This window comes from Phocoena sinus, chromosome 1 (genome assembly GCF_008692025.1).
Source record: "Phocoena sinus isolate mPhoSin1 chromosome 1, mPhoSin1.pri, whole genome shotgun sequence".
Classification (NCBI taxonomy): domain Eukaryota; kingdom Metazoa; phylum Chordata; class Mammalia; order Artiodactyla; family Phocoenidae; genus Phocoena; species Phocoena sinus.
Genome location: NC_045763.1, coordinates 131,691,581 through 131,835,759, shown reverse-complemented (window position 1 = coordinate 131,835,759; position 144,179 = coordinate 131,691,581). Strand labels below are relative to the sequence as shown.

The window sequence follows — 144,179 nt, the reverse complement described above, 5'->3', positions numbered from 1 at the left end:
GTTCAAGGCTTTCTATCAAGTGTTGGGGAGAAGAGATTTGTGGCTTAGTTCTTGTGACGGAAGTGATTAGTCACGTGAATATCAAGGGACCAATTATTCAGAATGAACAAGCCTATGCGGTAGCTACACATCCTTTTTGACAGCACACCTGTGCTTCAGATTCAAGAATCCTGAGGCAGGTCAGACCAGAGAAGAAGGGAATGTCATTCCTCAGCAGCCCTCTGCTTTATACACTCCCGATTATGTTACCAACTCCACTGGGAAGCATACACTCTGTGGGTATCTACCCAACGGCCTTCTCTCTTTTCCTCTTTGTAGCATAATCCCAATTTGGTTCAAGTGTCTAATGGCAATCAGTTTAGGATGGTTCTTTCTCTAGACCCTGACAGGAGTAGAGATGAGTGGGTCTTGATCAGTCTAAACCAATGATGGTAACTCTATTCTTCCTTGCAAGGAATTGTCATGGAAATGGGCACATACAGAATTCTGGCCAATGAGCTGTGAGGCAGTTTTAGGGGATGTTCTCAATTTTAAAAAGAGATAGAAGAATGGGAATGTCCCTCTTACCCCACTTCCAAACTTTGGACATTGCTGGGTAAGGATGTGATAACTGGAGCTGAGGCAACTATTTTGGGATCAAGAGGAGTCTAGCCTGAGAACAAAAGCCAACATAATGAGAACATCAGTGCAAGAAAACAGAAATAACCTAATTCCTTGATGATACATTGAGCTAAGTAAGCTGCTTTTGTCCATGCTTTGGCTTTGGACAGTGTATACATTGAAAGGATGGTAAAAGAGGAAAGACTGAGGGTGCTGGCAACAGCCTACATAATTCTGAAATAAAACGAGGAAAGGGCTGAAATCTTTGGAAAACATAGAGGAATTGGAAGCTCCTGTTGAAACCTTCAAGCAGGTGGTATGTGTGAATCTACCTAAGGTCATCTGCTCCCTCTAGCACTCTTGCTTTGGACTCTAGGCTCTTTAAAGATGAAAATAGATATAGAATCTTTTAAGGCAGAGCTTCTCCAATGTGATTCAGAGAAAAACTGCCCTTCTGCTCTAGGCCCTGACTTCTAGAAAGTTACTGTTGGCCTGTTTCCTCCTCTAATAAAGGTACAATAACACAATTCTACATTTTACAGAAACAGCTTCTAAAATGGTCTATCACTATGTCAAAAGAATTAAAACTATCTTACTGGCAAAGCTGATTATTCACACACCCAGAAAAAAACCCTACCCCTCCAGGGTGCAAATTTTTGCCCCTGTCCTACAGCCCTTTCAACCATTGTGCACTTTCTTTGACCAGCTGTCCTTGTCTTGCTGGCTGTTGTTATTTTTTGAGGTGGTGGTCGTGTGCTGTTATTGTTGGTAGGGGCGGTGCTATTTACACAAATCATCAAGCTCACCCTGTCTGTGTGAGTTAACTAAGTTTCAAGGCAACAGGACGTTCCCCCGCTTAATCATCATTACAATTCCAGAACCCATTCCCAGTGAACCCAAATATTGAGACTGCTTGTTTTACCGCAGGATCAAAATGATCAAGATCAGCTCTTGGAATGTCGGCCACGGCCACACAAGAACTCGGAAGAATGTCTGTGTATATTGTTAAATTACGCATAATGGTGGTGTGTGTCTGGAAACTGACTTCACTAGACGCGTACATCTTTATCTTACGAGCCATGACAGCTTGTTTGAACCAAGGAGCACAATTTGATTTTTCTTCTCTCCCATTTATCAAAATGTTTTCAGTACACACACAGTGCGACGGGACTGAACCTTCAACACACTTCAGCCTCACCATTTCCTTCATTGTTTAATTTGCTTCTGCATTTTCATTTGCATTGGCATCAAATCAAGCCTGTCTTATTTGGGATCTTCTTTGGTCCTTCACCATGTTAAGGACATTTCTACCTTTATGGGGCCAGTTAACCCACGCAACTTAATCCAGGTAAGTTAAAGAATCAAACAGGACTGGAAGAGGACACATTTTATGGTTAAAAGCGAAAGCACAGAGGGCAGATGGATATTGTAGAGATACATTACGTGTCAGGTCTTGGGAGAGGTGCTTCCCTTAAGATCTCACTTAATTCTCAAAACAACTCTGCGTTATAGATGTTAATACCGTACATTTCAAATATAGAAACAAAGGCTCTGAGAACAGTGAAATTGGCTGACCAAGGTCATGCTGCTATTCAAGTGGTAGAGTCTGGAGTCAAACTTAGGCCCATCCCAATCCCAAAGCCTCACTCTGCTTAGAACACCTCCCTGCAAAGATGGAGGAGCAAATGTAAGGCAAAGACGAAGACAAGACCCAGGGCACAAGGAAAGGAAAAGCGAATAAACTGCAGAAATAAGGGACCATCTGAAGGAAACCATTAAGAATTCATGGGAGTGGAAGGAAACGGTCTCATTGAGGAAAAAAAACCCTAAAAATTGACATAAAAAAAAAGTATGAGCAGAAGCAGTAAACGCTTGAAGTAAGATTTCCCAAGAGATGTTGCAGAAAGAAATCAAAGTAAAAGATGAGAAGAAAGAAGGGGTATGGGGAGAAAAATATTAGATGTAGAGAATTTGTTTTCTGTTATTTCATGGAAAGTTCCTTGTAGGTTATTTGAGTGGAGAATCAAGAAAAAAACCTTTGAGGAAAAACACGAGTCAGCTCTGACATTAATGTTGCCTAATCTTTGGGGAAGGGAATCCAATATTAAAGATTTTAGGTACTTCTCACCTCTCAGAGCAATTTCTTAAATCTAAAGGTGAGCCAGGGGAGGGAAAACATTTTCTTGGGAGCAAAAGTTGTCCCTTTTGGGAGGTAAATTACATCTTCTTGAACACCGAGCATTATAAATCTTACTCCCAGCAAATTGCAGCCACCAACGTCTCCGAACCCCAACCGGAGGTCAGTCACTAAAAGAGGACGTGGATGATGATTCTCCAGAATCGCAGACCCCTGCAGGGTGGAAATTATTTCCTGGGGTTCTCAGGTTGCTCCACCCAACCATCTGGGGCCAGAAAGAGTGATTCTTGAGGTTTTGAGTGATTTCTCACTGAAGGGAAGGGAAATAAACTGGATAGCAGAAACCCTCCCCTACTGGGAACGCTCCTGCGGCTTCAGCTGTGCAAGCATGTGTGCACGTGTGCGTGCACGTGCACCCCTGTGTGCACACATGTGGGTCCATGAGCGAGTGTGCATCTGTGTCCTGTGCACGTGTGTACAGTGCATGTGTGCGTGCACCTGAGCGTGTGTGGACGTGTGCATGTACGTGCCCACATGCCTGCCCGTCCCCGACACACACATACAAAGCACAATGAAGTCTCTGCAGAAATGTCTCTAGAGAGGAAACCTTGAGTAGTAAAAGCACTGAGCTTAGAGCCAGAAAACCTAACTTGGAGCATATTTTGAGTAAATTCTTCCTCTTACCTGTTTTGCCACCATGGACAAGTTCTCAAACCTTTCCTAGCCTGTTTCCTCATCATAAACTGGGGGTAACAATTCTTGCCCCGTTGTTGTGAGGACCAAATGAGATAAGATATGTGAGGATATTTTGCAAGGCAAAACACATAGTAAAAGTACTCTTTTAGGGGCAAAATGGAAGATAATATATGATGATCAAATTTTTCAACTTGAGTTCAGTGTTTGTCTCCTGGAAATCCAAGGGCTGGCAGAAACGGGGAAGTTTTCCAATATCCTGGTGCTTTTTCTGTCTTGGTAGGGGCACGTTCCCCCCGCCCCCAGGCCACCAGGGAAGTCCACCTGGAAAGCTTGGGTGCCTATCTCCGCACTCTTGCCAGCACCCAGTGGGTCTCTTGGACTTGCTTTCATGCTAAGAGAAAAGAAGCCTGCAGAAGGCAGCAGAGCAAGACTCAAGATACACATTTCCTTGCCCGCCTGGGTCCTGGTCTCTCCACCTTGGTGGCATGTGTCATCTTCTTGCCCCCTGTTCCTAGGAGCCCAGGGGAAGAAGAAGAATCCTCCATCTGTCTCCTGCCTCTCCTCCTACATCTCCACTGAAAGGCGAAGGCACCCTGCTCCCAGCTCAAGGGAAAAGCCAGATTAACCTTTCTGACACTACAGCAAATGTTAACAGCCTGCCCTGCCTTTCATAATGCCAATCCATACACCAGTCATTTACGGTCTGTTAGAAATACAGAGAATATATGTCAAAACTCACCCACACATGCTGAATCAGAAAAGAGCAGTTATTACTGCAAACTCTATATACATTATTTATCAAATGAACTCTCTGCAGTAGGAATACAATTCATTTCTACTCTCACTCTCTCTTGTTCTTTCATTTCAGTAGGAGATGAAAGAAACCATTTATAGCATCTTTCTGGGCATTACTCATGCAGCAGTATCCCTGGCTAGGGTTTGAAGTCAGAGTTGCCTATTGCCTGAAGGGAGTGGGCTGCTTCGAGTGGGAAGGAAACAGCTCCTGTCTTCCAGGTTTTCTCAGGCTCCCCCCTCCATGGCCGCCACCCACCTCCACCTCCTGGAACTGTGAACAACTGGACCTCTCTTCAGCTCTCCAGGCACACCTGAAGGAGGTGGGAACCTTAGCCCAGAGGAAGGCAAGTAACTTTTAAATGCACTTCCTTTGTAACATCAGCTTTGCCAAATGATCACAGGGTGGGGAATGTATTCCCGATAGGTCTGTTTGGGGCCAAGACCAGCTCCCACTTCGTCTCACATGAGGGAACAGAAGAAATAAATCTCTCACTCCGTTTAGACTGGTGTAAACCTTTAGGTGAGGTCCACTCGTTTATGTGACCATCTTGGCTCAGAGTAAGGCGTTTTGCCTGGTGAGGGGTTGGTTGGTGGTAACAGCGGCGGCAGTGAGTTAATGAAGATGGTGCTGGAGGTTTTGGTAGCAATGGTGGTGGTGGAGGTGATGGTGAGGTGACGGTGGTGGCGGTGGAGGTGATAATGGTGGTGGTGATGGTGGCGGTGGTGATGGGGAGGGTCTGGTGGCCTGTTAATGTGATGGAGGTGATGACTGTGGCGGCACTAGAGATGATGATGATAGTGGAGGGATGATAGAGGCAGTGATGATCACAACGACGGAGATGGTGAGGTAGCGGTGATGGTCTATGGATTATGGTAGAGTGTGACAATATAATCTTTGTATTCAAGAGAATTTTTATCAAGAAACAGGATACTTCTTTTGAAAGGGTTTGCTTCTAGTTCAAGTTTCCATAAAACCCCTTCTCTGAATCCTGTCCAATTCTGTGTAGCTCAGAGTAGAAGTTGCAAAATGAAAGTTCCATTTCTGAGAGACCGACTGCCTGCTGGGGCCCAAGGTACTTTCTTGACTTTGGGATGAGGGGTCCTGACCATCTTCTCTCCTGCAAGCCAAAGCTGGCTTGCTTTAGAGCCCAGCTCCAGTCAGCTCCACACCTCTAGCCCACGGTGACTCCCCTCCTCAAACCTTACTTATTTGGCTTAACACATTTATTGCTTTCTTTATTATTTATTTGATCTTGTGCATATGTCCATCAGTCTCAACCGGATTGTAAACTCCTTGAAGATGGGGTACATGTCTTGTGTTTCTTAAATCCTATACCTTTTAAATAAATATACATTGAACAAATGAATGAATGAATGGATGAATCAATGAACCTCTGGTGTTATCATTTTCTCCCAAAATGGTGCATACAACAGTCAAGAAATTAATTAATTTGCACATAAGGATCTTCTCTGCCTTTGCAAGAAAGAGGGAATTTAATTACTACTACTATTACTACTGCAGTAGTAGCTAGCATGTATTGAGCTCTGCACCAGGCTCTGTGCTAAGCATTCCACACACATTATCTCCTTTGATCTTCACAGTGGGCTTATGAAGTAGGCACTATTTCCCCATTTTATAGATGGGAAACTGAGGAACAGGGAGTTTCAAAAACCTTAAAAAGGTTTAAAAGGTACTTTAAAAAAGGTACTTTAAAACCTTAAAAAGTACTAGCTTTGGAATCAGATAGACCTGGGTTCAAATAAGAACTCTGGCATTTAACAGTTAAATGGCTTTTCTTGTAATATACATAATATATATGTAATGTATGTGATAACAGATGTAGTTAATATGATGTAGTTAACATACTATTCACATACATGTAGTTAATATAATATTATAATAAGTTTTGCAGACACACACACACACACACATACACCTTAGCTCAGGGCCCAAAACAAAGTAAGTGTTCAATAAATAGTTGCTCTGTTTCCACCCTCCTTTATTTTTCTGCTTAAGGTCTTACAGCTTTCCAGTGATGAAAACGGGTTCAACTATATATCTGGTTATACATCAACTATACATAAGCGCATGCTCTCACAAACCATATATCCAGCTTCAAAAATGAGCTCTTTCCCTGGGCACTGAGGGTGAGCCACAGGGCATCTCCAGCAGTGATGATGCCACATGATCAAGTCAGTGAAAACCCAGGCAGGCCAGTTTGGTGGGCCGTCTCAGTGGTCTAGCGCCTGTCTACAAAGTCAATGTCTTGTTTAGCCATCCACCTGCATATGGCCCATCGACCACAGCCTGGGATCCCACCACATCTTATTATACTGCCAGGAGCACTGTCTATGGAGACGGAGCCCCTCCAAATACAATCAGTTGGTACCATGGGGCAGCTTCTGTAGGGTGTCAGCTAATCCAGGCCTCCCTGACTCACCGGCAGCCCACATGTGGCAGCTCTAGGGACATATTTCTCCTGTGTCGCTTTACCCAAGTGTTAAAAATTAATTTAACTCTGATCGCACTGACAGGGGAAAAGTTAATAGAAGTTTTATTTTTACTATATGAGGAACCTTAACGGGATTTAAACTTAATGCCTCAGAAATGGGAAAGACTGCTGACAATTTATCTACCAGAATCTGCAGACTTTCGTGGGGAGCTAGAGAACTGGAAGAAGAATTATTCCAGCAGCTAGATACAGGATGGAAGTACCCCTCACAGCAACTGGGAGAAATCCCAATGGTCTGCCAACCCAAGAAATTGACTCATAAATTGCAAAAACCCTCAGTTTCCCCTTACTACCCTGACCTTTGGTTTTCTTTACTATCCAGAAAAAAATATCATTTCCATTTTTTAAAGATATAATAGAGTTTTTCACTTAGAAACAGAGAATTTTAGAGCTGATTTCTCCCAGCTATAATAATTTATGATACTAAGAGATGTAGAGGGAAAGTTTACAACAGAAAATCATGCTGAACATGGGCCACACATTTTGTTTTAGACATGGCTCTTGGCTGTTTTCAAAAGCTACTAACTTAAGAAACATCTCTCATGCAAAGCATTCTTCAGTACCTTTAGCTTGAACTGCCTGAACTATCTGTTGCTAGACTCTATTTCATTAAGGAGACCAGCCAACTACTTTTGCTTAGGAAATCTTTCACTGGATGTTTATCGGGTGCCTACTAAGTGTCAGGTGCCATAGACCCTATGTCTCAATGGGAAGAGTATAAAAGAATTTGCAGCCATGTTTTAAAACTGCCATGGTTTCCATGTTGCAGATGAAGCAACCATGGCTCAGACAGTGAGGGATACTTGCTCAACATCATACAACTAGAACATGATGGAGCCAGTACTCAGAGTGCTCTGTCTGCAAAGCACACGTTCTTTCCACAATACCAGATGACCATGGTGGGGAAGAGAGAATGTTTCCGTTCTATCATGCTGTGCTTGGCATAGTTGGGCACATTATGAATGAATGAATGAATGCAGCATGACTGGCTGCTTCTGAGCATTCTCTGACCTCTGCTTACAACCCTAAGGAATGATTCTATCACTGAGAGTTCAGTCACTGTGGCAAGAGGTGTGGAATACACGTGGGGGTGTGGAGAGATGTTTTGGGTAGAACTCTATCTGTTAAAACCCTTTTCATGGAAAGAAATGTTCTTTTACTTCCATTCCCAGCCCCAGCAGACAGATTGTTAGACTCATTTAGGAGATGGAGAGACTGTGCAACTGTCTGGTGTCTTCAGCAGTTAACAGGCCTCAGCTCACCTTCCTTTCCCTGTAAGGATAACAGGAGCCTGAGAGCAGGAAGTCAGGGTCCATCTCTGAGAATCTGACTCTGCCCACCCCTCCCTGACCTTTTCATAAAGGTGAAATGTGGCTAATATGAAAGCAGTTTCACCCTTGATCAAAAACTACAAATCAGAGACCTGAGCTCACACCCTAGCCCTGCCATGTGTTCGCTGTGTGTCCCAGGAGAACTCACCTCACCTCTCTGGGCCCTGGCTTTGTTGGCTGGCACTTAATGGTCTATGACTTGATCCCTGCCCTTCACACCTAACTATCACATCTAACTTCCTGAAGTTCAGGAACTGGGCTATACATTTCTCTCCTTCCAGCCCTCACACTGCTCCATCATCAAGTCTGGCTCAACTTTATTTCCAAAATATTTCAACAATCACCTGGGTAAAGGGTTATTGGGAACTTCTGTCCTATTTTTGCAGCTTTTCTCTAAGTTTGAAATTATCTCCATCCTTTTTTTTTTTTCCCCTCTCTCCATTCCTTCCACCTTGGTCCAAACCTCCATCACCTGGGTTATTACATTTGCCTCTACTATTGTTTGTTGTTTGTTTTTCTGCTTCAACGCTTGCTCTTTACCATACCTTCTCCACACAGAAGCCAGGAGGTCTTTATTTGGTTTTTGTTTTTTCTTGTTTGTGTTTTTCTTAATTTTTGTAAAACATGCATAATATAAAATTTACCATTTTAACTCTTTTTGAGTGTACAATTTATTAATATTAAGGACATTCACATGGTTGTGCAACCATTACCACCATCCATCTCCAGAACTTTTGCATCATCTCAAACTGAAACTCTCTACCCATTAAAGAGTGACTCCCCATACTCCCCCAACCCCAGCCCCTGGTAACCACCATTCTACTTTCTGTCTCTCAATTTGAGCTCCCTGGGACCACAGATCTCTCTCTCCAGGGCCCTCACATAAGTGAAACCTACAGTGTTTGTCCTCTTGCGTCTGGCTTATTTCCCACAGCACAATGTCTTCAAGGTTCATCCATGCTGTAGCACGTTAGAATTCCCTTCCCTTTAACACTGAATAATATTTCATTGCATGGATAGACCACGTTTTGTTTATCCATTCATCAGTTGATGGACATGTGGGTTGTTTCCCCCCTTTCGGCTATTGTGAATAACGCTGCTATGAAGGCTGGCATACAGCGTCATCTTTTAAAATACAAATCAGTTCCTGTCACTCTCCACTCCTTTAAAGCTCTCCAAAGCTTTGTGTAAAAATAAAATCTAAACTCCTTTCCCTTGTCCACTAATTTCTACAGGTTCCCTCTCTGGCCTCTCTCTCTCCCCCGAGCTCACCAGGCTCTAGCCGTACCAGCCTCTGTTCGTTTCTCAAACTCACCAAGCATGTCCTCCTGAGGGCTTTTGCACGTGCTCTTCCCCCTGACTGGATTGCTTTCCCCCTAGACTTGAGAGTGGCCAGCTCCTTTTCATTCAGGACTTCCCCGTGCACCTGAGCTGCAGGAGCCCAAGCGTCCATCCAGTCACCAGGTCCTGCTCCTAGTTTGTTTGTTCCCAAACAGTTGCACCCCTGACATCACATAACATCCCTGTTGGGTGCTGCCTTCTCCCCATTCTAGACTGTAGAGCAGGCTGCCTCGCTCACTGCTGAATCCCAGAGCCCAGAGAGGGCCCGGCACACAGGGGGCACTGTGTGTTTGTGGAATGAATACATCCGAAAGTCAGATCTGACAGTGCCGAGTGGAAGCGTAGCAGGACAGGGGAGTCACAGGGCTCCAAAAGGAGCTGACTGGGGGAACACAGTGTTGGTTCCTGTTACACTCCAGCCTCTGCTGTGAACTCTTCCTTCAGCAGCTGCGTTGGCCACCTCCACGTGGGAGCCCTGGGTAGAGGAACATATGGCATGGAAGGGCACACCTGGCACCATAAAGCCCAAGGCACATGTCCACTCCCAGCTATGTCAGGCTTTGAGCTCCCAGAGAGCTTGGAGGTGACAGGGGAAACCTGGCTGGGTGCAGCCGGAGCAATTCTTAATGGGCGTGTCTCCAAGTCACTGTACCACATAATATATATAAGGAGAAAACCCATTAGTCTGTGTCTCTTCAACGTTCAAAATTAAGTCATTTTTCAGGCTTGGCTTGATTTCTCTTTCATCAATAAGAGCTACAATCCTGCCAAGCTGGGAACAGATAGCTCTACCTGCTGCTGAGATAGGCAGCTCTGTAAAAGGTACTTAATGGTCTACGACTAACTTAAGAAGGGGGTGCCAGCCACCATCCTATGCTCAGCAGGTTCCACACGGCTGCTCTTAAGAGCTATCAGAGGCTCTCATCCTTGGAAGGGGGGGGGGTGTTACAGCTGGACGGCCTACCCTAGGGCCACAGTGATGACATCCGTCACTGGAGAGACATAACCAAGACTTCTGCTGGAAAGATGCTGCATGCTGGACACAGGCGCAAGCTGGAAGCCTGGAGGCCTGGCTCAGGTGCACCCTTTTTAGTAACCAGGTGGCACTGACAAGTCTTTGAACTAACCTCTTTGGGTCTCCATTCCATAAAGAGCAAAAGCAAAGAATTGAGCCAGATGGTTCTCAAGCCCCCTTAAAGCCTGGACATTCTAACACAGGTGTAGCAAGAGGGTGCAGAGAGAGATGTGAGGGAGAGAGGGGAACCTAACGCTGCTTTCATCCCCTTCATGTTTTGCCTTGCACCAGCTTGCAGTTGGGTAGTACACTTCAGGACTCTAAGCCAAGGGCGAATTTATCTTTGTGGAAAAGAAAAGTAGGAGAAGAAATTATTTCCCCTCCCCTCAAAATGATCAGTTAAAAATCTACAGAATGCCAGTTGACAAAATAGCTTTCTCATTATTATAAGGATGCTACTGGCTATGCTTCTAGATCACCGTGCCGCAGACAGATTCTCGGGGCCTCCCTTGGATTTCCACGGGTCCCTTTAGGGAGAGCCCCTGGCCCTGACTACTCTGGCCCATACAGTCTGCCTGGTCAGGGTCCATGTTTCCATGAAGAATGGGCTTCAATCATTCATTCATTCATCAAAAAAAATGTCTTGAGAAAGCAGGGGTGGGGGGATGTGGTGGTGTGATGAATTGGGAGATTGGGATTGACATATATGCACTAATATGTATAAAATAGATAACTAATAAGAACCTGCTGTATAAAAAATAAATAAATAAACAATTTTTAAAAAAATGGCCCAGAGAACTTCCATCTCTGGCGATGATGGAATAACTTATATCAGACCAACTTTACCACCAAGAATTTGCATAAGAGCTAATCATAAAGATAATTTAAATATACTTTATGATATATAAAATATAAAAGTAACATATACGTATATAAATATACAATAATAAAAACATTTTTCTTTAAAAAAATGTAAAATAATAAAGGTATTTAGAAAACAATGTTTTAAGGTGTCAAGAGCAATCACTTCCAACTCGAAAGTCTGAGATGAAAAAAAAAATGTCTTAAGCACTCACTTTGTGCCAGGAACTCTAGACACAGAGATGCAAGATACAGTCCTTGTTCTCCAGGAGTTCCCCATTCAGAGAGACAAGTAAACAGAGTGATCAGGCCACAGCAGTCAGGTGTGATAAGTGCTATGGAAAAGAGAAGCACAGGCTGCTATGGGAACCCAGAGCAGAGAACTCAACCCAGAGTTGGGAGGAGTACTCTGCTATCAAGGAGGTCTCCCTGGAGGAGGTGACACCTGAGCTTGTCTTAGAAGATTCTACCCAAATATCTCTATTTTTGTCATTGCTAAAGGTTAAGATCAGCTCACAGCTGCAAGGGACTATGGAGAAATAGTGGTTCCAGGGTTTGGGAAGAGGAGTTGAGGGTCTGATGGAGGGACAGAGAGAGGGATTATGAAGCCGCACTTGGTCATAAATCTTTAATGACACTAAATGACAAGGTTGGGGGATAGGTTTTTTCCCATCATACCAGGTAAGGTGGAGCGTTCCACTGATGGACTGACATTATTCCAGGAGACGCAGTAGGTGGACAAGAGAGCAAGAGAGCTGGCCTTCCTGATAGGAGAGTGGTTTATGCGACAGGCCGGGGGTCTAAGCCAGATGGGGAGAAGGAAGGGGCACCAAGAGGTAGAGGGCCCAGGAGAAAACGGAGGCAAGGGGGACTGGTGAGCCAGCATGGGAGGACGAGCCAGTGTTGCAGACGCAAAGCCTGAGTATGCTGAAGGTAGGTGGTGAGGTTGCAGATGAAGCCAACCTGTGTCAGGCAGAAACATGGAGACTCTCTGGGCTACAAAGAAGGAAGCCTTGAGGAGGGAAGCTCCCAAATCTCTAAGGAAAAGGGCAGAGTTTCCCCGGCCCTCTGAACTTGAGGAGGTTTCCTCCTCCCTCCTACATGAGCAGATGAGAAAGGATCCCCCTAAATCCAGCCCAGATCAGTGGGGATGCAGCCAGATGGGATCCCCTGCCTCCTCTGACATGCTAGTAAAGCCTCAGCATTTCCTTATAGCTCCATCTTTTTTGTCTGCTCTTCACCTTAGTCTTCACAAATGCCTTCTTGGGACAGATGGCAGCCATGAGTATCTGATCTCCAGGGCCATTCATTTAGCAACCGACCCAGCACAAAATGTAAATGTCTCCTAACTGGTCTGCACAACCACTCAATATTTTCAAGAATCTAGCATTTGTAGAGGAGCAGGAAAAAGAAGAGGGAAAGAGAGGGGAACGATGCCCTTAAGACATCCTGCAGGACCAGCCCACCCCACAGGTATTGAGGATGTGCGGGTGCCCTGGACACTGCTGTGGGCATGTATGTGTCCGTGTGTGTGCGCATGCGTGCATTTGTGTGTACACTGTGTCTGCATGTGTGTGCTTCTGTATGTGTGCCCAGGTGCCTGTGTATGTGTGTGTGCATGCATGCACGTGTGACTGAATGTATGTGAGAGGGGAGTAGCAGGGTTCCCTGGGGAACTGGAGGTCTTGCCAGTCGGTTCTGTGGCAGTCTATGGATGCCATCCCATCAGGCTGCTTGGGAGGCAGCAATTTCCACAGTGTTTTCTACTACAAGTGGTCTCTACTATTTCAGATAAAAAACCACCTAGGGTCTTTGCAGAAGCTCCCATGATCTGCTATCACTTAAATGTGTCAGCAGGTGGCAATACCAGCAGGCTGATCGCTGGGTCAGAAGACAGGACCCTACAGAAAACCAATTCTCTTAGATAGGAGCCAGCCCCAAGGAAGGGCTGAAATGTGCCCAAGCAGCTTCAACCTTCCCTGGACCACCCCTCTGTGTGGGGTACAGGACAGACCCAGGCGGCTCTTGGCACGGAGGAAAGTAAGACGGCTCAGAGACACAGCCCACTCCCTCCCCGAGCTCCCCTGCCTGCCTTAGAGGGAGGAACAGCTCCAGGCTCAATCCTAGACTGCAGGTTCGCTGGTGGACTTGCAGGGGCCACCAAAGTGAACATCAGGAACCTTGAACCTGGAAGCATCTGCTTCCCGCCCAGGAGGGTGTGTGACTGGCCAGCCTCCTCTAGCGGCTTCTAATTGACTCTGCCCGTCTTGAGCTGAGCCAGGTCTCTGTGTCCCACGTGACCATCCACGTTGACCGATCAGAGGTACACAAGGTAGCAGAGTGGGCCACTGACCCCAGAATGGCAAGCCAGCAAGACCCCCAAAAGCCCCTGAGAGCAGGGCCTGGGAGATAAAGGTAGAGCTATCGTGCCAGGGCTCAGAGCCCATCTGGGGCGGGGAAGCCAGGTGTGGTTCACTGGAGCTCCGATGTGGCTCCAAACCACCCCCGTTCACACCTGGGAAAGACGAATCAGGCATCTGTTATCTTTTCCCAATGGAAAGTGATACACAGCATGATAGTAACAGTGATGATAATAATAAGTGGCATTTACTGAGCCCTTACTACGCCTTACTACCAGGCAGCGTGTTGAAGGTTCTCATGGATTAGCTCATTAAATTCTCATAACAACCTTAAGAGAGAGAGGTACATAATTGGTCCCGTATTACACGTGTCGAAATAAAAGTTGATGATATTAAGTGAGGAATTTTCCCTTGTTGAGTGCCACACACCTCCCTCCCTACGTGGAGCCACAGCCTTCGTTGCCTCAGAAGCTATGCCTTGCCCACAGGTGGTGGGCGCAGAGGATACAAAATCAAGGACAAAAAACAACCAACTAATGGGCTTCCCTGGTGGCGCAGTGGTTGAGAGTCCGCCTGCCGATGCAGGGGACACGGGTTCGTGCCCCGGTCCGGGAAGATCCCACATGCCGCGGAGCGGCTGGGCCCATGAGCCATGGCCGCTGAGCCTGCGCGTCCAGAGCCTGTGCTCTGCAACGGGAGAGGCCACAACAGTGAGAGGCCCGCGTACCGCAAAAAAAAAAAAAAAAAACCAACTAATAAAAAAATAGAGAAAACACAGAAATTGATCGTGTCTCCTAACAGGCATTGTAAGAATCATAGCAGAGACCATGTCTTGAAGTCCCAGGGGTTTTGATTGACAAAAGCACTGGGACTTTTTGCTTTGATGTTTTATAGAGAATGTATTTTCTACATTCCAAAAGTTTGACTTGGATTATGAAGAGGCAGAGCGGGAGGGACTGGCTGCTGAAAGCATCTGCCAACAACAGGGACTGGGAAGAAAGCAGGATGATGAATGGTTTAAGAACGATGCCTTCCTCCCACTCAGTCAAAAAAAAAAAAAAAAAAAGGGAGCAGGAATAAAATAAAAAGGGATGGTGGGAGGAGAAGGAGGGAGAAGAAGCAGACAATCTACAGAGAAGCAGGCGGAAGACCAGAAAGGAGAGGAACCAAATTCACTGTTGGTGCAGGTCTCTGAGAGGAGCCAGTGCTCTCTCCTCCCCACTCTCTCCGCACCCACCCTGCACCCTCTCCATGACACCACTACTTTCAGAAGATGCAAGAAACCCAGCTGAAGTGTTTCCTGGGTTTATGCTGCAGGGAGCAGCAGAGGGAGGTTTTGAGCCTCCGGAACACACACACATACACAGACACATAAACACACACAGACACACAGCAAACGTCTGGGGCACCCACACACCCTGAGTGCCAGGGGTGGGGGCTGGTCCCGCTAGATGTCTTAAGGGCTGTCATTTCTCTCCTTCCCCCAGCTCACTGTGATGGCCAGGTCTCTTGCTCTGGGCACCAAGACTGACTGGGCAAGTGTTTTTCTTTCTTTGCTTTTTTATTGCATAAATAATTCAGTATATTATAACCTGAATAACATTTTCATGGCAAAAAAGAAATTACAGTTAAGCAAAAGGAAAAATAATTAAAATCCCGCCATCCAGAGATGCTCACTATTAATAATTTGTGTGTATGTGCATGTCTACCTATAGATCTATGCAAATTAGGTACATTTTTATAGCAATACAGTTTCCAACTGGTTTTACAGTCAGATTGGGAAGGACTATAGCCATAAGTTAGACTATGTCACCAGTAATTACAAGGCTGCCCTTAATTCAGGAATTTCTATATAGTCCCATAAAGATAAAATAAAGGAAAAATCATAGCCATCTTGTGGCTGGAAGAATGTACCTCAGGGGAAAGAAGGGACGGAGCCCAGCTTCTGACCCAAGGATACAGTGCAGACCAGGCCAGACTCTGAGCTCTGGTCCTGATGCTGGGATGCCCTGGGTGCCAGTGTCAGGCCCAGCGGGGCCGAGCTGTCATTCTCTCCCTGTTGCCTGCAGACCCAGGACTTGGTTCATTTCCAAGTATGTGCAATGCCTTCTTGTAAAATGCCCTGAGTTAGAAACCCTCCTCTCAGGATCAGAGAGCTCTGCACTGGGGAGCAGAAGGGGGAAAGTTGATCCCTAAGACAGTGAGAGCCCCAACTCTTTAGACCCCCAGAAGCTTGAGATCAACATCCCACCACAGTCTTAGAGACCCGTGTGAAAAGACTTGAAAAGCCAGGCACACAGGAAACATGTGCTCCCCATAATGGTTCAGATGAAATTATATTGTCCAGAACATTTTAAAAGCAAGCAGCTTATTTCAAACAGGGGCACACAGAGGCTACTGATGTGCACTGTGAAAACTCAATAGAGGAGAACATCTAATGAAAACAGATAAAACATACCACTGCAATCACAGGTCAGGCATGAATGATCAACCTCGGGGAGCTTTCTATCCATTCTGAGGACTACGGATTGAGTCTCTGGTACACAGTTTGCCAGATACTGGTTCTCCATTTCATGTGAGAGAGGTTGAAGCAGGAAATGTTTTTATTTCTTCTTTAAATACATACTGTAATTGCCAGTCCACAATGACTAAACGTTATTATCCATCTGTTGGTTGTTCAAGGACCTGTAATCAGTAAACCTTAGCAGGTTCACGCCACCTTCTGTAGCACAGTGGCTGGGGCATGTACACCCAGGTAAAGTACTGAGAATTTGTTACTGAACATTTTTATAGAGACAAGGAAATGAAAACAGCCTTGAACAGGTTTAAAACTTCTGCTCAAAATTTTTTGATGAATTCTCACTGCAATCAGAATAGAACGTAAACTCTTTCGTTTGGTTTATAAGGCCTCCCGTGATCTGGCCCCCTACTCTGGTGTCATATCTATCGCTTCCTGACCTTCTCTGCATCAGACATCTTGCTCTTCAAGAGTCTTCAAAGGTGTCAAGTTCTTTTCCAACTCAGGGCCTTTGCACATGCTTTCCCCTCTCCCTGAGCCATTCATCTCTGCTCCCACACTCTCTGCCTGACTTTCTCTTTCTCTTTCTTCAAGTCCCAGTTTAAATATCACCTCCTCAGTGAGGTCTTCCCTGAATGCCTTTTCTTAAGTAGCTTCTACCTGCCCACCAATATCATCTCAGCATCCTGTTGGTCTCCTCTAGGTCCCTGCTTGCAGTTTAGAGTGGTTTAGTTGTGAGTTTACATGCCAGGACTATGTCTCTCCCAGTGATGGCAGAGATTGTGTCTGTATTATTTACCACCATAATTCTAACAATAAGATGGATGGGTGGATGAACCATGCTATTTGCTGCTATTTGTTATTTTGGGGATGTAATGTGTAAATGGCAGATTTGAGTCAGGACCTATGACACAGTCACAGGGATTAGAGTCCAGGAAGCTCTGCCCACAGACCCAGAGGTAAGGCACCCAGGGGTGGACCAGCTGTACTTCGTGTCTCCCCCATTGCACCTGTCAATGTGGGCCTCTCTTTTGCCATGCACCCAAATTCCCCTTAGCCCTTCAAAATCCTTAGCTCTTTTAAGTCCCCATCAAGTTGCATTTCCTCCTTTAAAAAGGTTCTAGGTTCCTCAGTCAGAAAATCAAGAGACTCCTTAACACCCTTCTTCATGTTACAGGGCTCCTTCCTAACCCTCTAACAATCATGGCCCTAACTCTCAATTCACTACTTGTGTTCTGTCTCTATCAGGCACCTTGGCTTTGTATGCTGGTTGTGATTTTCCTATCAGATGATAAGTATTTTGATTAGAGTCTCTGATTCTGGTGCCTCGCTATCCTGAGAGTTCTAGCTGTAGTGGACGCAGACCTCCCCCGCCCCAGACGAATCCTAATGCTCTCCCATGGGCTTGTGGTTTCACGAATCCCTCTGCTTCAAGCTCCAGTCAATGAGAGATTCCGGTTTTTTCAAAGTTTCCTTTGAAGAGGAGTGCCCCTCAAAAAATCAACGCCCAAACAGAACATTTATAGGGACAGTAAAACTTCCTGAAGGTTTTGGAAACCGCAAAGAAATAAATCATATCTCAATTCCTGGAGCAATCAATCTCAGAACCCATCTATTTGCATTCCTTTCTACCCGATTCCTTTCCAACTATCCATCCAGACTCCATAATCTTTCCTTAGGGTCCTCTTTTCCTTTAGTTCCCACCTCTCCTTTTCCCCCTCTTTCTCGGAACCAAAACAATTCTCCTTGTCTCTGGCAGAGAAAAGTAGTGATTATCTACGGAAGCTGAAACACGCATTAGGGGTGTCTCACACTCCACTCCAGGCTCAACATAGCAAAGCCTTTTTAAAATGTCTCACCTCAGCTTATGATCTTGCTTCAATATCCTCCACCATCTCTTCCAAAATGCCAAGCACACAGTAGGTGATAGAAAAGACTTGCTGAACATTGACTGGAGGACCTGGTTGACCTGGGGGGTCCTGGGGGGTAAAGCGTAAATATCATGAACGCTTGGTAGTGATAGAACATTCTAGGCTAGCATTCATGTCCCTGATCCTCCTGGTGTGAGAAGTAAGAGTTCCCTTTTCCAAAACCATAAGGGCAGTGCCATCCAGAGACAGGAAATCCATAGTTCAAATTAAAATAAGGTGGCAATAAAGGGACACACAAATACCCAGTTGTAAACGTGGAAGGGACTTAACTTAAGCAAAAGGGCACAGCTTTTCTATTGCAGCATAATGGAAAGGCGTTTTACTGCACTGGCAATTGGGAAAAAAGTCAAATGACTTTATGAGGCTTTTTCTAAATTACCTTTATTAATGCATGTAATATTTTTGAAAAATTATGCTACAGAGTAAATGTTCCATTGAGCTACAAGTTGCCTGCAGGAATGTGTTTGAAATATACATGGCGAATATGTTACTATCTTTACAACTCATTTCACACTGACTTCACCCTTCTGAAACCAAACTAGCACTGAGTACTTGGAAAGGTATGGGTATTTTACAACAAAGTATACAGCATGGGTAAATTTGCAGATCCTGGAAATACACCAATTGTCAGAGCGTGAGAACGTATTTGGGAGCTTTCTCTTAGGACTTCTTTTCCCAGATCCCTTCATCTTTCTGATATGTAGACATTTACTTTTAAAAACTCTTCCAGCTGATTTGAATAAATGTGTTTTGGGGCAGCTGACAGGGCTTTTCGTATTTATTGTACTTTTTAACGCTTGGAAACAGAAGATCTAATGGCTGAGGTGTGCCAGGAAGGATGCGGGTGAAAGCTTTTGCCTCTTTCCTCTGGTCGTTCTGTATGCATCTATCTTGATAGACAGTACATCTAGTTATGGTCCAGGGATTCCAAACACAATCTCTCTTCACCTCTGTAGTTGGCTCTGAGACCACCCTCTCACTTTGAATGTGCTAGTAATCCAGCCAATATAATTTCAGAGCCTAGGATTCAACATCAGTGTTTCAACCCAGATCTCTCCCGCCTTACAGCCTGTCGTGAGGCATGACCCCTGAGCTACTCCCTGCCTTCATTCACTTTCATCTTGTTTCTGCTTAAGTCTCCAATCACTTTCGTGGTTCTAAGTCAAACTGATGGGAGTCATCTTGTCCTAATTTATGAGGCTATTTTACATATCCTGCTGCTTGCTATTCACAGTGAATTCTATAAACTGGTTGGAGAAGGAGAAGGGAGAGGGGAAAAAAAACAAGAGTAAAATAAGATGTAAAAAAAGGTAGGTCAGTGAGGCAAACTAAAATTGACTGCAGTGCTTTACCTCGTGGATTCCTCCAGAGCTCCCACTTCAGAGAGGAAAAACATGCCGCCTCTCTGCAGACTGAAGCTACAACATCCCCGAGAAGCCACCATCAGCCAACGGATGTCAGGCTTTGCCCCTCTGTTCCCACTGCAGCTAGTTCCAGACTAGGAAGACTTCCAAATGCAAAATATGTCACATTTAGACATAACTTTTAAATTCTGTTTTTTAGTCATTCACACTCCCTTTCCTTGCTTATCTAACCCGCACCTTGGTTTTTCGATTCATTTTAGAAGCCCTTCTTCATATTCTTCTTTGGCAGGGTGATAGTGTATTAGAAGTATTTGGATCAAGTCACTGATGAGTAGCTGGTTGGAAATCATCAGCTAGGAAGGGGAACCAGGACCTTCCGCAGCCAGTGTTAGGGCTGGTGGATGAGATGTAGTGATTTCCCTAGTGTAGCTCAAGGGGTTACCTTGAGGTCCCCTTCTCTCACCATAGCTCCTCCACTGGCCTCTCACGGACCTGCCTTCCCACAGTCCTTTGAAAGTCAGTATATTTCTACAGCTGGCAGAATGTTGCCCATGGCTATTACAAGGAAGAACAATGATCTAAGATGCGTTTATCTAATATATAATAATTGATAATGTCTAAATTGGTTTAATTTTTAAGTATGTATATGTAACATACATGTAATATATATGTGTATATAGAAGTAAATATATTTACATATAGTATATGAATATGCACACAAATTTTTGATCAAAAAGCATTTTGTTTCTCCCATGGTATCCCATCTTCTCATCTTATACTATGCCAGCAAGTGTTCTGACCACACAAACAGCACAAAACTAGAGTGGTGTTTCATTTCCCAGATAAGCAGAAAACGCCAAGTCACTGGATAGAGCTTAATCCATCCACCATGTGGTGATACCAACCATGTGCTAGGCACCATGTTAATTCCTAGGGACACAGAAGTGAATAAGATCCATGCCTTGGTCTTCCCTGGTGGCGCAGTGGTTGAGAGTCCACCTGCCGATGCAGGGGACGCGGGTTCGTGCCCTGGTCCGGGAAGATCCCACATGCCGTGAAGCGGCTGGGCCCGTGAGCCATGGCCGCTGAGCCTGCACATCTGGAGCCTGTGCTCCGCAATGGGAGAGGCCACAACAGTGAGAGGCCCGCGTACAGCAAAAATAAATAAATAAAAAGATCCATGCCTTTACCTTCACTCTCAGCTGATGACCTGCTTCTTTGAGAAATGCAAGCAATCAGAAGAGAAATTCTATCCCCTCCCACTTTCCCATTTACCAACCCACTTGCTTTTACTCTGCCTTCCCTCCAGTGAGTAGGCTCTTACCTAAATCCAGCTCTCTCCGTTTGAATACTGGATCTCATCCTCTCTTGCCCACTTAAGGACACTAGTCCACTGAACATCCTCTCTATTCTGCATCATCTATTTTCCTCTGCTTTGAAGTCACTTATGACTTCCACATTGCCAAATGCAATGGTCAATTCTCAGTTCTCATCTTACGGGATAGATTCACAGCTCTTAACACAATTGAATCCTCCCTGCTCCTTGAAACACTGTCTTCCCTTGGTATGGATGAGTCCACTCTCTCTTGGCTCTCCTTGTGCCTCAGTAGGTCCTCTTTCTCATTCATCCTTGCTGGTTCCTCATCATTAATTACATCTCTAAATGTCAGTGCACCCTCTGCTTCCATCCTTGGAATCCCCTTCTCCTCATACACTCACTCCATCCATTTCCATGAATATTCACTGATAACTTTCAAATATATATCTCTAGTCTAACATCTTCCTTGAATTATAGACACTTATATCCAACTTCCTTCTCAGTATGACCTCTTGGAGTTCTAATAGTGACCGCTAACTTTATATATCCCCAAATGAACCTCCATGCTCTAAACCTGGTCCTTCCTGGCCTTTTCCATCCTAGTTAATTGCGTTGCCATCCTTCTATTTGCATAGAGCAAAAATCTTGGTGCTATCTTTCACTCTTTATTTCTCTCACTTACCATATTCAATCCATCAGGAAACTCCATTAGTTCCTCCTTCAAAATGTTACATAAGTCACATCATGTCACTCCTCTGCTCATAACCCTCCAATGGTTCCCCATCCTACCCAGAGAAAACCTGCCGTCCTAACTGTGGCTTCCAAGGCTCTACATAATGGGCACTGCTTTCAGACACTTCTGACTCTATCTCCTATCACTCTCCTTCTCACTTGCCTTCATACTATTCTCAGAATACACAAATATAATCCCACCTCAGGATCTTTGCACTTGCTGGTCTCTCTGACTAGAATGCTTCTCCTCTACATATCTGCATGGTTTGTCCCACCACTTCCTTCAAGTCTCTGACTAAATATTTCTCATAAGAGGTGTCCTTAGACCTCCTAGCACCACTTTACTATCCATGTTTACTCTATTTGAACTTTCCTTATAGCACTTATCATACTTGGTATAGTATATTTATATATCTCTTTTCTCTCTTCCACCCCTGGGGTGTAAGTTCCTTGGGAGCTACTTTGTTCATTGCAATGTCCCCATTACATAAAACATACTAGATACTCAATAAATACAGATCAGTGAACAGAATTACAAGCTCAGTCCTTGCCCTTAAGGAACTCATAGTCTAGCAGAGCAGCCAGAAATATAAAAATACACTCACAAGGCAATGTAGGAGGTCAATGACAGAAAGCTCTGGAAGCAAAAAAGAGACACAACTACTACCCCAAATTGGGGAAGATCATAGAAAGCATCCTGGAAGAGGTGATAATCAGAGTATTAAAATTAAGGAGGAGTCAGCTAGGTGAGATACATTGGTGGAGAGAGAGTAACGAATGGGAAGCACCATCAAGAGCTTTTAGGCAGAGGGTCAGTGGGAGCAAATCCAGAGAACTCAGAAACTCTGTGCTACATGCCAGAACATGGTAGGAACCAGAAAAGGTAGAAACATATTCCTAAGTATAAACCAAGAGGACAGGAGTGGCAAGAGATGAGGTTGGAGACCGAAAGAGAGTCATATCATGGAGCACCTTCAATGCCCAGTTAATGAGCTTGGGATGTAGATGACAGTGAGACATTTCAAGGTTATATGCAGAGGTATGATGGCGTTATTCACTCAGGAACTCAATAAACTTCTTTTGAATTAATATGGGCAACGTGCCAACTGCTGGGCAAATGGCACTGAGGTCACAGTTATGGTCCAGTAGGGATGTCAGTGAGCAGCTACAGTGTAGGCAGGAATGGAGTACGATCTGAGCCAGATCACCTCCCCAGCAACATGGAGGATGGCTGGGAGGGAAACACACAGGAAGGAGTGAAAGATCAGCTGGAGGACTCATATTCCAATTCAGGCAAGAGATGATAAATTATCTAACCCAGGGAAGGAACAGTGTTCTCAGAAACAGTTGACACCCCGTATGTTGTGATCATAAAAGGTAGAGTTTATCTGGAATCTTCACTCCTCTTCCAGTACTTCATCTAACACCTGCTCTCTGGAAATGGATGTATGTTACCTCACAGGCTGCCAGAACCTTCCTGGGAAACCAGCACGTAGATGAATCTTGAAAATTCAGTCTGGCTACATCCTGAGAATTTCACATGCTGCTTCTCTGGGACCACACACTGAGACACTTTGCAAGAAAATTTAACAGAAAACAGATGGCAAATGTCGTGGGGCCTCACACAACAGAGGAAGCAAAGGAGTAAACCCAGAAATGAAGCGCTAGGAACAGAGTTCCTAGAGCAGGCAAGGAAGTGGTCACCTGCCCTCTGCCCCTTGACTTGGTACGACTGGGAGGGGTACTGACCTCCTGCAGGAGCAACTCCCGTCTCTGTGACCCAGTGGATGGGTTGGTGCTTAGACTGATGGATGATTTGTCCCACATCCTTTCCTTCTGTTCCTTCACTCTGAATATTCTTTGAGCTCATTACAACAGCTCAGAATGAACACTCTAAATTTAGACCCAAACTATTGCATGTTTCCAAGGGAACTGTAAATTACTTTGTGAATGTACATACAACACAGCCAGCAAAATCTGCTTGATGAAGCCCTCTCTTACATTCAATGTCTGAAGGTGCCTCATCAATTGTTGCCCTGTCCAGGCTCCTGGACAGCTGACAGCCTCAGACAGATTGTCTTTGCTTCCCCATAGGGCATTTCTCTAGGACACTCTGCTGTGGGTACAAGGGACTCAAACCTTCAGCTGCTACAATTCCAAACTCCCCAAAGTTCTACATTGTGCCTGTGAAGGGTGTGTTGGATGGACTACAGTCAGGGATGCTCCATTGTTTGTGACGAGCCATCTAATATGAGAATGACCAGACTGCCCCTTAAAGCCTCGTGTCCTACCTGATAGTGAAGAGAGAAGGGTCAATGACCTAGGAGGGGTTAATGGAGCACGGGAAACAGTTTTTGGTGAGGTTAGTGGATCATTTAGGACTGAGTTCAGCTATGGGACAGAGACTGGAAATAACAATGGCTAAAACTTAAAACTTTATTTCTCTGTCACATATAAAAAGTCCAGAGACATCCAGTCCAGGGCTAGTATAGCAGACACACAGTGTCATCATGAAGCTAGACTCCTTCTATCTTCTCTCTACACTTCTTATTGTGTAGTTTCCATCCTCAAGTTCACTGCATGGTTCAAGACGGCTTCTGGAGCTCCAGCTGTCAGGTCCATGCTCCAGTCAACGGAAGAAGGAAGGTGGAAGGGCAAGAAGGATGCAATTCTCAGTGGCTCAGCTTCCTTTGGGCAACTTTTCCAGACTTCCACACAACACTATGCTTACATCTCACTGGCCCTACCTTGATTACCTGGCCACTCCTAGCAAGAAAGATTGGGAAATATAGCCTTTTAGTTGGATGCAATATGGCCCCATATAATATTATGTGTTTGCCACTAAGAGAGAAGAGGAAAATGAAAACTGGGTGGAATCCAGCAGTCTCGGTTACGGTTAGGTTGTAATCATATGAGGAGCAGAGCACCCTAGCCCCTAACCTGATATCATGGAACCTAAAATAACAGCAAATTCTCCGCAGAGGGAATGAGTCCAAGAAGCATGGAAGGATTGAGAGGAGAGGAAGGAAAGAAAGAATGATCAAGGAGGGAAGGAAATGGAAATGAAAGGAAGAAGGGGAAAAAGGAGACTAGAAAAGAGAGCTGGAAATCAGAAAAAAAGGAGAAACAAAAGAGGGTTAAAGAAAGGAGGAAAAGGAAAATGTAACCCAGGTGTTTCATGGTGCCTCCAGTTTCCATTTTTAGGAATGACTTTTAATACCAGGTAAGTTTTGGCTTCCTCTTTCGCAAACCTAGGGTCTTCTTCTGTGCCTTCCTAGGAGTAGGGCTCCCTGCTTCTGCTTGTAACCATAGATGTTCCAGCCCCTTCTCCTGCAATGCCTAGGAAATGGGGCCAGCCAGGTTCCTCTATCTCTGTCCTTGACCGTAAGCTTTCACCAAACCAAGCACCCCAGTACCCGATGTACATACTCGGGGTTTATTCCTATAGCATCAGGCACACCTACAGTGTGGAAGTTGCTGCTACCTTAGACAGCCCCTTCTGGACTGGCCTCTGCAACATGGTGTTCTCTGTGATTGCCTCCTTCACCCAGGACATGTAGCCCCTGGGTAAAGAATCCCAGTCAGCCACCCAGCCCCTCTCCAGCCCTCCACACAGCAGGAGGCTCATCCACATTCCTCTTTGCATCTTGCCAGTTGAGGCAACGATGTGTTAAGCTTTGGCAGAGGGCACTGGTATTCTCACCTCCATCAGTAGCCTGCAGAGGGAGAGACAGATTAAGGTCCATAGACAAGGGGATGTGGATGCCCAGTGAGGGCTGAAGACTGACTGATGCCCTTACTAGGTTGCCTATCGAGTAATCACCTTTCACAGAGGCAAGCTTTGGTTTTCCTCAGCTTTTGACCCTGCCCTTTAGGAATAGAAGACCACCATCACGGTCTTGACCCCTTTCTATGATTGTTCTGAGAGGCATTGATTCTTTACTGCTCTGCCTGAGGCCGGGCCCCAGTACAAGAGAAACATCACAGCAGAAGCCCTCCTGGCCACCTGAGAGGAAAAGCACCCATACTGATTAAATTATTTTTATTCTGGACCTTCCTAGAACCTAAAGCACTGGGTGGAGGCTAGTTCATCCCCCAGTGGAAGGAAGGGAAGAGGAGAAGGGAGGATGTCGCCTATGGTATCACCATAGTTAGAACATAGAACGTTCTGTAGAACAGAGACTGAGATCTTACATCTATTTTATATTACCCTCAATACCAACACAGTGCTCTCCTCACATGGTAGACAGTTGATAATACCTGTTAAATAAACATATGAGAAAATGTCTATTTTCTCAGCTCCACATAGCTGAGACACAAACCTTAAATTTTTTTTTAAATAACAAGTTAATATGAAAAACTTCCTAGGAAAAGGTTCAGGTTCTGATTTTTCTCCTGACTGATTCATTCCTCCCTAAACGTCCATTTGGTACAGGTCCCCAAATGAAAAGGCAGTTTTGAGGATGTCCGAGGCTGAATGTCACACAGATGATTATGCAAAAATGCAGGCTGCTCCCTGGGCTCTGTGGGGAGCTGTGAACGATTCAGTGCCTGGAATAGGTACTTATATGAGGAAAAAGCAGATGATGAGGTCAAATGTCTCCCCCAGTTCATATCTATACCTGCAAAATAAGGATGCCCAGATTGGGCCCAAGAGAGACTCCAAAATACTTAGAGTGGCACTAAAACAAAATGTTCCTTCTCCTCATCAAAAATGATGTTTTCTTCACTCCAAAATATGAAAGAACTCATTATTGCAGTCACAATTTCCCTTTAAATACTGATGTTTCACTGGGTCCTCTTCTCTACACAGTAGATATAAACAACTTTTATCTAAAGACTGTGAAAGGGAAGTAAAGAAGAAATTTGAAGGATTCCAATGAAAAACATGGTTCTCTGCTGGGTTTAAAGGAAAACTCTGAGGGTGCATCGAGGAGGAAGATTGTACAGTGGAGAGAACATAGAGCCAGGCGTCAGGAGACCTGCTTTCTAATCTCAGATCTACCACTGAGAATCGGGTTGCTTCTTCTCCGGTCAAACGGAAAGATCTAAAGGGAGCTCTAAACCCTGCTGATGCCACTTGGAGTCTGTACCCATTGGAAGTACAAGGAGATGGGAGTGAGGAGTACGGGAAACTGTTCTAGAACATGATGTAATCTCAGCCACTAGAATGATCCTTTTAGCCTGAGATAGGAGGTTACAAATATTCTAAGACTTTTGTCTAATTCTTGCTTCAGGAACCCTGACTTAATTCCTTCTTCAGAAGTTATTTCCTAAAGGCTGTCCAAGTTGCCATTCAACTACCTGCCCACCAGTTTCTTTCTCACTTTTGCTACTATTATGACTACCATGACTTTTGTTGTTAGTTAATTTCCTCAGCCTCTATACAGAGCCAACTCTAAACAAAGTTAGCTGAAAAGCTGGTGTCTCAGTAGAATTAGTTGTCTGACCCATGCATTGGGGTTTCAGCAACCAGCTGTGTTGAATCACTGCTACTTTCTTCCCCACCAAACGATGACTGACCCAGGGCTAGAAAGTAGGTTTTCTCTCACACACAGATTCCACCCTTCTTGTAGAGTTGCATGAAGTCCCGTGTTAAGAAGGCCGGCAGGAGAGCGCATCATGATCAGTTGGCAATGTCTGCCATGAGGGAAGAAGACAGAAGTCATGACATACATGCCACTTATTTGCTGTCCCTGGGCCCCAAGCTCTTGCACGACCAACCTGTGCCTTCATGGAGATGAAACTACAATGGTGAGGACCCCACTCCTCCAGTGACAAAATCTTTCCTCAACCAGTGACCTCATACAACAGTCTCCGCCCATCGTCCAAAACAGAGCTCCCAGCTCCTACCCCTTTTCTCCAGTTCCAACCTGTGCTCTAAGTTCTTGAGAAGCATTTTACAAAGAGTATTTCTGTAATATTAACCCTAGAAGATGCTACTAAAAGAAGGACTTTTGATCTGACATTTGGGAAATGTCACATGCTAAATATAGCTAACATTTTCATCTAAGAGTTATTGAGTATTCATCATGTCACAAATTTTGATTTAAGTGCTTTGCATGTTTTAGTTGATTCTCACAACAACCGTATCACAATGTCCATTTTACAGATGAGGAAACTGAGGCAAGAGAGGTCACACAACTAGCAAATATTGGAGCCAAGTTTCAATCTGGCAATCCAAATCTAGAATCCATTCTTTTAACCATTACATTATGTTGCCTCCCATTTCTGTATCTATCTACCTTTATACTGTGTATCTTTATCTACATATATACTATAAATCTATACTTACCTCTACATCTATATCTATCTTCATGACTCACAAATCACATCAGCATGTTAAAGGCTCTTAAAATTCCTTCCATAAAGGAATTTATTTAACTCTGTTTAAGTGATTTCTAAATTAATTTGACACAAGAAGCCCCCTACCGACACTTTTTTCCCCATCTTTGCTTAGCTTCTACTAACAACTCATGATGTAGAATGTTCTAGAGCACCAAGAAAATATGCTTTTGAGGGTTTTCTGAAGGAAGGATGAGAATCTTGAATCCTAGACTCACTCTTTGCTTAATTTACCATTGTTAGTGATATTAGTATACAATATTAGACCAACATTAGTATAACCGAATGACTCAAAAATCCATAAGAGAGTTATCCAATTTTTCAGGTCCTAAATGAGTTTAAAGGGAGTTAGTAAATGTAGAGAACAGAATGGACTCCAACCCTGAATTCCCAAAGAAATTTTTAAGTAATTGATGATCCATGAAAAACAGGTCAGTCAAGTCAAGCCAAGAACAAACTAATATAGATGGTGAGCATTTCCACCTACATAAAATGAGAATAGTGTGGGATGGCACAAAAAGCTTGAAATTTGGACTAGAGATTTTCATTTGAGCCCCAATTCAACCAATAACTAGAACTTTATTCCTTCTTATAAGCTCAACATATAATATTGTGTCTGGTAGATGCTCAAAAGAAATGTATGTTGACTCAAATGAATGTTTGATATTGAACAATTTTCTTAACCTTCCTGAGCCTTTGTTTGCTCATGTATAAAATGAAGAAGATAATAGGGATTTCAGCTTCCAGGGTTGCTGTGAAAATTCAATCAGATGATGTATTTGTGAGTGTTAATTTTAAAGGCTGATGTAAATGTCGGCTGCAAGCGCTGTCATCATCAACAATAATAAACTTAGTTGGATCTGAAGCATAGCCATCCCAGTTTACATCAGCTCTCTCAGCCAGGTCTCCACCTGAGTCACACCCTGAGTAGGGGACGCTGGGTAGTGGCAGGCTTACAGGGAGAAGAAAGCCCCTGGTACAGAAAGAGTTAAAAGAAAGGCCACTAGGGACAAAGCAGGGACAATCCCTATGCAAATCACCTTCTGGCTCTGAGTAAAAGAGCCCCCCGAAAAACACTTAGATGCTGAGACATTGGTTTATACTTGATACACAGTAACTGTTCAATAATGGTTTGTTGAATTCAGCTAACTTTACACCTTAAGGTTTACTTAGGAGATAGAATGGTGTCCTCCTGAACATCCTCCTTGAATGTCTCCCCAAACTACACAAAAGATAGGATTTCTAATAATAAATCCAGATACCAAGCCCAAATCCATTCTGTTGCAATGTATTTCTTGGTGCTGGAGCAGAGGTGCCTGGAAAATGCAGCTTCCAAAATATATATATATGTTGCCAGGACCTCACACACCTGTAAACACCAGGATAAACACTTGATTCTTCTTCCTGAAGTATCCTCTAAACTTGGCCAGAAGGGGAGCAGCCCCATGTGACTATCGAGCACTTGCTGAAATGTGGCTAGTCCAAATTGAGATGTGCTATGAGCATCAAGTACATACTGGATTTCAGAAACAGTATTAAAAAAAGGAAAATAACTTGTTAACAATGTTTAATACTGATTACATGTTGAAATCGTAATATTTTATCTATGGAAAACATATTACCAAAATTAATTTCACCTGCTTATCTTTGCCTTTTTAGTGCGGCTAACTAGAAACTTTTAAATTACATACGTGACTCGCATTAGTGACTTGCCTTATACTTTTATTGGACAGTACTGCTCTAAAGCAATGATTTCTAGATTGTGGGTTGTGTATTAGTGGAGCATGAAACCAGTTTAGTGGGTTACAACCCATTCTTCCTTAATGAAGGAGAATAGAATATATATTCTATAATAGATTGGATTGAAACAGTCAAAATAGTAAGTATTGTTTTGTGAAATTTGGTTTCAATTTTATATGTATATAGAATTTATGCATGATGCATTGAGTTACAAGGTAAGAAATATTTTTCACTGCCAATGGAGTAAAAAAAGTGTTTCAACACCCCTTTTGTAAGTTATATAAGATGAGACAGTACTTCCTTCGATCAGAATGTTCTAGCATAAAAACAAAGGCTATACGACTGGTATCTGACTAGGGAGATTGAGCAATGAGTTGGGTCGATGCTGCAATTTTTAAGTTCTGCTTATGGAAACCTCACAGCCTCTCCTGATGCAGTAAAGCGGGAAAGAAGGGCACCTGCACTGCCCATTAGTCCACCTCTGTGAGTCATATTAGTACAGAGGCCTGAGGAGAAAGCAGCTGAGCACTGCCCTGTGACTCCCTGAGGGCTCCTGGGGCCCTGGCACATCAAGGCAGGGGGCAAACAGCATCCAAGTACCCCGAGGAGCAGGAAGTAATGCCCACTCAAAGGCAAATTAGACCTTGTGTTACTAGTTTATCCATCGAGGTCTGCTCTTTCCTTCAGCCTATCCCAGCATGACCGGAGAAGGTTCCTCTCCAGGCTAGTCAGGGAATCCAAAACTCAAAGACCTCTTCCCTCCAGGTAGTTAAATTAGAAAAATGCAACCCACCCTGCACTTCCCAGAGACTGAGCCTCAGTGATCTCTGCAGGCTCCCAAGGCAGCACTCTCTGGAAGTCAAAGGCCAGCTCCAGGTTGATTTAAGACCCCACAGCAGCAAGGTGATGAGCTGTGCTTTGAACAACCTCACTGGTGGCAGAGGCTGAGGTCCACCCCGGGGCTGGTCCTGACCTCACCCCAGTGATGCAAGTTCATAAGTTGCAGCTCCCTGCATTGTAACAGCTGCTCAACCCCAACTCTGCCCCAGGAGTCTCAGCCCTGGGAAGAAGGGTCAGAGGCCTCCTATGTTCTCAGGCCCCAGTCCATGGGGGTGCTGACAAAAGGCTTGTCTTTGCAAATTCAGTGGCCGTAGGTAATATGTAAGGAGAAAGGATGCAAACACATCCCATTGCTGCCGGCTGCCCTTTATCCTGCCCAGCGGTTGTCACCAAAGGCCATTTTCATAGCTAACGAGGACACTACTTCAGGAACTGACATCACAGGTTTCAAAAAGTTCCTGAAGCTCTTTCTGAGCACAATTCCATCTTGGCCAGCAGCTTCTGTCTTGCACGCAAACTTGGCCGCTGGCCCTTCCTAACTCGCTCTGATGGAACCTAGCGGTGCAGGGTGGTGCGCGAGAACTGAGGGATTTCACCCACACCCATCGTGTCTGCTCTGTGCTCCGGGCATGCCCACCCTGCTGAAACTTCTCTTCTCCAGAGCTTCAGGTCCACCTGCCTGAGGGCCCTGCTGTTCAGATCGGTCAGAAACCACAGAGTCGGGAGTCACCCTGCTCTCCCTCAGGACTCCCTAATAGACCTCGTTCTTTATTCCGATCTGGACCGAAACGCAATGTCCCCCACAAGAGCCGTGCATTCAGACACGATTCTGCACGCGTCTTAATGAGGAGGACTGTGCAGAGGAAACTAGTCACCCTGTCAACACTTGTCCAGGCACCCAACGAACAGAGAAATGTGCTTGTTGCCAGGGGAGGAGGGAAAAATACAAAAGCTGCTCCCGGAGTGAGATCCGCCTAGCCGCCCCCTTACTCCCTGGCCAGGCCTGGCCCCTGCCTTACCTGTATAACCCTGCAGCCTGGCAGCTGATACGGACCCGAGTTGGCCTGAGACCTACCTTCTGAGCCTGCCTGAACTGTCACTGGGTGGTGCTTACCCAAGAAATTTATTTGTTTAAAGTCAATTCTAATAGTATTCCATCCCAATTATGTGAATAAACACAGAAAAAAAATTGGGGAAAAATAAACCAAAACACTAGTGGCTTTCACTGGGTCAAGTTATTAAAAATTCAACCTGTATGTTCTGATTAGTTTATAATGAATATGCGTTTTACTTCCAATCAGAAAAAAAAAATTCTTTTTTTAAGGAGATTTGGCACAGGTCTCGCTGCTAGTTGGAGAACCCAGGACTGCCGATCGCTTTCTTTTTTCTCTCTTTTTTTCTTTAGAGAAACACTTTATTTATTTATGGCTGCGTTGGGTATTCATTGCTGCACGCGGGCTTTCTCTAGTTGCGGCGAGCGGGGGCTGCTCTTCACTGTGGTGCACAGGCTTCTCACTGCGGTGGCTTCTCCTGTTGTGAAGCACGGGCTCTAGGCGCCACGGGCTTCAGTAGCTGTGGCATGTGGGCTCAGTAGTTGTGGCTTGCGGGCTCTAGGGCACAGGCTCAGTAGTTGTGGCGCACGGGCTTAGCTGCTCCGCGGCATGTGGGATCCTCCAGGACCCAGGGCTCGAACCCGTGTCCCCTGCATTTGCAGGCAGATTCTTAACCATGGCGCCACCAGGAAATTAAAATTTTTTTTAATAGAGAATTGTTGGTTTGCTTTAGGTCATTGGTGTGGGTATTGTAACTCCCAAGGCTTATGGTGTTGGCCGGCACACACCCAGCTTTACACCCTGTGACACGTGGGATTTGCATCCTGGTTCTGTTGATGTGTCTCCTCTTCTTTAGTTTCTGACTCTGGTGGCTTTGATCCAGCTCTGTGACTTTCAGTTGACCCTGGCTATGCCCTGGATACAACCCATTGTCCACCCTAGTGTCTTGTCCAGCTCAGTACAGCCCCACCTTGGCCTCGGACCCCAAAGTTGGCCTCCCAGGCCCCATGTCTGGTTGCTGTAATCAGGTGAATAGCTTTTGATCCCTGGTGTCCCTCTGGTTTCTTAGAGTCCAGTTTCAGGGTGCAAACTCAGCCTAGGAACACCCATAGAATAATTCAGAAATCCTTGTGATTCTTAGGGGATTGAGTTCTCTTTTTACATTCGAATCAACCCAACTCTGGAAAGCAGACAATTCCCTGGGGGTTGTTGATCATCTACATGAAGTGATGGTCCTTCTCTATACTTGTGGGTCAAGAAGACACACCACAAATGCCACCATGGGATCTGTCACTCTTCACCACCTGAGCATCCTCAGTTCCACTCAATCCAACAATTACCAACTTAGCAACAAGCGAGGACTCATCATCCTGCTCGTGCCCCCTCTAAATGCTGGGGCTGAGGGAAGACTGAGAACGAACTACAATTCCGTGGTTGGATGTCAAATAACAAAACTCTGATCCATGCAGAAATGGAGACCACGTGCTTCTTTATTTGTCATACGTTAGTGATGCTGAGACCTTCCCACTGATTATGTGCCACTTCATAGATGATACAATATTCCGCCCCCCTGGACATAATTCTTTTTTTTTTGTAATTGAAGTATAGTTGACTTACAGTGTTGTGTTCATTTCTGCCGTGCAGCAAAGTACATATATATACATTCTTTTTCATATTCTTTTCCATGATGGTTTACCACAGGATATTGAATATAGCTCCCTGTGCTATACAGTAGGACCTCGTTGTTTATCCATTCTCTACATAATAGTTTATATCTGCTAACCCCAAACTCCCAATCCATCCCTCCCCCACCTTCTTCCCCCTTGGCAACCACAGGTCTGTTCTCTATGCAGGACACAATTCTTAAACCTCCTCCTGACAATGAGGGTCTAAAAGGCTGAGAGCAGTACCTAGGAGAAGATTCATTTGGAGAGAGCAGTATTTTCACATAGACTTGATTCTCACTATAAATAATTCCCACTTCGCAGGTAGTCAGAGCAGCCTCCTGACTTGCTCAAGCTCAGAAAGCTTGAATAAATAAAAATTGAATACATGAAATAAATGAAAATGGCAGGAGACCCAGAGAGATGTTGTCTTCAAGGCAGGGCCCTGCCCCCTAGGCAATGACCCCTCTCTAAAACCTCCCTGAGGTGGCCCTCTGGAGAGGACCGTCTGTGACCTGGCTCACAGCTCAAAACCTTCATCAATCCGAGGGCAAAGGAGGCCACAAAGCACTCCTTCACTTCTGAGAAGAATCAAGTAAATCCATGAGAAACTGACAGGGACTGAGTAATCAGAGAAACCAGCCTTTCAGTGAAGATGGACGGGTAGCAGGTAAAGACAATTAGGGGGTGTGAACGGTCTGACAGGTACCAAGGTCAATAATAAGAAACAACGTGACAGGCAGCAGTAATCAAACTAAGTGTGCGGGGAAGACTGCAATCCTGAAGCTATCAGCAAGGAAGCCTGGAAGGGGGTGGGCAGGACATTTATCGCCCTAACAATAAACCGTGCTGATGGCCAGCAGCACAGTGCATCCTCGGTCCTACTGGGGTCACCTCACACACTCCCAGCAGCAGTTCTCCTGGCTAACACTGCAGAGAGGAACGTTTCAGAAACTTTGGCAGCAGGAAAAACCAGTTTGTGGGGATATGCAGACACCTGAGTAGGTAAGGTTGGCTGGAAATATATCACAGGTTTGTGTATGTATGTATTTGGAGAGAGAGAGAATCTACTAGACTCCAGGATCTGTGCTATATGCTGGGACCAAAGACAAGTAGATTATACACCTGCCCTCTAGGGACTCTCTGTTGGTGGGGGGTGGGGGTGGGGAACAACTTTGCAGGTAACTATTGTGATAAGTGTAATAACAAGTTCTGTTGGAGCTCAGAGAGGGAGATTATTGTCACAAATTCTTTCTCATATGGAGGCTTCCAGACACACTGGATGCATCCCTTGACAAAAAAAAAATTGAATCTTGGTGCCCTTGCTTAAATGCTTTGTGATTTTAGACAAGTCACTTAAACTCTCTGTGACTCAGTTTCCTCATCTGTAAAATGGGGACAAGTATGGTTGCTGTGGGGATTGAGTTAATATGTAAAGCCCTTGGATGAGTGCCTGGAGTGTGCCTGGGATATGCAGGTATCAGTCAGAAAAAGCCACTCCTTTCCTTCATAGAACAATCCTGCACACACATTGCAATGCGGTCAATTGCACAAATCCTGGGTCATGCAGTTATGCGTGAAGGTGAAGGTGGTGGGGATTTTACCTTCCTAATCAAAAGCAGCTGGTTTGGACAAACCCAGCCACCAGTCCCACATGCTCAGTCTTCAAAGAAAAGCCCAGCGATCTTGCTATTTTGGAGAAAGGCAATACATACTCATTGTTGATTTACAAAAAGACAACACTCAGAATGGGAGAAAATATTTGCAAATGAGTCAATGGACAAAGGATTAATCTCCATATATATAAATAGATCATACAGCTGAATATTAAAAAAAACAAACAACCCAATCAAAAATGGGCAGAAGACCTAAATAGACATTTCTCCAAAGAAAACATACAGGTGGCCAAGAAGCACATGAAAAGCTGCTCAACATCACTAATCATTAGACAAATGCAAATCAAAACTACAATGAGGTATCACCTCACACCAGTTAGAATGGGCATCATCAGAAAATATACAAACAACAAATACTGGAGAGGGTGTGGAGAAAAGGGAACCCTCTCGCACTGTTGGTGGGAATGTAAATTGATACAGCCACTGTGGAGAACAGTATGGAGGTTCCCTAAAAAACTAAAAATTCAATTACCATAGGACTCAGCAATCCCACTACTGGGCATATACCCAGAGAAAACCATAATTCAAAAAGAGTCATGTAACACAACGTTCACTGCAGCACTATTTACAATAGCCAGGACATGGAAGCAACCTAAATGCCCATCAACAGATGAATGGATAAAGAAGATGTGGTACATATATACAATGGAATATTGCTCAGCCATAAAAAGGAACGAAATTGGGTCATTTGTAGAGACGTGGATGGACCTAGAGGCTGTCATACAGAGTGAAGTAAGTCAGAAAGAGAAAAACAAATATCGTATATTAACGGCATCTATGTGGAATCTAGAAACATGGTACAGACGAACCGGTTTGCAAGGCAGAAATAGAGACACAGATGTAGAGAACAAATGTCTGGACACCAAGGGGAGAAAGCGGGGCAGGGGGTGGTGGCGGGATGAATTGGGAGATTGCGATTGACATATATACACTAATATGTATAAAATAGATAACTAATAAGAACCTGCTGTATAAAAAATAAAAGAAACTTTTAAAGTTAAAAAAAAATGTGGGTTCGTCTTGTTGATCAAAAGTTTGTTTCATTCTAGACATTAGGCTCTAGACTAATGAAGGTATAATATTCCAGAACAGTAGGAAGGCACGTCATTGCCTACTTCAAAATTATCTTCAAATACAGGATAAAGCATGGAAAATTCTCCGAGCTGGCTTGGGAAACAGGTCACCTGTGTTGGGCTTCTCATTCATTCAGTGAATCAGGCTGGTGTCTTGCTCAGCAGGGGGAACTCTTTCATAAAATGATTTCCCTGCAGGAATCCTGTTTGATAATGCAAACTAGGATCAAAGGGATAGGTTTTACGAACTCCAGAGAAAGGATTCGCTCTTGAGTTGTTACTGGGGAATCTGAGAGCCCCTTGGGGTATAGTCCTCCAACCCTCAAGAAGGAGAGTTGTTGAGTAAATCCAGAGAGAAACAGAAAGGTTCCCTGTGCCCTGACCATCTTGGGCTCCTCCCTCTCTCTCCTCTGACCCTGGGCTGCCAGACCCCATCCCACACCCAGCCCTATGGCCAAGAGTCAATGGCTGCACCCCCAAACCCCTACCCCAGCAAAGTGCTCGTTAAAGCCTCTATACATGGCCAAAGAGTTGAAAAAGTATAAGGCTGGAACTATTTTTTAACTCAGAGAAACACATTCTTGCTGAGGAATACATAAGCCCGCGCCTTTATCATTATTATTTTTTAATGTCACTGTACTTTTCCAGTGTCCCCATCAGAAAAACAAACTCAAGAAGATGTGAGTCAAATTCCTTTTAACACTGTAAAGTTCTCAGAGACAAACTTCTCAAGTTTTCCTCAGAAAATCTGATTTCTTTAATACCAGCTTTATGGCATGTTATTCATAGGAATAAGCCTCAGTGTACTCATCTGTAATGTGGGGTAGTATACCCACCTTACATACTTTACAAAATTCATAGAACAATCAATCGAGACTACGCTTATGAAAACGTCTTGAAAACTATAATGAGCTCTGCAGATGCCAGGTGTACTCTGACTCATTTTAGTGCTTTTCAACAGGGGAAAGGTAGAAAGATCAATGTGAGGGAAAAAATGTTGAAACCTTTTACAGGCGATGAAAATTATTCTCTGCTACAGCATGAAACCGCACTGAACCATGTCCACTGTTAGGTTAGTTGAAGGCTGTTGTTAAAATGAAAATGTGACTGTTATTTATGGTTTAAGGCCTACCTCTTTCGAAACAGGTTTTCAGAAGGTGTTAATTTATTGCCAACACTGTATCTTGTATTACTTTGGCATTTGACTATTGAGGGAATGAGGCACAGAGGACCGGTACGTTTTAAGCAGAGTTGGGGCCAGAGGAAATGTCTGGGGTAAACAGCCCTTCCCAGGAAGGCAGGCCCCTGTGGAGACCTGCACGAATGAGCACTAGACAGCCACGGGTCAGTCAGTGAGGACACTGCACCCAGACCGTCTGGGGTTAGTAGCAGCTGAGCTGTTGCCACCCTTAAGCCCCAAAGAAGGTGAAGGGAGTTGGCAGAGAGGTTACCAGAACCTGGAAAGAGAGTCAGTCCTATGAAAAGGTCACCTTGAGAGAAACTACGCCCTTCAGCTGAGGGACACAACCAGCGGGTGACCTCCCAGGAAGGAAGTCAGGACCCCACTCCCCTCTGGCTGGAGCTGCAGCTCCCCTACTGGGGATCTCCTTTAGCTGAATGGGAAGCTCTCTAGGAAAAGAGATCAGGTCCAAGAAGAAAAGGATGGAGAGAGGGTCTGGAGGGGCAAAGGGAGAACTCCAACTGTGTGTGCAGGAGAGGAAGGCGGGCCCAGGCAGTGCGCACAGAGGCTGGGGAGGGAGGAGAGTTGCTCTGGGGAAGGAGAACTCCCATCAGAGAAGAGGGCGCCACGCACAAGTTATTTCAGGCATCAACCCCAGCCCACCAGGGACATTCTGCATCCTCTTTTGGGCTGTTCTGTACCCTAAATGGATCATACGTGGACTTGGGAACCCTCAAAACCGTGCTTTGCTCACCAAAGCCTGGCTACATTCAGAGCCAACTCAGTGCTGTCTGCGTTCTCAATTTGTCAGAAAGGCAGCTGCTTGGAGCTAAATGGTCAATTCTTATCTTTATTCAGATTGAAAACATTTAAAAAGCCCAAAACTGTACAATACATATCCTGGATTTAGCAGTTAATAAAACAACATTTGAATTCTACTGGAGCCCCCTTTTAACAACAATGAACAAAGATGACGCAGTATAACTTAATGGAGAGCAAAATGCATTTTGTCAAGACAGAGAGTGAGAGAAAAGGAGTTTAAGAAATTATGTACCCTGAAAAACCACTCTCTAAAGTAATAAGCAAGGCTAATCCAGGCCTTACTGACTGAATAACTACAAAATAAGATAAACGACAAGCAAAAAAAAAAAATCTTTTGAGTTTTTCAGATTAGAATTCATCTCTGGGGCCAACTGCAACTGCAGATATTAAAGGATTTCTTTAATCATGTCACGCCCTGCTTAAAAAACACTGAGGCTCCACCAGCCCACAGAATACAGAGGAAATTTCTAAAGATGCCAATCAAGGCTCTCTGACGTCTTCTTAGTCCCCTCAATCCTGAACACACACAAACACCCCAGGAACTGTGCCCTTCTTCCTCACTCACTTTACTGCCTTTTCCCCTGTCTCCTCCTTTCAAAATCTTTCTAATTCTTCAAGACCCAGCTCAAAGGCTACATCGATGGAAAACATCGAGATTTCTCTAGAGAGTCTTACAGTTGAAATGATTCCTTCTGCTGGGCTCCCAGAAGAATTTCTCCATACCTGGGATATGCTACTTATCATGGTTTGCTATTTATTCTCGTAATGTAAATACCTTCCTCCTAGTTATACAGGGAGTTACCTGAGATTTCTCTAGCTCACCCCGACATCTCGAATGGAACGTAGCCCAGTTCCTGCCATGCAATCAGTGTGCTTCTGCATTTAATTAAACAGGCTGTGCTCCATATACCAGTACCGTTGGAGCTTCCTCAAATTTCAAAACGCTATTTCATGCACTAGAAAATAGAATTCATCTGTGTGTAGTCTTTGGGTCAGAGTGGTGCTCTTCCATGCTCGAGAACACATTGATCATTTGCACAATAAAGTAAATAACTCCTCTAGACCTCTAGAGCTAAACGTTCGTAAGTTGCCACCTCCAACATACATGTTATCTGGAGAAGTTAATGGATATCAGATATTAAAGCAATTATTCAGTTCCTGATAGAAGGACCAAATCCAATGTAGTTATGTCATATAATTGGAAACTGCATGAATCTGATATTTGAACCTGTCATTAGGTACTTTTAGAGCAGATGAATTATCTGGTCTTCTGGATGTGGGTGAGTATAATTTCTACAGGTAACTACTCCCAAGATTTGTTTGTTTCTAAAGGGTTTCAATGTCCAAGTAATCAAGCAAACACTTCCTACATTTATAGTTATAATTAATTAGAAGTTCTGAGCCCATGTTTATAAATCGGCCTGGCCCCGAGTTGGCCTCCTGGACATAAAGCCCTGGAAGCACTACTAAGACATGACCAGCTCCCTTACCTCAGGCACACACAGGGCATGTAGGGATTATTTTCATACATTTTCATAACATAGTTTTAATTGATTTTAAACCTTCGTGAAGACTGAAGGTAGTCCCTTCAGAGGCAGAACTTCCTTGCATTTGGCCTTGATGCTTCAATCAACTCTGCTTATGCTGTGCCCTTTACCCCCCCTCCTCACCCACTCCCCACAACTCGTATCTACCTTTCCAACACCACCCCTCCATGTGGACTGGGACACCACCCCTTCAGGAAGCCTCTTCTGGTCACCTGTCCCACACTGTGAGGGGCATCTATTAAACTTAAAGTAAGTGACTAATAATACAAAAGGACAGCCTTGCCTTGTCGTTCAGTTTCACGTGTATGAGTCTAGTCTTCTCATCTAGATTATAAGCCCCATGAGGGCAGAGACCACTTTTTATATTCTAAACCAATTTCTCCATCTGTTCTAATGAGTATCTTGGGCAAGGAAAAAAAAAAAAGCATCAATTTGGGCTGCAGTCTGAGTGGTCATCTTTCTTAGAAGAAACTTTGCCTTGCAGTTTTATTAAATGTAAAGAAAAGAAAGATGAAAAGCAGGATGATGACTGTTCAAGAAGAGTGACTGAACAGCAAACGGTGACATGCTATTCTCCCAGCTTGAGAAACACAGATGAAAAATAGATATTAATGATAGCAAAAGGTCAGGCTCTTAGAAGAATCTCTGAACCAAAATGGTGGAGATTAATTAGGAATTCATTTTTTATATCCTACCTACTTCCAAAGGACAAAGGTGGCTGACGGAGGGAGGTTGTGGCATCTACGAATGAACTGAGAGTCTGGAAATATGACTCAGGATTTAGTTTGGCTCTAACTCACTGTGTGTAACTGGGAAAATCACTCCCATACTTTGAGCCTTATCTATAAAACTGGAATAATCCCATTGCCCATTATGAGGATTAAATAGGGCTCTGTATATATGACTCTCTCTCTCTCTCTCTCTCTCTCTCTCTCTCCATTATATATATATATATATATTATATATATACACACACACACACATACATATATAACTATATATATATGTGTGTGTGGTTATATATATACGTTTGTATATAGTCAAATGCTCTACAGATGTAAGAATTCTCTGGGATCTATAGACATTGGATAAATTCTCACCTCAATGGGATCTCTATTTACCAAAAATCATGGGGAAACCTGGAGGTAGACTGTCAACCTTAGCTGCCGCAGAAGGAAGCAGAGGCCCCCAGCAGTAACACTTGCCCAGCCTCTCCCCTTAGACTGTAAAGCAGGAATTCAAACCTGGATGGCCTCACCCTCAATTCCAATCGGAAGATTATATTACTCCTTTGATGTTATTTCCCTTGATGGATCTTGAGGACCCCACTTTCAGATGAAGAAGGAACTGCTCTGCGAGGCCAGGTCAGTTTGGAATTCTCAAAGACAGCACAAGACAGAGCCAGAGGACAAGACCAGAAGCAGATTCCTCCACCCAGCCAATGCGGTTTCTCTATCCCGCAGGGACACAACACACACAAATATACTGGCTGACCCACTTGTGCCAAAAAATGAGTGTGGCCCTCCATCCTTTCTGAACCAAAGACCCTTCCGGCAGATCCCACCTGGAGGCACGTCCAAGGACGTGGTCCTGGAGCGGGGGTGAGGCGGCCAGTCCTGGGGGAGGTGACGCCCCAGCCTGGCCTTGCATCTCCTCCCGCGCGTCTTTCCTTGACAGCTCTGGGCCAGCCACCCGAGTCCTGTCTGCAGGGAGTTTTCTGCCCTCGGGTTCTTTTCAGAAACCTGACATGCCCAATAAAGGCTAGGCTGATGGAGACAAGCGGGCCCTGAGTCCTCCCAGCAGCCCCTGACGCTGCCTCCTGACGCTGCCTCCTGACGCTGCCTCCTGACGCTGACACAATGGGGCCGGCAGTAATCCACATTACAACCCTCGTCTTTCATAATTACCCTCTTTCTCCAAGTGACAGAGCATCCCAACAGCATGCAGGGAACTATTTTTAAACTAATTCTAACTAAAAAAAAAAAAAAAAGAGTGTCATTTTTTTTCACAGATATGGTTCTGTTTATAAAATCACCCCCAGGGACAGCGTGGGGTGTAAGGTTGGCAGAAGCTAGAAAATCTAAACAAAGCACTGGCTGCTCACCTCTCCTTGCCCGACCCCCCCGCCCCCCGACAACCTAGACACTCATTTCTTTTCTTTCTTTTCTGAAGCTCCTCTACCTGTGTTTGTCTCGTTCACTCCCTCTCTGGCTCTAAGAGAAAATAAAAGGAGAAAACACAAAGGCAGAGCTTCAACGTGAGTGACTTTGTGGCTCTTTCTGTCCCTCGTCGTCCCCTCCCCCTCCTCCCTCCCGCCCCACATCCACCCTCCTGAGACCACTTCTCCCCTCCTCCCAGCCTGCATAAAGGTGATGGCTCCCAGAGAACATTTTTCTGTAACAGTAGCAAAGCCCTGTCAACGTGAAGAAACGAAGCCAGGAGAAGGCATGTGGAGGGGGGCAAGGGAAAGAAAAGCCACTGAAGGACAACTTTAGCTGGGGCAAGACTTGGCCGGGCCCGGGTGACCCGCACTCTCCCCGCAGGCCGCCCGGGGGGACGAGCGCAGACCCTAGCAGCACCGGCACCACCTGGGCCTGGAGGCCCGTCCAGCTGTCCACTCCGCCTCTTACACGTGACCCTGGAGACCCCTGTGCTGCCCGCCATGATAATTATATTGATAAGGAGGCTGGAGTGGAGGAATGAATCAATGGCACTGCACGGATTTCCTGAGTATCGATCTATCGAATTGCTGCAACTTGCTTGCACTTTGATTTGGAGGGTCATTAGCTACCTGTCTTGCTTACAACTGTCAGTGTACCATTGAACCCTGAGTGTATTATCTGTCCCTCAGGTTTATGTTTTCTCCCTCTACCTGTAGAACTCTGTCTGTTGCTCTCACCAGCCTGGCGCTCTGCCATATTTTTCTTCTCCATCTTCTCAGGTTTCTCCTCCTCTTCCCCTCTCTCACCACCACTTCATCCTCTGACTGGCCTGTTTTGCTTCTATCCTGGAGTCTTACAGCTCTAGTCGGATGACTCATCTGAGAAACAGGAAGAGAGTGAGGGAGGAGAGGGGCTCTGCTGGTCCCCTCCAGCCTCCAACGTTGCTTTTGGTGACAGAGATTTTGCAGCTAGCTTAGAGGTGCAGCCACCACTTCACACCAAAGCCAGAGCAAGCAGGACCCCTCTAAAGGCGACAAACACATCAACGTCGTGTTCTTGGATATGCCACAGGATTAAAACAGGCCTTCCTCATAGGAAGTTGCAAAAATCTGCCCAGCAGCATCGCTGAAGAGTGCCACGGAAAGGGGCCCGCCTGCAGAACAGTCGGTATTCCTTGTGATCCAGAGGAACAGGTGGTGGAAGTAGAGAATGAAGCCCGAAAGGGAAGCTTTCAGGGACACAAGAAAGAAAAGCCACTTTGAAATAATTATTAAGTGACATGAGCTTAGCAAAACTAAGAGCACATTTATTAAGTAGGCATTAAATAACCATGAGTTTCATTCCCCTTCCCCCTCCAGCAGGCTTCAGATGAAATGAGAAAAATGAAGCCTCCCATGCCATTCACCCCACCCCCTCTGACTGCCTGCCTTCAGAAAGCATCCTCAGCCATATGCAAATGGAGAGAAGCAGAGAGGTCAGCAGTGTGGTTAACAATGGCTTGTGACTGAGCCTGCTGGGGACAAGCCAAAGGGAGCTCAGAGAAGTGAATGAAGCCGGCAGGGGCCAGGGCAAGCCCTGGTTTCCTGTAGCTGCTGGCTGGAGGGGAACCGTCCTAGGAAAGGACAAGCGTAAAAAATGTCTCCTGATCCCTCTAGGATCAAGGTTTACTTGCTTAGAGTTGTTCTTGACTCACTGGGACACAGTGGAGGCTGGGCACTTTTAAATAAAAAGCCAGCAGACAAGCCTTCCCTCCAGGGTAAGAGGCTAAAGCAATATCGGGGGTAGTAGCCGGGATTGGCGGAGAAAACATTAAGCGAAAAGTCATCGCTGTCAGGAGGTCCTAAATCTGATCCAGGGGGAGGAGGGTGTTGATTTGTAAGAGCTCTAAGTCTTTTCATGAGAGCGCTATGTGGCTGCTAATTAAAGCTGGCTGAAAACAGCAGTTAAGAGGACAGACTATGGCCAGCAAGATCTGGGCTCAGTCCTGGCTCCTGCGCTCATTAGCTGTGCAGTCTTGGTCACATTCCTTGGCCTTTCCTGAAGTTCATTTTCCTTGTCTCCAATAATGGAACTTGAAAGAGGACCTACCATCATGGTGAAATCACCACAGAGCCCTGCTGGTTGTTTACAGCAGGTCTGATTTATGGATGCCCCCTTCTGATTGGTTGTCGCCTGAGCCATACCAGTTGCTAAATATCTTTGCTCCTAAATATCACTCCTCCTAGCTTATAGGGTTGTTGTCAGGAATGAATGAAGTACTGTAAGGAAAATGCTTAGCTTGGTGCCCGGTAAATACTCAGTTTGCTATTGTTATGTATTGTGGATTGAATTGTGTCCCACAAAGAAGATAATGTTGAAGTTCTAACCCCCAGTACCTCAGAATGTGACCTTATTTGGAAATCGGGTCATCGTAGATGTAATTAGTTAAGACGAGGTCATATTGGCGTGATGGGCCCCTAATCCAAGATGACTGATGTCCCTGAAGGAAGATGGCCCCGTGAAGACACAGAGACACAGGCAGAGCGCAATGTGAGGATGGAGGCAGAGACTGGAGTGATGCATCTACTAGCCAAGGAATGCCAAGCATTGCCCGCCATCACCAGAAACTAGGAGAGAGGCATGAAATAGATTTTCCTTCAGAGCCTCAGAAGGGGTTAACCCTGATGACATATTGGTTTTGGCCTTCTATTCCAGTCTCCAGAACTGTGAGAGAATAGAGTTCTATAGCTTTAAGCTACCCAGTTTGTGGTAACTTGTTATGGCAGCCCTAGGAAACGAATACAATATTATAGTGGGTAGACTCCTCAAAGGACACATAAGACCCTGAATTCATAAAGTAACAGGAAAGAGAAAACCTTAATGTTCATTTTAGTCCACTCTCTGATGTGATGCCTGAAAGCCCATCTTCAACATTCTCACTAAGTAGTCTTGTGGCTTGTGCTTGAACACCTCCAGTGACCAGGAACTCACTACCTACCATGACAACCCAATAGCTCTGACTATTATAAAAGCTATTCTTTACATGGAGCCAAAATCTGTTTCCCTGTAGATTCCCCCATTTGGGGGAAATTCCCTCCCTTGGACCTTTTGCTGTATAAAAGTCCAATCCCATAGCATTTAACAGCCCTTCAAATACTTGAATTCCTTGAATAAGCCATATCCGTACACAGGTCAGAGTTTTAGCAAATGCAATTCCTTTTGTCTATAATGAACTTCTGTCTTCTCTACTTAAAGAGTCATCTATTAAAACCCAGTTCAGTATTATCTTCTGATACACTAGATTATGCTGTAGGAAAAATCTGTGCTTCAAAACCAAAAGTTTATTTCTCTCTCATGCACTACACACCTGCTGTATGCAGCCAGGGCACCCTTTATCATGGTCACTCAGGGACCCAGACTGAGAAAGCAGCCACCATCCTGAGCATTGCCAGTCACCATGGATGGGAAAGAGAAAGCTCTGGGGGGTCTCCCGTCAGCAATGAATGCCCCCTCCCAGAAGTGACCCACGTCACTTCCTCTCACAACCATCGGCCAGTACTAGTGACATGGCCTCACCTAACCAACAGGGGGCCGGAAAACACAGCCCTGGAGAATGTAGTCCTACCACATGTCTGGAAAGCCAGGCCAGAAATACTTGGCAAACAGGACTGACGATTACCCCACACCCTCTGCGTAGCTTCCCCTGCTGCCCCAGGCAAAGTTGCCGTGTCACCTCCAGCCCTCTAGGGACATTTTGTGTGTTTTTTGGTCATGATAATGATCACATTGCATTGTAATTATATTTACTTGTGTTTCCATCTCTTTCATGAGGCTGAGAGTTTCTCAATGACAAGAACTAGATCATCATAAACATTTAATATGTGGATGCATTTGAGAGCAATGACTGTATAGCCACAGTAAGAGCCCAAGTCCTTACAGTGGTTCACAGGCCTGCTCTGACCTGGCCCCCACTCCTTCTCTGATCTCATCTCCCCACATCTGCTCCCTCATTCACTCGCCTCCAGTCTCACCGTCACTCAAACTCACCAGGCTGGCTCCTGCCTCAGAGCCCTCACCCTTGCCGTTCCCTGTGCCTGGAATGCACTTCCTCAGCCGTCTGCTAAGCCCACCCCTCACTTCCTTCAGGTCTCTGCTCAGTGGTCACCTCATTAGACAAGCTTTCCCTGGCTGGGCTCTACAAAATATCCATGTGACTTCCCTGTCCTGGTACCTCCTCTGCTCCCTTCTTTTCTTTTCCTCCACAGCAGTTACCACTTGCTGACACAACACACACAAGTGAATGTTACATCATCATATATTAAATACCATATAATATGCATTATATCATACATTATATATGACATACAGAATTATTGTGGGTATTTATGTATTGTATGTCCTCCCCCTCCCACCCTCTCCCCCACCACACACACACTTAAATATAACTTCTGTGAATAAGGGAACCAGCATATAGTAGGTATTCAATAAGTATCTGTCAAAGGAATGAATGATAAAGGAACGATAGCTCTGGGGTTGTCACTTCTCTGGACAAAAATGCTAAGTTCCTCCCTCTCCTACAACAAGATTTTGAGTACCTTCAGCACCCTCTCCACCCAGAAGTAATCAATGACAAGCGCAGTACAGAGCAAAACGGTCCCCTGCACATCCTAGTCTGTAATTTCAATTAATAAAGCCTGAGTCTGTAAATCAACTATACTTCAGTCAATCAGTCAATCAGTCAATAAATCCTGAGTCTAAAAAAGGTTTTGGAGGTTACAAAAATCACACTGTTGACTAATTCATAGTCAGTTTGGTTATTGACTAAAATCTTGTGTTTTTCACACATAAAACTATATACTTTTCTCTCCACATATAATTTTATAGTTGTTGCTTTGGACTGGTGTGGAACCTAACATTTTTCCCTTTTAATTTTCCTGTCACTTGTCTTCCTTTTCATTTACAATGTCAATTATTCTTTCACTTATTTATTGAGTGTCTGTTCTGTGCAAAAAGTTCTGTTAAGTGCTATGGGTGCTACATGATAATTTTATGATTCCCAGAAAACAAAAAAACAACCAACTATTCAGCAATATCAACATGGATCAGACAAACCAACTTTAGTTTAGCAAGTGAGATGGCTAAGGCTCCTTAGCCTTCAATGTAAATGTAAGTGTAAATGATTTATATCAGAGCCATTCCTGGGAAACTTTCAATGACATAAGGGCAGAGTGCCACTCCAAGGATAAAACGCCTAGAGCAGCTGAAAATGGGAAGGCAAGTAATACCTCAGATAGAGAGGCTTGGAAAGAGCTCACAGTCATGAGAGAAATTTGGTTCAGACATGTCACTCCATGTGTCCCCAAGGTTGATTTACCTCATCTGATGTAACCAGTGGATCACCACCTCTCCCATCACTCCAAGAACCTCACTCTTCTTTGAACAAGGGTATGCTAAGGTTGGGCTTTCCAGCTGTCAAATGATGGAAGAGACTTCTCACATGTGCCAGTGATTTCAGGGTAGTCCTGGGATAGGGGAAAAACCAGGCAGTCTGGCTCCAGAGTCCAGAATCTTAATAGCTCTATTCTGTTCTGCTTCTTCTTCATATTGGAAACAAAGATTTTAGTCCAATATATAATATAAAGACTGAGTCATAAGACATGGTTTCCAAAATAGTCACTAATACAGATTACTCCTAATATAATCATCCCTCAGAAATTGTCCAATTGAACTGAAATTGAAGAAAATAGTGAATAACTTGAGGATAATGGAAAGAGATTAAATGAGTTGGAGAATGATTGAACCTTGTGCTCACAGGGCATTTACTCATTAATTCATCTGTTTAACCATCTTCCATGTATCTACTCACTTACTCATTCAACAGCCACAGTACAGAACACTTTTGCTGTCCTAGACACACATCAAATACTGCAAATAAGATGTGGTCTGACCTAAATTGACTTAGCAGTTCGGGGCCAGTGGGGGGAGGCAGGGGACGAAGCTGGTGGGGGGGCAGGAGCAGACAAAGGAAACCCACAGTCTAGTGTGGCAAATGCTGTCAGAGGGGCTTTATAAGGAGTGAGAGATAAATTTAACCTGTGCTGGGCATGCTCCTTAGCCTCCTGAGGGAACAGGAAGAAAAAGATGAGAGGAGAATGCTTCGTGGAGGAAGGAACACTGGATCTGGCCCTAGCAAAATTTTCTAATCTCAATATTCTTGGGAAGATCCTATAACGAACACAATTTCCATCAGAGACAACAGAACATTGAACGTGCTTATCAAGACAAGCACTGGAGCATAGCAGTTAAGAACACAGGTTTTGAAGTCAGACCTGCATTCAAATTTTAAGCTTTCTAGGCAGAATTCACTCCATTACAAGATGGGGATAATCATAACATCCCATCATAGGTTTGTTCTAAGGGTCCAGTAAGATCCCCCGTGAGGTGTACAGCGCAGTCTGTACACAGGACACATTCAGTTGATGTTAGCTATTGCTTATCGCCTTCTTCCCAAATTCACATTTACTCTCACTCTGTTCCTTTGCCCTTAATCTTCTTAGCTCTAACATTACCTTTAGAACCAAAATTTGTAAGCCTCTTTTCTCTTTTACACAGGGAATACAGAAGAAATATAATTTCTGTAAAACTGATTTGCATTACAGGAAATTTATCGTTCTCCATGGGTCTTGGTGACTAGGTAACCAGTAGAGGAGCTAATACATTATTTTAGCAATTTAAACAGGACCTCGGAAGAAAGGCACCCTGTGATCACAAAGCACTGGGACTATACTAATGAGAACATTAAAAGAAAGTTCGGCTCACACAGTCCCAGATAATCACAAATGTACCTAAGGATTATTAACAACCACAGTTACCTGGAACTATATTATCTGCCTGGTTGGTTATTCTAAAGTCAACGTGTATTTGAACAGATGAGCTTAGAGGAGTTAATAAGTTATCTTGAAGTGGCTGGCGGGACCCCTTCATTATAAATATCTGGCGAAATATGAGGGTATGCCTAAGGCTCCATGGTACCCTTCATCTTAATTCTCACTCAGAAGTGAAAGGATGCTCTGAGTTCTCCTTGGAGGACGAGGCTAGCCACAGTGCCCCTGCCCCGAGTCCTCACATGTCCTCTTTGTTGGAAGCATTTGCCCACTGTGGAGGCCAGACTCATGTGCTCTCGATAAGCCTTTTGGGAAATCAAAATGCCCTTCTGCAGAAGCAGAGTCCACTTTCAGGGGTTCACTCCTCTAGGGAACAAAAAGCTCTGGGCTTTCATGACCCTGGTAGTCACTTCCCAACCTTCCCCTTGAAATCCTCACTGCTTTCCTTTAGCTTTGTAGGACTGTGCACAGCGTGGTGCCCAAGCGCAGGTCTCAGAGGCCATCTCGTTCGTTCCTTGGTTTCTCTTGAAAATTTCCACAACTCCATGCTTTCTGCTGCAGGCCGGTCTTGAACCCAGCACTCTGCTGAGAGGATGGGGGCAGACGGGGAAACAGTGGTCTTGAAGAACATGCTCATTGGCGTCAACCTGATCCTTCTGGGCTCCATGCTCAAGCCCTCAGAGTGTCAGCTGGAGGTCACCACGGAAAGGGTCCAGAGACAGGCGGTGGAGGAGGAAGGAGGCGCTGACAGCTACAATACATCCGGCAAAGAGCAGCCGGTGGTCTTCAACCACGTGTACAACATTAACGTGCCCCTGGACAGCCTCTGCTCCTCGGGGCTGGAGGCCTCGGCCGAGCAGGAGGTGAGTGCCGAAGACGAGGTGCTGACAGAGTACACGGGCCAGACCTCGGACCACGCGAGCCAGGTCACCTTCACCCACAGGATCAACCTCCCCAAAAAGGCCTGCCCATGCGCCAGCTCTGCCCAGGTGCTGCAGGAGCTGCTGAGCCGGATCGAGATGCTGGAGAGGGAGGTGTCAGTGCTTCGGGACCAGTGCACCAGCAACTGTTGCCAGCAAAGTGCGGCCACAGGTAGAGTCTGGGAGTCTGCAGCCGGTCTCAGGAGGGAGGGAGGGCGCTGAGCGGAGAGGGAGAATGAGTGAGCGCGAGCCACCACTCCCCTCGAGACCTGGCTCCTCTTCACACAGAGGGAAAGAAGTGCCCCAGTCTGTAGCTCTCTGTTCAGACGTCTCTAAGATCTAAATGTGGTCCTTCCCAGGGGATTTGGCGTAGGGATTCTCTACAGCGCATAGTCAGTTTGAAATACATTAACCCGATTTGGGGGGGATGAGTCAGGTAATGATACATCGGTTCAGCACAGCAACTTCTGTGGTGAGCAGGGAATTTGACGTCTGTCTTCATTCATCTTGGGTTTTCACAGGCTGTTGAATTGATATCTATCCATGTTAACCTGAGGGACTAGAGAATTCAGGCGCTCTGTTCACTCCATCTCAGTCTTTCTCCCATCTGAGTAAATGATAGTCATTATAGTCTCAGAGGACCTGGCCCCATCTTCTCCAGCAAGATGGAAGTTTCAGCCCCTGCCCCCTCCACGAACGCATGTGGATGCACATGCCCGTGCATGCACACACCCACTCACAGAGCTTATTACAACCCCCTCCCCTCCGAAGGCTGAGTATCCAGGACTTATACCTCTAGTCTCACCCACCCCCTGACTAGTAACACTTACCAATGACTATCTTGACCTCCCTGGGAGAAGTCAGAGCCAGACTTCCTGACTTCAAATCCTAGCTCTGCTACTTACTAGCTTGTGACTTAAGCAAGTTGCATAACCCATGACTTCCTTTCTCCATTGACAAATGGTGACAGACTAGAACATCAGGAGTTATTACATATAAAAGCCTCCATTCAGATGAAAGCCTGGCTTCTAGTAGGGACCTCACACGCAATAGCTGTTATCAGCTGACCCCCAATGAGCAGAAAGTGTGTCCCTTTTTGTGCCCAGCTCCTCTCACCCAAAAGGTACCTTCAACCCATGAAATTCATTCTTTAACAAGAGGACTGTGTCTTCCTTACTATCTTGGGTTCAAGCTTTTACCTTTTATAGTGGTTTAAATTAACCACTATAGTTATAGCATGGTAAAGGCTAGGGCAGGAGATATGCATAGAATCCTAAAAAGATCACAGCCAACAGTCACCAAATGAGACAAGTTCTGGGAAGCCTTTGAAGTGACCCTAGTGCTAAGCTGTGATGGATGAGCAGAGTTAGTTAGATGGCAGGAAGGAGAGGGAGAGGGATGTGGCTGCAGCGCATGTGACCTTGTCCTGCATCACAGGCCTGGTACTCAGCATACAAGCCCTCAGATCCCCTTCCGTCCCCATAGCCAGCACCTGGGCGTCTTGGTCAGGGGCTGTCCTTGGGCTGTAAGAACCTCTTTGGCCTGCCCCAGGGAGACAATGGACATTTATACCCTCCAAGGACAGCCTTTCGTCCCAGTTGAGGTGTGGCTTACACTGTGTCCAGAAGACCCTGCAGGACTGAACCCAAGTGACACCCCCAGGACTTTGCCTGATAACGTGTCTGGCTTGGGCTCCAACCTCCTGAGTCTCCCCTTCTCCCTGACAGGTTTTTCCTGGGAGCACTTCCCAGTAAGTCACTATCATCTGAATTCTCATCTAAAGTCTGATTCTAGGGAGCCCAAGCCAAGACACACTGAAGGTGAGCCCCTGCAGGACGAGGGACCTGATCTCACTCATCGTCGCCCCCAGTGCTGTGCCAGACACAGCCCCTATTATATGAAAACATTCATGAAGTCAATGATGTACCAAACTAGCTTGAGCTTAATTCTCGGCAACACAAATCTGATCAGAGAGTGAGGAGAGGTCTCTGCCCACCCCTCCCATACCCCATTTACAGGAGGTTCCACTGCTGCCCTTTGACTTTCTCCTTGGCCATTCCAGGACAACTGGATTATATCCCTCACTGCAGTGGCCACGGCAACTTTAGCCTCGAGTCCTGTGGCTGCATCTGCGATCAAGGCTGGTTTGGCAAGAACTGCTCGGAGCCCTACTGCCCCCTAGGCTGCTCCAGTCGGGGCGTGTGTGTGGATGGCCAGTGCATCTGTGACAGCGAGTATAGCGGTGACGACTGCTCAGAGCTCCGGTGCCCGACAGACTGCAGCTCCCGGGGGCTGTGCGTGGACGGGGAGTGTGTCTGTGAAGAGGCCTACACTGGCGAGGGCTGCAGCGAGCTGAGGTGCCCTGGGGACTGTTCGGGGAAGGGGAGATGTACCAACGGTACCTGCCTGTGCCAGGAGGGCTACACTGGTGAGAACTGCGGCCAGCAGCGGTGTCTGAACGCCTGCAGTGGGCGAGGACACTGCCAGGAGGGGATCTGCTTCTGTGAAGAGGGCTACCAGGGCCCTGACTGCTCAGCAGGTAGGGAGGGGAGCTCGGCGGGGCCTTTGTCAAGGGTGGTCCAGCAAACTGGCCGGAGGTGGGAAGAGAGATGGGAGGGAAGGTGAATTTTAGGCCGAAGAATTCCCAACTGGGTCATGTACACTTGCTTTCCAAGACAGCTGATTTCTTGAGTCAATCACAATTGACGAGGCAGATTTAAGGGGGGGAAGGGTGGAAACCAGAAAAGGTCAAGTTCAGGATGAAAGCTGAATCTTACCCCAAGACTGGAACAAAGTCAATGGTAATGACGGTGACAGCATTTCACTGTCCTTGAGATGGAAGAAAGCGGAGAGTCAGACCATAGCACCACCTTAGGCAAGGGACCACTCTAACTCAGCGGGCTTCCCAGAGCTCCACCCGCTCCAGAATATCCCCCTTGCCTGTTGCCATAGTCTGGGGACACGTCCTTTCACAGTGCTAGGGCATGCAATGGGGGTTAGTCTGTGATAGTCAGACTAGCAGGGCACTCTGGCACCCTGGCTATTTTAGAGCTTGCATATTGCAGTGTTATTAATTTTTGAAATCATCTAGTGTCCACATGGATAAAAGTATTTATAGGCAAGGAATTACTTGTCACTAGGAATAAACTACTAAAGGCATCGAGCAACAACGCACGTTCTAACTATTAGTACAGCATATTAAAAGGTCACGAGTCGCTTTGTTCCAGATGACATAGCAAATTGGAACCAACCCCATATGTGTCTGCACCATGGAAACCAATCCAAAGGTGATGTCCCAAAAGGAGGACCTAAATCTATCAGTGGGAAAATACCAATATCTCACTGGAGATCACTTTCTTTTGCCTAAAATCGGATTATTGTCACTATCTCACCGTTATTGCTCATCTTCTGACTACAGCAGTGACTCTCACTGATAAATTTGTGCTTTAAACGTACAGATTGAGTGATTGATCTTGATCTTTTCCATCTGTAGTTCAGTCTGTAACAGTGGCTCAGAGTGCTCACTGGGAAAATTGAAAATAAAAAATAATAACAAACGAACATCGTTAAGCTTTCTGATGGGTTGATTCTAGGAATTTTCTGATCAACCTTCTGACCTTGGTTTAAGGGGGAAATCCCGGGAGGCCAGCTTCACAAGCCTTTTCTTCTTGAGCATCATCAATGATGCCCACCTAGGTACCAGACCAGTCAGACAAGTCTCCTGCACCTGCAACTTCAACCTAAAAATTTTTTAAAAGATCGATGGCAACAACTAAAAGATAAACAACAACCCACTGCTTAGGAAAAAAAAATATTTTCACGTTCTTCTATTTTTTTTCCACAATGATTTCATTTAGCCTCCTCATTTTGTTTACTGAATACCTTACTGAAAATATAAATAGCTGTTATACCAGTTGTTCAGACGGAAAAGTCAAGCAGAAGTCAAGCTTCGTATTTCTGAATCCAAAGTCCTAGGTAATTGCTGGGAAGAGGAGGCTGAAGCATGATCCTATTCCCACCCACAGGACGAGGCTCCATGAGGCCCCAATCAGAGGATGCTAAGGGTCCATTTGGGCCCTTTTCTATGTACGGCTATTCTGTAGTTCACATCCTTCTTAATAAAATTGATCTTCGTTGGGTTGTACATACTTCTCATGTTCTTGACCCTCCTTTTCCACAGGGATGGGTTCATTTGCAAACAGAATCTTAATCTGATCCAGGGTCCAAACTGAACTGGAGATAAGCCCTTCTGGTCACTCAGGGAAGACTCAGGAGCTGCTAGCATAACTACAACTGGGTTGAGCCCAAACCATGAGCACGTTACCTCCAACACGTTACCTCTGTGCTGTTTGAGGAAGACTTCTGGACGCCCAGATAAATTACTTTACAGGTTCCCAAAGCATGTGAGGAGGGACAGTTGCATAATCTCCATCTGTTTCTATAGCAACCATGGAGCCACCACTGATTCAGCAGGTGCTGCTCTCAAGGCTTTCTTGTCTTTTAAACCAAATGCCATGGGTTTTTTCCAGAGAAGTAACTAGGTCATTATCTAAAGTGCTACTTCACTTGCTCTTTGTGAGAAGGCTCTAGGAGAGGGGCTGCTTATCCACTGCTTGACTTTTCTGGCCAGATGCACCCACTCCAGCATTACTGCTCCCCTCACCAACAGCAGTGAGGAGAGGAAAGAAGAGAACGGGTAAGGTGAAAACATGGAGAGCCACAAAATGCACTTCTCCACAGGTCATTCTTTTCTCTCTGGCAAGGGCATGGAAAATGGCTGCTCATTGTGTGGACTTCATTCTGAGGCTCCTTAGGCCGCTAGAGCTTAAATACAATTGAATAGAGTTGACAAGGCCACTCTAATTTGACTACCAGCCTTGATCGTTCTCATAGTGGGGCCATGGGACCAAGATCTCAAACCTTTCTGCCTCTGTTCTCTGGCCCGGTAAAGACAATAGAACAAAAAAATTCATGAATATGAGCACTTAAAACAGGCTTTGAAAGAAGCTACTCTGGGCTTCTCATTTTACAAATTGAAAAAAAGCAGCAGCCCTGAGAGACAGGAAGATTTTTCCACAGCCAGGCAGCTAATTAATGGCAGATCAAAAATAAGAACGCTGGTCTCCTACCAACTTCTAGCACTCTTTAATCCTCCCTGGGATGCTAAGTAGAGTGGAATCAGAAAATAAAAATTTTGAAAGCCACATACACAAAGAAATAGTCTTTTGACATGAAAGCTGAGCTCTGTCAAATGATAAAAAATATTAGGTGTTGGAGACGGGGTAAGGAAGCACGTCCAACCATTTGTCCACGCCTGCCCCCAGGGAAGGAGGTTTGGCCACAACTCCCTGCAAAGCAACAGGATGAAAGAACAACCAGAGCAGGGGCTTGAAACAATCCAGAAAGCCGTTCCCTGGACTTCAGTCAGACCTGCAGAGATTCATCACCATCAGCCTCTGCGTCTGCTAGCACTGCGGCCAGCCCAACCTTTGGCACCTGAAATCACTCGCTCCTCCGAGCGAGACACTTCACTGGAACTAATTCCAACTGCTCTCACACACATATGTGCAAAATTGATGCAAGATCTAAAAAGTAAACAGCATGGCATCTTTGCAGATAAGCAACTCTAATTCCTCAAGCCGCAGTTTACTCTTTTTAACTGCCTGCTCTTCCCCAAGTTCCCAACTTGGAGCCCCAAAGAAAGTAATACTAAGAATAATTCGCAGCCCCCGCCCCACACACTAAATTCCTTGAATCAAGGCATACGGCTCTTTTTACAGTTTGCTTTCTAGCAATACCATTTCATTTTATAAGAATTACTGACACCCAATGTACACAGCTGCTGCTAAGTTATAGGGTGAAAGGTGATGGTCTCCTCCTTGGAGCCACCGCCCTCAAGAATGCTTCTTCCACAATCGACACCATTGCTTCTTTCTCATCATTACCACCACCAGGCTCAGGTCTCAAGATAAAAAACTTGCCAAGTGAAGTTGTCAAGATGAAAAAAATCCTTCTGCACCTGTTTTTTACTTTAAAATCCCCAAATGCTCTGCTTGGATCATTCTCCTTTCGTCGTGATTAGCTTTATTTTCTGAGAAAGGCACTAAAAATGAATACACTGACTTGTCCCAAATGCCCTAAGAATTGCTGTGACTTGAAATTTGGAATGGCTGTTTCTGTCACCATGACAGGAGGGGTCCCACACAGGAAACTTGGAAATCAGTGTGTTGAATAACAAAAGGCAGGCCCTAGAGAAGCTTTCTTTCTTTTTTTTTTCCTTGTTGTTGTGCTTTTGTTTTATTTATTTATTTTTTAACATCTTTATTGGAGTATAATTGCTTTACATTGTTGTGTTAGTTGATGCTGTATAACAAAGTGAATCAGCCATACGTATACATATATCCCCATGTCCCCTCCCTCTTGCGTCTCCCTCCCACCCTCCCTATCCCACCCCTCTAGGTGGTCACATGCACCGACCGGATCTCCCTGTGCTATGCAGCTGCTTCCCACTAGCTATCTATATTACATTTGGTAGTGTATATATGTCCATGCCACTCTCTCACTTCATCCCAGCTTACCCTTCCCCCTCCCCGTGTCCTCAAGTCCATTCTCTGTGTCTGCATCTTTACTCCTGTTCAGCCCCTAGGTTCTTCAGAACTATTTTTTTTTTTTTTTAGATTCCATATATATGTGTTAGCAAACGGTATTTGTTTTTCTCTTTCTGACTTACTTCACTCTGTATGATAGACTCTAGGTCCATCCACCTCACTACAAATAACTCAATTTTGTTTGTTTTTATGGCTGAGTAATATTCCATTGTATATATGCCACATCTTCTTTATCCATCCATCTGTTGATGGACACTTAGGTTGCTTCCATGTCCTGGCTATTGTAAATAGTGCTGCAATGAACATTGTGGTACATGACTTATTGAATTATGGTTTTCTCAGGGTATATGCCCAGTAGTGGGATTGCTGGGTCATATGACAGTTTCTATTTTTAGTTTTTTAAGGAACCTCCATACTGTTCTCCATAGTGGCTCTATCAATTTACATTCCCACCAGCAGTGCAAGAGTGTTCCCTTTTCTCCACATCCTCTCCAGCATCTATTGTTTATAAATTTTTGGATGAATGGCCATTCTGACTGGCATGAGGTGATACCTCATTGTAGTTTTGATTTGCATTTCTCTAATGATTAGTGATGTTAAGCATTCTTTCATGTGTTTGTTGGCAGTCTGTATATCTTCTTTGGAAAAAATGTCTATTTAGGTCTTCTGCCATTTTTGGATTGGGTTGTTTGTTTTTTGATATTGAGCTGCATGAGCTGCTTGTATATTTTGGAGGTTAATCCTTTGTCAGTTGCTTCATTTGCAAATATTTTCTCCCATTCTGAGGGTTGTCTTTTCATCTTGTTTATGGTTTCCTTTGCTGTGCAAAAGCTTTTATGTTTCATTAGGTCCCACTTGTTTATTTTTGTTTTATTTCCATTTCTCTAAGAGGTGGGTCAAAAAGGATCTTGCTGTGATGTATGTCATAGAGTGTTCTGCCTATGTCTTCCTCTAAGAGATTTATAGTGTCTGCCCTTACATTTAGGTCTTTAATCCATTTTTAGCTTATTTTTGTGTATGGTGTTAGGGAGTGTTCTAATTTCATTCTTTTACATGTAGCTGTCCAGTTTTCCCAGCATCACTTATTGAAGAGGCTGTCTTTTCTCCATTGTATATTCTTGCTTCCTTTATCAGAGATAAGGTGACCGTATGTGCATGGGTTTATCTCTGGGCTTTCTATCCTGTTCCATTGATCTATCTTTCTGTTTTTGTGCCAGTACCATACTGTCTTGATTACTGTAGGTTTGTAGTATAGTCTGAAGTCAGGGAGCCTGATTCCTCCAGCTCTGTTTTTCTTTCTCAAGATTGCTTTGGCTATTTGGGGTCTTTTGTGTTTCCATACAAATTGTGAAATTTTAGAGAATCCTTCTTAAAAGAAGTTTCTTACCTCTAGGATAAGCACCAGTCTGGAACTGGTATCCTAAATGATAGTCTGAATTATTCACTGATGTAGTTTATTTTTGAGGGCTGTGTATAAATGAAGGAAAGCATCTGGTACAATCAGTGACCCATCCTACAAATTGTAGGGGAAAGAACACATTAAGCATAGATCTTGGTTTGATAATCAGTTCAGCTATGACCCAACTCCCTTACTTTTGGCAAGTCCTTTAGCCTGGGTCTCAGTTTCTCCATTTGTTAAGTTGGGATAATTATATCTACCCAAACTACCTCATAGAGCTGCAATTAAAGGATTTTTTTTTAAAGTCTAGTTAGATGGTTTATCTAAACATGTTTTATAGACTGAAATGTTACGCAAATGTCAAGTGGTATTGTACACTGGCTTAGAGATTCTAGAAGCATTGTGCCTGGGTTCAAATCCTAGCTTCTGTGTTTGCTGATTCTGTGACTCAGTTTTCTTCTCTATAAAACAGGGGGTAAAAATAGTACCAATTCCATAGTGTTGGTGAGAGGGTGAAATAAGAAAATCTATGTCAGAATGTATAGCATTGTCCTTGGTGCATAATAAATGCTCTATATAACCATGCAAAATACTGATAGGTTCTATATACCAACTCTTCTTTCCCTGGTCCAGGAGTCATCTGGTATGCATTATACAGGCTACCCCAAAGATCTTAGTGCAATTCAAAGCTTTCATCATGCCAGAGTTAGAAATGATATATGCTTATAAACTATCATTTGAAAGTGTGATTATTTAAATTTCATGTACATTCATCTAGTTTTATAAATTAAAAAAAAATAAATTAAAAATTTTTTTGTTCTGGTCAACATTTGCCATCTTTAATCAGAGGAAGCTCTGCTATCTAGATTGTTTTATACCATTCACAGTTTGGGGCAAAAGCAATCAAAGCATATGCCCAACATTGTAAATATATGTTCCTAATTTCCATCTTATGAGTCCTCATTTACACCTCTGCCAAGAATTTGAGGCTGAGCACCACAGGGAGCGCAGGCACCTTCTTTTCACATGGCCCTGTGACTAGCAGCTGCCTCAGTCCTCTGCTCTTGTAAAGGTGAAAGAGTGAGAATTCTCAGAGGAGAAATTCAATACCAGTGACAACTTTTAAACTAAACAAAGCCTCCACTGCATATAAATTTATAAGTTAATTATGACTATTTAAATACTGGCCTGACCTTCGAGTTAATCTATGGGCAGGTCCAATTACAGGTATACTGGCGTTAATCCTAATTGATCTTAAAGTTTCAGTCATTTAATACCCCCACTACTGGTGAATCTTCACTTCCCAAGGGAACCATACATGAAAGGCTATTTCAATGAGGTTTAATTTTTGGTGATTCTCTGAATAGCATTTGAAAAGTAGAACAAGAGAGAAAAGCAAAGCCCTCAAGAATGCTCCTTTCTCATCATCCCCAAAATCAAGGCTAATAAAAATTTGTTTAACACGAGTTACATTTCTTTCAAAACGTAAACGGTCTCCTTTTAACAGGGAAAATAAAGTGTTATCGAATGTCTTCATCAGTCCATGGTATCTAGGATTTACTGTTTTGGCTTCTTGTATTTTGCAAGATAACCAGGAATAAGCCTTTATTTCCACTTGCCAAATCAAATACTGGCTCCCAGGGTAATCTGGTAACAATAATCTATTAAACTACCAAAAATATTAGCCAGTGTATGCTGTTAAATATCTAACAACTAGATCTCTGAGGGAAAAAATAAAAAGCCCCACTTTGTAGCATTTGCCAACTTCCATGGTGTAAATACTCCCTCTGTGGCCAATTTCAAACTACCAACATGAAGTCACTAATGTAGAGCTGGAAACAGCTGTGCATTAGCACACAATTACATAGTATTTCTACCAGAGAGATACAACACATGTAAATTGACTCAAGGGCATAGATAATAGTAAATGTAGTGAAGTAATTTGGCCGGTGATGAGTTTGGAGTATTCATAATTTTGTGTTTAAGATAATTTTACTGAATTGTAAGTTAATATTGAATACAATTTAATCTTTATAATGACTATTTAAAACTGTCTTGCAAAAATTCGACAATCAACTTTCCTGAGCCAGTAGAAGCCGGCTTCCAGCACACCACTAACTCATGGCCCTATAGGGATGGGAGTACTGAGCACAGAAAAGATAAGAACCTGCCTGCAAAGGGAATTACCAATCACTCAAAGGCAATGAGCTGAGCAGAATATACAGACAGGGCATGTGGGGTGAGATGTGAGGAAGGAAGTTGGGTCCAGGATGGGGAAGGCAGTCCTCTGAGCTCATGCTATCTGTGTATTGCCTCCTGGTAGTTGCCCCTCCAGAGGACTTGCGAGTGGCTGGTATCAGCGACAGGTCCATTGAGCTGGAATGGGACGGGCCGATGGCAGTGACGGAATATGTGATCTCTTACCAGCCGATGGCCCTGGGGGGCCTCCAGCTCCAGCAGCGGGTGCCTGGAGATTGGAGTGGTGTCACCATCTCGGAGCTGGAGCCAGGTCTCACCTACAACATCAGCGTCTACGCTGTCATTAGCGACATCCTCAGCCTTCCCATCACGGCCAAGGTGGCCACCCGTACGTACCATTTCCCCATCCTGTTTCATTCTTCTTTTCTCCTACAGGAGATCATGGGCATTCATGATAGTAGGGTCTTTTCTTAATTCTTCAGGGATGCCTGCAATAATCATTACTCTTGAGGGGAAGGGCTTCCAACGTGACCCACTTAGGAAAGGGTACCTCATTAAAAAGGCACTTCCAAAAATGAGTTTCCAAATCTAGGCAACCCCTATCAATTATAGAACCAAAAGGACAAAAAGTACTTTAATTATTGAGTTCTGACTTGTTATAAGCTAGTCTGATTAGAAGTCAAGGAAAGTATGAGACTTATATAGACTTCAAATCTAGTTAGAGACTAGAAACCAGGAGATATGAAATAGGATGTATAATAAGCAAGTGTAAATGGTATGTTATAGATGGTAAGTGTATAACAGAGTGGAAAAAAACTCTTATTTAAAACCACAACTGAAAACTCCCACCTCTCCTCATAGCATATTTCTTCGTGATCATTTATTTAGTAAAATATCCTGATAGTCCATTTTTATTATAAACGTTGAGGCTCTAAAGCATCGTCTAGAAAGACAATGGGGTAAGAGAGAGACAGACAGACACAGAGAGCAAGCTAAACTCTTCTCCATGAGAAATGGAAGTGTTCTATTTATAACAGAGAAACTGCTATAGGTATGTATCTATATTTTGTATGTTTATTTAAGCACAGAAAATTTTTTAAAAATTGCATGCCAACTATTAACATTGACTACATCAAAGAGCAGAATAAGAAAGAGATGGGAAGGGCTGCTATTTAGTTTTTCTTTTCACACCTCCGAATTCTTCAATTATCTTTCCAACACCACTTGTCCAGCTCTCAAATGCCAGCTGGGTGTCCAACAATCCAGTTCAATTCAGTTCAATATCTATCCACCTGGAGTTAGCATCAGATCCCACAAGCTAAGTCCTCAGTCTCACAGGGCCTCCACGTCAGTTGCCATCACAAGTCCCAGGTTGTCACCAGGACTTCTGACTGACCAGCTATAAATTTAAGGAGTTCCCACAACCCCTGCTTACTTTTGGTAATTCCTTAGAACTCACAGAGCTTTACTCTCTATTACCAGTTTCTTATAAAGGATACAACTCAGGAACAACCAAATGGAAGACATGCATAGGGTGAAGTATGGGGTGTGGAGTTTCCACGTTCTTTCTGGACAAGCACCCTTCTCAGTACCTCCATGTGTTCACCCACCCAGAAGCCCTCTGAACCCCGTCGTTTAGGGTTTTTTTTATGGAGGGTTCATTACACAGGCATGATTGACGAAACCACTAGCCATTGGTGATTAACTCAAGTCAGCCCCTTTCCCTCCCTGGAGGTTGGGAGGTGGGGCTGAAAGTTCCAACCCTCTCTCTAAATCATGCCTGGGTTTTTCTGCAGACCAGCTATCTAGGAGGTCCCAACTACCAGTTATCTCATAATCATACAAAAGACACTCTTATCACTCTGGGAATTCCTAGGGTTTTGGGAGCTGTGTGCCAGGACAAAGACCAAATACTTATTTTTTATTACATAATGCAGAGAATTTAGCAGTAGCAGGAAATGGGAACAAGATGTGACCATGAAACATAAGCCCCTGGGTTGGTAAATGGGACTTATCACCAAATATGGGATGAGAGATCTGAGCCCATTTTATGTAGCTCTTAAATGACAAGATGGTATCTGGGTAACAAATGTCATGAAAGTTCAGAATAAGAAGAGGTTGAAGTAGGAAGAGTTGGCTTTGAAGTCTCCATGGAGGCCCAGGGACTTGAGTTATGCTTTGAAGGATGTAAGCATAGGGGCAAGCAGAGGGAAAAGGATTTAAGAAGTCATTTTGTCCCCTTGCTTTTCAGGTGACAAAGATCCTGTTATAATATTGGACTCCCCCTATGAATGCTGCCTTTTTTTTTAATATGCCTGTAATTATCACTGTTTATATTTGACCTTTTTCTTCAACTCCTCTCGTGCCTGAGAACTAATTTAAAATATTTGCAATGACTGGGTAGAGAGGCAGGTCACCATCTGCCGTTTTTTCCCACCTTGCTCCAGGATGGGTCAGCTCAGCAAGAGCCTGGCCCGACTCCCAGGCGTCTCTTCTCTGATCCACGTGCACATGCCGTGACGAGGTTTCCATCTCCCATGGCCTTTATTACACCAATTCAGGGCATCCCCTCAGGCAAGCTCCCAGGTGACAAGGACAGAATCATGTAAGCTCCCCTGACACGCCTTCAAGTGGGTTCAGAATCAGCCCTGCCTTTCACCAAGAAGCGTGAGGAAGCTTCCAAACAGGAAGGATGAGAATCTGTCAATTTTCCAATGGGAATATCCCAGGAGAGGCACAGCTGAAATGGGAGCAGGCTCGCTGGAGAACTGAGAAAAGTCGTGCTGTCGTATTTCAGGGCTGGTAATTGGGACTCCATTAGGACAAGCATACTTCCACCTGTGCCTGTGCGTGTGCATGTGTGTGTGCGTGTGCGTGTGTGTGTGTTGTTGGGGAGGGGTCTGGGGGGGAGGGTGTAGGGAATGGAAAAAGAGGGAGATAAGCAGAGGAACTAAAAACGAGATACATGAGGCAAAGGTGAGTGAAGGAGAGAAGGGAGAGAGAATGAAGGAACAGCTGGAGAAAAGAAGCAGCTATGGAGTGAGAGTGAAAACCCCAGTATCTACTACTGTCCCTTGATCATGCCCTTGCTTTGCTTGTATACATGAAATGGAAATTTCAGACCATCCTAGACGATTTGAGCTAAACAAGATATTCTTAGGGCACATCACGTGATCGAGAAAAGCATTCCAGACTATATTCTGAAGTTGGCTTCCTCCACGTCTTTCATTACTCTCTGTGCCACGGTTTCCTGGGTGTGAAATGGAAACAGTGATGTTAGCCTTTATATTGTCTCTCAGGAACCCTTAAAGCCTCTGAAGACAGTGTTCAGTTTCTCTGAAAAAGGCATTATGTTAAATGCCAAGATTCACCACCTTAGTAAGGAAAGGAAAGTGTGTTTTTTTATTTTAATAGTAACCCTATTATGTAACAGAAAGCATAAAAAAGTATTTATTAGGTTATGTTTGTTAACTTTATTCATATCTTCGCCCACACTGAGTGCCAAGACCACAGTGACATGGGCTGATCCCTTACCTGGAACCCACCACCTCTGTAATGAGATTGGGATAGCCTGCCCATCACACGCCATCGCACCCATGGCGTGGAGGGAGCCCCAGGTAATGCTCTCTGCCCCTGCCAGGGAGAGCCATGACATGGTCACCCACATTGCTGTGTTCCAGATCTCTCCACTCCTCAAGGGCTACGATTCAAGACAATCACAGAGACCACCGTGGAGGTGCAGTGGGAGCCCTTCTCATTCTCCTTCGATGGGTGGGAGATCAGCTTCATTCCAAAGGTAACCCCCACCTGTCAGACTGCCGAACAGCCTTATTTGGGGTATTCATACCCTCAACTTGGAATCGGGGCAGCAAAAAAGGCACTCCCCCCAATCTCTCTCTCCATGCCATCAGGACACAAAGGGGCATTTTGTGGGTATATAGACTACAGAACATTTCTTTCATAAAGGCTTGGTAAGGACTGAGTAATGGCCCTGAGCCTGGCACCTGAGTCTTGGATGACAAGAGAAGCGGAAGCAGCCACCAGCCCCAGCTCTCTGCTCAGAAAGCTCTAGGGTTTAGCAAGCTGTCATTTTAGCAAGTCTGAAAACTGAGACCTTCAAAAAGTTGGGGCGTCTCTTTAGGACATAAGAAAAGCCAAACTGAATCGGTCTTATGATCAACCCACAGCTTCCTCCTGTGCCGACAGATGCCCCCAAAAGTCAGCTTGCATGGCTTCAGTCTCTAAAGGTCAGAGATGTAACACAAAAACACCTTTCATAACCTATTCATTGAGAAAATTTTCCCTTAAGCAAATTATATTATTAGTCTTTGAGTTAAAAATTATCCTAAGATTCCTTTCCATTCATCAAAGCAGTATTTTATTTTATTAACCCTAAAACTACTTTTCTAAGTTGCCAGAGGCACCTGACTAGTTCTAGTTTTCCAGGATTTATTAAGACCACTGATGGTTTCCCTAACTATACCACTCATAAGGGTATAATGTTTAATCATAGTCCTTTCCTCTGTCTTCATCTTTCAATATCAAAGAGGATTTTTTCAGTCATTCATCGGACTTAATGACAGATGACACATTTTTGGCCGATGAGACTATGATTTCACCATTGTTTTACTTCAAAATTCTTAGAGGCATGGACTGTTGGGACTGATGACCCTTCATTTTATATCTAGTTTGTTTAGTTTATAAAGACTAAGACTCAGTGAACTTAAATGATTTCAGACAGCTAGTTGGTGGCAGGCTTAAAAGAAGAATTGGGTCTCCACTTCCTATTCCAGGGCTCTGTCCACTTCTCTTATGTGGATATAGTCATGCCACGGCAAGCTAAATACATCGAAGCAGACATTCTCTACACATACGTTCTTCTATGTCTTATATGCATTAAAATGGCCAGTAAAGTATGGTGAGCAATTGGATTTATAACAGGGTGGAGAGAATCATGTCACTCTGCCACTCAGGCAGGAAAAAACCAAAGCCAGGTTTGCCTGTTTTATATCCGATATGTAAAACTCTAAGAGTGGGGCTAGCCAGGGCATGCCAAGGTCAAATATACAGCCACAGAGAATAGCTGTATCATCTGTAGGTTGAGGCCAGTGGGAGGTCACGCTGATTTATAAAAGTGTGGCTATAAATTACATAGTAGGGCACTCCAGGTGACATGAACAGAGACCAAAGAATAGTGGAGAAGTGCAGTGCCACAAAAAAGAGCCCTCTTGTCGCCTCCATTTCCAGAGGCACACAGAGAAAATGTATAATAATAGGCAAACAGACAGACAGATAGGTGGGTAGAAAGATACAAAATCCTGGACCCAGCATCATCAAGTTGATCTTTTTCATTTCCTCTTCCACCAAATTGCCTCTTTCTTCTCTCCTTTGTATTATTCTTTGTTCTACCCCTTTTCTCTTCCTTGTGCTTCACAGCTGGTTGTGTCACAGATTCCTAACTCATCTGGGTAATAAGACAATGACAGACTTGCAGCCAGTGTAACACCATGAGAAACTCCAGATACAGAAAAATAATAGCTCCGGCTCATTAAAAAACTGGGAATGTCTTAGTTTGAAACATGTTGTCATGTACGTAAAGATGTTTACACACATACATACACAACTAGACTCTTCTAAATAGCCAAGGGCATGCTCACCACGATAAATGCCAAAAACTCTCATAGATGGTAAGCATCAGACATTTCATTTTTGGCAAGAGCCAATCTACATCACCTCATGACTAATTTTTATTGGCAAACTCAGTAGACTCAGGAGAGGCCAAAGAAATGTTCTTGAAAATTGGTTCTCCGTTTGCCAAATCCTCATAGAGTGGTGGCATTCTTCTTGATCCTGCTGGGAGTCATTCCTGGCCCCAGACCCTCAGCTGTCAGCCTGGAGGGCAGAGAAGTGGTCCCCATCTTTAATTCACAGTCAGTGTCCCACACATTTCCCTCCCATTGATTTCCTCTTTTGCTTTCTCTGCTTCTCCCTTCCCCCCTCCCCACCCCTGCCCTGCAGAACAACGAAGGAGGGGTGATTGCCCAGCTCCCCAGTGATGTGACATCCTTCAACCAGACGGGATTAAAGCCTGGGGAGGAATATACTGTCAATGTGGTGGCTCTGAAAGAGCAAGCCCGGAGCCCCCCTACCTCGGCCAGCGTCTCCACTGGTGAGTGCCCCCAACCTTTCACTTTATAGCTAACCATTAGGTCACTCAGGAAAAACTGCAGATGCACCCAGGAAGTAGAGAGACAAAGGGGTGCTAGGATTTCTCCCACAGCTGAGATTAATTTGGGTACCTGGAGACGGAGCTACTCGACCAGATGCTTGGCTGAACATCTTCCTTATCCTTGCAAGCACAAAACTCTGGAAGAGTATTCTACGGGGAAATTCTTTGTTAGGATCTCCAGTGTATGTCTTCTGATCTTACTCATTAAGAGGCCTTGTTTGTCAGCCCCTAGTATCTTGAGCTTTGGAGCCAGCAAGGGCTAATTCACTCTTATTTATTGTGAGATTTGCAGAAAGTCATTTGACCTTCCCAAACCTTGATTCATTTGACAATGATGAACTTCATAGAAATGACATGAGGATTAAATCAGATAAAGCACACAAAGTGATTAGCACTGTGTCAATGACAGTGAGTGCTCGATAGCTTGTGTGTATACATACACTCAGAGAACACTTTTAGAAGTGAGAGCGGGAAATGTCGTTCAAAACCAGTAATTGTGGGTTGGGTCACTGTTCAAGGTGATGACTTAAGTTGATTATTATTTCATCCCCACAGTTCCTCTCATGCAAGACCATTATGTTTCTAGGTTTGATTAATTAACTGTATCGCATTTTGCTTTATTGTTTCCTCAGCTGACAAAGGATGCTGTAAATTAACAATTATGATGCATGTGTGTGTGCCCTCAGCTAACAAAGGATGCTGTAAATTAACAGTTATGATACATGTGTGTGTGCCCTCACCAAGAATTTCTCAGAAGTTATAAATAGCTTCTGGTATCATTTTTGGCCCTCATTTTATTGATGGGAGAGTTGAAACTCGAAGGTTAAGCAATGGTCCCTGTTAGTAACAGAGACTGAGGTAGGCGAATATTGGTACAGCTTTATTTTTCATAAACAGAAACTGACACCTAAGAAAACCAGTCATGAGTGCAGGACAAAGGCCAAGTTGGCCAGAAAAGGGAATCACAACACTATATAATGAGCCCATGTTTATGGATTAGTGATTCATACTTTGTTAATTGGATCCAAACTAAACAGCATCAGGTGCTGAGGCTTATGCTCAGTCTAGAAAACACTGGTTTAAAACTACTGTGGCATTAGATTATGCTCCATTAGAGCACCAGTTTTCCATGGCCACGCCTCAAGGCAAGGAGGAAGTGGAGATGCAGGTCTCTAATTACTCCCACTCCCATGCCCCTCACACCCTCCAACCGAGGCATTTCCACTTTTGTCTGTTTTATATTTTGTACAATCATTTAAGATTTTGTTCTTTTAAAAAAGAATATTAGCAAAAGAAAAAAAAAAGAATATTAGCCCCCTCCTCCCCAAAAGGCTTTAAAACCCACTATACTAATCCAAATACATTTCAGAAGAAACTCTATTAGCCCTAAAGTCTAAAAGTACTCTGGACACCAGTGTCCAAGAATCTCTCCACACACCAGTGGCCGGAGTTTTTCCCCAGTTCTGCTTCCCAAGGTTATGCTGGACCCTGAAGGGTTGATTTGGTAACATGTGTAGATTCTCCTCTTCTGATACGGAATGTTTCAGGGTCCCCAAATCACTTCTGTGATTTGATATTAAGAAAGTATTAGTAGGAAAAAAAAAAAAAAGCTAGAAGGAGATGGTTCATGAGAGGGCAGAGAAGAACATTACAGAGGGAGGACGCTTTTCTTCCAAAGTACTGACAGCACTTAGAGAAGACAGTCCAACTCTGCTTTAGTCTTCTACTTAAAACCACATTTTGACAACATTTGCAGTATTTTTTGGTTTGGAATTTCCTTAAGATTAAAATTAAAAGTTCCAGATCTAGTCATCTGTGGTAAAGCCAGGCAGAATTTTTTTCAATTAAGAAAAAAACTCCTGGTTCATATTTTGGGATTGTGTACAGAATTACGAAGAAATGGAAAGACAAATATTTATTCCAGTTTACTTTTTGAGTAGGATGTGTGTTTGTTTAAAAATTAGGCCCTAAGTTGAAAGTAAGCTGATACCTCCTTGACTGGAATGGGACATGGTTACCCAATGGCCAACTGAAGGGCCGAATCCAAGGACGGCTGCAGAAAAGATGGTTGGCTCCCAGCCCTGTCTGCTGTTTTTAAGAAACGATTGTTTAATTATTTCCCTCCGCTAATGTCTGACCCACACCAACCCCCTGCTGCTAAGCTCTGAGTCCTCATCAGGCACGCAGGCTGGCTTCTTCCAGGCAGGCCATTTTGGGAATTCAAATTACAAGACCTCCTGCAGCCAGAGTCCTCAGTGCTACACAGTCACATTTTAATATGAGCAATCATTATGATTAGGATTTGGGGACTTAAAAGATGGACAAAAGCCTTACATGGTCATCTGAGTTTTGGTGACATCTTTTTTTTTTTTTTCAAGAAGCTCCAATTCATTGAAATGCTTCACTTTCTTTCTTATGCATATAGAGAGTCATCTATTTACTTCATTTACTCAACACCCATTTACTGAGTGTCTACTATGTTTCAAGCACTATGCTTATTTAGCAGTTAGGAGATAATTTTCTCCATCTCATTATTAAATTAAATAGAATTAAAAAGGCCCAAGTTACCTAAAACCACTAAATACAGCATGCAGAAAAGAAAACATCTGGATATATTCTGTTAAATCTCATTATTACTCCAAATATGAAAAACAGAACTTCACTTTCACTCCAAACCAGGTGGCACCAAAACCAAAATGGTCTGGTGATTTTCATTTTGGCTGGTGCCAGACCAAAACTCCTAAGCTGCTTAATAGAGAACAGGACTGGGCTACACCCAGAAAGAGGGTGGGGTACCCAGCGAAAGGCCCAACTCGGAAAGAGAGAGAGGATCCAAGTCAGGCTGAGACAGTCCTGAGGGAGACACTCCATTCTGGAGACAGACGAGGAGGTGGTCCAGTGCAGACTGGTTAAAAAAAACAGAAAACAGTCTTCGTCAAGACTCTCTGGTAACAAGGGAAAAACACTTTCTTAAACTAGCTGTAGCAAAAAAGATAATTTACTGGAAGGACACAGAGTGTCTTATGAAACCCCAGGGCCAGAAATGCATCTGAGTCTCACAAAAGACTTGAACCACAAAATGGACAGTCAAGAACCGAGTTATTCTCTATACCTTTCTAGAAGCGCCACAAGGTCACTCACTTCTGCTTCTCTGTGTATTTGCTCCTAAAATTCTGCACCCAGTTCCAGTATGTGTGTGACTGGGGGAGGGGTTCCCCACACCAAGCAATTCTCTGCAACACCAGCTGGGTGTCCTACCATTCAACTCAATTTCAACACATCTACCTGGAGAGAGCATCGGATTCCACAGGTTGGAGGGCTCAGTCCCACAAGACTACCCTCCACTTCAGATGCCAATCACGAGCCCAGGTTGTCACCCGTGCTCCTGACTGACCAGCTACAGATTGGAGGTTCCTACAACCCCTCCTTGGGTTTGATTAATTTGCTAGAGAAGCTCATATAACTCATGAGGAAACTCATTTTCTCACTGAATTACTGGTTTATCACAAAGGATATTAAAGGATACAAATCAACAGCCAGATGAAGAGATACATAGGTGAGGTCCTGAACAAAGGAGCTTCTGCTCCTGTGGAATTTGGGGCCCATGGCAGTGGCACATGGAAGCATTCTGGTTCCCCAACCTGGACGCTCTCCAAACCCAGTCCTGTTGGATTTTTATGGAGGCTTCATTACATAGGCATGATTGATGGACTGACCAGATGTCAGGGGTGGGACTGAAAGTTCCAACCCTCTAATCACCTGGTTGGGTCCCTTGGCAACCAGCTTTCTCCCTCACTTCATTAACATAACAAAAGACAACCTGATTACTTTCATCACTTAGAAAATTCCGGGTTTTAGGAGCTCTGCGCTAAGAAGGGAAAACCAAATATGTATTTGTTAAAAAGTCACCTTTTCCCCTTTCTCCTCTTCTCTTTCTCTCTCTGTCTCTCTGTCTCTCTGTCTCTCTGTCTCTCTGTCTCTCTCTCTCTGTCTCTCTCTCTCTCTCTCTCTCTCTCTCTCTCTCTCTCTCTCTCTCTCTCTCTCTCTCTCGCTCGCTCGCTCGCTCTGTTCTGTCTCTCTGTCGCTCTCTCCCCAGAGCACATGTTTTCTATTTATTTGTGAATATGGTAGAGAATGGCCAGACCAGCCCTGGCTCTACATGGTCCAAAACCAGCTAACCAGAGAGCCAGAGTCTGTGGTTCCAGTTCCAAATCCTTGAAGAATATTAATATTAATGTTAATCAGCCCCAGCTAGAGGGATGTAGTCCATAATAAATGCAAACATGGAAGCCGGGCCAGATCTTTTTAGAAGGTAACGAGTAATTCAAAGGAGGGCACGTCAGCCATCCAGACACACCATGAGGAGTTGAGAACACCATTTTCTATTCTACTCACTAAGCCCTTTCTATTTCCCTTCTACATTCTCTCACCTTGCCCCACCACCACCATCATCTAATTCAACATGAACAGGACCCCAAGTGGGTGCTGGAACCAGGGTGGTAGGACCCCTAGGAAACCAACCAGCTTTTCCTAGGTAACACCATCCCACAATGGTGTTCCCTTCAGGTGCTCAGTGCCAGAGGCCAGGACTCACGAGGGACACATGCTGAATAACCTGGAGGGACTGTGTGTGACTGCAGTGGCCTCCTGGCTCAGGAATACGCAAGAACTGGTGGGGAAAAAATAGCCCACAAGAGGCTGTTCCAAAACAGAGATCCTTGTTTTTACAGAAGAGCAAGTTTCCCCAGAAGGCATATTTCATATCCACAAATACAAATGTCTGTTGGGTTTTTGACTGTCTTAGCAGCTGGTTGACTGAGTTGTCGGTACAGCTGAGCAGGGACATCTTCTGGATACTCGTGATGCCCTCACTGGCAACCAAGTTGGAAGTCTCAGATATCTAGATAGGGCTGCTAATTTCATAGGTCTTTCCTTGGGGCTCACAGAATGTGAGAGCTGGGCACACACGAGAACACAGTTCTCTGTTGTCTGTCCCATAACCTCCTGACAGAACAGTGCTGGCCCTCTCAAGCCAGTAAGTGCCCTTCCCCTGCCTCAACTGGGAAGTGCCAATCCTAAAAACCACAGCCCCGTGACAGCAAGATTCAGGGGACCTAAGATCCAGTGTCTGTTCCCCCACTGAAAAACCATGTGTCCTCAGGAAATAGATTTTATCTCACTGTGTCTCAATTTCCCCATCTGTAAAATGAGATGATAATACCTATTCTCTCTCTGACCAACCAGGCTAATGTAAGGAGGAAAGGAAAGGAAAGAGCTTAAGTCAGAGGCTCACTTCTCAAACTTTTTTTTTTTCTATTGGATCCTTCTCATCAGTCATTGATGGGCCCACGCACATCCTGGTTCGAGATGTCTCCGACACTGTAGCCTTCGTGGAGTGGACCCCACCTCGAGCCAAAGTCGATTTCATTCTCTTGAAGTACGGCTTGGTGGGCGGGGAAGGTGGGAAGACCACCTTCCGACTGCAGCCTCCCCTGAGCCAGTACTCGGTACAGGCCCTGCGGCCCGGCTCCCAATACGAAGTGTGGGTCAGCGCAGTCCGTGGAAACAACGAGAGCGAGTCCACCACCACCCAGTTCACAACAGGTGAGGCTGTAGGTGGGGTGGGGCAGGGTGGGGGGGAGCAGAGCCTGAGGAGGGGAGAGGGTGCTGAGCCAGCTGGTATCCTCATGGCAAGAGGGGCATCCAGGGAGAGAGATGACGTGTGCTTGGGCATCCACGTATCACAGACACTGCGAGAAGGAAGCGAGAGGATTCAGGGCATCCCGGTGAGGTCACATCTCAGGGCAGAGGAGCGCACAGCACCAGTGGATGGGAGAGCTGGGTTCCTGTCCTACCTCTGCTGCCAGCCAGATCTGTGACTTGACAGAAGTCTCTTCCCCTCAGGTTTCAGGTTTCTCCTTTATAAAATGAAAAGTTTGTCCTGAAGTCACTTGACATCCCCATCGGTAGCCCAAAGGGAAATTTTGTGAGGGTTCAGTACCCCTTCCTGGAGTCACTTTATTGCAGTTTGCCGAAAATGGCTGTAATGACTGCATAAATCCACAGTGACTACACCAGCACGATGGCGCCCCTTGGAGTTGTGCAAAGCCGGGCCTGCATGCCTGGAAGCAGGCCTTCCACCTGAGAGTCTGTGACTCATCCTGCCGTTTGTGGGCACCGGCAAGAAGGCTAATGTAGACCCGGCTCCAATAGTCGGGAAAGGCCAGACCTCACGACCTACTCCCTGGCTCTCTAGGAGCCCATCAGGCCAACCAGCTAGTGGACAAGTAGGTCAGGCACCATCCAAAGACAGGCTCCCTGGCACTCTCACTGGGTGATCGGGGGCTGTGATCCGACAGTGAGTCTCTGTCTAACCCAGATACCCAGTCTCGGCCTCTCTGCCCTGTTGGGGGGCAGCAGGGGGGTGGTCACACATCAAGGAATGTCTCTGACAACTCCCCAGTTGTTGCAGAGATCAAAGGAGACTGCCGGCTTCTGTAAGATCTAAGAACCAGCCTCTCCTGATGGGGTGAAGTAGGAGAATCACTAATCCAGGCATCCTACATTGAGTGGTGACCTAAGAGTCTGTCACGGGATGGGGTAAGCCAGCCGAGGGGCTGCAGGGAGGGCCAATAAACAGCACCATTACCCTCCACCTGTGTTTAAAATCAGCCAATAAATAAGGCAAAGAGTAAGACAGATGGAGGCCAAAATATCCCCTAGATTGGAGCATGTAGCTTAGTGTTGGATGGGCTTGCCAACGGATGGACCCTGTGGACCTGGGCAAGACCCCCATCTGGCGGAAGCTGTGGGGCTACGCAGGTTAGGGCTTACAGCACAGAGGAACAAGCAGAGGCCGGTCCCCATGTGCAGACGGCTCCCATAAGAGAGGGTAGCAGGAGGGCCGTGCCCGGGCCTGCTACAAAACTCACCATGGAAGCAAGTCCGTCTTCCCCAGCAGAAGAAAGAGGAAGGCCGGGAATCTCATAATGGGTTTCCCTCCACCCCAGAGGAAACATTCCCTGTTACAAGGGAGCAAGCACGGACACTGACGAAACAGAGAAGGCAGCTTGATTCTGAAAGAGGCCCTCTCAGGTTTGCTCTCCAGCCCCTGTGCTAGACTCCACCCCAGCCAGGGGTCGCTGGTCAGATGTTTTACTGAACACACGTTGGGATCCCCAGTGACTGTGCATATGTCTTTAAAATAAAGGGACTACATTCTGTCCATTTCTCTTGCCGTCTTTTCCCACACTGAACCAAAACTGCTCAGGGCCTCACACACAAGCTCCCTTCTTGGTGAATTCAAGGTCAGCCCTGCCCACCCCCCAGCCTTCGCACCCCCAGGACACGGTCTGCTCTGGTGCTGGGACCTCCTGAGGGCCATGAGTCCTGCATTCTTTTTTAATTTCAACACAGTTTTTGCATGAAAAGTGGTTTCTTTGTGATTTACTCAGATAAGGAGTTTGAAGAGGCAGAAAATGAGACGAGAGCTCTCCAGCAGCAGGACGGAAAGCATAATTCTTGATGTTTACGTCAACGAGATGGAAGCAGGACTGGCTGGTGGCCCAGGAAAATTCCAATCGAGACAATTACATTCTGCCTCCTAGAAGCTCCCCCTGAGTTTCCGTTCGTTGCGTGATTCTCTGTTTGCGGTTGCCTGGAGGATGGGCAGCTGCTAGGTGGCTACCTTCTGCAGGCAGCAGCAGCCCGCACCTCCAAGCTGCCCCCCTCTGCCCGAAGCGGATGAGGGGGCAACAGGGTGGGGTGCGTTGCCGCGGACAGCTTTGCAGCCCAGCTTTCAAGGCCTGGGGTTGGCAGGTGCTGGCTGAATGACGAGAAGGTGCCTGGACCCTCACGGCAGGGCCCTCAGTCATTTCAGAGCTCTGCTTAAATTCAAATTAGCCAAAGTGCTTTTCCAGGTGATGGCTTCAACACTAGGAGCGCACTAATTGCACAGGCAATTAAAACGGGGATTTGCTTCCTGCGTGGTGAGCAGATTTGTCTGGGTCTTAGAGCCGCTCTGAAAAAGGAAAGCACCGATGGAAGCCCACTAAGGCCAATGGTTAGAGAGAAGGCAGCCCAGGGAAACCCGGAGACCAGTCTCCCGAACCTCCCTGCCCTCCGTAGCTCTGGTTGCAGTTGCCCTCATGGGGGCATTCCCGGGACTCTTTTGGTGGATCCTTTGGCAAACCACTGGAGAGAAGCACGGAACAGATTCTCCCTGACAGCCCTTGGAAGGGAGCCAACACGTTGATCTCAGACTTCCAGTTTGTGAGATAATACATTTCTATCCTTGAAGCCACCCAGTGTGTGGCCCTTGGTGGTGGCAGCCTCAGGAAATGCAACAAAGGCCCAAGTCACAACAGTTGGAGCTCCCACCTGCTGGGCAGGGACTGTACTCCGGGATTCTCCAGGAAATGCCTCCACAAGTTCCACCTGGATGGCCCTTGTCAGCCAGCCAAGACCAGCTGCCCTCAGTCAAAGCTGTTCTTTTCTCTGTACCACCTGGCCCCAAGCATCCTCAAAGTCCCCAGCTGGAATATTTAACAAGACTTTTCCAAAGGCTTTGAGGGAGCAGACAAGACAGAGAACTGACAGTATTCATTCAGCCACCTCACATGTGCTTAATGAACACCTAGTAGGTGCCAAGCACTGTCCTAGGCAGTGAGGATGCAGAATAAACAAGATAGACAAGATCCCAGTTCACATGAGTTACGTTCCAGGGGGGGAAACTAAATAAGGAAGAAGAAAAGAAACATATGGGATCATTTCAATCACGAGGATTATGCTAAAAAAATGAAATGGATGATATAGAGGGAGTAGTCAGAAAGGCCTCTCTGAGGAGCTAAAGTTTTAACCAAGACCTAAGTGACCTCAGTCATGTGAGGGTCTGGGGAAGAGCGTTCCAGGCAAACGTACCAACCAGTGCAAGAGCCCTGGGGTGAGAATAAGCTTGCTGTGATTCAGGAGTAGGAGAAAGGCAGTGCAGCTGGAGCACGGTAAGGGTAGAATGTTCCAAGGTGCCACCTGAGAAGCAGGCAGGGCCAGATCACGTAGAGCCCCGCCACAATTAGGAGTTCGTAATAGGAAGCAGCAGAAAGTTTTCAGCAGAACTGCTTGATTTAATTTATGTTTTAGAGGTGAGAGTCTACAGCTGCAGCCTCTCCACAGGGCCCCCACTGGACACCTGGCTTTACCTTGCCCCTAGCTTTCTGGTGTGTTGCAGAGACCAGCACAGCTCCCACTTGCCAGGGTGCCCTTCAGCTGCGCCTCCTAGAGGTCAGGCTTCAAGACCTAGGGGGAGCAAACCATTTCACTCCACCCCAGTCCTAAGACACCTGCCTTCTCCAGCCCTCATTCTCAGGATTGATCTCCTTGGGGATCATTGACATTGGAAACGTCCAGTCCCTTCAGGGGAAACACTGCCGCCTATCCACAGGGCACAGGTCCTAAGGCCAAAAAAGCAAAAACCAAATCCATAGTCTAACAAACATTTCCCAGGTCTGGGGTCTTTAGTTGTGAAGTGCAGTAGGTAAATACAAGACTCAACCTGAACCTTAAGTGAATCTCTTTTTGCTCCAGTTCCATTCAGGCCACACACACCCCAAGCCCCACCCAGTCCTTTGCCAGCCTCTCCTCCCACGTGAGATTTAGGGATCTGCAGCCCAGAGCATTCCTCCTACATACCCCCTCTACTCAAGCTCCTCTTTCCATCCAACTGCTCGAGAAATCCCACACACAGCACGTGGATAATGCACAGTTTCCAGCATGCTAAACCCACACTGAGCAAGGAAACGTTTCTCAGAAAAATAAGCTGCAGAGGCATAAATCTGCTAAAAGATTCAGCCAATTTACATCACTAAACAGAACACTTCTCACTCTGCAGCAGCTGCACTCAGATTGATTCACAACAGTCCCATCTTCTGAAAGAACAATCGGTGGAGACTTGCCTGGCGTTTGCAAATTAAAACAGTCCACTTGAGGTTTTCCCAGAACAAATGGCTGGTCCACTCCAAAGTTAAATTCAAGTCTCAAAGTCAAGACCTATTTGGAACTTTTTAAGTGGCAGGTTGTCAAGACAGCACCTTCTTATCCTGTAAGTTGTTTATGTTGTTTCTGCCCAAATAAGCCTGAAGAGATGACCAGTCCTGGAAGAGAGAACCAGCCCCCCACAACTGCGGAAAAGACCCCAATGCCAATGGTCTTTTCATTTTTGTGGAATTCTTGGAACCCCAAGGAGCAAGCATTGGGGGCGCCAGATTGTTGGAACTCAGGGAGAGCTTAGGAGGCACCAGGAAGCCAGCCCAGGACTTGGGCACCTAATTTTGTACCAGGCACCATGCTACTCACTTCTACATGCATTGTCTAATTTGTACAACTCCCTGAAAAGGCAGTATTATTAGTCCATTTTACAGAGGTGGCCATCAAGACCCAGTGAGATGAAGACTTGCCCACGGTCCCATTACAATAAGAGTCGGAGGTAGGGCTCAAACTGAGACCTGACTCTAAAGCTGACTGATTTCCAATACATCACATCCCCTCTCTATATGCAAAACTTTCAGCAGTGTCTATGCAAGTAAATCCAGGGGAAGGCATCTTATACTTCAAAATCTTGCAGTCAATCCTCTGCTTTTTGCTCAGTGATCAAATTTGAAATCATTTCATCTTGATCACTTGGATGCCATCCCTGATTTCCACTTCCCAGGGTTTCTCTTGCTTAGTCTCAACCTTATGATACTAACTGGCTCATTCTTCAATTTCTAGAACACCACTAGAACTCCTGAATGGGAATGGGGGGCGTGTGAAGCGTGTTGATATCTAACTCCCGAGTAAAACTCTCCAACCTGCCCACGTAATCTGTCATGGCCAACCTGGCAGACCAAAAGCCGAGGGGCAGCCCCTGGGTTCGCTCAAACGTGAGGCAGAGGGTCATGGACTCTCACCCCAAAGCCTGTTCAAGTTCAAGATGCGTGACAAATGCACATTATCCTGTGTGACGTTGGTGATATCTGGATTTCTTTAGAGATTGACGCCCCCAAGAACCTGCGGCTTGGTTCCCGCACAGCAACCAGCCTTGACCTTGAGTGGGACAACAGTGAAGCAGAGGTTCAGGAGTACAAGATTGTGTACAGCACCTTGGCAGGCGAGCAGTACCATGAGCTGTTGGTCCCCAAGAGCATCGGTCCAACCACCAGAGCCACGCTCACAGGTAAGTAAGGTCCTGGGGGCATGGCAGTTCCTGAGTCCATACCCTCCCAGCTCTCTCCCCGGCCATCCAACCCCACATCCAACCGTCGCCAAATCCCATTGACTTAATCCCTCAAGTACCTATCACATACATCTGCTGTTCTCCATTGCACTGCCATCACCTGGTCTAAGCTACTACCATATCTTGTCTTCGCCACTGCGATAACCTCCCCACTTTCTCTCCCCTCTGCTCTCCTCTCCTCTTCACTCCATCAGTTATCTTTTCAAAATACATTTCCAGGGCTTCCCTGGTGGCACAGTGGTTGAGAGTCCGCCTGCCGATGCAGGGGACACGGGTTCGTGCCCTGGTCCGGGAAGATCCCACATGCCGCGGAGCAGCTGGGCCCATGAGCCATGGCCGCCGAGCCTGCGCATCCGGAGCCTGTGCTCCACAATGGGAGAAGCCACGACAGTGAGAGGCCCGCGTACCGCCAAAAAAAAAAAAAATACATTTCTGATTATGCCATCCCATTTTGCAGCCATTTCAGGGACTCTGACTGCTCTTGGGATAAACTCCAAACCCTTGCACGGCCTTGGTTTCCTTACCATCTTCTCCAGTCTCCTCTCCCTCCCGCGTTCCCTGGTGCCCCCTGTGCTCCAGGCGCACAAGTCTACTTTTTTCAGTTCCTCAAACACCTTCTCCCTCCTGCCACAGCGCTTGGCACACACTGTCCCCTCTGCCTGCCAGCCTCTCCCACCACCCTCTTTACCTCGTGACGTCTGCTTCCCTTCCAGCTCTCAGTTCACCTGTCACTTCTCTGGAACCCTCCCTGGTCCCCAGGCGAGGTCAGGTCATCCTGTCTGGCAGCCTCGTCTTACTGGTTACCACTCACAGCACTCCTCAAGTTATCATTGTACGCTTGTGGGTGTGATTATTGGATTGTCAGTCTCCATCTTAGACTAAACTCTGTGAAAGGGGGACCACATTTGGTTTCACTCATCAGGACGCCCCAGCGTTCAGCACAGCATCTAGCACTTACAGGTCCTGGATAAGTGATGAACGAATGAATAAACGCATGCATGAATGATGAGAGAAACTGCACATGCTCACTATGACTGGGGCATAGGCTACAAGAGGCCAGTGATACGGTAAGAGCCTGGTTATGCCTTATGTACCCTATAAAGAGTGTGAGTGGAGGGTTGTTGAAAGGTCTGAAACAAGATGATGCAATGACCAGATTTGGGCAGCTACAGTGTGGAGAACAGGCGGGAGGAGGACAAGGCCAAAGGCAGGGAGAGGTCAGGAGGCTGCACGGAGTCAAAGAGAGAGATAATGGTGGTATGAACTAAGACGATGACCCAGGTCACCGTGACGCTTGGCTGGGGAGCATTCCGGGTCCCCATGAGGATGTGGTGTCCAACCAGTGCTCCTCCTGGGGCCTTAGACACACCCGCCAGGAAAACCTACCTGCTGGACTTTGCTGAAAGGTAGATGGCTGGAAATGTGGGGCACAGTTTTCAGATGGAGACTGTGCAAAGCAGCCATGGACCAGGGGCCACCAGTATGCTCGCAGAGACTTTGTTTATCCTGTGTCTTGGCTTCTTGCAAAAGCATTAGTAGACAAGAGATCCACACAGAAGAGTGCGTACAGTAAACAAGGGCAGTGTAATCAAATCTGTTTTCCTCCTGAACTGAAATCCCAGACCACGTTGCCAAATGAGGCCAGTTAAAGTAAATATAATAAATGTTTTTTCCAAACAGACGCACTCCTGAAACACAGCAAGGAGATGGAAAGACATGCTGACCAAGCAGGTTAATGGGGGTGAATTAAACATAGCAGGAACAGACCATCTGGCACAGAGCCTTTACAGAGAGCTGGAGACATTCACAAAAATTAAGCTAAACAAAAAACCCTGCAGTGATACAGGAGGGAACTGGTTCTAGGCACAGCCCATCTCTGCCCAGAGCTGCAGGCTGCTTTGGCAATTAGCAATTTTACAAAGATGGTGGCTAGTTGTTTGGATGGAGGGCACACTTTAAAATCATGAGATATAGAAAAGAACTCAGTCACATCCTACTAATAATCATCCTATTATTTCCCATTACCGGGGGCAGGGGGCGGGGAAGAAGAGTCTACATCCATTTGATCATCTCTGTCATTCCAGGCACCTTCATATAGTTTTAGCTTATTTAATCTTCACAACAACAACTCATGAGGGACAGGTGAACTAAAATATTGCCTGCCGTATCAGTAAACAAAGGATGTCACAGCCATCGGCCATCACATCATAGGCGCCCCAGTCAGCATCTCCATTTTACGGATGAGGAAATTGAGACTCAGGGATTTTGGAAACTTGCCCGAGTTCACAAAGCTAGCAAGGGGGCTGTGACTCAAAGGCAGTTCTGAATTCTAGTCAAAAGTCCCCATCCCTTTTCATGGCTGCTCCTACTAAAGAAGTAACATGAAAGGAACAGTCAAATCTTGCAGACTTACAAGGAATGGAAAGGTTATTAGTGAGGAGTGAGCTCAGATAGGTTGATTTTTTTAATACTTGAATTGGGCTTATGAAATAAAATTATAAATATATATTACACATAATTATCCCAGGGAGCTCACTGCTGGGAAGATTTATAAAGGCAAATAGCCTTATGTGATTTAAAAAGGGATTATAGGAATGTAAGGAAATCAAGTATATCTGTACTTGCTGAGATGCAGATTACAAGGATTGCTGGCACTCTCGCTGTGGTAGCTGGGGAAAAAGAAGGAAGGACCTGGAAGGAAGGAAGGCAAAAAGAGCGAGAAGTTTGACCCCAGCTCTAAATAGTTGTGTTTTCTCCCTCATTCTCCAACTTGGATGCTAAAGAGGAGAGTTTTTTCAGCTTCCGAGACTTGTTTTTGCTTTGGGGGGTTTTGTTTGTTTGTTTTTAGTTCCAAACAAGTTATTTGCTTGTATATATAAAACAAGACCCTGGACTCAGTGGGAAGGGCATTCCAGGCTTATCTGAAGCGATTCCTCCCTGGCCAGAAAGAGTATGAAGGACTAGAAACTTCAGCTGTCCCCACCCTCCTTATCCCCAGTCAAAAATAACCGCAACCTTAGCAAGAAGGTACCATTCTCTCTTGTCTCAGTTTTATTTGAATGCTCGGTCCTGTGGGATATGTTAAGAGCTGGGACTCTAGACTCTGTATCTAGGCCCAGTTACTCACTGTGTGATTTGGAGCCATTGACTCGACCTTTCTAAGCCTCTGTTTCATCATTGGTAAAAGGGGAATAATGCCACTTACCTCATAGTGTTTGATGGGGCTTTAATGAGATCATGTACTGAAGGAGTTTGAGACCATTCTTCTAACATAGCAAAGTACTCAATACGTGGATGATGGTGATGATGATGGTGGGGGGAAGGAGGGGCGGGAGAGGAGGAGAAATAAGGAGGCAGAGGAGAAGGTCTGTGAGCTAACGGATGCTTTGGGACGATCCCCTGTAATAAGTGTGGCACAGAGTAGAGACCCTGCTTCTCAAAGTGGGGTCCAGCGGCAAGGGCATCACCCCAGGAGATGTCAGAGCCCTCTGCCCCTAGATCTGTGGAATCAGAGCCTGCATTTTACAAGCCCCTCAGGGGATTTGTGTGCACGTTAATGGTCAAGAAGCACTCACTTAAAGCATGGTTTCTGAAGTCACCCACTCAGGCTTGAGACCAACTTCACTGATGTGCATCTTTGGGCAAATTTCTTCAATTTCTGTGCTTCCGCTTCCTGGTCTGAAGGACATCATGTCTACCTCATAGGTTGTTGGGAGGAGTCAATGAACTCATATATATTTATATATCTGAGCACTGGTACATAGAAAACCTTCAATAGCCATTTGACCTTTTATTGTTTTTAATTCCTACAAAACTCAGCCTGGATCTCTGGCAACCTGGCCTCTCCCAGGCAGAACTTCACATACCCTTTATTCTCACAGTCAGCTGACTCCAAGTCCTTCAAGTCCTATGGAATCTGTACTGGATACTCCTTGCAGAAGCCCTTGTCTCTGCAGCCACCACTTACCCCTTCGCTGTGGAATGCAAGCCCTTCCTGACTCTGGGGCTCAGAGTCACACGGTGGGCTCACCGCACCCCACTGCATCCTCCATCATGTACCTTCCCCTTTGCAATACAGAGACCAGGCTGGGGCACAGAATACCAAACATTTCTTTTCCATTATTCTCTCTAGGCAATGCCCAGCAAATTCCCTCTGGAGTGTGAATTTGTTTCTCAACAACAGACTCGGTGTCTGCAATGATTTTTTTCTCTGCTCTGGTGGCTTCTGCATCCTTAATGATAAAGTCTTTTTTTAGGCTCAGCCTCTCAGCCTGGACCATGTCTGCTTGGTCTGTGAACCATATCTGGAGTCCCAAAGGGGTCCCTGAGTGTTATGTACCTTACAGGCTCACCAAGGTCCCTCTAGGTTAGAACCAGAAGCATGTACCAGGGACTGGCACCATCACTGTTTTCTGAGTAGCAGTGAAAAACCATAAACCATACAGAAAACTCCTAGTGGAGGGACAGAGGGAGGAAGGGAGGGAGGAGGAAAGGAGGGAAATTTTCATTCTTTGACTGGAATTTGATTCAAAAAACAAACAAAAAACCAAAACCCTGCCTGTGACCAATGCAAATTATAAACACTGCCCTGGTCTCTGTCTGAGGGGACTCCACTAACCTGTCATCAGAAAAGCCTGTGCCTTTGGTGTTTTGCGAACAGGGGAAAGGGGTTTGTCTTCAGTCATCTACGGTCTCTTGCCTGGTCCTCCCTCAGGAACAGGAGCCCACACTTGAGGACCCCTGTGGTCAGGAGAAGGGCAAAAGAAACTGGCCCGTATGGCCACGTGAGCACTGGGCTCTAACCCCGCTCCGGGGCCCGGTCATCACGTCCCTCACCCACTCGATGGGGCGCCCCCTACACACCTCTTGATGATGCTTCCCAACCAGCTGCCTCTCTGCACAGCGACTACCTGGATCTCCAGTCAACAAGGTGCTAATCAGAAAACTCATCACCAGGGCTTAGGAAGCCCAGAGGCTTGAAGATTCCTACAGACTTCATGGTGCAACAATGGACCTGCAGCCAGCCACACACGACACCCCCCCACACACACATACTTGCACAAGGCTGATGTGTGCAAGCATGCCCCAGTCAGGCCCTGTGAATTGCCGCCTTCCAGGCCTCTGGTTGCTGGGGACAGGAAACCGAGGCCTCTACCAAATCCCTCATCGTCTCCTTGGGGCTTAAATGGAGATCTCGTGGTGAGAAGGTGGGCTCCGCGAGGTGCTTGTCCACAGGAAGATTTTCCATGGAGAAATCCGAGACCCCCAGAGGAGTCCAGCTAGCAAATCAGCGCTGACCGAGGCACTTGACGTTCACTTCACCCTGTCTGCACTCCCTGACATGCCAGGGCACAAGCTCCGGACCGAGTGCCAGAACTTCAATGCCCTGCAGGCTCCTCTAAGGAGGAGGAGTCAGGCAATGGGCCCGGGGCCTGGGCCAGATGGTGCTCATCCTGCTTTGGGCGAAGTCACAGTGACCCCAAGTGGTCACTTTGGTAAGGCACCCTCTGAGCACAGCGCCACCTTCCAGGGGCTGCAGAGACCCAAGCAGAAGAGAGGCGATAAGGGGCAGTGGCTTCCACGCCGTCCTCCTCCTCACAGATGGCATGTAGGGGCATCTGTCCCCTTATTTGCATTAAAGGGCTGGTGCAAGGGAACCAAGAGTAAAGCCAGGTGGGAATTTTTCCGTTTCTGCTTTGACTTCTTCAGCAGCGAATGCTTGTTTACAGTAAAGACCCGGACATGGGATGTTCCTGTAGGACAGGGGGTGAAGACCCACGTTCCTCATTAATCCCACTGGCAACAAGAAAGTTGCATCTGAGAACAGTCCTTGGTGTTATGATTTTCTTTTTAAATATAAGTTTGTAGGACCAGTCCCTTCCTTAAAGTCAGCATAGAATCTTCTCTTGATGCTCCAACATCATCCCCACCCAAAAAGTGGGGAGATGTCCTCCAAAGCCTGACTCATTCGGGGAACCCTGGAGAAGCATCTGCCATTCCCCAAGAATATCAGAATGCGGGGCCTGGGAGCTTACATCTCAGTACATTGAAAAGTAGATTGTTGCCTATCTGGTATGATTTTAGGGGTTCCCAGAAGATTCTCTGTCTCCAAATATCTCCCCATCTATGAAACGTCTGGTACCCAAATTCCCTGCTGGAAATTTCCCTATGAGGGGCCCTACATTAGGTCCCTGGTTTTCCTGAGTTCTTTAGCCAGATATACCTTTGCATATGTTATTCCCTCAGCCTGCCCTTTCCCCAACCAAATGTCCCCTGATCCTTCAAAATCCAGCTCAGATATTCTCTCATAGAAGTCTTCCCAACACTACCATTGCCCCCGCCATGCTGCTTCTATACATCATATTTTTTTTTCACTATACGACATACTGTATTAAAAAAATCAAATCTTGACCCAAAGACCTAAGAGTCTACTGAGGAGACCAGCAAGAAAGCTAACAATAACAACACAACAGCATGATTGTGATAAAAACTAAGAGACTGACTGCAAGCTCCTTGGGGACAGGGTCATCAGTTTGCCCTTCCCTTTGAAGGCAGATGTCCTTCCAATGCACTGGAGCAGCGATCCCCAACCTTTTTGGCACCAGGGGCCAGTTTCGTGGAAGGCAATTTTTCCAAGGACGATGGGTGGGGGGGATGCTGCAGGCGGTAATGCGAGCGATGGGGAGTGATGGTGAGCCGCAGATGACGCCTTGCTGGCTCGCCCGCCGCTCACCTCCTGCTGTGCGGCCCGGTTCCTAACAGGCCGCAGACCAGTAGGGGTCTGCAGCCCAGGGGTTGGGGACCCCTGCACTAGAGACAACCAAATCCCCAACCCCAGTTTGCTAGACTTGAACTTCACAGATATTCTGGAGATGAGTCCAGGGATTCAGAGACGGAAAGGGTCCATCCTTCTGCATGGCCATCTGAACCTAATCAAGCCTGCAGACCCCAGGTGTATTGTTTATGTTTCTGCTGGCAAGACACAGCAATCTCGGTTTCCTGGGCCTCCTTCTCCCACTGTTTTCCTGCTAGCAGCAGGAAGCATGAAGAATAGGTTTCCTAACAGAGGGAAGTGAGTCATCCTATCTTTATCACCCACCCACAGTCCTTGCAGCGCAGGTGAGAATCTGCTAGTTCCTCTTGCTCTCTAGCTCTAATTAATCTCTTCCTGCTCACTACGTCCCATCCTACCGATCAGAAAATTCCACACCTCCGTCGTCCCTCAACCTTTCCTAATCTTGGCTAGCTTTCAAGGTTCAAGTCCCTTCTCTAGAAAGCCTTCTCTGGCTACTCCAGCCCATGCTGATCTCATCCCCACTCTGAAATGGTTTTCTTAGTTAGCAGCCCATGGTGTAGTGCAAAATCACCTTCAAATTCCAATGTGCTTACTCCACTCCCCTCTCCTAGCCTGTAAGACTCTTAGGGACAGGGACCATGCTATGATGTGTCAGAAAGAACAATGAACCTGGGTTCTAAACCCAGTTTTATTGTATATTATCTTTGTGACCTTGGTCAAGAAATGGACTTCTCTGATCCTCTGCTTACCCATGAGTAAGGCCCTCCTGGCAGAGCTGCAGGGGAAAACGAGGTAACAGGTATGAATCGCTAAGAAACTAAAGTTAATAATAGACCTCCTGGCCACCAGACACTTAAAATTCTCTTTTGATTTTTATCCCTCCTTTCTTCCCTCTCTTTTTTTCTTCATTATTCTTCTAGATTACTGCATGCAGCTCATTGCTTGGCATATTATGGGTACTCAGTAAGTAATTAATTTCCTTCTTCAGTACAGATTTCTTTTTATCTCATTAAGGACAAGGGTGATTCCATTCAGCTCACCCTGGTATCCCCAGTATACAACGTGTGCCTGGCACAAAGGACACCCTCAGTAATGTCTGTTGAGTGAATGAACTGTGTGCTTTGGGAATTCAAAGAAGAATGGATATGCAGTGAAAGAGTTGAGAAAAGCATCACCCTCTAAGCTGAACAAAGGAAGTTCTATAAGGGATGCAGAGCGGTGGTTTCCTATGAGATGAATTTTCTGAGCTATTGTTAAGAAAGGGAACAGAGCCATTCATAGGCTACTACTTGCAGGAGCTGGATGGAAAGATAAAGTGAGCATTGGTAGAGAGCAAGGGGTCTTTAGAAAGTGAGAAATCCCTAGGAGTCCTCCAAGTGCTGATATATAAGTGTACTGGGTATGCCTCAGATACGCATTTTCTTTTCCAGCAGAGGTGTATTTTACCTGCTGGCAAAGAGCAACAATTCACGTGTAGCACAGGAAGAAAGCTGCTGAAAATCAAAGGAAGCGGCAGGCAGGAACCTATAAGCAAGTCTCACTTCCACATCACCTAGACAGAAAGCCTGGGAAGAGAGTACTTTAAATTCTGCTCTGCACTTTTCTGGGAGAAGATGATTCCGTTGTAAATTATTGAACATTTCATTTAAGCTTCATAAATAAGAAAGTCGGGTGAAAACGTTACATGGTAGATCCGTTTGGCAACATGTAATTTCTGTCTTCCTCCCTCGATCTGTCACCCTTCATCTACGTCGGAAAATTTCTACTTCATCATAGACAATTGAAGGTCTCAATCAGTTGTCTGAGAAAAGCAGTTTATGTCCCAAAGGTAATCTAATTTCTCCAACCAAGGATGTACCTGGGACTCGCTGAACATACTGACAGATATAAATGTGTACTTTGAATGGATGTGGGGTGTTGCAATCACCCAACTCATTCTAGTGATAGGTACTCGGCCCAGCCAGGGGCCAGCTCCTCACTGACACCGGGACTCCCTAAATCACTGGTTCCATCAGAGCCAACAGGCTAAGCTTCAGCAAGCTGACAAGAGGTGTGCCGAGGACCAACCTGTACCTTCCTGGGGCTCACCAAAAAACAACTCGAAATCCTGGAATAGTTCTCTGAGCAAGGTAATAATACTATGAGCTACGATCACAGTGGGCCAGGCACCATTCTTCACACACATTGGTTCACTTAATCCTCACGACGACCCTCTGAGATAGATACTAATATTCTTCCCATTCTACAGAAACTGAAGCTCAAAGATGTGAAGTAATCAGTTACACGTGTAGAAAGCGGCAGAGCCTGAATATTAATGTAAGTACGGCAGACCTCAAAGTCAAAGTTGACCTCCACCAGTATTGACACTTTAGAGAAAGAAAGAACTAAAGGTTAGGAAATGAATGGAGCTGGTTTGAGAAGGGAAAAAGAGGGCTGATTCTAACACATTCTGTCCAGAGAGCCTGGTCAGTAAGGCCTGGGAGGTTCTGCCGTACCGGAGCACGAGGGATTCACCGCACAGGCTGTACTGAAAGCCACAATGAGGAGGGAGTGCAGAACCCTCTGGTTCCCAGGCAGCATTCACCTTCCTTAATCCAAGTGGCTGTTAAGGAAAGGTTGCTCAATGCATTTCCTGTCAAAATCATTCCTATTACCTCAGGGCTCCTGGGGAAGTCACAGCTGCTCCGGGGAGGGGATGAAATGAAGGGAAGGATAAGGCATTCAGTCCTAAAAGCCCTGAACCCTGAGGCCAGAAGCCTGGGGATCATCTCCAGCTGGTCACAGACTTACTCTTTGCCATAGTTTCTTTTTATAAAGAAATAACTACTGATTTGAATAGTGTCCCCCCCCTCCAACCCCCTCCCCCCAAAAATATCCATTTCCACCTGAAACCTGTGAATGTGACCTTATTCGGAACGAGGATCTTTACAGATGAAATCAAGTTAAGATGAGGGTGGGCCCTAAATACAATGTGACCAGTGTCTTCAAAAGATTAGGAGAAGACACAGACTCACAGGGAGAAGGCCATGTGTTATGGACTAAATGTCTGTGTCCCTCCCCGCAAATTCGTATATTGTAATCCTCATTCCCAATGTGAAATGGGGGCCTATGCGAGGTGACTAGGTCATGAGGGTGGAGCCCTCATAAATGGGACTAGTGACCTTATAAGAGAGACCTCAGAGAGTTTTCTTGCTCTTTCGCTGTATGAGAACACAGTGAGAAGATGGTCTATGAACCAGGAAGCTGGGGCTCAACAGACATCAAATCTGCTGGTGCCTTGATCTTGAACTTCTCAGCCTCCAGAACTGTGGGAAACAAATATGTATTGTTTAAGTTGCCTGGCCTATAGCAGTCCAAAGAGACTAAGACACCACGTACCAACAGAGGAGAGGCAGAGCCTGGAGTGACGCAGCTGTAAGCCAAGAAATACCGAGGATTGCCAGCAACTACCAGTAGCTAGGAAGAGGCAAGGAAAGATTCCCCCCATAAAGTCTTTGGAAGGAGCACGGGCTTACCAACACCTTGATTTTGGCCCTCTGGACACCAGGACTGCGAGAGAATACATTTCTGTTGTTTTTAAGTCACCCAGCTTGTCGTCCTTTGTCATGGCAGCCACAGGAAATTAATGCAGATGGTGAAAGGGATCCCCAATCCACTTTCCTCACAAGGTTGTGAGGAAAACAACAGTCAAAATACAGTCAGGCATTTTGAAAAGAACAAATGTTATATAAATGCAGGACAGCATGATCATCGGCCTTGGTTCTGTCGAGCCCACAAAGGGCCCCAAAGAGAGCCTCCCAGAGGGACTCAGGCAGACAACGAGGGGCCCTACAGGTGATAATCTGATCTTGTTGCATATTCCTGCAGCTCCAGTCCTAATAAATGAGGGTGAGTTTGATGCGGGTTTGGTACTACAATAAAGACCCCCAATGATGCCCACATTCTACTCCCTGGAACGTGTGACTATGTTATCTTACATGGCAAAAAGGAAAGTACAGATGTAATTAGGTTAAGGATCTTAAGATGGGGAGAACAGCCTGTCCTATCCAGGTGGGGGCCAATGTAATCACCAGGGTCCTTATAAGACGGAGGAGAAGATGGGACCACAGAAGCAGAGCTCAGAGAGAAAAACAGATTTGAAAATGTTACACCACTGACTTTGAAGATGGGTTATGGGGACACAAGCCAAGGGATGCAGGCAACCTCTAGAAGCTACAAAAGGCGAAGAAACAAATTCTTTCCTAGAGCCTCCAGAAGGAACACAGCCCTGCTGAACCATTTCAGACTTCAGACCTCCTGAACTATAAATTAATAGATGTGTGTTGTTTTGAGCCACTGGCTTGTGGTAATTTGTTGCAACAGAAATAGGAAATTAATATACCAGTCAAACGAGTTAATCTGAAAATGAATGTGGGAAAGGGTAGGGAGACATCCCAAATAATTCTAGGTCCTTTATACTGAACCCTAAAGAATTTCCCCCTGTAGTTGGGCAGTTTTTTTCATTTTCTCCAGCTTCCTCAGGTCCCCCAGAAGTCATCCTAACATTGAATCCACAGCTTTGAGTGCCCTCGGTAGGGAGCCCACAGCAACAGGGCTTCTGCATGCCCCTACATTAAAGGCCTGACAGCCCTGTGCTCAGCGAGACAGTCCATCCACAGTTGCTCCCCAGAAAGGATGCAAACGTCCCCACATGGCCTCAGTCCCTGTCTATAAAAGGTACAGCTTGGTCTTCATCCACAATGTTCAAGAAATGCTTTAAAGGCTTATGTCCACACAGTCCTTCTCGATTACGCACTCCCCCGATTCACAATGTAAGCAAGAAATCCCTTCACCAGTTGTAGCCAACCTGAGACTCTAAGTACCTCAGTGAGACCTTCCACAGCAGAGCACAGTTCTGAAGGTCACTGACAAGGGCAGCCTCACTGCCCTCCCGAGGAGACCAGCAGCAAGAAGGAAGCTCTGCACTGATCAGTTCGTCCTGTTGACTTGGTATGGATTTCCTAAGTGGTGAAATTGGGATTTCCTAATAGGTAAAAATAGGAGTGGATTCGGGAAGGATTAAACACAAGATTGGAACAAGAACCTACGGTCATTTGCTTCCCTCCATCCAGCCTTCCCCATCCCTGACACACACGGAATAATGTCTGTTTCTACATCTACCAACAGATCTGGTGCCTGGCACTGAGTATGGAATTGGAATATCCGCCATCATGAACTCACAGCAAAGCATACCAGCCACCATGAATGCCAGGACTGGTGAGTAGGAAGATTGCTGTGGAAGGAGACCGGGACAGTCTGCAAGCCTGAGGGGTCATGGAAGCTTAGCCCAGCAAGGACTGGTCAGAAGGCAATGCCTCCTAGTGAACAGGTCCCTGGGTGATGAACACCATCTACCGGCAGCTTTTTGATTCCCTGTGCCTACTCTCTGACATCTGACATGCAGGATGGACTCCCACCCTCTCCCCACAGATCTGCACGTGGTCCCCCACAGTCTGAAGGGCTGCCCACAGCTGTGGAGAACGGAGGTGGAAAACCCCAAATAAGTGGGAGTTGTAGCAAGTCATATTCCCTTCTAGATCACCCCACAGCAGGCAGAATGTGGGACTCTTCACCGTGTAGGACAGAAGCCCTCAGAAAAGCCACAGGCTGAAGGTCTAGACATGGAAACAACCCATTCAATCTAAGGGCAATGGAGAAGTCCACTGAGACCCTTGCTATTCTGGATCCAGCAGTTTTGCTTCCAAATCCCGGGCAAATTCCAAAGTCACTTTAGTAACGTAAGTACAAGCAGCCTGGGCTGGGCTGGGGATTTTGAACCAATCCCTGTCCCAAGGTTGTCCAGCATAGACCACCTCTCTAGAGAACCACATGGACATGGGTCCCCAGGAGTCCTCAGACCTTGTTGCCTGCACAACCATGGCCAGGTCAGTCAAAATGGCACCAGGAACAGAGGTAGCTACGGTTGCCAGGAATGGCATATCCCTACTTGATGGTGGTACCTGTTTTGCCCTGGTTGGTTTACTGAGAAAGGCTGGGAGAAAATGATTACAGAGAGCTTACAAATCAGCAGCCAGCTCTGTCCCAGAGGTGGGTGTATTCCAGTGGTGTTAGAGTTACTAATGCCTTTCTGCAGATTATTCATCTATATGCCAAGCCCCCAGCCATCTTTCAAAGGAAAGGTGCTTAACGAAGTGTGAGATAAGTGTCAGCAGTGACAAGCCAATTTTCATGGTCAGCAGACCCGCTGATAGCTTAGAAATCCACAGGAGGTCCAATTCCAATAAATACTGGCCCTTGTGTGGAACTTATGTAAAATAGGCCCCTTATGTTGATCCACAGAACTTGACAGTCCTCGAGACCTCATGGTGACAGCCTCCTCAGAAACCTCCATCTCCCTCATCTGGACCAAGGCCAGCGGCCCCATTGACCACTACCGAATCACATTCACCCCATCCTCTGGGATCGCCTCCGAAGTCACTGTGCCCAAGGACAGGACCTCGTACACACTGACAGATCTAGAGCCCGGGGCAGAGTACATCATTTCAATCACAGCTGAGAGGGGTCGGCAGCAGAGCTTGGAGTCCACGGTGGATGCCTTCACAGGTACCAGGACAGCAGAAATCTCGGCTGGGTTCAGGGATCAACGGATCTTAGTGTGAGAAGGTCATCTAGGCAACCCACTCTTCCAATGTCCCATATCCTTTAGAGAAAGGAAGAATGTAGGTAGAGAAAGAAGAGATAGAGGAGAAACTAATAAATACCTCAAGAGAGAATGGTTGGAGGTGAAGGGGGTGATGAACAAGGCTACCTGCGTGCCTGAAATTTTGTATCTGGTTTCCTATAGGCTGCACACAGTGGTTGATTCTGTTCATAGTTCCTTGCCTGCACAAAATCAGTGGGCATTCTGAGGATCCATGGGATCCTGTTAAATTCCTTCCAGGATAGAGGTTTTAAATCCTAGATCAATATTATGAATAACTCAGAGGTAATGCTGGTTTTATACTGCTGAGGGCATTCATTTTTCAGTGTAATGCTTGGAGAAAGGAGAGTAGACAGGACAGGAGAGTGAGACTGTGGAAGCTCTGGGTCAACAGGTGAAGGCATAGCCCTTATGTGCGAGGAAAGGAGATCTCTTCAGTCAGATGCCTCTTCTATCCCAGTGGCCCCACCACCTCATGTGGATTTCAGAACCATCCATGTCCTCTGCTTTGCAGGCTTCCGCCCCATCTCCCATTTGCACTTTTCTCACGTGACCTCCTCCAGTGTGAACATCACCTGGAGTGACCCATCCCCTCCAGCAGACAGACTCATTCTGAACTACAGCCCCCGGGATGAAGAGGAAGAGACGATGGAGGTCTCTCTGGATGCCACCAAGAGGCATGCTGTCCTGATGGGCCTACAGCCAGCCACCGAGTACATTGTGAACTTGGTGGCAGTCCATGGCACAGTGACCTCTGAGCCCATCATGGGCTCCATCACCACAGGTGAGGCTGATGGAGTTGACAGCAGGTGGTGAGGGGGTTCCCACAGTAGCCTTCAACAAGTCAATGAAATTTACAAGGAGAAACACCCAAGGAGTAAGGGACCACCTCATTTATCAAGAGAGCGTCTATGAGTTGTTCTGAAACAGCCACCTCTTCCAGGGCCGCACAAAATGTATAAGATGGGAAACTTCCATTTATACTTCCATTATACTTCCATTTATACATTTATACATTTATACATAGGATGGACTCAATGTCTTGAGGAGGCCAGGCCTTTAATGCATTGGTCCAGATGTCTTCCCACTACCAACTTAGGAGAAAGCCCTGGAGAGAGCTAGTCTCCATGAGGAAACCCTTCTACAGTGAGGAGACATCTGTTCCTATTCTGGAGTGCCATCTCTTGACTGCCCAGTCAGTTCACTGATGTGAATGATGCTTCCTCAGGATCATCTGCGACTAGCGTGCAACCATACAGGGACCTGGTGCTCTGAGAATGGGGTGATCTGCATGTTGTTTGGAAAACACAGGTACTCTCAGCTGAACTGGATCACTTGTTTCTCATCCTTCTCATCTATAATCACAAATATGAGTGTGCATGTGGGTAAGGACATGTGTGTTTGGGTGGTTTCCTACATACTTACAAGAATTCATAAACCGAACAAGTGGATTAAACACTCAGCTGGTTTTGACCCTGCAATCTTCCAGTAGTCAGAAAAAACAAAGTATACCGTCTAAATAAAATACAGTTTAGGGAAGTGGATTTGTTCTGGACTTGTGCTCTGAAATCCCTCTACAGTCAAGAGCAATTTTTCCAAATTGAACAAAAGGCGGCTGCTTAACAGAGATAGAGAGAGAGTTGGGTTTGTCCAAGAGAAGCTGCCCCAGAGAGAATGACCATTACTCCCAGTTCAAAATAAGACATACAAACTTAAAGGCAATTTCCCAGTTGGCCTACATATAGGTAACAGTTGCTGCACAGGCACAGACCTTGACAGCTTGACGTCATGTTGTTAAAATATTCTCCAGGAGCATGACACTGGCCAGTCCTATGAGGTTTCAAGAGAGACTTCAGCCTGATCATGGTTTTAAGGTTGCCCTAGTATAAAGTAAGGTCTTGTCTGCCTCTGGGACACCAATAGCTCTTGGTCCACATAAAACCAAAAATAGGAATTTGTTTTTCACACTGTGCTTCCTGTCTTTTTCCCATAACCACCCGGGGCCTTGTAGGAATTGATCCCCCCAAAGACATCACAATCAGCAATGTGACCAAGGACTCAGTTATGGTCTCCTGGAGCCCTCCTGTTGCGTCTTTTGATTACTACCGAGTATCATATCGGCCAACACAAGGTAATAAAGTTCCTTGGTTTCTCAAAGATGAATGGGATTTGGAGCTGGATGAAGACTGTTATGGGAGAACTAGCGTATCCCAGGGGATATCACCCTCCTGCCTGCAATTTCCTTCCTCTCTGCAGCATGCTGCATCAGAATGAGAGTGGGTTGATGAGGAGCAGCCAAGGAATCCAGAACTCACCAACTCCTCCCACAAAAGGCTTGATTACATTCACTCAAAAAGCAGGCCCTTCGCCAGTAGAGTGAACCATGGTAATCGGTCGCCATTATCCAGACAGTGTAGCAAGAAACAAAGAACTCTAAAAGAGTCTACCAAGAGCCAGGGTCACATGCACTTTTCTGAGAGAATTAAAGTCCAAGGCTAAACACCCCAGGGGATGCCTAAAGACACCACAGAGCCAGATGGAGTCTTGGAGGGAACCACAGTGTCGGTGGTCCTATTATGGCCACTCCAGCCAAGTTAGGAGTCAGAAGAAGTTGGCCCAGACCTCACCTGCATCCTAACAGTTCTTGCTGGTGCATGTGGAATTGTTAATGAAGTAGAGGAGTACAATCACTTCCAGTGAGGGGGTGGGATAATTTTCCAGACTATCCTGTCTCTGGGCTGCATGGACCACTCTTTTCTGCCATTCCCTCTATACTGCTTTAAGACTAGTTTGTTAGAAAACCACCTAATAAACAGGTTTTTTTTCCTTTGCTCCTGGGATCCTATAAAACGAGGGGGTGGGATCAGCATGCAAGGTCTCTTCAAGTTCCAACATTCCCAGCCTCCCCATCCCCCAACTGGGTGCCGAGCCTTGCACCCATATTGGCTTCATGAAAGAAAGAGTGCCACCAGGAGCTCCTGTATTATGAGCTGCGTATATACGGGATCCACTGAACTTGAACTGTGGCTTCTGTTCTTCCTTAGTGGGACGGCTGGACAGCTCGGTGGTGCCCAACACAGTGACAGAATTCACCATCAGCAAGCTGTACCCAGCTACCGAATATGAAATCAGCCTCAACAGCGTGCGGGGCAGGGAGGAGAGTGAGCGGATCTGCACTCTTGTGCACACAGGTGGGCATGTCTCCCTATGGCGGGCCAAGTCGGGACCCTGGCTGAGGACCTGCGACCAACAAAAGAGGGAAAGAGTGAAGTTGTCCCGGCTAATGCAGAGGACACTGAACCTGGAATCCCAGGCTCCTCTCCTGGGTGCTCCTCTGACTCACTGTTATGTAAAACAATTTGCAATGTTCTCCCCTTTGACCTCCTCTGTAACACCAGCAGTTTAGAGAGACACCTTCTAAGAGTCTTACTGGTTTAGGTCAGACATTTTCATGGAACTTCCAGTATGAAAAGGAACCTTCCAAAGACTCATGACAGAATGAATTCCACAACAGGCATCTGATTCATCCCGTCTAATTGTTAAAAAGACTCAGACAAGGAAACTTTACCTTAGAGAAAAAAACAAAAGGGGGCTGTTATTCCAGTAATGACCCTTGGGGTCACGAAACTCCTCATCCTATGTGACCAGAAACCACCAAGTAGCTGCATTTGTTCTTGCTTTATGCTCCAGGGAGGAGGAAGGAGGCGCTTTTCTGTAGAAAAATGATGGGCCAGAGGACAGGGCTCTGGCAGCAGCTCCCCTGCTCTCCTTCTCTGACCCCTCAGCCAGCCCATCATGCAAAACTAGGAAAGATTTGCTGTGGAAGACACAAGAGGGAACAGCCAAAGTTTCCTGTTGCAACCCCAGACCTAACTCTCCATGAGGCTATCGTTCCTGTAGCACACAGGAAAACATGCAGCTTGCCTCATGAGAACGCCTGGATTTCCTGAGGCTGCTTACTTCCCTCAGAGAATCGTATTTTCTGAACGAGGGCAACTTGGAATTCCTCACTGCTTCTGTAGATACACTCACTAGCCCAGAAAGAACATCCCTGTGGCCATGGCCAAAGAAACATTCCTTCAGACACTCAAAAAATTATTCATCTAAAGACCCCACAGGATGTTCTAATCTTCCCTAATCTCCTTCCATGCCTATGACTACAGATAACGCAGCCATGTTTTTGGTTTAATCTTACCCTTTCTATCAAGTTATCTGTGACCATTAAAGTATCTACTGATATTGACCTGAAGTGATGTCCATTGAATAAAACAAGCCCCTGCCCACCCCCCATACTTTCCTCGAAGTCTTAGAAATCATGTTAAAGAAATTAGGGTTTTTCTCAGTGAGGACAATAAAATGGACTTCAAGAGCCTCCTACCCCGGAAGTAAAGGAGAACAACAATTCAGGTCAAAAACTCATTCCTTGGGTTCTTGGTCACAAGCAAGTCTCTCTAACGCAGGTATTCAGTAGTGCACCAACCCAAACTGTCCTCCTTCAAGTTTAGGCAGAGCTATTTTGGCAACTCCCAATAACCAGATTACTCACAGAAATGTTTTATTTTGTTGTTTTAATATGATGTCTATGATTTTATAACTTTTGGCAATGAGTACTCCTCGGAGTCTCATGGTCAATCTCAGAGAGGTCAAGCTAATTGTAGTCTCATAAGATGTTTCTTCTTCTTTGTTTCTTTTCAATAAGGTTGCATTCGAAGACCTTGTTCAAGGCACAGATTATGGATACAATTCAGATGTTAAAATTGTAAACACACTTTATGGTTGTTTCTTTGAAATAAAAGACATAGACAAGCGATAAGAACCTTCAGTCAGAGAACAGGAGCAGATCAACAGCATATCTTGGTCCCCAAAAGTAAATTCCATGACACGTAGGGTGAGCTGATGCCTAAACTACTGTAATAACCTGCATTTCTAAGATAAATCCCAACTTTATGGAAAGGAGGCACAGTAAGGAAACAAACGCATGGAGCATAGGCAAGTGAGAATAAGAACATGGTGCTATGATGAGCAACCTCTGTTCCTCAACAGGCACTCCTGGCTTTAAGCCTGGACAAAGTCCCTTGACTCTCTATGCCACAAAAAGGATCCCCAGGACTCAGTACAGAGTCAGCCTCGTTAAGTAGCAAAGCAAGAATTCAGCAATCAGATCTGACCTTAAAGGCAACCTGAGTCCCATTCTTCATTCCACAAGTATTTACTGAGTAACTTCTAAGTTCCAGGTGCTGGGGTTACTCCCTGACTTCGTGGAACTCCCACCATACTTCCTGACGTTCGTCAACAGAGACTGTTCCACAAGGCATGCCCCTTGTATTTATCAAAGAACAAAGAGGCTGGGAAGCATATTAGCTCATTAACTGGAAATATAATAGTTTCTACAGCATGTTCTTAGTTTCTCCATCTAGGTTTAAATATCTAAAACACAATATCCATACCTTGGACACCCCCGTAACACCTGACAGCCTTCTGCACATAAGAAGTTAATGAATGAATTAAAAAGGAAGATCTGAGGGCAATTAGGGGAGCACGGGGTGCTTGAGAGGAAGGAGGAACGGGAGAAGGGGAAGGGGCTGATGGAATCAGAAGGGGAGAAAGGAAAGAGGTCCTCACTCACTTCATTATTTTGTATAGTGCAACAGCAGACATGCATCCTGGGTGAAACTACAGGAGACGGTTCTCTGCTCTTCCATCCTGCAGTTCCTCTTACCTTTACCTGATATTTTCCCGTACTGTTTCAGCCATGGACAATCCTGTGGATCTGACTGCTACCAACATCACTCCAACAGAAGCTCTGCTGCAGTGGAAGGCACCAGTGAGTGAAGTGGAGAACTACGTCATTGTTCTCACACACTTTGCAGGTGGGTGTCTGCGGTTCTAGGCATCAGGGGGGAACGGCGGGGATTGGGGCTGAAGGCTAGTGTGAAAGTAAAAAAAAAACCAAAACATTTTATCCATCTGAGAGAAAACTGGGAATTTTCCTGCTTTAATTTCACCATAAAGCCCTCAAGATAGCCCCCAAACTCTGTGAACTGTATCAACTATGAGAATTGAGAAAGCTGAATCTAAAAGGTATAAGAAGGGTATGTGACCAAGAGGAAAACAAAAACAGAGACAGCACTTGGAAGACAAAACTCAGAACTTGCCCCAAAATGCTGCAGGCAAGAAAGCTGACTTTTCTAGATATTCACAGAGCGAACAAAACACTAAAGGACCATCCATGGTAACAGGTGACAAAGGATTCAGAGCTACTAAGCTCTTCTGTTGCTTTGATCTTCTCTACTCATATCCATCCCAAAAGGTTGAGCCCACAGGAAATCTTGAGTTGCACCGTCTTCTTCACCTTACTTGTTCACCTTAACGCTATTTGAAGTTGAACAGAGAAGCCCAAAGCAAAACAGTGTTGAGTAATTCAAGTTCCTAAGCCAAGGAAAATTATTTCCCTGCCTAAATTATACATGTGCTCACAGAATATTGTGGGTTATAGGCAGGAATCCAGAGAACAAAGATACCAGAAGAGAGAAGGCAGGCAGATGTCTTAATTTTCAAAAATGACAGATTAAGTCAATTCTGTAAGCTGAAAAGTAAACTGATTGTCAAAGCTTGGGAAAGTAAAAACCAAAACAGACTATTAAATAAGCTGGAAGGGAATCAGTGATTACTACATACCAGCACAGGTTCACTAAGTATGAGTTTCACCAAAACCACTTTATGTCCTTTTTTTTTAATCGGCAAGTCTGAGAGCACATTAGTATCTCAGCAAGGCATTACAAAGACCCACTTACCACTTAGATGGAAAAATACATGGTGGACCACATTTGGAGTTACATAGCTGATTGAATGATTGACCCTCCTCAGAGAATGAGTATCATTACTATGGATACATCCTAACCTCCCTGTGTGCATGCAAAAGCCACTTCAACCCCTACCACTCCTCCTTGCACGTTATGACCCTGCATTTCTTAATTCTCACCTGCCTTCTCAAACCACCGTGCACATGCTCTTTCCTCTACCAGGAAACGCTCTCCCTACTTATCTGCCTAGTAAACCCATCCTTTAAGCCTTAGTTTCAACACTATCTCCATTATTCCCCTAAGGCAGTCAGATGCACCTGCTCACAGATACGAAGCACAGAGCTCCATCATAGCCATTAATTTCCATTCATTCAACAACTACTTTTGCTGCCCTCCCATGTGCCATGCACTCTCTAAGGCTATAATGATTCAGAGACCAAACATGAGTTCTTGTCTTTGCAGAACTCACTTCTGGTGATGATGCAGGCAAGTAAAGAGTTACAACCCAACGTGGGCAGTGTCAGGATTTGGGCAAGCACAACACACCAGTGTGCCACCTCTGATGGGCCACTGTGATTTGGGGTGAAGGTGTTGAGGGGAAGAAAGAAGGCAGATCTTAGATAAAGTTAAAGACAAAGAGAATAGGAGAAGAAGGGGCGTTCCAAGGAGAACAGTACCCTGTATGGAGAGAGAGAGTGGGGAGTTTGAGGAACTGCTGTAGTGATGCTGACTGTTGGCAGCATATGCAAAGGTAGATACTAATGAAATAGAGACATTATGTGAGCTCTTCCAAAAGGCAAAACTGTGATCAACAGAAGCCAAATTCACGTATATTTTAATAAACTGAAACAGTGGCCCAAAACTCAGTCAACAAGGCAAAATGCAGTAGAAATGAATGCAAAGCTCTTCCCATGGGTGCAAAAAATCAACTAAAACCAACTACACAAGGTAAGGCTGGGGAGTGGGTTATAAACAAGATCTCTGATGAATAATAATCTCAGCATGTGATAACAATATCCCATGACTGCCTCAAAACCTATGGATTAATATACATAATTGGCACAAATAGAAGCAGAGACTGACCCTGTTTCTTCCATTGTCAGTACAATGAAAACTGACAATGTACTGACGTTACAGTGTATTGTAATGAAACAATCTCAATGCTTGTTTTCAGTTCTCTTCTGAGTTTTGTATTTCAGCAGGGACACTGATAGACTGCTACTCGTTTAGAGAAAGGTAGCCAGGATTGTGACAGTTTTAGAATCATCACATACATATAATGGGGACCGGGGGCTGAATTTTCTCAGTCTAGAAGAGAGAAGACTTGACTAGGAAGGGTGGGGGGCAGGAAGAGGTCAGGTAGACAAAGGATTTGGTTTATCCTTGTAACTCCAGAGACCCGAGTAGAAGTTATACTTATATTTGGCCTCCAAATAATTTCTCAATTAAGATGCAAAACAAGAAGAGAGGGGAGCTTTGTATGGAATAAAATGCTAAGCTCAATAACCTCGAAAAGATTTTTTCCAAAATTCTCTAATATTGCATCTTTATGAAATGCCTTTGGATTTGATAGGTTTTTCCTAAGTTGAAGAGCCTTATTCATTCCTTATCCATAACCATCTGATTTCAGTTGCTGGAGAGACCATCCTGGTTGATGGAGACCGTGAGGAATTCCAGCTTGTTGACCTGCTTCCTAGGACCCACTATACCGTCACTATGTATGCCGCCAGTGGGCCTCTCACCAGTGGCGCCATCAGCACCAACTTCTCTACCCGTGAGTACATGGTCAGCTTCATATCTAGTATCCTGAGAGGCTTTTAGTGATCCTGAAAATGATCAGTTTCCATGTGCTCAACTAGATTATAGTCTATAGGTTTTGGACATTGCAGCTGTGAGCTATCCTTATTTTAGTTAACTGCCGCCCAAATGCCAGTGAAAGTGAGTTGCAGCTCTCTTCCTGGGTCTGGCTGACAGCAGTACAACCAGGCCAACAGAGGCCAGTACTGAGAATGCATCTGGCCCGGAAAAATCTGACAGATATTAAAGAGCTTAATATTGGGGAGGGAGTTGCTGGGTACGGTCATGGCCAGGAGAACAGTAGACAACGGTATAGATGTGGGAATGTTATATGTTCAAGAGTGAACTCACACACATGCAGGTTTAATAAGGTCATGATTTCAGACCTAGAGGGTCAGATCGGAAGATATCACATGTAGGCCCGGAGGGTCAGGTGAGGGAAGGGGGAAGAGCTGCAGGAATGATCATGACATGACGATTACCTTCTGACCCAGGACTGCCCTTTAGGCTCCTGTCCAAGCTAGAACCGGGGTTAGCATGTGAGCAGCCCAGAGACCACATAGATAGACAGACTGATCTACATGCCTGGAATCAAAGAGGAAGGAGATAGAGGGGCAGGCACTACTGGCGTTTTCTCCTCTCTTCAGTCCTGGACGCTCCTGCCAATCTGACAGCAAGTGAAGTCACCAGACAAAGTGCCCTGATCTCCTGGCAGCCTCCCAGAGCAGAGACTGAGAATTACATCTTGACCTACAAATCCACCGACGGAAGCCGCAAGGTGAGATTTTTCTGGAAAGGGGAAAGACCGTTGGTGTCCAGCAATCCACGAGGGAACAAGCTAGGTTTGCCACTATGGATACCTAGCGTGCTGTTGAGGAAAGAGCCCTCATCTGCAAGCCAGCGATTTGGGTGCTAGTCTTGCCTCCACTACTACTCTCCATACAAGTTGAGGCAAAGCACTCAACCTCTCTGAGCCTCAGTTTCTCCTCTAGGTAATGGGGGCATCTACCCTGCCACTTCACTTAGGTGTGGGGATGCGACCAATATGATGACGCACCAGCTTCCAAGGCAATATAAGTACGCAGTAGTGGAACGGTTTTTCACTAACAGGGCCAAGCAAACATGAGCTGGATACCAAACTGGACAGTCTCATATGCCTCTAGATAAGCATTATAAAGGCTACATCTATATAGCCCGCAATAGAGATGACAAATCTCGGTTTTAGGTGACCAGTTGAAACAGTTCACCTAGAGCACGGGTTGTCAAATTTGTGTTAACAGTGGAATCCTTTTTAAAAGTGAAATCATATTCAGAAGCCAAATACAGAGAATAGATTTAAGTAGAGCTAGTCTGTTGGATGTGGAAGAGGGAAGCCTGGGTTCCTGCATCTCAGGGCTCCAGGAGACCCTGTGCAATCCGAAAACCACCGGGTTCAATAATGCCGGGCCTGAGTTTCTCCCAGTGTGCATCCGTGAGATAGGAGCTGGCCTCAGTCTCACATAGGAGCTGTTTTCCCTGCTTATTGGAACGGTTTCCTTCTTACATAATGTGGGATGGAGAGGATAAAAATGGCCACTGCGATACCGACCTTGAGGTCTGAACTTCCCTTCCCCACTACCCTCCATGGTGACCCCTCTGCTCAGCCCTTTCCACCTCCCGCCTCCGCTTATCCCACAGGAGCTGATTGTGGATGCGGAGGACACGTGGATACGACTGGAGGGCCTGTCTGAGAGCACAGACTACACGGTGCTCCTGCAGGCGGCCCAGGACACCGAGCGGAGCGGCATCACCTCCACCGCCTTCACCACAGGTGAGAGATTTCCTGCCACCCTGATGCCTTCTCCTCCCCTGGGTGGCGTCTGGCTCCTCGGCTGCCTCTGCTGAGACTTGGCCAGGGAGGAGCCCATCAGAGAAACTCAACTGCCTCTTCCTGCAAAGGATAATAATTATTCCCTCCACTCCTGCCTTCCAAGGCCCTGCCAGGAAACTCTCACTACCAAGGCAACCACAGGAGCCAGCAGTGCAAAGTCCTGGTCCACCTGCACCAACTAAGTGCACCAAGTAAGAGAGCAGGCTCCTGTTTAGATTTTCTGCAAGGGTCTTTCCAGCACAGTTGGTCCTTCCCTCCTTCCTTCCTCTGCTGCCTGTAATCAGATTCACCTAGTAAAAGTCACAAGAGTAAAGCCCCAATATTAAAACTGTGGTTCTTCTCCACACACAAAGCACTTTTGCATTTCTATGGTCTCAACTCATCCTTATAACAACTGGTGAGAAGGGCCTTATTATCCCCATTTCATCTCAGATGATGAAACTCAGGTGCATGGAGATCAAATAACTTACATGGTAGTAAGTGGCTGGGTCAGAACTTGAACCAAGGTCTTCTCCTTCTAAATCCAGCATTCTTCCTGCTTTCCCTGATTTAAGTATCAGCAGAAGATACTGGAAATGCCCTTAAGGGATAAGGGTGTCCTAATGTGTACAACAGGAAATAAACTAACACCTGACCTTTGAGAGCTATCTGACAGGCACTGCTGTTCTAACTGCATTACGTGTACTATTTAATTCTCATGACAGCCTGTGAGGTATGTTCTAGTATCCTTATTTACAGATGAGGAAATTGGGCCACAGAGAGGTGAGGTAACTCACCTAAGATCTCACAGCTCTCAAGGAGGAGACCTGGGATTGACCCCCAGTTGTTCTGCCTCTGGGGTCTGTGCTGTTAACAACCCTTTCTAACACTTCCCACGGTACCTCTCTACAGTCTGTAATGTGGGACTGCCCAGTCCAGACCTTGAATTCTCTCCCCCTCCCATGTTCGGAGGGGGTTGGCTCTACACAGTGTGGGGCAAGTGTAGGCACGTTCCTTATCCCGAGACACACTTCTGCCTGCCGTCTTAGAGCACCAGGGTGATTGGATTGCTGTCCACACCCCAGAGCCCATCCTCCCATCACCAGAGAGAAGTGACAGAAATTCCCCCATCCCTACCCAGGTGCCTCCCCGACTAGACTTGTTCTGAATAACAAAGCAGGACACTGGATCAAATACATTAAAACATCGCTAGTGATTCTTTAGGGTAGTGAGATTATGAATGAGTCCCCTTTTTCTTTCTGTTTTATACTTTTCAATATCTTGCAAAGTGTCAACAATGAGCACATTAATCAGAAAAATAATTTTTAATTAAAAAATAAAAATAAACCTTGCTCACACAACCAAGAAATAAGTCCAAGATGGGTCCTTGACAAGTGGAATTTGGAGGACACTTGATCTCTTTTATGGGCTGAAGTCTGTTACACTCACACTCCATGACCTTTCTAGGGGTATCTTATCTCAGAACCAAGGCATCACCCTCTTCTTGGTCAAGCTCTTCCCTGCACATTCACAGGTTAATTAAAGGGTCCTCTAGGCTTTCCTTTCCTAAGCCACCACTCTAAGACCCATGGATTGGAGATTTTTCACTGAATTAAAATTTTCCTTCCCCTAAAACAAATACAGATGACAGAAACATAAACAGAGCCCCTGATCTGCATATTTATTAGGTCTAAACTAATCATTTCATTCCAAAAATGCATGGGTTTCAAGGCTTGCTCAGTGTAGTATGAGCTTTCAATTCCCATCCTGGTAACGCCACAGCTAGTGGTTGTGAGCAGGACGGCAATACGCCTGAGGTTTCTGCAGTATCTTGCAGCTGTGCCTTGCTCCAGGTCTGCCTGGGCTGTAAAATATGCCAGCTTCTGTGCCCACCGCTGGCCTCTCTTAGACGAAGCTGCCTCCAGAGGGTGTGCAATAGTTAGAATCCCAAATCCAGCTCGGGGCCCAGCAAGATCCAATAAACAGAGGGTTGACAATTCGTGGAAATCTGGGGAAGAGCCCAGGGGAGTGGCTTTGTTCGGAGGACAGCACAGGGGGACCATCAGGATGTATTTAGGTATTTCTTCGTTTGTTTGTATGAGACTTCAACTGACACTGGGCGACTTCAGCATGACCAATACCCCTCGGAAAGGAGAACACTGAAGAGCCCACTTGCCTGTACCATCAATGTAAGTTACTGCCCGAGTTGCTCCAAGCAGTTTGGGGAATCAGAGAAGGACTTGCTACTACAACTACAGTGGTACATGGCAAAGATGGGTCCACGTTTAGAAGTTTTCACAGAGTTTTACTGGAAAGCTCAAATTTAAATCTCAATCACTGATGCACACCAAACCCTGCTGGCTTTGTCTTGGAGATTTACCAGAACCCCCTGAACTGACCAGTTACAGAATTGAAAAGTTCAGGGACAGAAGTAATGCATGTGACATCACCTTGCACAAAGCCTGGCACATAGCAGACATAATAAACGGTGGTTGAGTGGAATAGTTAAATCCCAGCTGCAGAGCACAGAAGAGGGGTTTCTGGTTAAAGAAAGCTCTAGGAGGAGAGGATTCTCAGTATCCTTCAAAGGGAAGACACAGGCAAAAAGGTACTGCCTGCAGGGTATGATGCCCAGCGTCCCTCTGATTGCAGGCTCTTTCTGCCACCCCACATGCAAATTTCCCTGAATAAATTACACAAAGCCTACAGAGTCATCTGGGTGTCAATATTAATGAGTCCTCATTGCCTGCGCCACGCCCTCCCCCTTTTCTACCCCCATCCTCCAATTGCCCCACCAAAAAAGCAAATTTTATTAAAGGAGAAGAGAGTACAAGGGTACCAGCTTCCTAAGTATGGGGGTGGAGATGTCCTCAAGAAGAGGATTGGGGTTTACTTGATAGGTGGCATGAACTAGACTCCTTTACAAGGAGTCTGGGAAAAGAGAGGCCTCCGGCACCTGGGCGCCCAGGTGTTTCTCATCCCAGAACTCCCCTGTCTGCCCGTATATCTCCTGAGATGCCCTGAGAGTGGGCTTCCTCTGGGAAGAGAGGTTGGGGCAGCAGCGCCTCAGGTCTGATTCTGCTCTTCTCTGAGCACCCCCAACACTCAGCACATCCCAAACCATCCTCTTCCTGCCCCTCCATCAGGAGCAGCGCTTATTCCCTTCACACCTCTGAAGCCACATAGTGTACCCTGCAAGCTCTGTCGGCAGGATCCTGTCACTTGCTTAAAAGAGAGAGAGAGAGAGAGAGAGAGAGAGAGAGAGAGAGAGAGAGAGAGAGAGAGAGAGAGAGAGAGAGGGAGAGGAAAAGAGAAAGAAACAAAAACAAAGAGCAGAGTATCTTCCCTTACTCGAAAGATTGGAGGCCTGCTGGCCTGAACCCCATGAATCACTCCTGCTGGGCAAGAGGGCTGAGGAACACCAGAGCATCCTATGTTATGGCAAACCAGGGCTGATGGATTTAGAGGCTAATTTCATTCTAATAACTGGCATCCTTTCTGACTTCACTGACAGTACCTGAGCTTTCCACTTATCAGCATCCTATTCTTAGGACAGGCTGATCTCAGCTGATCTTTCTAAGCATTTTTTATGTTGTGTCTTAGGGAACAAAAGAGCTTAAAGCTGGACCCCAAAGTGGCCTCCATCCATTGACAAGCCCTCATCTTGTCCTGGGTGGGCCAAGTAAAGAGACTCATTTCAAGTAGATGCCTACTTAAGGGTCTAGAAAAAAGTTGAGATGTTACAAAACATAAAATAAAAATAAAAGAGAGAGAGACAAAAGGGAAGAACTGGCTCCCACAAAACCTCAAAAAACTCCTTTGATCAAGATGTCTCCCCTTGTTGCATTCCTGCCATATAACATAAGCCCATTTCATTTTTTCCATCATGTTAATAGCTTCCTGTCCTCTTGTCTCTGGTGTTTGCACAAGACTCTGGGGGGAATTAAATATAAGTAGTATGGAAGAGAAAAAAAAATATGGACACATTATTTATAATTTACTGTCGCCTGAAATTTCATTCAAGGTCTACTTGTCTTTTAGAAACATGAATATAAATGAGGAAACAAATATTCCCCACAGAGCAACAGGGACTTTGTGAAATGATCTTCTGAGAAGCCAATTTCGTTGTCTATTTTAATACTATAAGAAGCAAACAAGGCGCTCGCTAAAGCTTGTCCTCCGAGACAGTGAATACAATAAAACTGGTTGTCTTGACCTTGAGGTCAAGCGAAGACAATCATTTTCAGAAGCCCCCAGAGATGGGTAATGAGAAGTTTTCTTTATTGCCTGTGCTTCCGTCCCTGCTCTTCCAAAGCCAGGCTGAGCTGCTCTCTGGGGCTTTTAAGGAAAACTCCGGGAGTGTACTCTAACACAAGCTTCAGTTTTTGAGGTTGTGAAAATTAAGGAAAATGGGCAAACCCTAGGTTCTGGAACAATAGGTGGTGGACCACGCAAGTCCACATAGTTATCAATGGGCAAGGAAAGCCTGATGACCACTGTTCATTGCAATCTACTCCTATATACGCCACACTTCCCCACACCAGAGTAGGGAACTGAAGGGGCTTCTCTCCGCTCCACTACTTAGAAACAGCTCTGAGCAGAGCTGAGGAAACAGCTCTGAGTAAACTTCACTGAGACAAGCAAACCCCTAAAAGGAGAGGCCCACCTTCTCCTTTGTCCATCAGGGTTTCTGTGCTAGATAAGTATTAGCTATTATTATTTGAACTTTTGAAGTCTTTCTTAAAAAAATCTTTCCCTTGCCTGTAGGACACAAACATATTTTTCTATATATCCTTCTATTCACTTACTGGATTTATTTGTATATCTAGTCTATTTTGTACACAGTATTAAGTAGGGATACAGTGAGCCAATTTCCCCAGCATCTTCTACTGAATAGTCCATCTATTCTCCACTGATTTGTGGTGCTGTATTGTATACTAAATTCGCATATATACATGGCTCTGTCTCTGAACTCCTATTCTATTCCATGCTCTATTTATCTGTTCTTTTGTCAACACTACATTGTGCTTTTTTTAACCTCCCCCAACGTTTAATGTTTTTGACACCATATTCTACATCTTTTTGTTTTGTGTATCCCTTAACTACTTATTGTGAATATAGGTGATTTTACTACTTTTGTCTTTTAAACTTCCTACTAGCTTTATAAGTGGTTGATCTACTACCTTTACTGTATGTTTGCCTTTACCAGTGAGATTTTTCCTTTTGTAATTTTCATGTTTCTAATAATGGTCTTTTCCTTTCCACTTAAAGAAGTCTCTTAACATGTCCTGTAATGCCAGTTTAGTGGTGCTGAACTCTTTTAGCTTTTGTTTGTCCATAAAATTCTTTATCTCGCCTTCAAATCAGTAAGATAGGCCTGCTGGGTAGACTATGGTCATAGGTTCTTCCCTTTTATCACTTTGAATATATCACACTACACCCTCTGGCTTGAAAAGCTTCTACTGAAAAGTCAGCTGAAAGTCTCATGGGAGTCCCCTTGTATGAAACTAGTTTCTTTTCACTTGCTGCTTTTAAAATTCTTTCTCTTTAATTTTTGCCATTTTAATTATAAAGTGTCTTGATGTGGACCTTTGGGCTCATCTTGTCTGGGACCCTGTCCTTCCTGAACTTGGATGTCTCTTTCCTTTCCCAGGTTAGGAAAGTTTTCAGCTATTATTTCTTCAAATAAGTTCTTTGCCCCCTTTTCTCTCTTTTCTCCTTCTGGGACCCCAATAACGTGAATGTTAGTACACTTAATGTCATTCCAGAGGTCTCTTAAACTATCCTCATTTTCTTAAATTATTTTTCTTTTTTCTGTTCAGCTTGGGTAATTTCCACTACTCTGTCTTCCAGTTCTCTGATCTGTTCCTCTGTATCATCTAATCCACTGTTGATTTCTTTTAGTGTTTGTTTTTTTTTTTTAATTTAGTTATTGTATTCTTTAGTTCTGTTTGGGTCTTCTTTATATTTTCTAACTCTTTGTCAAACTCCTCACTGTATTCATTCATTCTCCTGAGTTCATCAACCATCTTTATGATTGTTACCTTGAACTCTACTGGGCAGATTGCTTATCTCCACTTTGTTTAGTTCTTTTGAGGTTTTGTCTTGTTCTTTCATTGGAACATACTCCTATGTCTTCTAATTTTACCTCATTCTCTATTTTCATTTCTACGTATTAAGTAGGTCAGTTATGTTTCCCATCTCGGACTGGTAGCCTTATGTAGGAGATGTCCTATGGGGCCCAGCAGCACACTGCTCTCTGGTCACCAGAGCTATAAACTCTAGAAGTTCCCCCTACATGGGCTGTGTGGGCCCTTCTGTTGTGGCAGGGCTGACTATTGTGGGTATGCTCGTAGGTGGGACTGGCCTCTGGCATGGTTGGCTGCCTGGCCCTGACCCATGTGGCGGTTGCTGGCCCATGGTGGACAGGGCCAGGTTCTGGCGAGGCTAGCTGTGTAGTCCAGGGGATCCAAGGCTAGTGCCAGACCACTGGTGGGCGGGTAAGCCCCTGGTGCTAATAGGCTAGAAGGAGGATTCCAAAATGGCACTTGCCAGCATCAGTGTCCTTGTTGTAGGACAGGCTCCTCAAAATGCCTGCCACCAACATCTCTGTCCCCAGGGGGCATCCCAGTTGCCTCCTGCCTCTTTGGGAGGCTCTCCAAGATAAGCAAGTGGGTCTGATCCAGGCTTCGTTCAAATTCCTGCCTCTGCACTGGGACTCACTTGCCACTATCTCCCCCCATCGCAGACCCTGGCCTCAACTGGGGTGGTCAGGAAAGGCCTCTCTTTGAGCTGAGACATTTCAGCCAGGAGTTGCAAGATGAGAGTGAAGTACACAAGAAAAGCATTCCAAGCCTAGAGAAGAGTAATTACTACAACTCTAGGGAGGAATAACTTTGCCATGTTCAACAGATTAAAAGAAAGCCAGGAAACTGGCTCAAGATGGCGGAGCAGAAGGACATGCTCTCAGTCCCTCTTGCGAGAGCAGTGAAATGACAACTAACTGCTGAACAATCATCTATAGGAAGACACTGGAACTCACCACAAGAGATACCCCACATCCAAAGACAAAGGAGAAGCCACAGTGAGATGGTAGGAGGGGCGCTATCACAATAAAATCAAATCCCATAACTGCTGGGTGGGTGACTCACAAACTGGAGAACAATTTTACCACAGAAGTCCACCCACTGGACTGAAGGTTCTGAGCCCCACGTCAGGCTTCCCAATCTTGGGTTCTGGCAATGGGAGGAGGAATTCCCAGAGAACCAGACTTTGAAGGCTAGTGGGATTTGCTTGCAGGACTTAGACTGGACCAGGGGAAACAGAGACTCCACTCCTGGAGGGCACACTCAAAGTACTGTGCACATCAGGACCAAGGGGGAAGGAGCAGTGACCCCATAGGAGACTGAACCATATCTACCAGCAAGTGTTGGAGGGTCTCCTGCAGAAGCAGGGGGTGGCTGTGGCTCACCACAGGGACAAGGACACTGGCAGCAGAAGCTCTGGGAAGAACTCCTTGGCATAAGCCCTCCTGGAGTCTGCCATTAGTCCCACCAAAGAGCCTGTAGCTTCCAGTGCTGGGTCTCCTCAGGCCAAACAACCAACAGGGAGGGAACTCAGCCCCACCCATCAGCAGACAAGCAGATTAAAGTTTTACTGAGCTCTGTCTACCAGAGCAACACCCAGCTCTACCCACCACCAGTCCCTCCCATCAGGAAGCTTGCATAAGCCTCTTACATAGCCTCATCCACCAGAGGGCAGAAAGCAGAAGCAAGAAGAACTACAATTCTGCAGCCTGCGGAATGAAAACCACATTCACAGAAATATAGACAAAATGAAAAGGCAGAGGACGATGTACTAGTTGAAGGAACAAGATAAAACCCCAGAAAAAAAGAACTAAATGAAGTGGAGGTAGGCAGCCTTCCAGAAAATGAATTCAGTATAATGATAGTGAAGATGATCCAGGACATCGGAAAAAGAATGGAGGCAAAGATCGAGAAGATGCAAGAAATGTTTAACAAAGATCTAGAAGAATTAAAGAAGAAACACCTAGAAGAATTAAATAACAAACAAACAGAGATGAACAATACAATAAATTAAGTGAAAAATACACTAGAAGGAATCAATAGCAGAATAACTGAGGCAGAAGAACAGATAAATGACCTAGAAGACAGATTGATGGAATTCACTGCAGCAGAACAAAATAAAGAAAACAGAATGAAAAGAAGTGAAGACAGCATAAGAGACCTCTGGGACAACATTAAACGCACCAACATTCGCATTACAGGTGTTCCAGAAGGAGAAGAGAGAGAGAAAGGACCCAAGAAAATATTTGAAGAGATTATAGTTGAAAACTTCCCTAACATGGGAAAGGAAATAGCCACCCAAGTCCAGGAAGTGCAGAGGGTCCCATACAGGATAAATCCAATGAGAAACAGACCAAGACACATAGTAATGAAATTGGCAAAAATTAAAGACAAAGAAAAATTATTGAAAGCAGCAAGGGAAACATGACAAATAACATACAAGGGAACTCCTATAAGGTTAACAGCTCATTTCTCAGCTGAAACTCTACAAGCAAGAAGGGAGTGGCATGATAAACTTACAGTGATGAAAGGGAAGAACCTACAACCAAGATTACTCTACCCAGCAAGGATCTCATTCAGATTCAATGGAGAAATCAAAAGCTTTACAGACAAGCAAAAGCTAAGAGAATTCAGCACCACCAAACCAGCTCTACAACAAATGCTACAGGAACTTCTCTAAGTGGGCGACTAAAGAGAAGAAGAGGACCTACAAAAACAAACCCAAAACAATTAAGAAAATGGTAATAGGAACATACATATTGATAATTACCTTAAATGTGAATGCATTAAATGCTCCAACCAAATGACACAATAGACCAGATAGATTTAATTGATATTTATAGAACATTCCATCCAAAAACAGCAGATTACACTTTCGTCTCAAGTGCACATGGAACATTCTCCAGGATAGATCACATATTGGATCACAAATCAAGCCTTGGTAAAATTAAGAAATTTGGAATCATATCAAGGATCTTTTCCAACCACAACGCTATAAGATTAGAAGTAAATTACAGGGAAAAATACATAAGAAACACAAACATATGGAGGCTAAACAATACGTTACTAAATAATCAAGAGACCACTGAAGAAATCAAAGAGGAGATCAAAACATACCTAGAGACTAAGCCTGTGCACCACAACTACTGAGCCTGTGCTCTACAGCCTGTAAGCCACAATTACTGAGCCCGTGCGCCTAGAGCCCATGCTCCGCCAGAAGAGAAGCCACGGCAATGAGAAGCTTGCGCACAGCAACAAAGACCCAACGCAGCCAAATGACAATGAAAACACAATGATCCAAAACCTATGGGATGCAGCAAAAGCAGTTCAAAGGGGAAGGTTATAGCAATACAATCCTGCCTCAAGAAACACGTCAAATAAACAATCTAACCTTACACCTAAGAAACTAGGGAAAGAAGAACAAACAAAACCCAAAGTTAGTAGAAGGAAAGAAATCATAAAGATCAGAGCAGAAATAAACGAAATAGAAACAAAGAAAACAATAGTAAAGATCAATAAAACTAAAAGCTGGTTCTTTGAGAAGATAAACAAAATTGATAAACCTTTAGCCAGACTCATCAAGAAAAAGGAGAGGACTCAAATCAGTAAAACTAGAAATGAAAAAGGAGAAGGTACAACAGACACCACAGAAATACAAAACATCATAAGAGACTACTACAAGCAACTCTATGCCAATAAAATGGACACCTGGAAGAAATGGACAAATTCTTAGAAAGGTATAACCTTCCAAGACTGAACCAGGAAGAAACAGAAAATATGAACAGACCAATCACAAGTAATGAAATTGAAACTGTGATTAAAAATCTTCTAACATGGGCTTCCCTGGTGACCCAGTGGTTAAGAATCTGCCTGCCAATGCAGGGGACACGGGTTCAAACCCTGGTCTGGGAAGATCCCACATGCCGCGGAGCAACTAAGCCCATGCACCACAACTACTGAGCGTGTGCTCTAGAGCCTGTGAGCCACAACTACTGAGCCTGTGCACCTAGAGCCCATGCTCCGCCACAAGAGAAGCCACGGCAATGAGAAGCCTGCACACAGCAACAAAGACCTAACGCAGCCAAAAACAAATAAAAATGAATAAATTAAAAAAAAATCTTCCAACAAAGAGAAGTCCAGGACCAGATGGCTTCACAGGTGAATTCTATCAAACATTTAGAGAAGAGCTAACACCCATCCTTCTCAAACTCTTCCAAAATAGTGCAGAGAAAGGAACACTCCTAAACTCATTCTACGAGGCCACCATCACCCCGATACCAAAACCAGACAGAGATACTACAAAAAAAGAAAATTACAAACCAATATGACTGATGAATATAGATTCAAAAATCCTCAACAAAATACTAGCAAACCAAATCCAACAACACATTAAAAGGATCATATACCATGATCAAGTGGGATTTATCCCAGGGATGCAAGCCTTCTTCAATATACACAAATCAATCAATGTGATACACCATATTAAAAAACTGAAGAAAAAAAGCCACGTGATCATCTCCATAGATGCAGAAAAAACTTTTGACAAAATTCAACACTCATTTACGATAAAAACTCTCCAGAAAGTGGGCATAGAGGGAAGCTACCTCAACATAATAAAGGCCATATATGACAAACCCACAGCAAACATCATTCTCAAAGGTGAAAAAGTGAAAGCATTTCCTCTAAGATCAGGAACAAGACAAGGATATCCACTCTAGCCACTATTATTCAACATAGTTCTGGAAGTCCTAGCCATGGCAATCAGAGAAGAAAAAGAAATAAAAGGAATACAAATTGGAAAAGAAGGAATCAAACTATCACTGTTTGCAGATACATAGATAACCCTAAAGATGCCACCAGAAAACTACTAGCGCTAATCAATGAATTTGGTAAAGTTGCAGGATACAAAATTAATGCACAGAAATCTCTTGCGTTCCTATACGCTAACAATGAAAGATCAGAAAGAGAAACTAAGGAAACAATCCCACTCACCATTGTAACAAAAAGAATAAAATACCTAGGAATGAACCTACCTAAGGAGGTAAGAGACCTGTACTCAGAATACTGTGACACTGATGAAAGAAATCAAAGATGACACTGATGGATAACAGATGGAGAGATATACCTCGTTCTTGGATTGGAAGAATCAATATTGTGAAAATGACTATACTACCCAAAGCAATCTACAGATTCAATGCAATCCCTATCAAATTACCAATGGCAATTTTTACAGAACTAGAACAAAAAATATTAAAATTTGTATGGAGACACAAAAGACCCCGAATAGCCAAAGCAATCTTCAGGGAAAAAAACAGAGCTGGAGGAATCAGACTCCCTGGCTTCAAACTACACTACAAAGCTACAGTAATCAAGACAATATGGTACTGGCACAAAAACAGAAATACGGATCAATTATACAGGATAGAAAGCCCAGAGATAAACCCACACACCTATGGTCAACTAATCTATGACAAAGGAGGCAAGAATATACAATGGAGAAAAGACAGTCTCTTCAATAAGTGGTGCTGGGACAACTGGACAGCTACATGTAAAAGGATGAAATTAGAACACTCCCTAATACCATACACAAAAATAAACTCAAAACGGATTAGGGCTTCCCTGGTGGTGTAGTGGCTGAGAGTCCGCCTGCTGATGCAGGGGACATGGGTTCGTGCCCTGGTCCGGGAAGATCCCATATGCCGCGGAGTGGCTGGGCCCATGAGCCATGGCCGCTGAGCCCGCACGTTCGGAGCCTGTGCTCCGCAACGGGAGAGGCCACAACAGTGAGAGGCCCGCATACCACAAAAAAAAAAAAAAAAAAAAAATGGATTAAAGACCTAAATGTAAGCCCAGACATTATAAAACTCTTAGAGGAAAACATAGGAAGAACACTCTTTGACATAAATCACAGCAATATCTTTTTTGACCCACCTCCTAGAGTAATGGAAATAAAAACAAAAATAAACAAATGGAACTTAATGAAACAATAGCTTTTGCACAGCAAAGGAAACTATAAAGAAGATGAAAAGACTACTCTCAGAATGGGAGAAAATATTTGCAAACAAATCAACAGACAAAGGATTAATCTCCAAAATATACAAGCAGCTCATGCGCTCAATATTAGAAAAACAAACAACCTAATCAAAAAATGGGCAGAAGACCTAAATAGACATTTCTCCAAGGAAGACATACAGGTGGCCAAGAGGCACAAGAAAAGCTGCTCAACATCACCAATTATGAGAGAAATGCAAATCAAAACTACAATGAGGTATCACCTCACACCAGTTAGAAGGGGCATCATCAGAAAATCTACAAACAACAAATGCTGGAGAGGGTGTGGAGAAAAGGGAACCCTCCTGCACTGTTGGTAGGAATATAAATTGATACAGCCACTATGGAGAACAGTATGGAGGTTCCTTAAAAAACTAAAAATACAATTACCATGTGACCCAGCAATCCCACTACTGGGCATATACCCAGAGAAAACCATAATTCCAAAAGACACATGCACCCCAAAGTTCATTGCAGCACTATGTACAATAGCCAGGTCATGGAAGCAACCTAAATGCCCATTGACAGACAGACAAATGGATAAAAAAGATGTGGTACATATATACAATGGAATATTACTCAGCCATAAAAAGGAACGAAATTGGGTCATTTGTAGTGGATGACCTAGAGACTGTCATACAGAGTGAAGTAAGTCAGAAAGAGAGAAGCAAATATCATATATTAACACATATATGTGGAATCTAGAAAAATGGTACAGATGAACCAGTTTGCAAGGCAGAAATAGAGACACAGTTGTAGAGAACAAATGTACGGACACCATGGGGGGAAGGCAGGACAGGGAGTGGTGGCAGTGGTGGTGGGATGAACTGGGAGATTGGGATTGACATGTATACACTAATATGTATGAAATAGATAACTAATAAGAACCTGCTGTAAAAAAAATAATAAAATAAAATTTTTAAAAATATTGGCAACATTACCAAAAAATAAATAAATTAATTAAAAAAATAAAAGAAAGCCAGTGAGAAAGTGGGAGGAGTGCAAGGCAGAGTCAGAGCATGCAGGAAGTTACAGGATGTGTTCAGGACTTTAGTTTTTATTCTAATTGCAGGAAGCCATTGCAATCGGAGCTGTTGCACTGGAGAATTTTCAGCAAGTGAGAAAAAGGATGAGATAGTATCACATGTACATTATTGAAAGATTACTCTGGTTAAAATATGGAGAATTGATGCAAGTGGAGCCAGAATAGCAAGAAGAGACCAAGTAGGAGGCTTTACCATAACCCAACCCTCTCCTTGCCATATTAAATCAAGAGACACAGAGAGGGGACAGGCTGGAAGCTACCAGTCTGTGATCTATTAATCTGCCATGGAATTGGGTCTCCTGATATAAGTAAATCCAAGGAATAGTCAGGTAAATTCGAAGGAAAGATTTGGAAGCCTGTTGCATCTGTCCTTTGTGGGTAGAAGGCGGGTGGTCTGCCGTGCTTAAGACCTTCCTCAGCAACCCTGCTTAAGATAGAGACACTCAAGCTGTCTACTGCTCAGTTAATTCTATGTTTCCATTGACTCCTTAAAGACTGTTGTTATCTCTCTACCTTGATTCCTACTACTACCTCCTGAATGGGGTCTTACCTCCACTCTCACCCTCATCTAATCTGTTCTCTACACTACAGTGAGAATGATCTTTCTAAAAACTTGAGCTTAAAGTCCATCAGGACTCTTCATCCTGTTTCCTTCAGGAGAAGGTCCACCTCCTTAAATGGCATGATCCAGTCCCTCTTATCTCCCCAAAACTCTTCCTTATCCATCCAACCCATCTCTTCCTCTTGTTTCCTAGCTAAACCTGCAGTTTCCTATATAGGCCATGTTTTGCACAGACCTAGAACACCTCTCTTCCACCAATTTGTGGTTAACTTCTACATCAGTTCCTAAATTAAGAAGCACTTTCTGATTAGCATTTGCTAATTTCTGCCCCATACCAGGCTCCATCACTCACCCTATCCTCACCAGCCCGAGAATTCATTGCATGCCCACTCCCATGTTTTGATACCTCCCTATGTTTATCTCTTTTCCAGAGTACTTAGGACTTGGGGTTATATTGTTCTATTTCTTCCACCAGAGTGTCAGCAACCTGAAAGATGGAACTGTGTCTTTTTCTTCTTATGTAATCTGTTAGCCCAGTATTTAGACCCCCAACAGACACTTCCTATATGTTTGTTGAATAAATACACAAAAGAATGAACAGGTACATGAACTGGAAGATGCTGTGAAGGAGGCTAAGGTGGTAGGTTTGACAGCCCATGTGGACTAAACAGATAACTTTTCCCTGTCCACAGCCTCAGACTCACTCCCCAAACCCTGCTACCCACAAACCCACTGCTGTGAAAAAAATATAAGTGTGGGTGGCCAGAGGTGGTCTCACCTGTGCTAGTGTGGAGCAGCACCCTTTTCTCTGCAGTTGCAGAGAGACTTGCTGAGGTTGTTCTCAGAGAGAAACACTGATATCATGGTTTCGGTCCTGATGCTAAGGCCATTAAGAGTGGGCAGTGGGCAGACACTTTCTAAAGCCATTAACTCTTTAAAGACCACATTCAAGAACACAAAGCAAGTAAGGCACAGAAAGAGTCTCTCCCTTCACTCCCAGCTGGCTGGGGGCTCTCCATTTGCACTGTGTGTCGTATAGCTCACTTCCCTCTACTCAGCATTCAGCCTCCAGATGCCCAACCCAAACCAATTTCTGAGCAATTCTTCCAGTGAGTGTCCCGGCCCTGTTGAGCTCCCAATTACATCTAGAGATGCTTAACCATGAGACATTTCAGTGTACCGATCACTTGGCATTGCTTTCCTGTTAACTTGGTAATCATCACAGCCTGCATTAAAAACAAACAAACAAACAAAAAAAGCAGGGGGGCGGGGGAAAAGAAGCCTCTTTGTCAGGCCAGACCGTAGTAATTGTATCAAAGGAGAAGGGAAGAAAAGCCTTCCAGTTTTTCTCTTCATCCTAAAATTTCTGCCTTGGGAAAAATTACTGGGATGATCTATGTTAGGATTAAAGGTGAGTTTTTGATGATATTAGATGGGATAACATCCAGAGAGCTAGGGATGCCTGAAAACTGCCCTATCTCTTAAAAATGTATGAAGTCACAGTATACACGCAATGAATAAAGCAGACTGGGAATCAGTGTATTCTTTATTATTAGCTAAGTCTGAGTCCAATAACCCCAGAGGAGAACCTAATGCTAAAAACTGGAACACAAGGCTTGAACTCAACGATAGAGTCTCGTATCCCCTCTCACTCAATTTACATCTTGGGACCAGCCCACTCAAGACATGCTTACTGAGAAAGAGAGAGGGAAGGAAAGGGAGAGAGAAGGAAAAGGAGAAAGGGAAAGAAAATAAGGAAAGAGCGGAAGGAGGGGGAGAGACAGACAGACAGACACTCGGTCTATTTATCTACCCTGCCATATGGATCTCGGCAGGGAAAACAGACCATCACACCCCTTGGGGCACAGTCTAGGTAACCAGCTCCACCTCCGCACTCTCTGAGGAGAGGGAAAAATACTGGAGAAAGAGTGGAGTTCAAGTCCAGCTGGTCTTCAGGCTCATCTGAAGAGCTCTGGTGAAACACTGATTCCTGACACTTACCCCCCAGCATTCTGATTCAGCAGATCTGCTGCAGAACCCAGGAACCTGAATTTTAATAGTCCCTGGCTTGGGAACAGTTAGTGAGCCTACTTCCTCTCATCAGATGAAAAGGAATAATGATCATGGATTGGTGGTATGAGGTAAAACTTTTACAGTGTTAAGGGTCGGAGGCGGGTGGAGAAGAGTGGTTTCACGATAAATGTCACCTCCAAGTTCCCAAGATGTGAATATTGCCGCTGCGGATATTCTGCATGAGAAAAATGCTTTTGATCATCTTTCCATTAATGCCACAGACTAAATTATGATAAGTGGAATCTCTAAACCACCAGGTGGCCTAGCCATTTGTCAAAGGTAAGGCAAGCACACCCAGCAACTATGCATCAGTCCCACACACATCTGGTGAGTGTCTCCACCGACCAGTCCAACGTGAAGGCTCAGAAGGAAGAAAACACGACCCCTTCTCTCCCAAGGTGCACTCTGAGACCTTCATCCCATCAGAACTTTTTTTTTTTTTTTTTTGCGGTACGCGGGCCTCTCACTGTTGTGGCCTCCCCCGTTGCGGAGCACAGGCTCCGGACGCGCAGGCTCAGTGGCCATGGCTCACGGGCCCAGCCGCTCCGCGGCATGTGGGATCTTCCCGGACCGGGGTATGAACCCGTGTCCCCTGCATCGGCAGGCGGACTCTCAACCACTGCGCCACCAGGGAAGCCCCCATCAGAACTTTTGACACTCCTTAGGTCACACTTTTTTCTTAAGTTGATTTTATTCCCGTTTTCTGACTTTATAAAAATGGATCCCTTTTAAAAAAAATTTTTTTTTATTGAGGTACAGTTGCTTTACAATGTTGTTAGTTTCTGCTGTACAGTGAAGTGAATCAGCTATGTGTGTACATATATCCCCTCCCTCTTGGACCTCCCACCCTCCCCCATCCCACCCATCTCGGTCACCACGGAGCACAGAGCTGAGCTCCCTGCGCTATACAGCAGGTTCCCACTGGCTACCTATTTTACACATGGCATATGACCACCCTTCAGATATTTAAAAACTTCTCTCCTCCAGAGCAAACCATCTCATTTTCCTATATTTGTTTTTGGTAGTTCTACCTTTAAAGCAACTAATACGTTTGAGCCTTTAGAAAGTATCTGTAATAGAAAAATTAAATAATTGATCTTATCAATGTGAAGAAGCCTGTATAAGATTATTTATTTGTCTGTTCTAAAGTTTCATTTGGTTTTGTATGTGTATTTGGATGAGGTTGTCGTTTTGAGGTTTGGGAGAAGATGTTCTGTGGGGGACATGTTGGATATTGGGAAGAAATTTGGGGTTCTGGCCCCTTTACGGCACTGAGTTGATTCAGGAGAAAGGGCTATTAGCGCATAAGGTAGGAGAGAGCTGAAGACCAAGCATGTTTTGTATTGATCTAAAATGAGAAACTCAGGCAGTGAGAAAAGAGGGGAGAAAGGAAGACAGACAGGATGGTTGCTCCAAAGATCCGCTAGAGAATGGCCTGGAAGCCAGGAAATAATCACTGTGCTCCCAAAGCAACAGGGAGAGAGAAAGCACTCACCCACACCTACCCCTGAAACGTAATTGGACCCTCTAGGAACAGGTGGGATCAGGAACTCTACCGAGATCTAGGACAGGCTGGAGAGCTTTTCTGCAGCTATTAAGGAAATAGGTTTTGAGAGGGTTAATATATTTAATGTGAACATAGAACTTTTTGAGGTAACTTTAACCTCTGGGGCTTTATATGCTTATAAGATAAATATAGATTTTAGTTAATCATTTGCCATCTGGACAAATATAGATCCAGTAAACTGAATCATAAGTTATATCCCCTGTTTTAGTAAAGTTCAAGAAGCACTTGACTCAGGGTCTGAAAACTTGAGTTCAAGTGAACAGAGGAAGTCATGCGATCTTTCTGAGTACAGCTTCCTTCCCTGTAAAATAAGACTTCAATCTATAACAATCTGCCTTCCTCTCATGTTTCTTGCAAGAATTAAATGGAAATAAAAGCACACTTGGTAAAATACTAGTTCTATAGGAATATATTGTTATTCCCTGGTGTATGCCTGAAGCAGGCGGTGCCTTGTTCTAAACTACCTGAAATGCGAGCGACCCTTGACCATGGTGTGCAAGCAAGCTGGACCGTCCTTGTGCAAGAGGAGTTAACACATCTCCAAGAGGGGCCTTGCATAAAGTCTACCGAACCCCTACAACCTCCCCCTAACACAGGATGCTTCAGTGAGGTTGCTATGCTACCTCCCTTGTGTGACATTATGCTGCCACTTGCTCTGGCCCACCGGCTGACTCTCCAAGGGCCCCCCGCCCCCAGCTCTGTCACACCTGCAGTGCACGAGCTCTGCCACTAGGGGGCACTGTAGGTCCCGTGAAGTCCCTACCCCACCTCTCTTCCTAGCTCTTCAAGGATGCAGAACCACATCAACTGCACCACGCTTTCCATTGACCCAGAGATCATATATTTACAGAGCACCCAAACCACTTTTCCTCCCGTGCCAAGCTCTGCCTTACTTGCTCCATCAGCTCCTGCAGTCCAGCAGAGCTCCTCCCATGGGACCTCTGCTTTCTGGCTTGCCTCTTAAGCATTAAAATCTGCCCTGAAGCTAAACTCTTCAAGACACATGATTTAAGCCTTTCTTTCAGCTAATTAGATATTGTTCTACAAATAGGGCTGTTCTCTCTGAAAGATGAGCAGCAATTTATTTCCTCTGCCCTCTCCTTAAACTTAAACTGAACTGTAAAACATGGCCATTTGATTGTTTAGTGCAATCAGGAGATTATTTTGCAGGAGGAATAGATATCCATCTTCTTGATAACGCTAAACTAAGCTTGTTTGGGCACTCCGGCAGACAGCTGTGCTTAATCCCCCTTGTTCTTTTGAAAGGTGGACTCTGCGGTGTTTTAATGTGCTCCATGCTTCTGTAATCATCGCCTAAGTAACCAATTACTAACATACCTTCACCCTTGGTGGAGGAATATTTTTATTATCCCCATCTTTCTGATAAAAAGATGATGCCAGGAAGTCAGGCTATTTGCCTAAGCTAAACAAGTAGGTGAATGGGGGAGCCACACAGTGAACACAGCTCTTTGGTCCTCAGATCCTGTAAAACTGTATACTGTCTGATAAACCCAACATCAGTTGAAAAGAGGGAATGCAAGATGATGCAGGATTCATACACAGATTCAGTGAGGATTTCTTACAGTTCTTGATGAAGTACCGTGAGACCTTCTAAACTGTTCTCTGATCCAAGGGGCTCTTATGCATAGTGGGAGGAAGGACCCTTTCTGGAAATTGCCTCTTTTCTTGTGCAGGGGGCCGGGTCTTCCCTCATCCTCAAGACTGTGCCCAGCATTTGATGAACGGAGACACTCTGAGCGGGGTTTACACCATTTTCCTCAACGGAGAGCTAAGCCGGAAGTTACAGGTGTACTGTGATATGACGACCGACGGGGGTGGCTGGATTGTGAGTACCTGCGGCTGTTCTCCCTGCCCACCAGCATCGTCGATGCTTCAGTCCACCTGGCTCAGCACCCATCCATCTACACTTCACCATCCTCTGGCCATCCTTTCACCCACTCCCCTCATGCCCAACCTGGGGCTTTGCATTGTCCTCAGGGCCTTGCTCAGCAGCCCATAGGTTTGGTGAGGCAGAGGAAGGAATAAGAATATTGAGGCTGCAGTGGCCCAGCCCAGTGAGGGAGCCCCAGGAAAACTGCTCCTTCTGTGGGCATAGCTCATGCATGAGGGAAAGGGAGTAGTGGCTCAGAGAGGCCCAGGGGTCTTGCCTGATGGAGACTGCGGAAATAATAAAGAAAGAGAGGAGATGAGTCCCCTGCAGGAGGAGGTGAGTCTCTATGGGGAGATGATTAGGATCTTTCTATTGGAGAATTACATATGGCGGAGCAGATGAGGGGAAGAACCCGGATAGCCCCCTCTAGTTACCAAGGCCACCCCCATCCCCATCCTTCCCTGGCCTCTCTGGTTCTTCCCCAGAGCTGTCCTAGCCTTCAGGGAGGAGAAGTGGTGGGGAAAAGAGAGACACCATTTCCTGTCACCACCCTCCTCCCATGTGTGATAGGGCAGTACAGAAAGAAGAGGAAGGGCAGCCTGGCGAATGGCCTCACACATCAGTACAGGCCACTACACAGATGGGCGAGTTCCGGCAGCCCCGCCTGAAAGCGGAGCAGCATTAGCTCAGTCAGGGCAGATGGAAACCCAGCCCCTCCACCCACCCTCCTCCTGCGGATCCCTCCTCCAGCACCAACACACAGCGCTGGATTTTTCACAGTGCAAAATGGATAGTTGTTGAATGGAGTTAAATGGTGGCTGTGCTCGTAACAGCCACTCTCGGGAAGCATTATCTTTTATGTTTCTGACATATTTGTGCCTTCTTCTTAAAGCCTAATTGGAAATTGAAGTCGAGGCTGATGTATTGGAGGGTAAATGAAATTAGCACTTAAACAGCTCGGGAGGTGAATGATATGCAATTGCTTTGCCTGAAATAGGATGATGACAGCTCCTAGCTGATCTGAAGTTGGTCCCATTCTTCTGGTGAGAAATGCTTTCTACTGCATTCTGTGGTGCAAAAAGATTAATTTGAGAGTCAAGCCTATTTCCCTTGACTAGTTGGGGGCTTCATATCCTTTCTACGTTGCAGGGGTGCAAATGAGTGTCAACATTACACCCTGGCCTATTCATCAAGCACCCCTGCGCTTCAGAGAAGGGCTCTGAGCATCTCCTACGACTGCTGTGCAAATACCGAGCTCCGTACTGCAGTGGTGCTTAATCTGAGAATCTTTGTCACTGCAGATATAAAACCCAGTTATGGCAGTTTTACTCGTTAGAGTTTATTTTCCTTAGCATTTTCTTCATTTCCCCTCTTTCTCTTCACAGGTATTCCAGAGGCGGCAGAATGGCCAAACTGATTTTTTCCGGAAATGGGCTGAGTACCGCGTTGGCTTCGGGAACCTGGAGGATGAGTTTTGGCTGGGTAACGCCTCCTTTTTGTTTCCCTTGGAATGCAGCTCCAGTTCTCTGTCCATCTTTCTCCTCTCTGTGTCCATCTGGGATTATCAGAAACCCTGTGTCCGTTGAGAAGCTGACAGCTCGTGAATTGCTTTCAGTACCTCTTGCTCTGTTAGGCTCCACTATTGATCTGTTTCTATCTTGTTGTGGTGCTTTCCTCTTTGCTCTGTCTCTTCCCATCCTCATTAATAGTCTCTTACTGATGGGTCTTGACATGAGGCAACTTTTACAAAGGGAGAGAGCTGCCTGGTGAGGGGAGGGGGCAGAGGGAGCAACAGGATGGTTGGTCATCTCTCAGAAGCCAGACACCAGCCAGCCAGCCCGCAAGTCGGAAGAGAAATGAGACAGTCACTCGGCTCTAGTTCCTTGGAAGAATGTTATTACTGACTTGGGACGGGAAGGGAAAAAATGAAAATGACATTAGAGGTGACCGGCAATTTCCTAGAGGTCTGACACAAGCAGGAGGTGTAGCTTGAGAACTGAACTAGTGTGAGAAGGTAAACACACACCTGACCCAGGCAGATGGCAGTGAAGCCAATCCGAGAAAGCAGTAAATTTATTTTTCCCTGCATCTCCCTCTTGGTTGGATTTTCACAGTGATTATAAAGGAAGGCAGGGGAAAGGTGGATATCTGTATTCTGTATTCGTGGTCTCCTCTCTCTCTCCCCTGTCACTATCCCGCTTAGCCTCAACATCTTTCTCCTGGACGCTCATATAAAAACCCCTCACTGGCCTTCCTGCCTCCTGGACCACCCATTGTCCACATGGCCAGGAGAATCATCTCCCTCATACCCAAATCTGAGCAACGGCTATAACCCCATTTGTGGAGCTTTTAAACCACTCCCCATCACCAGCACGTGAAGACTAAACACCTTGGCTGTGGTACAAGGCCCTCGTCTTGGGCCTGCGCCCCACCTCCAAGAGCACTGCTGCTCTTCCCTGCACCCCGCAACTGACACCAGATCCCAAGCACTTTTTTTTATGGAAGTATAGTTGATTTACAATGTTTCAGGTGTAGAGCAAAGTGACTCAGTGTTTTATATATATATATATATATATATACGCACACACACACACACACACACATACACACACTTTTTAAGATTCTTTTCCATTATAGGTTATTACAAGATAGTAAATATAGTTCCCTGTGCTATAAGTAAGTCCTGTTGTTTATCTATTTATATATAGTAGTGTGTATCTGTTAATCCCAAATTCCCAATTTATCCCTCCCCACCCCAAACTCCAAACCCTTACAATCACTAATGTTTCCTCTGCAAGGAACGCTCTGCCATCCAACTCTCCCCCTCCCCCGTACACCTTGCTGTGCTCTGTGCCTATTCAAAGGCCCAGCTAACCTCTTCTTCCTCCATAGGACCTATCCTACCCATTTTTCTCACCCTTTGCCTGTGGGAGAATTAGCTACTTTCTCTTCTGTGGTCCAAATCAGTGTCCATTTTCCTTTCTGTCTCTCTTGACTATACTACATAAACTTCTTTCAGCGCTGGGACCAAACCATATTCATTTTTAACCTCATTACCTATCACAGTGGCTGGGGATAGTAGGTACCTAAAGTGTAGATAACAATCAATCAATCAATCAATCAATTAATAAGAATTTATTGAGTGCCTATTAGATGCCCAGATCTGTATTTGCTGTTGAATATAATAAAAAATATAAGGTAAAAAATCACATTAAAACATTGAAAGAGAAGTCAAGTAAATAGGAAAATATCTTTACCTTCTAAGAGTTTACAAACAGCTTGGGAGATAAGTATAAAGCACAGGAATCAATGCGCCCATAGCAGACAGTGCTCATGTTTCCCAAACCTCAGCTACAGTACACCCCGTTCACAGTCTTTACCATATCTGGAAAATATCTGAACTATCATGCACTTGAATTTTCTACATCTCGCTTGTTTTTTTAAAGGAATCTACTGTTTTGTGAAAGAAACTTTACAGCAGTGCCAAAAATGGAAAGCTAGTCACCATGTGCCATAAATAAAAGGGAGTCTCAAAAATAAATGCAATGAAAAGAAAACAGTATACATATTATTAAATGCCAGTTGTTGCTGTGCTGGCGGTACTAAAAATGGAGATTAGAAAGTGTTGGGTGGAAACCACAAAGTACGAGAGTTACCGTTAGGATCAGGGTTAAGGTTTCCCCTTAATCTATTAAGAAAAAGAGAGAATTTGGAAATATCTTTCTCCCTACCTGTCCAAAGTTATTTAGTCCTTATTGCCCAAATACTTCTCACGTCATCAGAGATGCCCTCCCACATTGGGAAACACTGTACGTGAGCTACTGACAAGAAGGCCGCAGGTACTCAGAGAAGGAAGAGTCAGCTTCCTGGAGAAGGCATTGGGGGATGAGTAAGAAGAACGCAGGAGGGAAGCACACAAGAAAAGAGGGAAGGCAGGGATCCTTCTGACATGTGCAAACGGGACAATGGAAAAACCATCCAACCAGAGCAAAGATGCAGCTCAGGGAAAGAAGAAAATGAGGTAAGGTGCGTTGAACAGAGGCGTGTTGTGGTACCTAAAGTGGGGAAGAGAAGGTTTGACTCAATGCCATAGGTAATAGGGAGCCGGGGAGGGCTCTTAAATAGAAGCCCGGCCTGGTGATGTGTAGATCGGTGACAATACTCAGGTTAGGGGTAACACTCTGACCCATGGTTTATGTTGTAAGTTGAGTTCCCTAGAAGCAAAGCCTGAGACAGGGGTTCTTGTTCAAGTGATTTATCAGTGGGGTGCTCTCAGAAGGGGAATGAGGGAAATAGCATAGAGCAGGGGGGAAAAATGCAACAGTGTGATCTTGGTGGGAGATTAGGTTCAGTCTGATCCTCAGGGAAGCTCTGGAGCATAAACTGCTCCTCAGATTGGCCCCCAGTGGGGCAAGGGGGCTGGGATTTGGTACCTCCTCATCAGGTATTGATGGAGGTCTGCCCCAAGGCATGGGGGAGGGAGCAGGTAACTTCCAGAGCAGAGCAACTCCTGTTCGGTCAAGGGCAATGATCCAAGAAGGAGGCAGCTGTGAGTTGTTGGCAGCTGGGGGTTATGTCCACTGTCCAATTAAAGGGCATCTGGACTGTCTGTGATCTAACCAAACTCTCCAGATGTGTGCTGGCTCCTATTTCCACTTGCCTTTGAAGGATCATTCTTCCCCCTCTGACAATTCTCTCTTCTCTCTACTTCTTCATTGAGTTTTCCCCTATACATCTTATACTAGAAAACATGCTGTAACATCTCCCTTCTTCAAAATAAAAACAGTAAAAAATTAAAAAATAAAGGGCATCCGGGCAGGGCACCGCCAGGATCCACCATATCCGCACAAGCACAAGCCTAGGGTAAGAGCAACCCGGCACGCAACACATAGCAGACAGCTTTCAACATATAACTAACATAAAGCTTGAACTCTCAAACAGGATAGGGAAACAGAGAGATCGAGGTGACCCTCAGCCAGTCATTTCACTTCTCTGGACTTCAGCCTCCTTTTCCACAACACAAAGAGACTAGCCTAAGTAATCTCTAGATTCCTTTCCACCTCTGCAAATTTTTTTATTCTAAGTCATGGTGTACTCTGATAGATATCAAATGTCACAGTAAAGCAAGAGGACCCCAGATCAGTAAGCAGGTAGGAATCAGGAGGACTCAGAGATCACCAGCAATGCAAGGGGAGTGGTTCAAAGTATGGGCAGGTAGTCAGAATCAGAAAGTCCCAGAGCACAGCCATCCAGGGCAGAGAGACAAGAAAATACATATGAGAAAATATTACCAAGGAAGAGCTGGGCTCTGCCTCACTCTGGACTCATGGGGTCTGCACCTTACAAGAATCTATTAGACCAAGGCCTGGGAAGCTTAGAGGCCAAGGAGAGAGTGGGTGAGGGAGGGTAACTGCCCAGAAAGACGAGTGAAGACGTAGCAGTGCAAGATATAGCAAGTAGATTAGAGAGAAAAGAACTGGAGTTAGGAGACAGGTGACAATATTCTCTGACCCAGTTATGGGAGCCTCAGGAGGGCTAGAGGCTGAGAGAACAAAGGGCAGTGTAATTAATGGTGGACGGAACCCCCTCCCAGGCTACTAGGAGATGGTAGGATATCCTGGACCCCGAGGGCCTACTGTGAATTACTCTGATCAGTGTTTCTACCTCTTGCTTCCTATCACTCACACCAAAGAATTCACACCCATGTGATGCCTCTTGCCATCTTCAACTAACACCATGGTTTGGAGTGGGAGGTGGCGGGGGACAGGGCCTGGAATCCCGAGGCTCAGGGCTTGTCCGGTACTGGGTCATGACTAGATGGTAGGACCCCTGAGCTGACCTGCGGTGGGAACTCATCGGCAGGACTGGTCTGGTCTTTTTGCAGGAGGAAATTCAGTCTGGTAGGATCTGTTTGATAACAACGTGGGAAGGACTGAAGGCAAAAGCAATGCCAGTACCCCTCCTCTTTCCCAGAACACCTGTTTTGAGGCCACAGTCACATTTTGCTTCCCATTTCCAAAGCCACTGAGGCCAGGCTGACTGCGTTCTCTGCTCTCCTCCACAGGGCTGGACAACATACACGGGATCACGTCCCAGGGCCGCTACGAGCTGCGCATAGACATGCGTGACGGCCAGGACGCCGCCTTCGCCTACTACGACAAGTTCTCTGTCGAGGGCAGCAGAAGCCTGTACAAGCTCCGCATAGGAGGCTACAACGGCACTGCAGGTACCTTGGCCCTGAGCAGCCCCCCAAGGGCAGTGGGCGTGCAGCAGGACCGGGCCCCATGTTCTAGGCCTGAGCTGCAGAATTCCCCGCTAGCCAAGGAGGAGGGCAGAGGGCTGGCGCACTGCCTCTGGTCCACGCTGCCCCTCACCACTCAGGTGACCTGAAATCAATTTCTCAGGACTTCAGCTTCCTCATCTGGAAAATCTTAATAATGATGCCTGTCCTAGTTCACAGAGCAGTCAGGAAAAAAATGTGATAAATAGAGCGAAAGTGTTTTTAAAGTTAACAAAAAATAGTACAACGTGAGGGTGAAGGATTATTTTTCTTGTCTAGATTAATCAACATAGGCTCTTATCCAGTGACAGTATAATCATCTATTGTCCGGTAGAAATCTCCCCTGTAATGACATCTAGGAAAACCATCTTTGAACTAATAGAAATAAGACAGATCCCCCCCATTCTGAGCTCTACTCCCCTCCATCAGAAGTCACCATAACACCTCCATCAAGTAACACACAACAGCTCCTAAATGTTCCCCATGGGCCACATTCCTTTTCATTCCTCCACGAGAACCCCATACATGGTCACGTTTTCTGTACAGATTTTTATGGCACTTCCACTAAGTAGACCGAAACCATCTCTATAAGCTCTGTTGCATTAATAGTTTTATCAGAACATAGTATCCAGTCTGTTTCTTAGCCTTTGCCAATCTATTTCTCTTATAGCACATTTCCTAAAACCTGTTTGGTACATGGAGTTATTGGTCCTTTCATTAACTCCAATTATAGGGCTAAATGCTAGGATATAAATTTAGCAACATTTTTATAACTCTTGGAACTAAGAAGATCATCCAAGTGTTGCCTCTCCAACGACTGCATCTGCTCAGTTATTTCTCTGCTCAGCCAGGTACTGTTACTCCAAAGAGAAGACACACTTTCCCCTGTTGTTTGTCATATGGGAGATCATTCCCAATGGCAATCAGACCTGCCCGAAGTGCCCCAACAAAAGATCCAATTTACCATACTTTGGGCATAAAATAGCCATTGAAATGGAGTGTATTAAACAAAATATCAGACTAAATCATTGCAAAAATAACCTGATACCAACCACTCCCTAAGATTAGAATCGTGCCTGCAGAAAAGCAGTTCTTATTTCTCCCACAGAAAAATAAGCAAGCCCTCCCACTTCCTTACACGGCCTCCTTCCCTCCCCCCACTTCACCTGCTCCAGGCCTATGCTCTTACCTGTCTAACTTGGGCCTCTGTTGCAGCTCTATCTCTCTACTGGGCCCCATGGAGGTCATAACTGTTGGACTGCGTTCTACTGTCATGTCTCAGAGGCAAGTCCCACCAACAATTTGGCCAATCATCATAAATTAATTGCAGTCTGACCTCTTATGTCATATATTCAGTCCATCTTCTTCAAAAGATGAGAAACTAGGCTTATGTAGGCTGCCCCCTTCTCTGGGCAACTTCACACAATGGTTGTTCTTTCCAGGTTGGAAGGTCTCCAGGGAGGAAAAGCCCATCCTCTCTCTGGCATTTACTATTGCCCAAGTTCCCTGGCCTTTATCTTATATGTTGCTCATTTTTACTGGCCCTTCTGGCAACAATCCATCCCCATGGCCTCCAATTCCAAGTTCAGCCCCTTCTCCCATCTCCATTGTTCTCAAAGGCTACAAAAATCCAAGTCTCTAACCAGGACTCTAATTGGATTAGAACTGAAAATTCCAAGTCAAGTTATCAATAAAAGGTTGTTGAGCAACCCCTAAAAGTTCATTGTGTGAATTGTGAGGACTCAAAAGAAGCATAAGACATGACCTCTGCAAGAACTAAACATCCATTTACAAAAACAGACCATTAAGAAGCAACTCACCACAAAATGAATGGTACTCACTCCCAGTTTACCGGGCATTCAGAGAAGGGGGTTCTGGGTGGTTGAAAAAGGCTTCATGAAGGCAGTGGCGTTTGACTGGGATCCTGATGGTAAAGGAAACATTCCAGGGAAGGAAAATCCTAGGAGAAAAATCACAAAAGGAGCAGTTACCATGGAGGGAGGGAAAGTGCAAAGGGCCTGGCTGTCTAGGACAGGGTGTGAGTTCAGAAAGAATAAAAAGAAAGTGGGTGGAGCCAAGCCCTGAAGAGCCTTAAAACGGAGGGGGCAGAGGAGTTCTGTCTTAACATGGTGGGCAGTGGGGAGCCACGGTGGGTCCTGAGTGACACAATGGATGTGGGGTTTTAGGAAGATCAAGGTGACAGCCATAAATAGGATAAAGTAAATCTGAGTGAAGAACAGAGACCAGCTGGAGCTGCTGCATTAATCCTGGTAGGAGATCATAGGAGACTTGACTGATGTTAGAAATTAAGAGAAAAGTACAAATCTGAACAGCAGTTTGAGAGAGAAAAACCAAGACTTAGATAATGTACTGAATATATGAGGTGGATATACAAAGCAGAAATGGGAGGGGGAGCCAGATTTGGGAAGGGGACATAGACCAACATCAGGATCGTATCTGAGAAAGCAGAAAGCAACATCAGAGTGGAAGTGGGAGAGAACTGTTCCAAGGGAGTAATGAGGTCAGCTTCTAGACTACAGGGAGACAAGCAGGAGATGAGAAGGTAGGAACGTGGGTAGAGACAACATAGGGAATTGATGGTAAAGAAAGGGTCTTTAGAGAGTAGGATTAATTCAAGATTTTTTTTTTTTTTTTTTTGCGGTACACGAGCCTCCCACCGTTGTGGCCTCTCCCGTCGCGGAGCACAGGCTCCGGACGCGCAGGCCCAGCGGCCATGGCTCACGGGCCCAGCCGCTCCGCGGCACGTGGGATCCTCCCAGACGGGGACACGAACCCGCGTCCCCCGCATCGGCAGGCGGACCCCCAACCACTGCGCCACCAGGGAAGCCCTCAAGATTTTTTAAGACAAAGGATATGAGTATGAGTTAGGGTGAGAGGAGATGAAAACCCTAATATATATATATATAAAGAAAGGAAAAAATAAGAAATCTTTTCTGCCTTCTCCAGGACCTGGAAGACATGGGAAAGAATGAGTTGCAGGTAGTGGGATTAGCTCTGGGTGGACACAAAGCCTGGTTTTTTAGAGACTTGGAGGGGGAAATGAAAAAGATGGGATAGAGATAATGACATATGGACTTAGGGACCCAACTGGCCTGAAGGAATCAGCCTTCCCCATAAAACAAAGATCATCTTCCTAAGAGTTAAGTTGTGGCCAGAAGCACTTGGAGGCATTGAGTGGCCACTGTGAGTGTGGACTCGGAAGCCACAGGATCAGAACTATGACCTATCCTGGCTTAAAGTGACCTCAGAAGCATCTAAGACAACACTCAATCAGTAGTGTGAGCCCCTTCACAACACTTCTAACCACAAATCCTGCCAAAAGTTTGGCCAGTAGGTATAAATTAATTATGGTTTGATACCTCACCTCAAATACTCAATTCATATGAGTCCCCTGCATAACATCCCAACAAAAGAACACCCAGCCTCTAAGAATAGAGATCTCTCCATATCTCCAAATAGTATATACTACTTATAAACAGCTCTAATATTTAGCTAATTTCTCCTCATATATTTAGCCCAAATATGCCACCTTGCAGTCTCTACCTACTGATCCTCATACTTTCTCAAAGAGTTTTTGTTTTGGGGGGGGGATTGTTTGTTTGTTTACTCAATAGTCCATCAAATATTTGGAGTCAGTGATAATGGACACTGTCTCCCCCTTCAAGCCTGCTCTTCCCCAAGATACAGCCCTGGTTTCCCCAACCACTTCTCCTCTGACATGGTTAGGATTTTCTTATCATCCTGTTTCCTATGGACAGGAACTCTAGTTAGCTAATGTCCCTTTTCACATGTGGCCCCAAGTTCTGAACAGGGGGATATTGGGTGTGAGCTGACTGGGCCTGATGAGCCACGGAGAAAGCCAGGCTGTACGGTGTCTGACCCGGACTGGCCCAGGTCACCATGGCTCATCACTGTCTCCTCTGAGACAAAAGGAGCCGTGAATGTCTGTGTCCCAGTGCTGGCCTGAAAGAAACAGATGGGGATGGTGAGGTGGAGCTGAGTGGACAGAGTTCTGAGCAGAAGGCCAGGGCAATGAGGCACAGTAAGTCCCCTACAGACAAACGAGTTCCATTCCGAGAGCGCATTCGTAACTTCCATTTGTTCGTTAAGTCCAACAAAGTTAGCCTAGGTACCCAACTAACACAATCGGCTATATAGTACTGTACTATAACAGGTTTATAATACTTTTCACACAAATAATACATAAAAAGCAAACACACACAAAAATAAACATTTTTAACTTTACAGGACAGTACCTTGAAAAGTACAGTACAACAGCTGGCATACAGGGGCTGGCATCGAGGGAACAGGCAAGAAATAAAGATACTGTACTACCGTACTCTATACAGTACAAAGTACACAAAAGCACAACTACTTGGAGAGGATGCACGCACGTGACAATGTGCGCCAGACACGTGAACTAACTTACGTGACTGGACGTGCAAACACAGGTTCGCATCTTTGAAAGTTTGCAACTTGAAGGTTCATATGTAGGGGACTTACTGTAATGAGCTGGGGAGAGCAGCACGGAAGTAGTGGACCCAAGGGGTAGGTGGAGTAAGAGCTCAGTGCAGCCAGGCTGAGGAGCCAGATAGGAACCGAGAGGTGAGTGGAAGGTCTCTTAAGCGGACGCCAGGTTTGTTGGGCATGGGTCAAATGTCCAGAACATCCTGACAAAAGAACAACAGGTTGGACGGCCTCATGAATGTGTCTTTTTTTCCAGGGGACTCCCTCAGCTATCATCAGGGCCGCCCTTTCTCCACAGAGGACAGAGACAATGATGTTGCAGTTACCAACTGTGCCATGTCATACAAGGGGGCTTGGTGGTATAAGAACTGCCACCGGACCAACCTCAATGGGAAATACGGGGAGTCCAGGCACAGCCAGGTGGGTGAAGTTCTGCCGCTGCATGAATGACCCAGAGCCATGCAGCCCACGTCCCTTGGCTTTATGTTCTAAGCACACAGGTGGGTCTTATATTTCCCTTTTAAAAAGATACACTCAGAGTGTTGAGAAAGGACTCCCATAAAGAGGAAAGTAATGCGGACACTGGGATAAGAGCAGAACAGAGTCGAAGCCAGGGGAAGAAAAGGGAGGCACCTGGACTCAGGAGCTGGAACTCACCCAGAGAAGCCTTTGACAACCAGTCAAGTCCCATTTCATTTCCTCATCTAGCATATCCCATGAAAAGCTTATCAAGTTCGGGGACAGCTTCAGAGGCTCAGCTTCATCCAAAGAAGTGTCCTAGGAAGGGAGAGATCAGAAATAGCAGTGTAAATGGGACTGTCTTTCCCCATCAGAGACCACAAGTCCATAGGCTGGGTTGGGTGACAGGGTGACCAACTGGGCCAGCTGGGACCTCTCCAATTTTAGCACTGAAAGGCTAGCGGCCAGGGCACCCCTTAGTCCTGGGCAAACCAAGACGGTTGGTCACCTGATAGGTGGAAACCACCTGACTCTCCCATCAGGAGTGAGCAGTCAAACACAGTTATGCTCTTCGAAATGCTTCTATACTGTTGGGAATTTGAAATTCAGTACTAGTTACTGGTGCGTGCAAATCCTGAAACCAAAACCAGAAAGCCAGCAATAAGGAATGACCTGCAACACATTCCCATTATAGACCCAGGCCACTGGCAATGTCTAAAGAGAAAAGCTAGAAAAAAATCTCTGCTCTCTTGCCCTTTTTGGGAACTCAGCCTCAAGCTTCACGTTAATGGAAAATGACTAAATGCACATCTTGGATTCTCCACTCTCATCATCCTCTATCTTTTCAAGCTGGCAGTTCCGTTGAAGGGGTAGGGGTGATCTGACATGCTTCTCTTTCTCCTTCCCAGGGGATCAACTGGTACCATTGGAAAGGCCATGAGTTCTCCATCCCCTTCGTGGAAATGAAGATGCGCCCCTACAGCCACCGTCTCATGGCGGGGAGGAAACGGCGGTCCTTGCAGTTCTAAGCAGTGGGCGGCTGCGAGCCAACTGACCTTTTCTGTCATTTGTTTGTATTTTATAATATGAAACAAGGGGTGGGGGACATAGTAATGCTTTGCAACATATTAAGAGCATTTGAAGGAAGCAGGATGTAGCAGGAATCAGCAGCTCATGGTTTCTGCTGCCCCCGGGCCTGACCCTCTGTCTCCATGCTCTCTCCTACCCCGTCATCCTTAACCTACCCCTCTTTTCCCACCAAGGAGGAAAAGCGAGACGTTTTCTTAAAAGACCAATTCAAAGGCAAATCCTGGAGTCAGACTCTGTGACGGTGACAGGCACGTGTCTTCTTTCCTGCCCTCCTTCTGAGATGCCCTTCACTTCCAGGTATTGCGCTCTGGTCACTGCCTTGGATGGCCAGGTTCTCACCCCAGCCCAGAGAAGAGGCCTCAGCAAGAAAGCTTTGCCAACAAGTCCCCTTAACAGGAAACAGATTAACCTCACCCCGTCCCAACAACCCAAGGCCTAACGGGCCAAAGATTCTCATCTGACACTCTTACCAGCCAAGTGTCCTCTGTCACCTTTCAAGAGTAGTGGCCTCTTTTCCAGCCAACCCATCCTTTGCCCACTTCCATCCTAACCCTTAGACCCCCTACGGCCCCACAAGCGCAACCACTGTTTTGGATTCTAGCTCCCAAGGTGTTGCCTGCCCCTGGCCTGGGCTGCATAGCAGCTGTGTACCTAGGGGTCATAAGTCCCTGCCCCTCCCTTGGGTCACAGACAGCAACTTTCTTTGAAGATGGGAGGGGGAGATAGTTGTGGTTTGTAGCACTTTGGGGTCAGGCATGGAGGAAAGGACAGAAGAAATAGAAATCAGGGTCCCTGCCATTGAGATGACCAGTTCCATTGGGAACATGGATCTCACTTAGCTCCATTTTCTCTATTTCTGGTCCTATTCGTCATGGATTTTTTTTTTTTCCTGAATTGCAAACGAAAGGCCTCATTCCTTTCTTCAGCCAGGCTCTCCTTGGGGATGGGGGGCGGGGGCGGTGCTTAATAAGAGTCAGAAGAAGTTATATGACCAGCCAGCCATTCCCCTGACTGATAATCCTTGGGAAGAGGTGGAATTTTAGGGGTTTGGTTTCAGTTTTCTCCTCTTTTTTCGTCCTGTGAGAAACAGGAATGACCTCCTTAATGAGGTGAGCTCATGAGAAGCCTTTCTCCATCTTCTTTTATTATTCTGCCTTTGAGAGGAAAAATGAAAAGTGCCAACGGAAATAACATCTAGAAATCCAAAGGTGAAGAGGGGAGGAGTGCGGGCCTACCTCCCATTTTATGAGATGTGCTCTCTTCACTGGCGTGATTTGATTTTTAAACCCAAGAGAGCTGTAGGCTCTAAAAGCCATGACCCTTCAACTTCTCCAATCAAATGTCAGCTGCAAGCATCCCTGCAGCATCTGCCAAAATCCAAGCCCGGTCTCCCCAGCTGCCTTTTCCCTTTCCTCTCCTTTTCCTTAAGGCCCCAATTCTGTTTTGGGTAATGCCCACATTTAGTCAAACTGGGGCATCCTGGGCCTTTCCCAACCGATCACGGGATGAGCCTGAGAGTTGGAAATTTTCTAATGGAAACATCCACAATCTAACCAGGCTCTGTTAACCAGGAAAGGAGAGTCCCTCAGACTGACAACCACACTTCTGAGGTTATGAGGATGGAGTCAGCTGCCACTTGCATTCTCCCTTTAGCAGACCCTCAAGGCCTTGCTCACTACCGTGGTGTGGATGTGACTGCCGGACCAGTGTTGGACACAGAGGTTCCATTTCTCAGTTCACCATGGGCTTCAAAAAACTAGGGGAAGGAAGAAGAAACAGAAACAATCCTTTCAAGAAACCTGTTGATTAAATAAGATTTAGATAGGGAGCGGGACACCAATGAACAGTAGGAAGCATGTTGAAGGAGGAACCTGGCGTCTCAGGAATAGGCCCAGCTCTGCCACTTTGTTGGCACTATGACATCAGGACAGTTGTTTCACCTCTCAGGGCCTCAGTTTCCTCACCTGTTGAAAGAAAGTTTAGACTAGAATGGTTTCCCTTTCAGTTTTGACAGGCAGTAAGGCTAGTCTTTGACCTGAAAATGGAAATTGGCATTGGTGAGAGAGCACAATTAAGTAACCAAAATTCACCAGAAGCCCTGCTTTATGAAAGACAGAAAGAGAGAGAGAGACAGAGAGAAGGAAGGAAGGAAGGGAGGGAGGAAGGAAGGAAGGGAGGAAGGAAGGGAGGGAGGGAGGGAGGGAGAGAGAGAGAGAAAGAGAGAGAAAGAGAAAGAAAGAAAGAAAGGAAGGAAGGAAGGAAGGAAGGAAGGAAGGAAGGAAGGAAGGAAGGAGGAAGGAAGGAAGAAAGAAAGAAGGAAGGAAAGAAAGAAAGAGAAAGAATCAGAAGTCATCCATCAAATATACACACAAGTGTGTGGCACACACACGCACACACACACACACACACACACAAAGAAAACATTGCAGAAAAGACTGTGCCAAATAAGTGGCTGCACTCATTTTGTCCATAAAAGCAGAACCCAGGGACCTAGTTCCAGTACAGCCCACCTCATCAAGGGAACTGAAATGGAAAAAGATCATGAGTCTCCATGCTGTCAATTCAGGTGAAAGCCAAGAAACATCAGTGGAAACCAAAATCTGTCTTTTATTGGAACCATTCTACCCTATGGAACATTTTTATAAATAATAGCAGCAGCATTGCCTAGATTCATGTTAAAGAATTTTAAGGCTAGAAAGGAACTTCAAAGATTAGCTCACCCAACATTCTAGAAAAGGATTTATAGATTCCTTTTATTAAGTAGAGTGATTTTCTCACAAATTTTCACCATTTTTAAGAGACACTCTGCCCCATTACCTCCCCAAGGCCCATGGTCAACTTGACTCAAAGCTTCATAACTAGACTCATGCATTCCTGCTTATCCTGTTCCTCCAAGTACCCGTGCTCTTCCCAAGGGTGGATCCAGTAAGCGATACTCACAAACCACTCACCCTCACACACCAAAGTTTCCCTCAAGCGGCTCAGAGGGAATAGAAGTGGACTCTGGTCAGAGGCAGTGAAACTGCAGACACATCAGGATGTGTATTTAGGAAAAAAAAAAAAAAAAAAAACCCTACCACCAATGACTGCAATATACTCACTGCCTAGACCTAACATCCAGACAGTTGCTTGTTTTTGCATTTCCCCATCAGATAATTTCCAACACAGTAAACTCACATTCTCCAGGCTTGTATCTGGAAGGTGAAGGGGCGGGGGTAGGGGGGAGATGACAAATCTGTGGAAAATTCCTGCTGGCCTTTAGAAAGATTTAACTGGAGGAGGGAGACTTGCTAAGTGTGACCACTGGGGCATTTACAATCCCCAGTCACCTCCTGACAGTGGGGTTGAGGATACCCAGTGCCTCCAGGTTTTCAGGAGAACTCATTCCAAACCAGGACCCAGGAAAACTGGCCAACTGATTTGTAAAAGAAACAACAACAAAATGGCAGCAAGAAAATGCAAAGCAAACTTCCAGAAATAGTTAAATCCGCCCTACCCTTCACCTACCAGCTCCCACTGCACTCCTCATGGAGTAGCAAGATACCCAACACCTGAGCCCTCCCACCTGGGAAGCAACCAGCTCTCTGCACAGTGAAGCTGTTATTTCAAAGACAAACCTGAAGAACCAAGGTTGCCAATGAGCTCAATGCCAAACCAAACAATCCTTAATCGCATTTATACCTTCAAAATCCAGTCCCAGAACTGAGCTGTAGATTAAGGGACAAAAGGTCATTGTGGAATTTTTTCAAAGAGCCCTTTTAAAAGTATCAGTTGAGAGAGGGTTTATGAGTTCTTCTTTGTCCTCTCCTCTAGAAGATAAATGGAACCTGTGAGAACAGTGGGTGCACCAAGCCGAGGGGGTTGAAATAGACTAGCTGGTGGCCTGGATCTGCAAATACCCCTTGGGCATGAAAACATTTTTCTTCTTCTTCTTTAACCTCCACCCAGAATTTCAGGAAAGGTGGAGCCACTCAACTCAAGATATGTGATTTTCTACGCTTGCTTTCTTATCACCAGACTCCTACTCAATCTAATCCCTTACTTCCATTTCTTTCCCTCCAAAGGGGGCCCTATACTTGGATCTCACTGTCCATTCTTAAAACTTTGATAAGGAACCTCAGAAAGATTCACACTTCAGTTTCAATAATCCCAAGAGGGTGGGGTAATCTGTTTTCACTTGCCTCAAACTTGCCATGGCTGCAAGAAGGGCCCTGGGACCTCAGAGGGCTGGAGTGGATCTGTGAAGTTTAGGAGTCTGCCTCTTGCACAAAGCTCCAGACACCGAGAGCTGCTGACTCAGTTCTGCATAGCCTCCCTGGGTGGTCTGTTTTCCCCCCAGCAACAATAACAGAGAGGTTCTTTGCTCTGAGGAAAGGTGAGTCACGTGGCCCAGCCACAGAGGGACTGGCTTCTGCACTGTACCTATAGCCTCTCTCTGGCTCCACCTTAGGGTCTGTTGGCCAAGACCCTGAAGATCTTTGACTAAACGCTTCCCTAAACCTTTGTTTCTTCCATAACCCAACCCCACACAGATGGGATAAGGTTTCCCTCAGCAATACTGGCACTACCAAGCCAAAGGAGTACTCAAAGGCCAAATGGAAACCTCTAAAAACGAGTAAGGGAAAAACTCTAGGATAAAGAATGTGTTGGTGTAGATTCAGGTCCAATTTGAAAGAATGGGTCTGGTTCATCCTAACTGTGTCCGCACTGGATTTACTGAAGTCCATTCTGGGCTCTTCAAGCTTTGAGAAACAGCTGGGAAGAAAAAAATTAAATGTAAAATACAAAATAACATAAAAAAGAAGCTGATGGGTCATTGGAGACAAAAAGCAAGCTTTCTACAGATGGTCCCCCAGTAAAAAAAAAAAAAAAAAAAAATACAGAGACCAGGCGCGAGGAGCCCTGGTAAAGGGACCAGCATTAGTTCCTTGAGTTCTAGCCCCCGACCTCCCCACAGAGCTCCTGTCAGTTCACCCACTTCACCAAACGAAGGCACAGAAATGAGAAGCGGAAGGACTTTCTTTGCTTGCTCAACCAATCTGCCCGGACCTCGCTCTCTCTTCACAGCAGCCACAAGCCCGATTTGCCATCTCCAGCATTTCTGATTCCTTTTTCAAGGTCACCCCTTGCCTGAAGCATGACTTCACTGCACCTGCAGCACTTCATTGCTCAAACGTCCTTGGCAAACCTTGCAATGTTTGGACAGTGTTGCATTTTCTCCACACCGGAAATCCTCCCTCCTTTCCCAAGCTTAATAAGGCTATTGCGGGGCATCCAAATAACACAGCTCTTGTTCCTCAGAAAACCCCTGTCTGCTGTTAACTTCATAAAACAGCTCCTCATTGTTGACTGTGAAGCTGGGCTGATGCTAAATTTCCAGTTCATTTAAGCCTTCTGGTCTCACGGGCTCAGCTCTCCCAGGTACTGGCACTGGCTCATTGGCATCAGGGGATCATGGGAGGCAGTGCAAACATCCCAGGAGGCCTGGAACACTGAAGCCAGGAGAGAGGGTGTGGGCCCAGGTGCATAGCCAGGAGGCAAATGCATGGATGAGAACTATTGTTTTCTTCCCATGGCTGGTTCGGCAGCCCACAGGAAGACCCTGCGTTCTTTATTAACATCTTGTCCTTGACACTAATAAGCTCAACACAGCCTCCAAAAGGCAAATATGGGAACCTTCAGAGCTGGAAGGGACTCTGAAAATCATCTAACCCATCCCCCTCATTTCATTCTCCAGGAAACTGAGGCCCAGAAAGGTTAGGCAACTTGCCCAAGTTCACCCAGTAACAGAGCTGAGATCAGATCTGGCATATCTTTTTCATTTTTTCTCTCCCCAAATGAAGACTAAGAGAAATGGTATTTATTGCATACCTACTATTTTCCAGATACTGTGCTAGGAGCTTGACATCTATTACTTTGTTAAATCTTCACCACACTGTTAAATCTTCACCACACCCTGGCTCAAGTTTAATCACTTTACAGATGAGAGAACAGAAGAACAGGAAGGTTAAGTAACACGCCCAAAGTCACACAGCTGCTAAGTAGAGCCATTATTGGAAGCTCTCTGTCTAACTAAAGTCCATGCTTTTGCTGCTTCATGAGGCTGCAGCCCTTTAAATTTATTTAGCCAAGTGGCCACCATCTTGGATTTACTAATATTCTCACAAAGGGGCTTCAAACGCCACTTCCTCTCTCCTCTCTGTCTTTTAAGAAAAGGGAGTTCTTGCATAGTTTTTGCCACATACTCCAGGGGGCATTCAACCTCACCATCAGAAGTAAGAAACATCCTGGCAACTTTTTCCTTTTCCTCTTTTTTTTTAATTTGGGAGGTGAAGGAGAGGGTCACAGTGGGTTGGGAAGGGAAGATAAAGACCAGAACACAAACACTATTTCCCCCACCCCACTTCTTGGAGAATATGCAGCCTCTGTCTCATCCAACATTAGAAGAGTGAGAAATTCCAGAATCATTCTTCTCAAACTGAGGCAGAAGACGTGGCCAGGATTGAGGAGGGGGATGCCCCCAGAATAAGCATGGCACGTGTTCCTGGAGTGTCAGTTTTACTCTTGAATTTGGGAGGAAAAGGATTATATTATTCATGTATTCAAAGCAATGCAGATGGCATCAAATGCAGAAATGCCAAGAATTTTTAGGCTAAGACCTATAAGTTATAGACTGACTTGGGCTCCCTCCTTCTAGACTCTCAGGGGTACTAGGACCTTCATGGTTCTTTGCAGGGACATATGAGTGGAAACTTTTGAGGAATGAGGCTAGAAGAAGGCAGGAGACAAATTACTTTTGTTCATTCCCTGGTTTCTTTACCCTTCTCCCTTCCTGCTCCCACCTCCCAGTGGGCAGGGGGCCTCAGAGGGCAGTGACTATAATCTCAGCTCTCTTTGCTACTTTGGGGAACTTAGAAGGCAACTGGTACTTGGTAACTTGCATTTTTCACTGCCTGGCCCAAACTCCAGAAACGAGCCCCTGTCTCTTATTTGAACAACATTTATATGTAAAGGAATACGTGTCCTGGGAGAGATCTCTGCATTTTATGGTCCTCTCCCATGTAGGGGCTGCTTGGGCAGCAGTGACCTCTGTGTTAGATGCAGCAGCCACCACAGTTTCCAAAAACATGTCAGTCAAGAAAGTGCTCCCCTGCCAACTCTCTGTCCCCACCCATGACCTCCCTGATGCCTAGACTCGCACCACGGCCCCACAGACCAAGGTTCACAAGCTATTGCTAACACATAGACTCCCCCTTCCTATCATTCCACACACCCATCCCATCATTCCAACCTCAAAGACACTCCAGGCCCACAGGAATTCCCAGGTACCCTAAGCAAGTCACCGTGACTTTGAGGGAGCTGCTACCTGGGGCTCGGCAGCTGGAACCCACCCTGGTGGTCTCTAGACTGTTGTTCTGAGAAATCATAAACACCAAATCCTCCAGTCCCTCCAAATTTGAGTTTGTCGTTTTAACTTTTAACAAGCCTTTTCAGGTAAAAATAACAAAGACCAGTTTACTCACTTTGTAGCTACAATGTGCCTGGAAAAGCATTTACTTAAAAGAAAGACTGGAAGGAAGAAAAAAAACAAGAGGAAATGGAGTACACACTCCTCAGGCAATGCACACTTAAATGAACTAAAATAACGTTAAAAGCAGACAGAGGAAGTGAGAGGACTCACCCATTTCCCCCATCTTTCCATGGCACTGTAGCTCAAAGACTGGAATCTCCACTTGTTAACCATTGTTAACTAGTATTTTTAGTCCTGGTTGCTTTTAGCCTCTGTATAGTTCCTTTTTTAAACACATTTTCTATACGTTAATAAAAGATCCTGAAGGAATGATGTGCTTCTGCTGAGTCCTGTGGGGAATCTCGGAGGTGCACCTTTCTTCCCGACAGGCCAGCCTTCTCCTCTGCTCCGGCCCCTCCCCCGCCCCTCAAGTGTTCACCCATCACTTCCGTCAAAGTATCTTCTTTGCATCACCCTCTTGGGTAGTGAAGGGGTACCTGGACCCAATCCCATCATGTATGTGGAAGCTTCCCCACACCAACAAATGATTCTCAAACACTATCGACCTGGAATAGAATCAGGTGAAGGGCTCAGTCCCGGGAGACCGACCTCCGCTTCAGACACCAGTCTCAAGACCAGGTTGTGACCTGTGCCTCTGGTTGGCAGCTACAAATTGGAGGTTCCAAGACCCCCTCCTTGGGTTTGATTAATTTGCCAGAGCGGCTCACAGAACTCAGAGAAACATTTTCCTTACTAGATCACTGGTTTATTATAATAGGATATAACTCAGAAACAGCCAGGTAGAAGAGATGCACAGGACAAGTCATGGGGAAAGGGGCACGGAGTTTTCATGCCCTCCCCAGGCACACCGCTCTCCCCAAATCTCCACCTGTTCACCAACCTGGAAGCTCTCCGAACCCTGTCCTTTTAGCTTTTTATTACATAGGTATGACTGATTAAATCATTGGCCATTGGTGACTGTTCCAACCTCCAGCCTCTCTCTCTCCCCTCCCTGGAGGTCAGGAGGTGGGACTGAAATTTCCAACGCTCTAATCGTGTGGTTGGTTCTCTTGGCAACCAGCCCCCATCCTTACGTGCTTCCAAAGGTCACCTCATTCACATAACGAAAGACACCTTTATCACTTCTCAACTTTTAGGAAATCCCAAGGGTTTTGGGAGCTGTGCGCCAGGAACGGTGGATGAAGACAACCATGTATTTATTATAAATCACAATAACACAGGTAGGCTGATCTCATTCCCAATGTCTTGCTACTCCATCTGTGTTTCTTGCCTCCCCTGTTCCTATTCTCTCATTATAGCCTCGTTATCTCTACCTCCTTCTCCCCACCTCCTCCTCCTCTAACCTTTCTTCGTCTCTCTCTCTCTCTTTCTTCCTTCCCTATCTCCCACTCACCTTGAATTCTCCATCTCACCCTTTGCATTTATCATCAGGAAATGTCACTGCTGGGTGGCAGCCTCTGCTGGATGCCCCAGCATCACCCAGACTGGTCCTGTCTATGATTCTGAGCCCTTGATCAGCCACAAAGACTGACTCATTATCCAGCTCCCTCAAGCCTGCAGTGCCCAGTGGTAGCCAGATCGCCAAGGCTCTAGTGCCATCTATGGGCACCGGTGGAGAACATCTAACAGGCCCAGCTCGCTGGGCCTGCTTCCCATTGGCTCAGTCAGTCTCCAGCTCCTCGTGACCAGCTGCCTCTCAGACTTGGTTACCTGGGATAACACCGTCTCTTTCTCTCCCTTGAAACTAGTCCCAGTGCACACTGTCAGATCAACTCTAACCTCCAGGTAACACTAGGTGAGACCCAGCAAGGTAATAGCCCCAAGAGGGGGGTCATGAGGGGAACGTCCATGCAGTTCAGTTCTACAGGCATGCAGAGCCAGGAAGTACAGAGATGACTGTGACAGAGCACGGTAGGCGCCATAAACCCAGACAGGCTCTTCCCCAGCTGGCTGGGGCAGGGATGCGGGGGGACTACCTGAGGAGGTCAACCTGGCCGGGTCTCACGAAAGTAGGCATTAGCCGAGGGAAAGATGAGTAGGGAACAGCATGAATGAGAGTCAGAGGGCATGAAACAGCAGGGCCAGGAGTGGTGAGTATTCATGTTGGCCTGGCTCCCTGGGGCCCTGAACGGGAGTTTGATGACAGAGCTGCTCACAGGGACAGACTGAGCATTATGAAATCCCAAGGCCGACAGGGAGAGACTAAATCTCCACATCCCCATATTAAAAGGGAGACATAGAACGTACTTTTAAAAAGGGACAGATTCCCAGCCTTGGAAATAATTTTTTTTTAAGTTTATTCCTCTTAGGAATAAACCTTTTCTAAGCACCAGCAGGCCTCTCCTCAACCCTGTGGCTGTGTGAGAAACATGAACAAAAATCCCAGCTTCCAATCACATGACAATCTCCCACAGAAGGCACCCTACTCGAAAGGGGGCAGAACACTTTTCTTAGCCTTTCCCTGTGCCTCTTTTCCTCAAAAGCAGATTTCCGTAATATCAGACAAGAGAGGCCCTTTTTTTAAAAAAAAAAATCACATTTCCTGGTCCTATTTTAAATAAGCCACCCCGAAACCCATATGTCAGGATTATGTTACCAGAGGAGTGACCTTTGTAATATTCAGATAAAACCCATCCCCTGAATCTCATCCTGCGTGTATCTGGGAAAAGGAAACTAAAGGGTTATCATGGAACTCAAAGGCATTTCAGGAATTAGTATTTATTCCTGAGGTGCCTGAATGCTAACGTTATGTTCTAACTTAAATGAGTATAATTCACCCATTGCTTAAGACCTCTGGGCGCATTTACAACCATCTGAACACAGATTTAATCAGTGCTGTGTTGTGGGAACGAAGAACTGCCACGGGTAAAATTAAAAGTGGATTATTAAGCAAGATAAATGTTAACAGCATTAACAGTCAGTGCAATTACCAAGAACCCGACCTAAACACAGTAGCGTCTTCTCTCCCTTCTCTTCACTCCCAGCAGTGACTTCTTTGCCAGTTAGCAGTAAGACATCATCGCAGAGTAAGAGCCCATGGGGCCTGTATCTCTCCTCTCATGTGATATGTACAATAGTCTCCATTGCCCAGGCTTTCAAGGAACATGAACTGGACTCGTAAATCTACACATAACTTCATCTCTTATTCCTCTTCCCTCATCTCACCATCTGCGCTCAATGGGCACCTGCTATGGACCAGACCCAATGCTGGCCCTGCATATGCAGAGATGAAAGGGCTGCCTCTCCCTTGAAGAGATTTCACCTCTTTTTGCCTCTTTCTGCTTCTGTCCACTGGTACCAAACTCCCTACTCCCCAATCAATGTTCCACACATACGTGAGTGAAGACCCTCGATTCAAAGGTTTTAAAATAAAACAGAGTAAGTTTTCCAAATTGATGTTTATGTGTTCATGAGGAATTGGAAAGAGATATACAGTAATAGAATTCAGTCAATTAGGATGAGGGTTGTCATTTCAAAACTGACAAGCTTTTTTTAACTCAGACACATTTCAAACACTAAGAAATGTGGCAATTAAGGAAAGTTCTTGAATCCAAAAAGCTAACAGAACCTTCTCAAAGGACTGATTACTATAGAATCTTCCTTGGGAGGGGGAAGGGGGAAGAGGGCATCAGAAAATGTTCTGGTACTTTCGGATGTGGATGCCCTTTAATGCCTTAAGTAAGAATTGCTATGCTCATTCATGGCTTGTGTAAAAGCTTTGGGTCTGCTCTTCATGACAAACAATATGCCCTTTAGAGGTTGCTGGGAAATGAGTATAAATTACAAGAAATGCAGTGGCAGTTATGAAAATTCAATATGCTAGCTGTACAGGAAATTTAAAGATACAAGGAAAACAGAAAGAACTCTGAGGGAATGTGTAAATTATGTCTGTGTGTAGGCAATACCTGGCGTGATCTGTGACCCACACTCCTTTTTATGACTCTTTCTCCCACATAAATAAAACCCACCGTGTGATAACAAAAACTTGTATTTACAACCAAAGCTACACTGA

The 144,179-nt window shown here is 45.4% G+C and overlaps 1 protein-coding gene across 1 annotated transcript; it reads left to right on the top strand.

The window, feature by feature from the left end:
• The first annotated feature begins 49,069 nt into the window (after window positions 1-49,069).
• Window positions 49,070-132,575, top strand: TNR (tenascin R). The gene is made up of 21 exons (XM_032646626.1): window positions 49,070-49,568; window positions 51,459-51,935; window positions 59,727-59,990; window positions 63,283-63,398; window positions 65,621-65,771; window positions 71,166-71,435; window positions 76,855-77,040; window positions 89,063-89,152; window positions 90,236-90,499; window positions 91,111-91,380; window positions 92,608-92,727; window positions 93,641-93,787; window positions 96,347-96,466; window positions 99,030-99,173; window positions 99,844-99,974; window positions 100,874-101,006; window positions 120,124-120,275; window positions 121,706-121,802; window positions 126,385-126,546; window positions 131,345-131,508; window positions 132,456-132,575. Exons 1-21 carry the CDS (start codon window positions 49,070-49,072, stop codon window positions 132,573-132,575), a joined length of 4,077 nt encoding a protein of 1,358 aa, XP_032502517.1.
• Window positions 132,576-144,179: the final 11,604 nt, after the last annotated feature.

Excerpts from the sequence above, each read along its gene's own strand:
- TNR (XM_032646626.1), top strand. The coding sequence starts at position 49,070 with ATGGGGGCAGACGGGGAAACAGTGGTCTTGAAGAACATGCTCATTGGC. Across the intron at positions 51,936-59,726 it reads GGGCCCTGACTGCTCAGCAG|TTGCCCCTCCAGAGGACTTG; the intron begins GTAGGGAGGGGA and ends GCCTCCTGGTAG. Across the intron at positions 120,276-121,705 it reads CCGACGGGGGTGGCTGGATT|GTATTCCAGAGGCGGCAGAA; the intron begins GTGAGTACCTGC and ends TTCTCTTCACAG.